This window comes from Momordica charantia (genome assembly GCF_013281855.1).
Source record: "Momordica charantia cultivar OHB3-1 chromosome 6 unlocalized genomic scaffold, Mcharantia_2.0 BLBB01000006.1, whole genome shotgun sequence".
Taxonomy (NCBI): domain Eukaryota; kingdom Viridiplantae; phylum Streptophyta; class Magnoliopsida; order Cucurbitales; family Cucurbitaceae; genus Momordica; species Momordica charantia.
Window position 1 is genome coordinate 16,878,628 of NW_028275164.1, and position 144,179 is coordinate 17,022,806.

A 144,179-nucleotide genomic window follows, 5' to 3' on the forward strand; every position below is an offset into this window, starting at 1 on the left:
GGCTAAATATGTATTAATATCATAGCCGGGTTGATTCGGGCTTGAGATCAACATGGTAAGCTGTTAGGTACCCGAATACAAGAACCTAACAAGAACACTATATTTCAATACCAAAGAGTATTACAAGAACTGATAGCCTTTCGAGAGGGCTATCTCTCTCCCAAAGAACTTTCTCAAGTTCTTTACCAAAATACAATTCTTCAAGATATCCTTCTCCTCTCCCTCCTACTCCTATTTATAACCCTAATCTAATTACCATAATACCCATTCACTAATAACTAATTATATTCCCCTATACTCCTAATAGGACTCTCACATTACCCTGCCCTTCAAAGACACCTTGTCCTTAAGGTGTGCATACACAAAAACAAATTTACTATCTGAAACCTTAGATGAACGACTTATTCTAACGGATGAGCGACCAACGGTGTGCGATAGATAGCGGCAGTGGTGTGTGACAAACAACTGCGGACGATGGTGTACCACAGCGACGGCGTACGGTGGATGGTGGCGGCAACAGACGATGGCACACCGTGGTGTGTGACGAACGATGGCGGTTTTGGTGTGACGAACTTCGGTGGGTGATGGTTTTCACCGGCGGCATACGACGGACGACGGCAGCGGCAGGCGGTGATGGCGGACGATTGACGACAACTGCGGATGCCTAGGTGGACGGCGGCGGACATTGAGAAGGTGGACGGCGGAGGCAGGTTGTCATTAAGATGGAGCCTCCCAATGACGGCTACTAGGGTTTCTCCCATCTCATGGGTAGGGTTATGCCACTTTTTTGACCCGGTCTGAAACCCAAATCTATCTTGCCCAACCTCCTTTTCTGAATTAAAATGGGCCTCACCACAGTCATTTAATTTCAGCCCTCTGAGCCCAGTTCTCTCTTCCAGCCCAGGGTCCAGCTTTTCCACAGAACCTTCTTCTTCCTTGCCCTTCACGTGACTCACGTGGTTAGGGTTCCTTCTTCCTTCTTTCTCTTGCGACCCTTCTTCTCCTCGAACCTCCATGGTTGCCTCTTCACAGAACTTCCATTGGTGCCTCCTCCTGAGCTTCTTCTCCGACCATCTGAAACGCAGACGGCGGCGCCACCACTCTTGCAACTCCGACCATTCCCTCCGACCACTCCTAATTTCGCCGGCGAAGTCTTCCATCCATCCTCTTTTTCTTTTCTTTTTCATTTTCGTCGTGATTTTCCCTTTTACCTGATCTTCGCAATACAAGAACCTAACAAGAACACTATATTTCAATACCAAAGAGTAATTACAAGAACCGATAGCCTTTTGAGAGGGCTATCTCTCTCCCAAAGAACTTTCTCAAGTTCTTTACCAAAATACAATTCTCCAAGATATCCTTCTTCTCTCCCTCCTACTCCTATTTATAACCCTAATCTAATTACCATAATACCCATTCACTAATAACTAATTATATTCCCCTATACTCCTAATAGGACTCTCACATAAGCATTAAAAATTTCCTCCTCATGCATAGCCATGATGGAAGGTTATATATGGTTGTTTTTACAGGCCAACAACTATATGTATCACTCCTTTCACCATATGGATTCACACCATCAGTTGAAAACCTAAGCGAAGATTCCTTGGGTCCGAACCAAAATTTGGCCAAATATGATCAATCAACCTCCATGATGGAGAGTCTGCCTGATGTCGCACAATCTTATTCATTTTCCTATCTATAGCATGCCAAACTAGATTCTTTGCATTACCTGAGTTCCTGAACAATCTTATAAACCTTGGAATAATTGGAAAGTACCACACTTGCTTAGCAGAAACTCCTTCTTTCTCCTTCGTTGAATTCTTATGTGTTTTCCATCTTGACGAATTACACTTAGGACATTTAATCATATCTACATACTCCTTTTTATACAAGCAACAATTGTTTGGGCATGCATCAATTTTTTCGTAACTCAACCCAAGGGCACACAACGTTTTCTTTGCTTCGTACATAGAATTCGGCATTTCATTAGGGTCTAGTAATATATCACTTATTATGGACAGAAGTTCAGAAAAACTCGAGTTACTCCACCCAAATCTCACCTTCAAATTGAGTAATCTTACAAGGGCTGATACTTTTGTAACTTTCCACATCTGGGGTACAATGGCTTTTTAGCATTATGAAACATAGTTTTAAATGATTTTGGTACATAAGAGAATTCATCCTGAACAGATTGAACCAAGTCACCTACCTCAAAAAAGTCGAGATCATCTTCATCACTCTCGAGTGCATCATTATTGTACGTCTGTTCGGCCGTGATATTTCCTAAGTCTTCACCGTTCCAAAACCATACCCTATAACTTTGGTCAATACCATTTGAATATAAATGATATCTAACGGTTGCTATGTCTTTGCATATAAGATTCCCACACTTCAAACAAGGACATCAGATGGAATTAGAACCATTGGTATGACTCAACCCAAATTCAATGAATGTTTCAACTCCCACTTCATACTCTTTGGACAATCTATTTTTCTTCATCCATGACTTATCCATTTCACTACTAAAATGTTGACGACGAAAGATCAATAAGACGTTCATAGCATAGAAAACACAACTTGTGAATATTAAATTCCAAAAGTTTATTATCAAGACCACATCATTAATAAAGAAAAGAAGTCAAACAATGTCAAGATTTAGTATGCTTTAAACTCAAAGAAAGAAATCCAATATTCATATTCCAAAGAAGCTTTATTCTCTGAACATCAAGCTTTCATGGGATCATTCCAAACATTAAACCAGAACAACGCCAGCATGCTTTAAACAAAAATTAATTGCAACATTGAACGATTAAGGTTTCTAGAATAAGTAGATCCCAACCAAAACCCACTAACAAACTTAGCATAGCCAACAGGGTTATATACATCGTGCTTGCAAACACATGATACACTTTCCACACAACAATAGTGCAACAGTGTTCATTCTCAAATCTAGTAACACACTTAGCATAGCCAACAAGTTTCTACATCACAAAACAATTTTACCACATCTCCTAATACAACAAAATACTTTCATAAATGTACCAACATAAACTAAATGTCAAACCCTATATGTTTAATTAAGGAAAGATAGAAAGGGGTAGTACTGAAAGATTGACGAACAATAGTGGTGGTCAGCGGCATTCGCATGTGGTGGTCAACGGCGTTCGCGGTTGTCGTCGGTGTAGTCCCCTTTTCTTTTTTGTCGATCGAGCCGCTTTCCCTCATTCCACTCGTCCAGCCCCCTTCACGAACTTGTACAATCGATGCCTGATGCTTAGCTGGTCTTTTCGGATGATCAGCCACACTGGGACTGAGACACGGCCCGGACTCCCCCGTGAATACATAATATTCTATTGAAAACGAATCCTAATAATTCATTCACAATGCCAGAGACCTTCAATCTCTGGTCACGGTGGTTCGGTGTACTTCGCGTGCGGTTGTCCGGTGTACTTCGTGTGCGGTGGTCCGGGGTGCATCGCTGACCCTTGTCGATTGAACCGGCGACCTCTTCTCTCATGGACTGATTGTGGCTTCAACCCTCATCGATGACCCTTAATGCTTGAATCGTACACGTGTGTTTTGAAATTTAGGGATTTAGATAAGGATTTACTAGGTTTTGACACTTTTTTACAAAGTGAAAAGGATATAATTGTTTAATTTAGATATTACAAAATAATTTTAAATTCCAGAAAAATGAATTTAAAAGATGTTTTAGTTAATTTTTTTCCTCTATTTTTTCTCTATGTTTTCAAATTAACATACTCTAAATAAAATTTCTTTTTTTCTTCAAGATTTGCAATATATAAGCAATCATTAAATCTTTTTGGATGAAAGGAAAAAAATCTATGAAAATTTTGGGTATTAAAATATATAGGTAAAATTAAAGAGTTTAAAAAAAATTGCAATTACTTCGCCCTCAATAGTTAGATAATATTCTCAGTGCAAAATTTCGAATAAATTTTAGGCTTTTAGACTTTTTATGTTCTCTTAACTTAAATTCCAACAAATCAGCTTAAAATGTCTCTAAGTTAATTTCTTTATTTTTTTCTCAAGTTTTGTAATTTACAAAGTTCGACAAAAATTTGTATTTTATTTTTCTTATGATTTGCAATATCAGACTGTAATCCGTGGTATTGAAAATGTAAGCATTAATTAAATCGTTTTGGATGGATGAAAAAAAACAATGAAAAACTTAAATAATATTCCGAGTGCAAATTTTAGAATAGATTTTTAGCTTTTAGACTTTTATGTTTTCTTAAGTTAAATTTCAATAAATTAGCTTAAAATGTCTATAGGTTAATTTCTTTATTTTTTTTTCCAGCTTTGTAATTTACAAATTTCAACAAAAATTTGTATTTTATTTTTCTTAATATTTGCAATATCAAATTGCAATCTATTGTATTGAAAATGTAAGCATTATTTAAATCTTTTTAGATCGATGAAAAAAAATCTATGGAAAATTGACTTCATCGCTAAAACAACTTTTAGTGACGTTTTATCAGACTTCACTAAAATATAGTTTTCCAACTTATAGTGACGTATATACACATCACGTAAAACCTTACCTTTTCACGAATAAGCCTGGAATCTTCTTATCGTATCGTGACGATTTTAAAACGTCACGAAAAATAATATTCCGTGACGTTTGCTACCCGTCATGAAAATGCTGCAAATCCGAAGATCTCCGTCTTTTCCCGCAAAAAACGCGCCTCAAGTTTTTCACACGTCACGAAAAATAAGTTTTGGGAAACTTATCGTGATGAATAAAATTCGTCACGAAAACACAACAATCTGGAAGACTCCGTCATTTCTCGCCAAAAACGCGCCTCAATATTTTTATGACGGAAAAAGAGCGTCACGAAAGATCATAAATCCGGAACTCTCCACTTTTTCCCTCCAGAAATGCGGTTTCTACCTTTTGTGACGTATTTAAACAATGTTCAACAATATTTTACTTTTTAGTACCGTCACAAAATCCCAAAATTCTAGTAGTGCATTATCACTGTGGGCACAATTAAAAGCAATGAAATTTCTCTTTCTTTCTTTCCAAGTAATTCAAGAGTTCTAATAGAGCCCATCAATTCCTATCATCTAAACTTTTACTTTCTAATTTTAGAGAAAACCGGTTAGAGATCTAATAAATTTTCTAACCAATTTAGAATTTTACATCTTCTCTCCTAACGCAAACGATTTGTTAGCAACATCACATAATTTACTATAAAAATCATTCAAGCATTCATCTTCTAACATCTTAAGATTTTCAAGTTAGCAGTAAGCATATAATTAATTTAGTTCGTTTAACATCACCGTTTCCTTCATAGGTTTTCTGTAAGATGTCTCATGCCTCTTTTGCTGATTCACATGTTGAGATGAGTTTGATTTGATCGGCATCGACTTTATTGAAAATGACATTAAGAGCTTTAATTAATATTGCAATTTGATAGTTCGTCCTCTTCAGCCGACCATTCTATCTCGGGCTTGGTGGGAGGTGTCCATCAAATTAATATCGATTTCTAGCCCTTTCATCCATAGCTTTGATAAATACTCTCATTCAAATCTTCCAATACGGATAGTTGTTTGTTGTCAACAAAGGTGGTCTAGCAATAGAAAAACCCTCTGAAATAGACATTTTAGCACAAAAAGATTAGCTCAATAAAATCCCAAAATCTCACTAAAATAAATTAGTACACTGCTTTGATACCAATTGAAAAATCTAACTAGCTTGCTAAAATATTATTCTATTTTTAAAATTTCAATTTTTTGAATCTTAGAAATTAAAACAATTAAGCGAGATGATACAAATACGTTTTTAACATGGTTCGGTTTCCCAACCTAGTCCACGAGGCTACGCCTAGAGAATAAGATTAATCAAAAGTTAGTATAATTTACAATCAATATTGACTTATGCATAAAATAACCTCCTTCTTAAATCATGCTGCAATACTTGATCAACTCCTCTTTCGATTGGATCTTTTCATTCACAAGCTCCCCTTGTGTTGTAGACCACCGCTTGAACTCCCTTCAATGATAGATGTGTCTTCGCCAAAAATTGATAGAAATATCACAAAAGAAAAATAACACACACAATTGCAATTATCGAATTACATAATAAGTTCTCTCTTAAAATTTTACTCTATGAACAATGCTTGAACAATTTGAGAGAATAAACAAACTTTACCCCATACTCCTTCCTTGATATGTTTCAAGACTACACTATGAATACTAAAGAAAAATTGACATGTGAGGAAAGTGAATTTATCACAATTCCAATTCAACCACAAATCTCTCTATACAATTAAATCACTATTTTTATATAATCAATGAGTAAAACATTCCAAGAAAGAAAACTAGCCGTTGGAAACATTTAAGAGCTCAAATTCAAATTCAAATTCAAACATACAAATAAATAATTGAATTATACAACTAAAATAAATAGAGAAAATTATTAAATAAAATTGAATAAATTTGCCAAAAATGCCAATATAATAAATAAAATTCCTTTCACCTTCAAATACTAAAATAAAAAGTGAACTACCATGAGATGAGGATGACCAGGTTGGGCCATGAACTGGCATAGCTTATGAACAACAATAGCGATATTATGACTATTAATATTAATGGGGTTCCATCTCATAACCAATCAGTGTGTGATCCTTAGCATGTCTCCTCAAGATCGTAGCTCTTTTGACTTATCAATCTTGGCCGGATCCCAGTTGCTCGTTTGAGCGTTTTGGGCTCTGATACCATATTAATATTCATGGGGTTCCATCTCATAACTAATTAAGAATGAGAAGAGTAACCAATGTCTATTATAAACTTATGTTAGGTCTCATATTTTCTCAATGTGGGATCCTTAACAATGACGTGAAATTTTTAGATATAAAAGATGCCAAATAAGATGCCTATAAACAAAAGGTCACCCAATAATTTTTCATTAGACAATCCGAAATTACAATCCATGGACCAAGAATAAGGCGTTAAGGGAAGAGTGCAATGATTCATTTGTTGGACGAGGGAGAGAGAGCCATTCACGAAACCTAACGTTGTTCTTAATAGTAAGAGCAATAAGCATCATAAAACAAGTCAGAAACAAGGACAAGACTGGTGTTTTTTGAATCAGGGAGAAAATAAGAATTTTTGTATTGAATTATGGTAGGTTCATTCATTGAATAAAATAAGGTGGTCGTGGGATTTATAGTATCATTGTGTGCTACGGCAGAGGAGAGATGCAAGAATAAAAAAAAAAAAGAAGAAGAAGAAACGATGGTGAGGAGAAAAATAAGCCCCTTTAGTAACCTTCTTATATCTTGTTTCTTGTTTCCAGTTCTATTGGTTCCAAAATGGACTTGTTTGATAATAAAAATAAAAATTTTCAAAAAATGGATCAAATTTTGGAAACTCTAGAAAATAGTTTCATTTTCTATGTTTCTGTTTTTTTTTCTTCTCCAGGAGCATTATAGAATAAATACTATATATTGTAATTATAAGTTAGAAAAATTAGTATGTGATTTGTTGGTATAAACTTCCACTTCCGCCATTCACACACCTTCTCCTTGATCGAAGTTCAATTATGGAGATAAAAGTTATTATTTTAATATTTTTAATATTATCTATTCATTAAATTAAAAATATTTTGAAATTTATTCTCTCTTTAGACTATTATATTTTTTAAATAAAAAATATATTTTCTATTTATTAAATTAAAAATGATTCGGAAATTTATTATTTATTTAAAGATAATAATTTATACTTTTATAATAGATTATATCTTATCTAATGAATTATATTCTTTGAACATATATTATATATTGTTATGTTATAACTACTAAATTTTATTTTAAATAAAAAAAAGTCAAACTGAATTACGATAATGTTCTTGAACAAAAGATCGTAAGCTCAAATCTACAACAAACTATTTACCAAAAAAAAAATTATTTATGGTACATATACAAAGTATATGTATATATCATCTAGGATTGTTATGCTAGTTGCATTTGAATTCAAAATTGTTTATGGTACCAAACATCATGAGTGAAATTAATTTAAAGCTAACTATATAATTTTTTTTAGAAGATCGCTAACTATATAATTTAAGTTTCTAATGTTTTTGTCATTTTTTTTTTAATTTGTCTTATTATAAAATTTTCAATTTCATTCCGTGTACATTAATTTTTTCCAATCTAACTTTTATGGTCACTAAACATTGCAAGAGGAGTAACATATGATTAAAAAACATATATTTTTATCTAAGTGAGAATTGTTATTAAAATAGCAAGTCATTTAAGGCCATATAAATTACTATAGAGTCAAGTCTTATGAAGTGGATATGTTATCAAATTTTATGGGTGGGCATGTTATTTCATCTTATTTTTTCTTATAAGAAACAAATAATGATAGCTATTAAATATTACAAAAGGGAGGCTACATACAAGAGGTCCTATCAGACACAAATGTAAAAGGAGGTCTAATTAACCTTTAAATTATTTAGGGTCGTTTGTTTTTTTTTTGGAATGTAGATGCTCGACATCGACAAATGTATGAAATTTCAGATGCTTGGAATTTTAGATATCCTACATCTTCAGATAGCCGCATTTGTTTTGTAGGAAAAATTATAAGGATATCTAAGAATATGTGGATAGTCACGTTTGTTTTGTCGAATTTATTCTTCGGGATGTGTTAAATTTATAGAATATTCAAAAAATACTCGTATGAATATTCATTTAATTTATACATTCGTTTGATATAATAGATTTATTTTAATTAATTTAGTATTTTGTTGTTTCTATGATATTTTGTAGAACAAATTTATTTATATTAATTTAATATAAATTTTATTTTTCAACTTTAATATGTTTCAATAAGACAATTATATAATTGGTGCATCTTGGATGAAATTTATTTATCTTATCATCATATTACGAGGAAAAATATCACATTTATGTTAATTGTTAACACAAAATATTCCTTTAAAATTATATATTTATAATAATAAATATTATTAATTATATAATTGCTTCGAAGTATTAAAATTAAATGAAAAGCAAAAATGTAAAGAATAGATGCCCTAGACACACAATATTTAAAACATGTGTTTCAAAAGGGCATCAAAAACTTGTTAGATGTCTCTTGTATGAGCATCCTATGATACTTTGGCATCTTGTGATATTCGGGTATTCTACATTCCTGAAAAACACACGTGAGAATCCAGATGGCCGTTCCAAGAATCTTGGATTCCCACAAAACTAATGACCACTTGGGCCATAGCTAGCGAAAGGGAAGCATCTATATGTTGGGATAATGGAGCCAAAACAAAAAACTCATGTCCTATGAAGAAAAAGATTTTAACATTATTACCAATTCCTACAAGGAGTAGGATATTATTGTCTTATAAAGATCACAATATTGTTTTCTTATAAGAATTAGAATATTTGGTGTAACGCCCGATTAGAGAGGAGGAGTACATGAATGAACCGATACCACACCCGAATGAGAAGGATCCTGAGACCATAGAAGCATGGTTAAGAAAGTTTAAAATAAATGATAGTTACTACCTATACTAACAAGGTGCACCTCCTTTTCGGTAATTCAATCGTAACAACTCCAAAGTTAAGCGTGAATTATATAGGACCAGTATTAATATAGATCTTTTTTAGTAGGTGTGCGGTATGAGAATTTGAACCACCAATCTTAAAAAAATTAGTAAATTCATATATTACTAAGCTTTGTTCATGTGGGTTAAAACCACACATTTTAAAGTAATATAGAATCTGTAAAGAGTATTTTGACATCAAATAATCACTTTGACCTATAAATTTTAACATTTTTGCGATTGTATGGAAGTGCTCTTTTTTATTTAAAAAAAAAAAAAGTTAACACATAGACTAGGAAATTATACCTCAAGAAAAAAATTGAAAAAATGACCCAAACATGAATAACTACATTATATATTTATTCGTAATTGAATAAACGTGATTCTCACGATATTTGTTTTAAGTTGGATTCGTACTCAAGATACTTCTAATTAAAAAATGACATTTCAACCATTAAAACCAGGTTTTCACATCACTTTTTATAAAGATATTCCTCAAAGTTAGAGGTAGCCCGTGATTATCTATAAAAAAACAAAGCATATATCCTTAAAGAAAAAAAAAAAACAAAAACAAAGCATTATATCCCCAAATTCAATTACCAAAGGATGTTTCAATAGTAGATAATTGAAGCAGAATATTATCAGTATATATCCTTACATTAAAAAAAAAAAAAAGTCTATTAAAGAAAACAAAGCTTGATTAACAACCTTCTTCTTCTTCTCCTTCTTATCTTCTACAATTCACTTTTTTAAAAACATGTTCCAAGTTTAAAAATCATATTTATAAACAAAAAAAAAAAAGGAAGTACCTCAATGCGTCAATGGTCTAAAATTCAGTAAACTTTTCGAAAACGATTTTTAAAGGTAAATGAAATTATAGGACGAAAGTTAGCTAAAGTTAGCTTACTCTATCTACAAAACGTTATAAGATTATGGAGAAAAAGTTTTGCTAGAAGGATGGTTGAATTTGAAACTAATTAACGAATAATGGAGGAAGTGTTTTTTTTTACTTATATATATATAGTTTAAAATGTTTTATATCTCACCAAGTTATTGTTCTAGATCTGCTGAAAGTTGTTAATCTTGTTCCTGAGTTTAGAATTCTTCGAAGGTGGGAAATACTGCATCAAGAATTGTTCTGCTAAGTCGTTCATGAATTAATTGATTCGGCGGGGAAGGAGTCCAGCCATGCTCCAGTAGAGTCACTCAATGAGTAAGGGAATAGCTTCAATCTCATAACTTCCTTACTAACTCCAGCTTTCTTAAACGAATCAGCCACTTGCATAAAATATCTTAAGTGTCTGTCCAGGTCTTCTGATGCTAGTCCATAAAATGGTCCCACTATTTGCAACATTTGAAACATTATAGGCTTCAACTCAAATTTCCCTACTTCGAGGATCGGATCAGTAATGACAGGGTTGAAGTCATAGAACGCTGGAGTTGCATGTGCTCTCATTTCCTGCTCTGTGTCATCGGCGAGCAGAACGACGTTCAGGGGAGGTACTCTATTGACAGCTCCTTCCCATGGTATTCTTACTACTTCGCCCTCAGGTGGGTCTTGATCGTTGAGATTCATTTCTACTTCCTCTATTTGCACCCGCTGTTCAGCCAGTCTTCTTCGCAAAGTTCTTTTCGATTCTGGGTCAAAAGCGAATTCGAATGCAGGAAAATCATTCATTCATAGCTCCCACACTCCTGAAAACGAGCAGCAAGGTCTTTAAGCACCATACCTCAAAATAACTAACCACAATCTATATTTTTCCAAAAATTCCTGGGCAACGGCGCCAAAAACTTGTTGTTTTATAAAACTGGGTAAATTATAACGCAAGTATACACTAATTTTGTCAATTGTAGTACAAACAAGGTCGTCTCCACAGGGAATTCATGCTTACAGAAAATGATTAATTACTTTGAGTTACCAAAAAAAAAACAAAATTAAAAGAAAATGAAGTTGGTTTATCAATGTCGCAGGTAACTTGTAAAAATAAAATGTAAATAAAGCAGTAAATGAGAGGGCAAATAAATTGTTCCCAAAAGCTTCCACTGAAGAATTGAACACAAAGGGGTTTAGAGCGATTTTTAGGGATTCGGGGAGAGGAAATCTACGTACTAATTTTAAGTGTCACCTACTGAAGAAAAACACCTAAACACTTAAAGCCTAGACTCTCACGGCTCTCATCCGACTTACCCAGCAAATGTCTAATCCAACTCTCGTTGTGGTTAGAACAAGCATTAAACCAATCTATAGGCGCCACAGAGTGAACCCCATTCTTAGGTATTCACTACTCTGTTTCAGAAAGAATGGAGAAACAACGGCTAACAACAGTAATTCCACACACAGGAGCTTTCCCAAGCTTCCTATGAGCTTGCATACTTGGAACTCAGCTTTATTTTAGTACGACATTTCATCTCCAAATCGATGACCAAACTAAACGTCTGAATCGATCAGATTCTAGAAGATATGTAGAGGGTCTGCGTAATAGACTTCGATTGTGGGTGGGATAAACACCTATACTTAATAGAGTTTGCTTACAACAACAGTTTTCAAGCAACCATTGGTATGACGTCGTGTGATGCTTTGTATGGGAGGAAGTGTAGGTCCCCAGTTCATTTGCATGAGGTTGGTGAAAGGTTACTGTTAGGACAAGAATTGGTGCAAATGACTAATGAGGCCATCTAAAGGATCAGGGCGAGAATGCAAATTGCTCAAAGTCGACAGAAAAGTTATGCGGATAATCGACGCAAGGAGTTGGAGTTTGGGGTTGACGATGAAGTTTTTCTCCATGTGGCACCGGTGAAAAGGGTCGTACGTTTTGGTAAGAAGGGAAAACTTAGCCGAAGGTATTTGGACCTTTCGAAGTTTTGGAACGCATCGGTTCAGTAGCTTATAGATTAGCCTTGCCTCCATCGTTGGATGCAGTGCATAATGTGTTTCATGTGTCCATGTTGAGGAAGTATGTCCATGACCCTTCCCACGTTTTGAATCCCGAACCACTGCATTAGATAAAGCTTTGTGCTACGAAGAGATACCTATTGAGATTTTGGCAAGGGAAATGAAGACGTTGAGGAATCGAGCAATTGATTTAGTGAAGGTTCTATGGAGGAACCACCAGGTTTAAAAAGCTACTTGGGAAAGGGAGTTCTTAAAACAAAAGACACACACTGTCCCTCCAAAACATAAGGGAAACAGTGTCCTCACTGGGGAAAGAAATTTTGAGAGATGCAAAATTTTGGCACAAAAAGGACGAGGACTTCCAAAGTAATGAAAAAGCTTAGGTTTCAAAACAAAAATAAGCAGAACAAAGTTTTATAACCAAAACAAAAATAATGGAAAATGACTTACGGCTTGATCATAGAACTAGGAAATCTAACGTATTCATGCGCTTAATTATCCTCATCTACATGAAACAAAAACAAAGAACAAAGGAAAACATTTCATTAAAAAGATGAACATGTCGAGAGTTTAGAAAAGATGCATTGAAGAAGCTAAGGAAAAGCTAGCAGCTAGAACAAGGAAGCATGCAAGCTTGAACTTTAAACATATGCAAAAACACACTTTATAAACATTCCTAACAGCACAATATCCCAACAACTAACCTAGAACAAAAACTAAGCTAAACAACTGTTGGTTTTATGGTGTTTTTTAGTAAATAGTTACTGTAAATACTTATTTATTATTTTTCCTTTATTATTTGTAATTAGTAGATTATTGTGATAAATTTTATTTTGACTTGTTTCTCACCTCTACTTAAGGTGACAGGGTTTTATTATTAAAAAATATATGAGAAATAATTATTTTTTTCTCTCCAAAATTTGAGATGGTATCAGAGCCAAGAGGTTGAAACCCTAACCTAACCCTAAATCTAGCCGCCGCCACCCACTTTCGCCGACCACTGCCACCCACTTTCGCCGTCGCCAATTGCTGCATACACACTGCCGCCGACGCTATTGCCAGCTCGTTGTCGTCGTGGGTTGCAGAGTGCGTTTTTCGGATCGTCATCTTCGAGGGTTACGGATCACAGACGCGGGTTGTGTTTGCCGCCGGGTTACAGGTCTCAACCGTTGGTCTTCGTGGGATTGCATCGCCGCCGCCACCTCCCTCGGTTTCACAGCAGGTCTTCGTTGTCGTCGCTTCCTTCTAGGGTTTCGACGCTGCTGTTTGTTCGCCGATACTGCCTAAGGGTCCGTCGCTGCCGCCTACCGTCGCCACCTAGGGTTATGTTGCCGCCGGTCGCTGCTGCCGCCGCCTCGTTTTTTTATTATTTGCTGCTGTTTTTCTGCCATTGTTGTTTGTTCGTGAGAATCAGTGGCCATGGTTGATGTATCTTCAAAGAAAACAGATCAGCCGTATAACTCTAAGATTTTTGAAACCCGGTTCAACCCCAGTGGTCATCTTGTCCAAATAACTAACATTCGGCTTAATGGAGATAATTTCCTTCGTTGGTCTCAAAGTGTTCGGATGTATCTTCGTGGGCAAGGCAAAATTGGCTACATTACTAGACATAAAAAAGCACCGGCTGCAGAAAATCTTTTATTTACTACGTGGGATACTGAAAATTCCATGGTAATGACTTGGTTAGTTAATTCCATGGATGAGGAGATCAGTGCAAATTATATGTGTTATTCCACTGCAGAGGAATTTGGGACAATGTGAAAGAGATGTATTCTGATGTAGGGAATCAGTTTGAGGTCTTTGAACTGACTCTAAAGTTGAGTGAGATTCGACAACGACAGATACGGTTACAAAGTATTTTAATTCTTTGAAAAGAATTTGCAAGATTTAGATTCATTTGATACTCATGAGTGGAAATGTTCAGATGATTCTAAACTTTATTTGAAAATCGTACAAGAAAGTCGAATTTTCAAATTCCTTGTTGGCCTAAATGTGGAATTTGATGAGGTCAGAGGCCGAATTATTGGTAAGCAGCCACTTCCAACAATTGGTGAAGCCTTTTCTGAAGTTCGCCGTGAAGAAAGTCGTCGAAATGTTATGCTCGGTAAGAAAAGTACAAGCAACACTGTTTAGAACTCTGCATTAGTGACGGAAGCAGTTGCAAATAAAGCATCAAATCATCAAAGTAAGGGAAATGAGAAACCTAGTGTATGGTGTGATTATTGTAATAAATCTCGACACACCCGTGAAACTTGTTGGAAGCTTCATGGAAAACTAGCTAACTGGAAGAGCAATAAAACGGGTGAGAGGAGTGGTGGCAGTCAGTTGTCTTCTATTGCAAATACTGTTGACTCTTACCAGTTCAGTAAAGAGCAAGTTGATCAACTCATAAAGCTGCTAAAGACTAATCCATCATCTGGTAATCCTAGTGTTTCCTTGGCACGATCAGGTAATTATCCTCATGCTTTATCATGCCTTAATTCATCTCCGTGGATTATCGATTCCGGAGCTTCCGACCATATGACTAGTTCCTCTAAACTCTTTCAGTCTTCCTCTCCTACTTATTGCAATGAAAAAATTCGAATAGCAGATGGTAGTTTCTCTTCAATTGCAGGAAAAGGAACTATTCGATTCACTGAAGCTATTACCTTAAAATCTGTTCTCCATGTTCCTAAACTAGCATGTAATCTTTTATCTGTCAGTAAAATCTCTAAAGATTCTAATTGTCGTGTCACTTTCTTTGAAACTCATTGTGTCTTTCACGATTAGGATTCGGAGAGGATGATTGGACGTGCTAGGATGCTCGATGGTCTCTACTTTGATGAATTTCCAACTAGTAATAAAAAAGCTCAAGGCTTGAGTAGTGTCAGTTCTCCTTCTGTTAGTGAAAAAATAATGCTTTTGCATCGTAGGCTAGGTCATCCTAGTTTTTTCTATTTAAAGTTCTTGTTTCCAACCTTATTTAAAGGTGTTGACTATTAAATTTTTCAATGTGAGAGTTGCATTTTGGCTAAACATCATCGTTCGACATATTCTCTTCAACCTTATAAAGCTTCCAAATCTTTTTATTTAATTCATAGTGATGTGTGGGAGCCTTCAAAATTTTCAACTCATAGTGGAAAACGTTGGTTTGTAACTTTCATTGATGATCACACACGTTTATCTAATGACAAAAAAATCTGAGGTGAAAGACCTGTTTATTAATTTTTATCATATGATTGAAACTCAATTTCAAACAAAAATAAGTATTTTCCACTCTGATAATGGGACGGAATATTTTAATAACTCTTTGGGAAATTTTTTGAAAGATAAAGGTATTTTCCATCAATCTACTTGTCGTGACACTCTCCAACAAATTGGTATTGCAGAACGAAAAAATAGACACTTACTTGAAGTCTCTCGTGCCATTATGTTTTCAATGCATGTTCCACAATATTTGTGGGGAGAAGCAATTCTCACGGCTGAAAATCTAGTAAATCGAATGCCTTCTAAAATTTTGAAATTTAAAACTCCCTTGAATTGTCTAATAGAATGTTTTCCCATAGTTCGTATTTTCTCTGATTTACCGAAAAAAGTTTTTGGGTGCACTACATATGTTCACATCCCTAGTTTTTTTCGGTCCAAACTTGATCATCGGGCAGTCAAATGCATTTTTGTGGGCTATGCCTCCACACAGAAGGGTTACAAGTGTTTTGATCCGACAACAAAAAAAGTTTATGTCAGTATGGATGTGTCTTTTTTAGAAAATCAGCCATTTTTTCCCCAAAATTCTCTTGAAGGGGAGGAATCTAGTTATGAAGGTAATTTTTGGGATCTCTTTGCCCCTATTTCTAATATCATTTGTCGTGATGGTCCTGATGTCCCTAGTTTCTCAATGCCAATTGTAGAAAATTCTTATTCAGGGGGAGAAACATTACAAAATGACCCTAGTGATCAAAATCTTGAGCTTCCGATTTATACTAAAAGGAGACCAAATCAAAGGAATGAAGATCAGAGAGCTGACTTGTCACTAAACCAGTCTAATACTCTGAGGAATGATACTGAAAATGCTGGTAACGCATCTCCTATTCCTACTTAATCTCCCATTCAAAACAACTTACCTAATGTGTCTGATCTTGATGTTCCCATTGCTCTTAGAAAAGGTATTCGTAGGTGCACTAAATATCCTATTGCTAATTATCTTTCATATGAAAACCTTTCAGACAGTCATAAAGCTTTCACTTCTAGGATAAATAACATGGTTATTCCAAGGAACATTCAGGAGGACCTAAATGATTCGAATTGGAAATTAGCAGTTATGGAGGAGATGAACGCTCTAAAACTGAATTGCACATGAGACATTGTAGATGTACCAAGAGAGAAGAAAACTGTAGGATGCAAATGGGTTTTCACTATAAAATGCAATGCTGACGGTAGCATTTAGAGATAAAAAGCAAGGTTGGTAGCTAAAGGCTTTACTCAAACCTATGGGATTTATTATCAGGAAACATTTGCCCCCGTTGCTGAAGGGATGTGAATCCCAGAGTGGAAGCGGATCTTCGTTGCTGATTTTCGGGATACAAAACCGAAATTGAAAGAAGGAAATACAGGGGAAAAACCAAACCTTTGAAGAACGTTTCTTCAGTGAGTTCCCCTCGAACACCACCACCGGATCTTCCTCGCTATCCTCTAGGCACGAGACCGTGCTTGTGGGAGCAGTTCTTTGGAATGAGAGGGAGAGATTGAGAGAGTTCTTGAGAGAAATGGTGGGGGTTTTCTTTTTCTGTTCTTTAAAAAAACAGTTCTCCCATTCTCCAACACTTGAAGAAGAAGGGTGAAACTCCCCACGTCACAAAACCTCCCACTCCCCTGCAATTTTGCAGGGGAGTTTAATATTAATAATAATAATAATAATAATAATAATAAATAGTAATATATAATATATATATAAATATATATATAATAATTAATATATATATAATTAATTAATCAAATTAATTAATAAATATAATTAATTATTAATAAAATTAATAATTAATAAAGATATATACACATAAATAATTAACACTTAATTATTTATTATAAATTATAATCATATTCTAAAACATTTCTCTCGTATAACCTGTAGTTTTAATGTACATTTTATGCACATTATTTTTAACCTATAGTTTTAATATGAATCTTATTCATATTAATTTTATTTGAATCTCATTCAAATAATATCTCTCATAATATATAGTTTTAATTTAAAATTAACTATATATTATAATGTATCAATATACATATAATCCCTTAAGTAATTTGAACAATTCAAATTCTTCCAAAAACTTGATCCTCGTTTTACCCGTTATGAGCTAGCAAGGGGACCTAATGGACCTACAGATCCAAAGCTCCAACGATGCAAGATTAATCGGTCAAACTCATTGACCGAGTTAATCTAGATTCGTTAACTACAGGTCATTCCACTAAAGACCCGCAGTTGCACTCTTCTCACTGCAGAATGTTTTCGTGTCCATGGATATACGACCATTAATGACGAGTCAATCCTTCACGAGTGTTCGTAACTCAAGTTGGGTCAAATTACCGTTTTACCCCTGAGTTACATCATACTCCTTAAACACCACTGCTCCTCTAATGAACAACCCGGTTATGGTCCAACCAATAACCGGAAGTCCCTCTCAGCCAATGAGAGGGTGGGACCCCTTGTTCAAGTCCCGGAGTCAGCATTTAAGGGAACACTCATCTACTCCCCTTAAGTCGGGGAGGAGTGAATTCCATCTTGTGAAGTTATGTTCCCAGCTCCCCATTCGGTCTCGTCCCCAAAATGGTAGCAATGTTGAGTCGGCGACTCAGGCCACTCTCACCCATACAGATCAAAGGACGAGCCCTCACGGGCAGGAGTCCATAACTCACTCAAGATTGAGAATGAGTTGCCTGGTCATCCTAAGAAATAGCAACCTATTAGTTAACGGTGTTACATATAAAGATTGCCTAATTTGTGGTCCGGTCTTATACAAACTCATTGTATAGGATACCCCCACTCGCATGTCTCCACACGAACGACCTGGATCGAGTCGTCTGTAACCTTTACAGAGTGGGCCGTATCCATAGTGTTGCCAGGATAAGGTACCCAGTCTTATCTATATACTATAGACCCTTTAGGTTATTAACGGGATATTATCCATTCATATATCAGGGGTATATCAAATATATACTTCGTATATCAAATATATACCCAGTATATATACTGTCCCAATTACATTCAAATAACCTTGGATGTTTAGTTTATTGGATTTGGACAATGCAATGCTATGTTTCAACAACAAATTTATTGAATAAAACTTTATTGAATATACATTTGTTTTTACATAATACAAACTACGAGTTTAAGGCAACACACCCAACAGTTGCTAAGATTAACTCCATTAGAGTTCTTCTATCTGTTGCTGTTAACTTAGATTGGTCTCTTTACCAATTGGATGTCAAAAATGCCTTTCTCAACAGAGATCTTGAAGAAGAGGTATTTATGGATTTACCCCCCGGTTTTGAAATGGATATTGGAAAGAATAAAGTGTGTAAATTAAAGAAATCTCTCTATGGTCTAAAACAGTCTCCTCGAGCATGGTTTGAACGTTTGAAGAAAGCAGTCAGTAGTTATGGATTCCTTCAAAGTCAAGCAGATCACACTATCTTTTATAAGCATAGTGTAAATGACAAAATGGTTGTGTTGATTGTATATGTTGATGATATTATTCTCACAGGCAATGATGTAGATGGATTGGCCTCTCTGAAGAAAAGACTCGCCAGTGAATTTCAAATTAAAGATTTGGGAATTTTGAAATATTTCCTAGGGATGGAATTTGCTAGATCGAAAAAAGGGATCTTTGTTAATCAAAGAAAATACATTATTGACTTACTTGAAGAAACAGGTTTACTTGGGTGCAGGGTAGCTGAAACTCCTGTGGAATTGAATTTGAAGTTGCAAGCTGCGAAAGACGAAGAAGTTAAAGATAAGGAGAAATATCAAAGACTTGTGGGTAGACTCATTTATTTGTCTCACACTTGTCCCGATATTACCTTTGCTGTAAGTGTGGTATGTCAATTCATGCACGCCCCTAGTACATTTCACTTTGAAGCTGTTCATAGGATCTTAAGATACCTGAAAGGAACTCCAGGCAAAGGTATACTATTTAGAAAGCACGACCATTTACAGATTGAAGTTTATACTGATGTCGATTGGGATGGTAGTACTGTTGACAGACGATCCACATCTGGCTACTGTTCCTTTGTTGGAGGTAACTTAGTTACGTGGCGTAGCAAAAAACAGAATGTAGTGGCAAGAAGTAGTGCTGAAGCAGAGTTTAGGGCGTTGGCTCATGGTATCTGTGACGGTATATGGATAAAAAGGCTACTAGAAGAATTGAAGTTTTCTCATAAGGCACCTATTCGTGTTTATTGTGACAACAAGACCGCCATGTCTATAGCTCACAATCCAGTCCTACATGATCGGACAAAACATATTGAGGTTGACAAACACTTCATTAGGGAGAAGATCACTGCAGGGGTCATATGTACTTCTTACCTGCCAACAACAGAGCAAATTGTTGATGTGTTGACTAAAGGTCTTCTAAAAATGCAATTCGATAAGTTGATTAACAAGCTGGCAATGGAGATATATTTAAACCAGCTTGAGGGAGAGTGTTGGTTTTATGGTGTTTTTTAGTAAATAGTTACTGTAAATACTTATTTATTATTTTTCTTTTATTATTTGTAATTAGTAGATTATTGTGATAGATTTTATTTTGACTTGTTTCTCACCTCTACTTAAGGTGACTTGGGTTTTATTATTAAAAATATATGAGAAATAATTATTTTTTTCTCTCCCAAATTTGAGAACAACTTATCATGCAAACAATAAGCACAAAAGCAACCTACACAACCTAACATTCAAACTAAACTAAACAACATAAACTAAACAATCTAACATACAAAATCAAGATCTAAATATCAGAGCAAAGAGAGGGAGCTAGATACTCCCCTAATCATCATTTGAAGATTCATCGCTGGTGGAATCGGTTCGAAGACGATAAGAGGATGGTAAGTCGGCCGCAAGCTCATTGGGGAAAGAAGGTGTTTCATCACCGTATATCTTCTTGAGGAACTCACAAGTGGCACATTGAGTAACCAAGAAAAGCTCGTACTCGTGCCTAAGCTGGTCATATGGCTCCCTAGTTACCACACCTTGGGTCTCAGGATCCGTAGTAATAATGGAAGAATCTTCCTCCTGAACAATCGAATATCCCCGAACTCTCATTAGACCGGCTTCTTGGGAGTCACTACATTCGCATCATCAGCCTCTACTCCCGCCTGCAAGCAGAACACAGTTATTAATCCAGGAAAAACAAGGGGACCTACCATTTTCTCCGAGGAACTCTATATCTCATTCTTTACAAGTTCACCAAAGTCGAACTCAATGCGCTTCATTAGGATGTATACCATCATTGCCCCATTGCGCTTAATGAAGGAATCGTGAGAAGTAGGGATCAACCGATTCTTCACCACATATGTCCAAACCGTCCTTTATTCATTGCTGTTAAGGGGTTTTAAGGAAAAGTTCCCCGTGGTTGAGATGATCCATGTCTTGTGTGGTCTACAAATAAGTCTACGTGCCTCCTCCACTTGCTCGTCCGATGGATACACCAAAATCTCATTACCTATGGCATTAAAGACATCCAACAAACCATAATCAGTATTAATAATGGAAGGTGAAAATTTTACCACTATACCTCGTACTCTCACTACATCCCTTCGGTTGGGATTGATGGCAGCATAGAACTCTTTCACCATGGCTTCAGATACACATGTAGTTGGGGAAAACAATGTTTCCTAACCATTCTCCATAAGCCTCCTCTTAACATATTATGGGACGGGCTCTTGTGCTTCATCAAAGCCCCTCTCAAACTAGATATCATATGGTGTGAAGTCAGGCTTCCTCACCTCCAATCTCACCCTTTTTACTTTTGATGGTGTTTGTTTGGTAGAATTGGGCTCCTTTTCGTTGACCTCCTGGAGTGGCTCTTCTAACCTCTAGACACCCTAGCTCTCTTGGCTTTTTTAGATGGACCAGCCTCGACCTCTTTTTGGACAGTCAACCGCGCCACAGCAGCTCGGGTCCTTGGCCTAGAAATTTCGCTAAGCGCAATTTTTGCCAACTTTTTCTTCTTCTGTGTTTTCTTCACCACTTAGGTCAAACACACCTTCTCCTCTGAAGTATATGCATTAGCAACAAAGTTTGGGTAAAAAACATTTAAATTTAATAAAATGGGACTTACCTTTTAAATAAGAGGAAGATGATCCCTCCATGGTCTCATTAGGGACATCTACAGGACCAAATTTTCCTTTTTGCTATTGTGCAGGGCACTCCTCATCATCTTGTTGAGATTCATGCACCGGAGTTTGTACTCTCACTTCATATTGAGAGATATCATCATTGTCTTCTTCCTCCTCATATTCATCTCTATGCACTTTTTAAGGTAATTCTCCAAGATCTTCATTTTCTTCCTCAACTTCTAATCTTTCTTGAGCTGCCCCACTGTTTCCATCATCCTCCAATGGATACTCTTCCGTCGCCTCATTTAACCCCACCAAAATTTCGGCAATTTTTAACATTGTCCTTTACTGATCAAAGTCATAAAAAACTAGGGGCTTTTTAGTCAGATATGATCTGGAAAAGATGGAGACAAAATACCTTGTAGAATTGCCAATAGAGTCTCATCCAAAATTGCGTCAGACACAATTTGGCAATGGATTTCGACCATGGCCGAATCTGAATGCTCCAAGGGCTCCGTGTCGTGTTCCGAGTCTTCACTAACTTGTTCTTGACCTTCAACATGCATAGCAACAGTAGTGGAAAGAGGGGGATGGATAGACAACTTTAATGGTATGGAAATGGGGTTGTCTTCAGAAGAATTCAACCTACGATGTATACTCATACTATTTAATTGAAGCTAAATTTCCTCCCTCACTTTCTTCGAGTATTCCATGAATTCTTGCCATTCTATGTTTAGTTCTTCAATTTTAGCACAAACTCCTTCATTCTCTTTATCACTAATTGCTTTCTTTCTTTCTTTTTTTTTATCATATCTGCTCTTTCATGAAGTCTAGCAATTTTTCATCTAAAGCAGCACCTTTTTCATCCAAAGGTTGATTTTTTCGAAGATATACCTTAGTAACTCCCCCTAATTTCTTTTCACAGTGAACTTCTTTATTAGCCCTAGCATCATGCGGTTCTACATTGATTTTTTCAGAATTTGCACCACCTATAGATAGATTCCTTCTAGGGTTCATTTTTAAATCTTCCTCAAATTCTCTTTTTTGTTCCCTAAGATCAAAAACTAACTTTTCACGAGAAATCTTATGAGGCTCAAGAGGAATCATACCTGGTTTAGTTGGTGGGACCAACAACACCTTCTTCTTCACCTTCTCTTTGTTGCATGGCTTAGAGAAGGAAGAGCCTTCCATGATTCTTGATCCTTTGCTTCACGGTCACACAAAAATTCCTCCCTTGAACCGTAATGTGCCGAAAAAGAGAGGGATGGGAGACAATTCAATATTATTGAAGATTTCTTGAGAGGAAATTTGAACATGAGGCAGGGATTTGGGAATTAGAAATCGCAAATGAGGGTTTTGAAAACTTAGGGGCTTTTTGTTTTATGTTTTAAAACATATTAATAACATAATAGAGTTTATAATTAGGCCTTTTTTGATTTAAAAACAACCCAAAGCCCATTTAAACAGAACCCAACTAAAGCCCACATAAATCATGCCCGAAAATTGAAAATCCATTTTCTCTTAAATTGTGCCTGGCGCAATTTTGACGTTTCAGATCTTGATCCTGCAAAATTCAAATGCAACAAAAAAAAATTAGATTTGGACTATACACAAAAAAACCTTAAAGAAAATATAAAAATTCTGCAAAAAGAAGACAAAAAATATTTTACATAAAAACGCCCTCAACACCGACCGAGGGACTGTTCTTACTGTTTTCTCATGATTAGACATGCTTAACAAATAGACAGTAATTTTAGCAGCACCAATGAAGACAAGAAGTATGATAAGGAGCATAGGGTCCATAGAATGTCAATGCTTATATGACCCTAACTTGTAAGACTAAGCATGATATATGTTATCCACAAAACATCTCAGCATGCTATCCAGCTTATGCGAATACTTCTACCTAGAAAAGATCATGACTAAGTACACATGAACAAAAGAACATGTTGTCAACAACAAAACAAGGGTTAGAAAACTCCGTTGATTTAGCTAATGAGAAAAAAAATAACGGCCACTAAGTAGCTGTTTTTTTCTAGGCATTCCATATTTAAGTCTTGTTTTGTTCTTTCTTATGGAATAATGCTCACTGCTCTTTGCCTTATGCGTTGCTTGTTTTACTGGGAACTTCAATCTTGTACTAAGAAAACAAAATTATTAAAACGTTCAGGACATAAAAAAAACTGGAAAGTAATCAAGCATGAAACTAATGTTCAATCTTCCCTCCTATTGATTTTACTTTAAAGAACGTTGGAGGCTTTTGACTTTCACTCATTTCCTCAAGCTCGTTCAACCTCTCTTCTGCTATTGCTATGTCACAGTTTCGCTTTTTCAAAGCACAATATGCTTGAAGGTCTAGCTCAAGGGGTAGGTGACTTACTCGTATGCATTGGTTTTCGAAAATTGGAATTTGGGGTGAAACTTTAACGTAGATCCCTTCATCTGAACCTATCTCATCTTCTCCTAGTTCTTCATTTACTCGATCATTGACAGGTTTGGTCAACTCTTCCTTCTTTATGTCTTGGATTATCTCTAATGAGCATAAAGGGAAATGGAAAAGTGGTCCAAATTTAAAGGTGATGGGTTTAGGTCCATTGTAATGTCATGCTTCTTACCTCCATCGGTTTCTCGGGTTCAACTTCCTCATTCTTCCATACCTCGTTCATTGCATTAGGGGCTGGTGGATCATCCATGTCCACTAGGAGGTCAGGTTTCCCATATTCAAGCTTGCTCGATACATTGATTGCCTCACCTTGCTCCTCTATATTGTTAGGCAATGCTTCCTGTGGATTATTCCTTAACTCATCGACTATCTGCTCTATTTGGATTTGTAGCCTACATATTGCTTCATCACTTCTTGCCATAAAGTTTATCATAGTCGCTTCAAGGCTATAAATTTCCAATGATTGCGTTTGCTCTGGCATCCATGGTTGATTGTACTCTTGTTAAGGTTGTGTCAGGAATTCCGGTGAGAATGCATGCTCATACGGATGGAATATACTTTCAGGTTGAAGTTCTCCCGACGGGAAATTTGAACGATCCCTCCAATCTTGGTTGTATGGATTTGAATAAGGGTTGAATTCTTATTGGTTCCCTTGTTGACCTGGATAATAAAAAGATGAAGGATTAGATGGGCAATATTCCAATGAATGACGAATATGACCACAATATAAAGAACATAATTGCTTCACAGGAGCTATAGGCATGTTACTTCCATTTTAAGATTATACATAAATTGGGACTGCATTTCAAACACTCCTGCTGGTTATTGGTTCAATACAAGTAACATCTCCTTTTTTTCATTTCCTTTCTTTTTCAGTTTTTCTTTTGTTTTATTGACCTCTATTCTCGCCTTAACCTCCTTAGAGACTCCGGCAAGAAAACATTTTTGTGCTAAAAAAAAATTGGCCTTTTAAGGTTAGATATAACAATTAATCTCAAGGAACAGAGACACACAACAATCATAATATGAAATAATTCACTTGAAAAAAATAATATGATTTTGAAAATTAATTCCTCGGCAACAGCGCTAAAAACATGTTGGGACTTTCTCTACCTTTTAAAAGATTAGAGACTCGTGCAAGCGCACACGATCACAAGTAATACTCGGAAGTAATTCAAGGTGGAATCCTCTGGGACTTGTTGCTTTTCAAAATCAAGTAATGCAGTGAAATGATTCAAATATGCAATTGTGGTTTATGAAAAAAATAATGATGAAATGTTGTTGTTGGGGGTTTTAACTATCAAGCAATTTAATAAAACTCAACCTCTTTGCTTCTTATCTTAGTTTTGATGTAAAACATGGAAAACGCACATTGTTGAGAAAATGCACCAGGTGCAATTATAGCTTTTGTTGGGAAACTGAGTTCTACTCTTTCACTACTGCTTTTGGTTGCTATAGAGGCTAGGGTAATCTAGAACCATATGTCTATGTGTGATTACAATCGTAGGGAATATTTACCAACTCATTTGCTTTATGGGTTAGAGGGCCAATTTCTAAGACCATATTTTATGCGCTTATGTCTAAGTCAAGTCCCATATTGTTTTTCTATTATTTTACCTAAGTCACCCTTCTCAGGGTTGGGTTTTAGCGTATAAATCAAGTTCCTACCGTCCAAATAGAAAAAAGACGTAAGGAGAAGTTTTTAGAAACCAACCTAAAAAAGTGTCAGGCGCAATTATAGGCAAATCTGGAGCGTGTTGAAAATCAAATCATTTTAACTAAGGCATTCCACAGAGAGGTTGATAACCAATTTAGAACATTTTTAAAGGAAAGAAAATGCACGAAAATATAAAGGAAGTATTTTTCATTGAATTAAAACGAATAAACGAGCCGTACAATGCGTTCTAGCTTGACCCTCTTCTCTCTTGAGCGTGAGGGGAGTGTTAACTTGCTTAAGAACTTAAGAATAACAGAATAAATGAAGAACAAATGATAGAACTTGAACTAAAAGTAATAAAGTACATAGATACAAGGAAATAACAACTAAAACTTGAATCTAAGATTAAGAACAAGTTCTAGAGCGAAGGGAGAATGTAAATGAAGTTGAAAACGAGCTTGGAAGGGATGCTTTGCAAGTGGGGGGATGGCTTTCTTAAATAGCACATTGGGTTGGTTGAACTTCCCACCTCTTGGACTTGGACTCACGGTTTTGAGTTTGTTTAAACATGTGGGAAATTTCGTCCTTGACCTTCATTAATCAAATGTGCGTTTTGCCAATTTGTTCTCTAAAAATGCGTTGGGCGCAATTCTGCAAAAACATAAAACTGTTATTTTCTTTCAACTTTGACCGCATTTTTCTCCTTTTGTTTCCTAAAGTACCATAGTTTGACTTTTATGTATAAATGTTCTATGCATGTTCTAATTTAAGAATATGTGACTCTTTTTGGCAAATAATGATGGAAAAGGGGTAAAAAAACGTGGTCAAACAGGCCTACCAACACATGTTTCTACAGTAAAAAGCCAACCCTAACATCCAACATGCTTGTGCAACACAAGAGATTTCTCCCACATTGTTCCAGTATGCTTTTATGAACACAACCATACAACGATAAAACCATTCATAATCTATAATGCGTTCATAAATACCATAAAGCATCAAATCCAACAACACAAAGCAAATCAGTTATAAACAACTAGAACCAACACGATTTCATTCAAGCTACCTATAATCATTATCAAATATTCATAAAGAGACAATCAAGTTACATATTAATGAATAATAAACACATCGAAAGTACCAAACAATTCATACATATTCAAACAATAAATATCCCCCAAGTAAGAACTACTTAGACAAGGTCCAACACTTCTAAGTATCACCGAAGGGTTCCTAAATCCAAAAGCAATCAACTCATGTTAGACATCGCTTTAATTGATTCCAAACTAATTTTATATGAGTAGTTACCAACTCACTAACCCTAAAATAAATTGGGTTAAAAGTGGGTCAAAGTCGAATGAGCCCGGTACTTCAAAACGAAGTTCGATGCCGAAAAGCGATGGGTACTGCAAATCGACCTTCCTTTGGGTGTCGGTAACCGCTGAATAGATGTCGAAGGGGTGGGTATCGCAAATCGACTTCGTATGAGAGGTGAGTCACCACCAAACGTCACCAGAACAATGAAATATGTCACGAACTTACCGGCTTCGCGAATCTGAGATGCTGCTGCTGCTTGCTGCTTGAATCCGATAGGAACATGTCGTGAGTCTGAGTTCGTCGGTCGATCGTGGAGGGTCGTCGAAGAGTCGTCGTACCAATCTGAAACTTCAAAGGCGTGCACTGCTACTGGACCGACGTTGTTGTTGTGGACCACAGGGATGCCTCTGTCGTGGGGAGTGCTGGCATCGAAGTCACAACGAATTGCATCGGCTACTGTTAAAATCGTCGACTTTTGAGGGAAAGTACGCCGCCGCCACCGATTCAGAGGTTAGACTGCCGTGAGTGCTACAGGGACCGCCGCACCGCTCGTTCTAATTAGGGGCTACCGTCGGTCGGAGAGAGACCAGAAGAGTGATGGTTGAAGAAGAAAACTAGTGGGGGTTGGTAGGCAGCTGGACAAGAAGAGGGAAGAGGAAGATGATAAAAACCTAGGGTTTTGTTTTGTCAAGAGGTTGACTTATGCTTCGAACCCAATAATAAAATTCTAAAGGGAAATGACATCTTCAAATTCTTCAGATGAGATTTAAATAAAAATCTCTTATAAAATTCGAAAACTAAATTTATCTTAATCCAACGAAATTAAACTTAATTCTAATTTATCCAAAATTAGAACTACAACTTAGAAATCAAAAAATTTAATTACCAGCTTAGGGGAAAATTCTAAAGACCGAATTTAAATCTCAAGATAAAAATAACTTGAAAACTTGGGGTGTTACATGGAGACACCGCTTAAATGCAATCTTTTATACCCCCCTTGATTTTAGGGCAACACAAATGATAAAGTGAGTCTCAGCTCAGCATATTAGGTATTTTTTCATTTTACTGCAGTAATTTATCGGGCAAAAGCTTTTACTGTCAGCTCTGTCTTTTTATGCCTTTTTGATTCTGATGTTGCAGCATCAACAATGCCACAACAAAACATTCAAAGTTAGGTCATTCTTCATAACTCTCAACGTCATTTGCAAATGCAGGGATGTTAGTGAATTTGAAACATTATTTGCACAAAATCAGTGTAAAGTGGGTGTAAGTGAGACTACCATTTACTAATTTATATGAAATACTTGCACAAATAACTCTATTTTAGAGAGTTATCACACCCCAAACTTGAACGATTGCTTGTACCCAAGCAATGCTACTCCCGACTCTACACTCAATAGAATGGAAAAACAATGCATGCTAACAACTTCACCAACTGCCTACGATCCATTACTGCGGCTAAATGTTTCTCAATCTACGCAATCATCAAACTAGAAGGAAATCAAACAACTATTGCACTAAGACTAAGGTGCTTTATTTACATCTGACCACTCCATTTCACCCTCACCCGTGGCAGCATTTGAAAAGTCCCCGAACTTGTTTTCTCAAACTGATTTCCACTATTTTACTTCTACTAACTTGCTACTGACTTTAGCTAACAGGTATGGGCTACTAGCCATTCCTGACCCTACAGCTCTTTGGAATGTTTTTTTTTCTCTTTTTTTTTCTTTCTTTCGTCTTTCTCTCTCTCTCTGTTTTTTTTTCAATGATAGAGCTGAATTACAAGGCGAAAGTTTTAGGATAGCTTTACAAATGATTGCATTGCAAGGTAAATACAATAATAAATGTTACAATAAAATGAAAGTCCCTCATCCCCAAACTTAAAGCGAAACATTGTCCTCAATGCTTGCTGAATGATATCAGAGAAAGGACAAAGCTCCCCCAAACTTAAATGAAGATAGGATAGAGATAGCTGATGTAGGGAGTACTACTTATCTTGATTGTTTCTAGAACGGTGAATTCTTGCTACTTTTCTAAGGTCAGTAGCTTGCTGGCAAGTTGGAAAGGGATAATCAGCCCTTGAAATTCTGCTAAGGTTAAATTTCTACGGCAGCCATGGGATACTAGCAAAATGAAGCTATCATAGGTTACTTTAAAGCACCTTAGAAAAAGGGCAAGAATTGTGTCTTTCCTTTCTAACTATAGCCAGAGTAGAAATCCTGTAAATTCCCACAGACCAGACATCAAAGACAAAAGCTTATCGAAATCAGCATCATTATTAGACCATTATACATTGGACCTCTCATTTTCAACCTTGCTTTTCATTTTGCTTTCATTTCATGGAATTACACTAAAACATCAAACAAAAACATAAGAAACTACCCTAGGAATTGAAGACAATCTAACATTCAAATAAAATTAAAGATTAAGCTAAGGCATTCATTCAATTTAAATAAAAACTGAGAATAAAAACCAGCATAAAAAAAAAGTTTCAGGCAGGGAGAAACCAACTCCCCTCAGTCAACCTTCTTCTTCTTCACCTTTGGAGCCGCCCGTCGGCTGAGATGCTCCAGCATCAACAATGTCCCCTATATGTTCGTAGGCTATGGTAAGTTCTTTCTCCAAGCGATCCAACAAGGTCTCCTTTCGTATTTCCTTACTCAGCAAGTCATCTACATGTCTTAAGAGAGAGCATTATTCTACGTCAGTACGAAATTTAATAGAATTAGAAACAGAAAAGGTAACCTATTAATCGTTCACTCCCATGGTTAACTCCTCATTCTGCACATCTATTAGTGCTCTACCGGTGGATAGAAAAGTCCTCCACAAAATTATTGGGATCTTGTTGTCTGCTTCATAATCAAGGATGATGAAGTCAAATGGGAAAATGAACTTGTCCACCTGCACTAACACATCTTCGATCTTGCCCCCTAGGTGAGTGATTGACCTGTCAGTTAGGCATAGAGTCACCATGGTGGGCCTTGCTTCATCAATACCCAACCTCTGATATACTCACAATGGCATGAGGTTTATGCTTACACCCAAATCGCATAGATCATGACCCACATTCTTTCCACCAATAGAGACTGCAATAGTGAAACTTCCTAGATCCCAGATTTTCTATAGAAGCTTGTATGTTAAAATTACATTGCACTCCTTGGCTAAAGCGACATTTTCAAACTCTCCTAACCTCTTTTTCTTTGTCAAGATATCCTTAAAAAATTTTACATAGTTAGGCATCTGCTCAACTGTCTGAACTAAGGGTATATTGATGTGGAGTTGCTTCAACACATCTAAACAATGCTTGAATTGATTATCAATAAAGTTGTTATTGACGTTTCTCTTAGATTTGCATTAACTCAAATCCAATAAACTAACATTCAAGGTTACGTCATGTAACTGCAACAGTATATAACAAATATACAGTATATATTTAATATACATCATATATATTTGATATACTGTGGATATATATACAATATATATTTGATATACAGGTGGATAATGTTTCAGTAGTAACCTAAAGGGTCTATAGTATATGGATAAGGTTGGGTACCTTATCCTTGTAACACTATGGATACGACCGACTTTGTAATAGTTACAAATGACTTGATCCAAGTTGTTCGTGTGGAGACATACCAGTGAGGTATCCTATACAATGAGTTTGTATAAGATCGGACCGCGGAATAATTAATCTTTAGTTGTAACACCATTAGCTAATAGATTAATACTTCAATAAAATGACCAGGTAACTCGATCTCAATCCTGAGTGAGTTATGGACCCTTGCCTGTTCGGGATCGCCCTTTCATTTGTATGGGTGAGAGTGGCCCCAGTCCCGGACTCAATATTCCTACCATTTTGGAAACGAGACCGAGCGGGGAGTTGGGAACATAACTACACAAGATGGAATTCACTCGTTCCAGTCTTTAGGGTAGATAGATAAGTGTTCTCCTAAGTGCTGACTCTGGGACTTGAACAAGGGACCCCACCCTCTGTAACGCCCCGCGTTCTCGGGTACGTTAATTTTAAGATATCATTAGTGCCTTTGGATTTTTCCCAAAGTTGATATTCTTGGGTTTTGTAATTTTGGAGTTCTAATTTTTGGATAAATGAGAATCTAAGTATAATTTAGATAGTTAGGATAAATTAAGTTTTCAAATTTTGGAGAATTTAGGTTATGGGTTTTAAAACAATGTTAGTAAATAAAGAAAAACAAAAGTGTAAAATAAGAATAAAATAAAAAAAAAAAGAAACCCTAAACCATTTCTTTTTCTTCTTCCTCTCCCTTTTGTTTTCCCCAGCCGCCAGCCCCCCAGATTTCTTCTTCTTCTTCGAGCATTCTAGCTGGCCCCTTATTGTTCTCCGGCGGCGGCACACTCCGACGAAGCTACAGGGCGGCAGCAGCAGCGGTCTTCGACAGCACGGCGGCAGAATCCAACCAAGCAGCTGCAGTGGTCTTCGACAGCAGCGGCGGCACCCTTCAACGACGCCTGCAGCGTGCGGCTCACGGACCCGACGGTGACCCACGGCGACGCAACCGTTTCTGCACCGTCCTGCAGCACTCCTCGCGGCGGCGCACGACGAACGACGTCCTCACGGCGACATACGACGCGCAGATCAGCTCCACGGCAGCCCGACGATCTGCTGTTACGGCCTCAACCTCGGCGACGTGCGCAGCTCCCGACGGCTGCCTCCGACGAACAGCAGCTCCGACGACACGTTCATTTTGCAATCCGACACGAACGTAACAGATTCGCGAAAATATCTTCGTTCCGATACATTTGGCATTTACCCACACCCACACGGACCTTGACTTGCATTACCCATCCCTTTTAGACATCGGATCAGCAAGCCCGAAGCCTTTCGAACTCGATCTTGGAATCTCGAACGTTTCTGGAAGTGACCCAACCATAACCAAAGTATTTTAGCATGGGTTCGTAGGTACTGAATCATTCAATTTTAGTTCGAGGCGAATTAAGTGCTTATAAAATGAACTCTAACCCAAGTTTGATTGTTTTCTTTGGATTTAGGAACCTTGCGGCGAGCTTAGGAGCTTTAGGAACAAGTGTTGGTAAGTAGCACGAGGGTGGGTGCGTGTGTTGGTGTTTATTATTTAGTTGTCGATGTACTATTTATGATGTTGAAATGGTTCTGATACGATGTTGTGCGGTGTAACTCTCGTTTATGTTGGTTTGTATGCCTAGGTAGTGTTGAACGTTCGTTGGTGATAATAGTAGAAACTTTGTATTGTTGAGCTGCTGAGATCTGTCGTGGAATGATGTGTGTTTGCAGGGAATATTTGTTAAAATAAATATTATGGTGGGGATGTTAGTGGTCTGAAATCTGTATGAAGTGTTTGGCATGTCTTATGAGTTTTTATTATATCTAGCAATGCTTAATGTTTGTGGATGTTGAATAATGAGTGCTTGGGGTGATTTGTGTTGGACTGCTGTCGTTTGAAAATTGTTGACTATGCTCTGTTATAACTGAGCTCACTATGACGCTGTTGTTGAGAATTGATATATTGTGAAAGCATGTTTGGTTTACTATTTTGCTATTAGAATGATGTTTATGTTGGGGAAGCATGCTGATTTGTGTTGGTGAGCTGAGAGATGCATTGAGATCATACTAGTGGTGGTGTTGTTGATGAGCGTTGTGGTGGTTGGTGTTATTAGCGAAGTAGTACCGAAATCCTGGCGGGAGGGTAGGATTGATATGTGGAGTTATGACAGTTACGAAGTGAATGGGTGAGTGTCAGGGCCTCGGGTATAAATGGTCGAGGGCTGATACGTCACTAATTGGGTATCGAGGCCTCGGGTATAAATGGTCGGGGTTGATACGCCAATATTGGTTAAAGATGAGCGTCGAGGCCTCGAGTATAAATGGTCGGGGGTCGATGCGAGGAGTCTTTCGAAAGGAGAACTATTGGGGCCTTGGGTATAAATGGTCAAGGGCCAATAGATTATAAGACATCGAGGCCTCGGGTATAAATGGTCGAGGGTCGATGCACAGTTCAAGCCTTGGGGATAAATGGCAAGGTCGAATGCCAAGCTTCTGTAGATGAATGTTGGGCCTTGGGGTTAAATGGCAAGAGTCGATACGATTCGAGGAGTGAGACTTGGAGGACTAACATAGTGTGAGAGGTTAGGAGTTGTTTGGAGGCCAAAGACCAATACGCCGATTGTTGAGAAGACATTGAGGCCTCGGGTATAAATGGTCGAGGGTCGATGCACTAGTGTCGGGGCTCTGGGTAAAAATGGTCAGGGGCCGACACTACCAACAGAATGGTCTTGGAAAGCCAGGATAGATGAGATGAACTTAGAGTTGCTTGAAGTGCTAGGGTGCCAAGTGGAGTGTAGTTGATTTGTATACGATTGTGGTTAGCATCGGGTCATATAGAACACGTTTATGGTTGAATGTATAATGTCACTGTAGAGCATGTCTATAGTTGTTCGCATATTGTAATGATAGAGCATGACGATGTATGCTTTCTTTATGGTTTTTTTGAGCATGATGTTTGTGTGTGTTTGGTGAGGGCTACTTACGGAGTATATTTTATATACTCACCCCCCCCCCTACAATTGTTGTTTTCAGGCGGAAAGTTCATTGGCGACCACGGCGATGACGTGGAGGAGACATGACAGGAGAGGACCATAGGCTGCGTAGTGATGTTAGCTTAGTTTAGGATTAGATGGTTTTTTTTTTATTTATGATTGTTTGGCAATAAACTTTGTTTCAAGTGAATTGAGGGGAGATCCCACCTATTGTTTAGACTTGACTCGGAATAAGTGTTTTCTTTTATTTTTCTTTCGTTCATTGAAATCGTTTAGTTGGAATAATGGATGTTGCCTGGTGGTGTTGTCCATTAAGGCCGCTTGATTGATAGTTTATAGAATTGATGTTTTATTTATGTTGTAGTTTGATGTATCGAACTGAGTTGAAACTATGTATTTATAACTTGTTCCCAGGGAGTTGTTTATTTCGAATTTAGAAAATAACATTTGACAGAGGAAAATGAATAACGTTACCTAGAATAGTGTAAAAAGTTCTGGGGCATTACACCATCTCACTGGCCCAAGAGGGACTTCCGATTATTCGTTGCACCATAACCGGGTTGTTCATTAGAAGATCAGCGGTACTTAAGGTATAAGATGTAACATAGGGGTAAAACGGTAATTTGACCTAACTGTGGTTACGAACACTGGTGAAGGATTGACTTACCGTTAATAGTCAAAATTCGTGGACGTAAAATATTATATAGTGAGAAGAGTGCAACTATGGGCCTTTAGTGGATTGACCAACAGTTCACTAATGTTGATTAAAATGGTTAATCAGTTTAATCAATTAATCTTATATTATTTGAGCTTCCAATCTTTAGGTCCATTCGGTCCATTGCTAGCTCGTAAATATAGTTAAGAACATTTAGTCTTGAAAAGAATTTTAATTGTTCAAATTTGTTAACGGGAATTAAAGTTAATTATATGAGATGCAATTAACATAATGTATGTCGAAACATTATAATATAAAGTTAATTTTGAATTGGATTAAAAATTATGAGAGAGATAGATATTAGAATTTGATTCTAGTATGGTTGATTAATTTAAGCTTAAGTTGATTAAGTATGATTTAATTAAATTAATGTGATATACTAATTTCATTAAATTAGTTTTAATTTTATTAATTTATTAATTTTTTGTAATTAATTAAATTATTTATTATTTTAATTAAAATTGTTTTAATTAAAATAAAAGGAAAAAGAAAGGAAAAAGAAAAAGAAAAAGAAAAGGAAAAAGGGAAAAGGAAAATGGGAGGAAAAACCTTCCATTTTCCACCATTAATGGTGGGAAGTGGGAAAGTGAGTGGGGATGTGGTGACTTCCCGCTCATTCCTACTTCCCTATAAAAGGAGTATCTTCCAATTTATTTTCGATGGCTTGAACGTTGGTGGAATGAGTTTCTGAAACTCCAACAAGAAAATCTCTCTTTCGATTTCTCAATTTTCCTTTCAATTATAAGAGGAAAGTGGGGAGTTCTTCCAACTTCCCACCATTAATGTTAGGAAGTAGGAAAGTGAGTGGTGAAGTGGTGACTTCCCGCTCACTCCTAGTTCCCTATAAAATGAAGGATCTTCCAATTTCTTTTTTATGGTTTTAACGTCGGTTCAATGAGTTTCTAAAACTCCAACGAGAAAATCTCTCTCTTGATTTCTCAATTTCCCTTTCAATTATAAGACGTTTTCCACGTATCGAGTTCTTAACATCTAGAGGATAGCGAGGAAGACTTTTTGGTGGTGTTGGTGTCGACATTGAAGAAGTGCCTTCAAAGGTATGTATCACTAGTTTCCTTTTACTCATGCTTATGGCTTTTCTTTGTTGTAATTCTAAAACAATATCAAAGCACACGTGTTCACATGCTTCCGCTTTAGAATTCGATCTCTTCAATTTGTATTAGAGCCCAGGCTCTGCTTTTGATCTTGTTTTGAATAACAAGGAAAAGAATGGTGGGTGTTTCTATCATTTGATGTATATGGGTTGCAAATAGTTGTTTTCGGTTTATGGCTTTAGATTTACAATTTTTTTCGTTGATCGATCAATGTAAGGGCTCGTTAGTTTTGTTGTTTAATTATGTAAATCGAGTATGTAAGTCTGTGTCGTTCGTGGCAAGAAGTTGCTTTGAAATAGTACCAGAAAAGTGAAGAAAAACTGGAGGAACCGGGCGAACAGAGCCTCGGCACTTGGGCGGTGCCCAGGCACTGGCTATTGACGCCGGACAACGACGCCTAAGTGCTACCAAAGCTGCAGAAACCTGAAAGCTCAGGCTTGCAGCAATAGGGGCAGCGCCTAGGCACTGGGTTTTTTTAAAAAAATATTATTATTTTTGTTTTGTTTCATTTCTTATGGGAAGCCAAAAACCAGTCTATTTTGCTATTTAATTATTATGCATTTTGAATGTATACTTAATTAGTTGTATATGTTGCATAAATTATGTCATATAGTTTAAAATTCCAACATAGGTTAAGCATGTTCATGCATCACATGTATATAATAGTTATAATGTATGATAGCATGATTTATTTTCATCATTAATTAATATAAGTGTTGTATTAATTGGATGAAAATAAAGTTGCATTGAACATGGTATTACTTTAGTATATATAAATGTTATATTTATGTATGTCATTGATGCATGATTATAGTTTCAATTTCTTTAAATTTATAAATGTTATAAGTTTGGTGAATACAAATTAAAGTCTATAATAAAGAATTGCATGGAAACCCTAGGTCTTCAATAATTAATTTTAAAGAGGTTTGAAATTGATTTGACCTTAGATTATACACTTTTTATTTTCGGTTTTAAATAGTTTTAAAATGACGAAATAAAATGTTAATATAAAATATTGCTTATAAGGGAACCCTATCTATGGAAGGTTTTGTCTAAGTTGAGGTACTTAAGCCGACCGTAAGGGAACACCTTTACTTGGGAATCGACCAAGGGGTTGAATTAGTCAATATTTGGCATGTAATAATGTGGTTAGTTCGTTAAAGTGTTTAATGAACTAAAACATTAGTGTTAAACAAATCTAATATAAAGTTATATTGGGCAAACTAATGAACTTAGATCATTTCATTTAGCCGGATTTTACCTAAGTAATGACCCTAGTTGTAAAATACTAAGTGAGAGGATTAGGTGTATATATAAAATATACCAAGTATATGAAATATGTGGTATATATATACATTCTTTCATTCACGTTCTCTATATAAAAAGTTCACATTGTGAGTTCCATGCTCGGCCTCATGTCGCCCTGGGCGCAGCCTCCCTATGGAATGTGTTTGCATGGTTCAATATCAAGGTGAATTGAGAAAGCATTTATAGTAAGTGGGAGAAGGACGTCTGACAACACATCCTACAGTCTCTTCCATTGGTTTGCAACGTGAGGTTTTATACACAGCCTACGTGTTGTCCTGGAGCGACCACCCCTACAGAGGGTCTGTTGTATGGAATCAAAATCAGGGCGAACTCTAGAAATGGATAAGGTCTCTTATATTTTGCACCAATATTTTTCCTTCTCTATGACATGCTTATTGGGCCGGACCTCTAAGGTCTAAAAATGGCAGGTCACACTTCAGGAAGTTGTTAAGTTAATTAGTAACTTCTTCACCAAACTAATGGTGACTAACTATTATAGGAATAAGTGTTATTCTGATGTAATATTTAGTTGAGAATGTCTCAATTTAAGGAAGGAGTAGTTGATTGCCCCACGGTAGTTGTTGCTCTAAATCATAGAAGCATCGTCGCAAAAATAATCTTGATTGATAGGGTGCATTGTTACTTTTTGCTAAAATTGATTGGGTTTTAATGGGTAGTGCAAGTGTCTAATACAGACTTATTTGTATTTCAGCACGTCTACTTCCATTATTGCCCTGCTTGCTGCTGAAAAATTTAACAGCGAAAATTACACACAATGGAAAACGAACCTTAACACTATACTCGTGGTAGATGATCTTAGATTCATCTTAACCGAGGAGTGTCCTCAGGCTCCCACGCCAAATGCAGCTCGAGCTAGTCGGGATGCCTATGACAGATGGATCAAGGCCAATGACAAGGCTAATGTCTACATCTTGACAAGCATATCTGATGTGCTGTCCAAGAAGCATGAGAGTATGGTCACCGCAAGGGAGATCATGGACTCGTTGCAGGACATATTTAGACAGTTGTCCATTCAAGCCCGACACGATGCCCTCAAGTTCATTTAGAGTTTCCACATGAAAGAGGGAACATTAGTGTGAGAACATGTTTTCAATCTGATGGTCCAGTTTAATGTGGTCGAAGTGAACAGAGCTGTCATAGATAACGGGAGTCAAGTCAGCTTTCTCTTGGAATCTCTTCCGAAGAGTTTCCTACAGTTTTGCAGCAATACTGAGATGAACAAGATAGAGTACAACCTCACCACGCTCTTAAATGAGCTACAGATTTTTCAGTCTCTTATGAAAAATGAGGGACAGGAAGGGGAGGCAAACGTTGTCACCTCAAAACAGTTCCATCAAGGTTCAAACTCAAGAACCAAATCTGTACTTTCTTCTTCTGGAAGTAAGACTTTCGAGAAGAAGAAGAAGAATGGTAAGGGGATGAAAGTTGACCCTACTTTTACTGCTACTACCAAGAAAGGCAAGGCCAAAGTTGTAGACAAAGGAAAATGTTTCCAGTGCAACGTGGATAGGCACTGGAAAAAAAACTACGCCAAATACTTGGCCGAAAAGAAGAAAGCCAAACAAGGTAAATATGATTTACTTGTTCTTGAAACTTGCTTAGTGAAGAATGATGATTCTACCTGGATATTGGATTCAGCGGCCACTAACCATGTTTGTTCTTCTTTTTAGGGAATTAGTTCCTCGAGGCAGCTTGATGTTGGGGAGATGGCTCTCAAAGTCGAAATGAGAATGTCGTCTCAGCAGTCGCAGTGAGAGGCCTAATGTTGTTTTTAGACAATAATACATATATATTATTAGATAATGTGTATGTATTTCTCAAAATAAAGAGGAACTTAATTTCAATTTCTTGTCTACTAGAACAATGTTATGTTATTTTCTTTTTATTAAATGAAGTGTTCATTTCACGAAATGGTGTTAACATTTGTTCTAAAAAACTCGAAAACAACTTATATGTGTTAAGACCAACCATAACAACAATAATTTTAAATATAGAGTTGATTAAAAATGCTAAAACTCAACAAAAAAGGCAAATAATTTCTCGAAAAGAAAATACCTATCTTTGGCACTTAAGATTAGGTCATATAAATCTCAGTAGGATTGGGAGGTTGGTTAAGAGTGGACTTCTAAGTGATTTAGAAGATGACTCATTACCTCCATGTGAATCTTGTCTTGAAGGCAAGATGACTAAAAGACCTTTTACACGAACAGGTTACAGGGCCAAAGAACCCTTGGAGCTGGTACATTCAGACCATTGTGGTCCGATGAATGTTAAAGTCGGGGGAGGATATGAGTATTTCATCTGTTTCATAGATTATTATTCAAGGTATGAATATCTCTACCTAATGCAACATAAGTTTGAAGCCCTTGAAAACTTTAACGAGTACAAGACTAAAGTTGAGAACCAATTAGGTAAGACGATAAAGACACTTTGATCTAATCGGTGTGAAGAGTATATGGACTTAAGATTCTAGGACTATATGATAGAACATGGAATTACATTCTAACTCTCAGCACCTGGTACACTTCAACATAATAGTGTATTAGAAAGGAGAAATAGAACCCTGTTGACATGGTTCGATCTATGATGAGCTATCCTCAATTGCCTGCCTCGTTTTGTGGTTATGCAGTAGAGATTGCAATATACATTTTTAACACAGTTCCATAAAAAAGTTTTTCTGAAACACCTGTTGAACTATAGAGGGGACATAAATTTGGTTTACGTCACTTCTGAATTTTGGAATGTCCAGCACATGTCTTAATGACAACCCCAAAGAAACTGAAATATCGTTCAAAAGTGCGCCTATTCGTAGGTAACCTCAAGGAAACGAGAGGTGGACTATTCTTTGATCCACAAGAAAACAAGGTGTTTGTATCGACAAACGCTACATTGTTGGAAGAAGACCACATTAGAGATCATAAACCACGAACCAAGGTTGTGTTAAATGAGATTTCCGATGAAGCTACAAATAATCAACAAGAGTTGTTGATAAAGCTAGCACTTCAACAAGAGTTGTTGATGACGCTAGTACATCATGTCAATCACATCCATCTCAAGAGTTGAGAGTGCCTCGATGTAGTGGGAGAGTTGTGACACAACCTAATCGTTACATGGGTTTAATAGAAACCCAGGTCGTCATATCTAAGGCGTTGAGGATCCATTGACCTACAAAAAGGTTATAGAAGATGTTGATAAGGACAAATGGATCAAAACTATGAACCTTGAAATGGAATCTATGTACATCAATTCCGTTTGGGACCTTGTAGATCAACCTGAAGGAGTCAAACCTATAGGTTGTAATTGGATCTACAAAAGAAAACGAGATGCTGAAGGGAAGGTATAGACCTTTAAGGCTAGATTGGTGGAGAAGGGTTACACCCAAAGGGAAGTGGTGGACTATGAGGAAACCTTCTCCCCGGTTGCCATGCTAAAATCAATAAAAATACTCTTGTCCATTGCCACATTTTATGATTATGAAATTTGGTAAATAGATGTCAAGATTGCTTTTCTGAATGGCAATCTTGAAGAGAGTATTTATATGTCTCAATCAGAAGGGTTCATTAAGTAAGGTCAACAGCAAAAGGTTTGCAAGCTTCAATGATCCATTTATGGATTAAAACAAGCATCTCGATCTTGGAATATAAGATTTGATACCGCAATCAAGTCTTATGGTTTTGACCAGAATGTTGATGAGCCTTGTGTATTACAAGAAAGATCATCAACAACATTGTAGCTTTCTTGGTGTTGTATGTGGATGATATCCTACTCATTGGGAATGATGTAGGTTTCCTAACTGACATTAAGAAGTGGCTAGCAACTGAATTCCAAATGAAAGATTTGGGAGACGTTCAGTTTGTTATGAAGATTTAAATCATAAGAAATCGAAAAAACAAAACGCTACCCCTGTCTCAGGCAACTTATATCGACAAAATGCTTGTCAGATATTTGATGCAGAATTCCAAGGAACAATGTCCTAAGACACCTCAAGAAGTTGAGGATATATATGACATGCATTCCCTATGCTTCAGTAGTGGGTAGCCTGATGTATGTCATGTTGTGTACTAGGTCTGACATTTGCTATGTAGTCGAGATTGTCAGTAGGTATCAATCAATCTAGGATATGATCACTAGACTATCGTTAAGGGAAACCTCAAGTATGTTATGAGAACAATGAACTATATGCTTGTGTATGGCGTTAAAGATTTGATTGTTACATGATACACTAACTCTGATTTCCAAAGTGATTAGGATTCAAGGAAATCTAATTCGGGGTTAGTGTTCACTCTTAATGGAGGAGCTATAGTATGACAGAGCATCAAACAAGGATGCATCGCAGACTCCACAATGGAGGTCGAATATGTTGTCGCTTGTGAATCAGCAAAAGCGGCAGTGTGGCTTAGAAAGTTCTTAACTGGTTTGGACGTTGTTCCAAACATGACTTTGCCCATCACACTTTTATTGTGATAACAAAAGAAGTCATAAAATAGGCAAGCACATCGTGAGGAAGTATCACATGATACGAGAAATAGTGAAATGAGGGGACATGATCGTCGCGAAGATGGCTTCTGGGCATAACATTGCTGATCTGTTTACAAAGGCTCTTACGGCTAAAGTGTTCGAGATATGTACAATATAGTATTGTCCAAGTGGGAGACTTCTAAAGGGTATTGTGTATGCCCTAGTTTATTGTATTTGTTATTTATTGTACAACCCACTTTTGCTTTTAGCGCTTCTACACCCTACTAGAGTTTAGTTCAAATTGGAGTTTGTTGGGTTTTATGCCCTAAACTCGTGGTTTGTAAACATAAAACAAATATTCATTCAATAAAGTTGTTATTGATGTTTCTCTTAGAATTGCATTAACCCAAATCCAATAAACTAACATCGAAGGTTACATCATGTAACTGGAGCAGTATATAAGAAATATACAGTATATGTTTAATACACAGCGTATATATTTGATATATAGTGTATATATATACAGTATATATTCGATATATAGGTGGATAATGTTGCAATAGTAACCTAAAGGGTCTATAGTATATGGATCAGGTTGGGTGTCTGATCCTAGTAACACTATGGATACAGCCCACTTTGCAATAGTTACAAAGGACTTGATCCAGGTCGTTCGTGTGGAGACATGCGAGTGGGGTTATCCTATACAATGAGTTCGTATAAGACCGGACTGCGAAATAATTAATCTTTAGCTATAATACCGTTAGCTAATAGATTAATATTTTAATAGGATTACCAGGTAACTCGATCTCAATCCTGAGTGAGTTATGCACTCATGCCTGTTAGGGCTCGTCCTTTGATTTATATGTGTGAGAGTGGCTCGAGTCGTCAACTCAATATTCTGACAATTTTAGGGACGAGATCGAGTGGGGAGTTGGGAACATGAGTGTTTGATAACTCTTCGTAAGAGAGTGCTCTGTAGCATATTTTGGTGTGTAAATGTAAGAGTCATTATCAAAAGACCATGGAAAAGAGAAGAAATCAATTGGTTGGGTCCCCGAGCTTTTAGAATTCTCAATTCCCTCATTTTGAATGAATTATGCTTAATTATGGATGTTTTGTATAGGAATTGGAGATTTTGTTCAGGGCAAGCGAAGTGCTTTCAAGGCTATAAAAGTCTTTCGAAATGCTATTCTGCACGCAGATGTTATTGAGCATGAAATTAGAGCTTATACGGCTCCAACATTCTACGACTTCAACCTAGTGATTGTAGATCCTACTATTGAAGCCAATAGATTTGAGTTGAAGCTGACAATGTTTCAAATGCTCCATACCGTACAGCATTTCTATGGACTTGCATCAGAAGACCCTCATTGTCACCTACGTTATTTCATGCAAGTGGCTGATTCATTTAAGGTAGAAGAAGTTAGTAAAGAGGCTATGCGCCTGAAGTTATTCCCTTATTCCTTGAGGGATAATGCTATAGCATGGTTGGATTCTTTACCTGTAGAGTCAATCACTTCATGGAATGATTTAGCATAGAAGTTCCCGATGGAATACTTCCCACCATCGAAAAATGTGGTGCTTAGGAGCAAGACAATTTTCAACAACTCCCTGGAGAGTCATTGAGCGAGTTATGGGAGAGATTTAAAGGACTGCTCCAAAAGTGCCCTCATCATGGAATCCCAAGTTGCATTCAGATTGAAACATATTATAACGGTTTGAATGAGGCCACGTAGTTGGTGATAGATGCTTCAGCGAATGGAGCATTATTATCAAAGCCGTATGCTAAAGCCTTCGATATTCTGGAAAGAATCTCGCACAATAAGCACCAATGATCAAAGTCCAGGGCTGCTTCAGCAACTACATCTAAAGGATTAGTAGATGATGATGCGGTGGCATATTTATAGTAAAAAATTTCAAAACTAGTAGACATTGTGATGATGAGCATATCGCACTCAGATGCTGTAACATCCAATGATAAGGTAAACAGTGTGCAGAATGTTTCATGCCCTTTTTGCGAATGAGAGAATCGTTTTGAGGATTGTTTGGGCAACCCAACTTCAATGTTTTATTTGGGTAATCAGCAGCCAAATAGGAATAATGCTTATGGAAACATTTATAATCCTAATTTTAGCTGGGACGGAAATCAATCAGGGCAGAATGCTGGAGCAGCTAGAACCAGTAATGCTTCAACATATCATCAAAAGGTGTAGTACTGATTTGGTTTTTCTGGGCAGAGTCAACAGGACGTTCCAAAGCATCCAAAAACTATGACCCTAGAGTATATGTTTAAGGCGTATATGGTAAAGAACGAGGCTTATATGTCGAAGAATGATACTATTGTTTAAACTCTAGCTGCATCATTAATATGGAGGTGCAAATAGGTCAGCTAGCTACATAATTGAAAAGTTGTCCATGAGGAGTGCTTCCGAGTGACACTCAACAATCAAAAAAAGGTGGGAAGGAGGAATGTAACACCATTACATTGAGAAGTGGGAAGACATTACCTCCTGCCTATCAAAATACTCTAGGACTCCATGATGATATAAATGAAGAAGAATAAATTGAGGCAGACAGGACACCTACAACCATGACAGTTAAAAAAAGTACAAACCTTAGGGAGTTAACCGCAAGGCAACACAAGAGAAGAGGTCAACCTAGTTGCTAAGATAGACAAAGCTATAGCATCCTTCTCCAAAACAACTGAAAAGACAAAGCATCCGGAAAAGGCCACTGTTCCAGCAAGAACAACAGAATATATTCCTACAGTACCCTACCTAAAAAGGCTATAGAAAAAGAATCAAAATGGGCAGTTTAAATGATTTTTTTAGGTACTTAAGTAGATACATATTAATATCCCATTAGTAGAAGTCTTGGAGCAGATGCCTACATATGTGAAGTTTTTGAAGGATGTGCTCACTGAGAAGCGTAGGCTATGAGAGTTTGAAACAGTCTGTTTAACCAAGGAGTGTAGTACAATTTTGACCACTAAAATACCGAAGAAAATGAAAGATCCTGGAAGTTTCACAATTCCACTAGCTATTGGAGGTCAGAAAAATTGACAAGCACTGTGTGACTTGGGTGTGAGCATCAACTTAATGCCTTTATCTATTTACAAGAAGCTAGGCATGGGAGAACTAGGCCTACCACTATAACTCTTCAACTGGCAAACCGTTCCATCACTTATCCATAAGGGAAGATTGAAGATGTATTGGTACAGGTAGATAAGTTTATATTTCCTGCTGATTTCATAATACTTGACTATGATGCAGATCAATAAGTGTCAATCGTCCTTGGAAGACCATTCCTAGCCATAGGGAGAGCATTAATGGACTTACACAAAGGAGAGGTTACCGTGTTTGTGCAAGATCAGGAGATAAATTTTTCAGTGTATGACTCCATGAAGCTAAAGAGTGCTCTATGCTAAAAGTTCTAGATGAAAAATTAATAAAGACGCTGAGCTCATAAGCTATGCTGGAGCATACTGTAAGCAGGGAAGCTGGAGCTCAATAAGGCTTTACTGGTGGAGATAAAGTACACATCATTGTAGAGGAAAAGTTGCAAAGCTTACTTGTAGAAGACCCACCCGACATGAAGCCTACTCTAAAAAATCGTGCATCAATGATGAGGAAATCGAGAAGAGATCTATAATCATCATGCAACAAATAAAAAAAGGAGCCTTTCCTAGCGACAAAGATAGGGAAACAGATGATGGATCCGAAGACGAAGATCAGCCTACGAGCGACTCGTTGGATGAGAAAGAAGACGAAGGAGATTGACCAGCTGCTTGACATGTAAGAGGAAGTACCTTTCCCTTTTGCTCATTTTGCATAACCCCAACCTCGATGATATTTTAAATTTAGGTTTTTACTTTATGTTGTTTATTTTCATTTGTCACTATTTTGCAATATAATTTTCCATGCATTAAGCTTTAGATTTTTGGAGTTAGATGTGTGTACCCCTCCCACAATTATATTTTGAGTGCTTAAATGAATTAAATTATGATTTTCTTACATCTGCTGTTCTATGCATCTTGTTATTTCCCTGCCTTCTTAAGTAACAATGTTGCCAATGCATCTTTATTCTTAAATTTAGCTTTTTACTAAAGCATTCGCTTGCGGGCAGTGACTGTTTTTGTTCCTGCTCTAGCTTAGGTTCCAGTACAATGGCCCCAGCAGCATCCTGTGAGTACAATTTCGAAACAGAGAACACATAGTTGATAGGCTTCAATAACTTACCTATCCGAGCCAACCACTACCTTAGTATCACCATATAGTCAATCCTTCTATTTCACACCCTTTTGATGTCCCTTTACACCATCTATATTTGACCTGCAAAAAATGCCCCTTATGGAACTCCATTTTTCTTAGTTCTAAGTTTGGGGGTATGCGGGAGCATCCTATATCTTGTTGTCAGTCGCATTGGAGACACTGCTACGTTTCAAGTTTAGGGGTGTGTGCGCGCTTGCTTTGTTTTTGTAAGGATAAGTTTGTAATGTGTAACTATGAATCTTTCTAGTCCTATAATTCAGCCATTTTCAAAATAAAAAAAATAAAAAAAAGGAAAGGAAATAACAAAAAAAAATTTTTAAAGCGGTTGTAGGACTAGGAAGGGCTAGTAGCCATAGTTGAAAAGATAGGTTGGTAATAAAAGGGTAGTGCCCTAGGCGAGCGAGAGGGATTTAGAGAAGTGTATCTCTAGCTAAGTTCATGTTTTTTAAGAGGAAAGTAGGATGATGCTAGAGTCGTAGGAAAGAGCCTTTGCTAGAGCTGGAATAAGGATTTAGTTGCTCTCTTGTAGATGTTTTTAGCGAAAGCAGGTTCATAGGCTTGAATATGTGATGGCATTATGTGTAAAGGCATAAACTAGGACTTGAAGCAAGATGTGTGTTTACTAGTTGCAAATGCTTTTCATATTACTAGGATGTTAGATTTAATCTTGGTTGGGGATAAACAAGGTTTTATGTTTGAGGGTGTGATATCTCTCGATAAGAGAGTGTTTTGTGGAGTAATTTGGCAATTTTGGTGTGTAAATGTGAGAGTCGTTATCAAAAGACCATGGAAAAGACAAGAAATCACTTAGTTAGGTCTCTAAGCTTTTAGAATTCTCAATCCTCTCATTTTTAATGAATTATGCTTAATTGTGGGTGTCTTTATATAGGAATTGGAGAATTTGTTGAACGCAAGCCAAGTGCTTTCAAGGCTGTGAAACTGTTGCTGAAGCATGGCAGGAAGATGCATTTATGCTGGAGTCGGAAGCTGCTCAGGATGCTCTAGAGCGTGTGACTTCGCAGTAATTTATTTGCACCAGTTTTAGTGTGTCCGTACAGCCTGCTGATGGTGCCCTAATTTTTAAGGACGCGATATATATATATATATATATATATATATATATATATATATATATATAAAGAACAATTCCCAACCGCCACAAAGAGCTCGAGAATAGAAAATCCATTTGGGCAACGAAATTGGAGAACATTCCTCACCAATTTCGAGGAGAAGCGACGAAGAAGAAGCCGACCCTTATGTCTCACTGTACTGGGGGAATCTTCACTACTGCTGAAGCTCCCTTACTCAGTGGGCTACATTTCTTCTCTACCAACTCTTATCTTTTCTTTAGTTATGAACTAAACCCCATCTTCGGGGGGGATGAACGCACTGTAACTCTTGGTTATTTATGTTTTAGTAACTCATTTATATTTATGTTGATTTAATAGAGGATTTTTTAATATTTCATCTTACCGACTTTGTTTGGCTAACATTATTAGTTGCTATGCTCACTTAAGGCTTCGGAAAGTCCTTATGTTGCATGTTTGTCTCTATTTGCGTAAGATTTCTCTCTTTGGAGTAGAATGGTGAGTACTTTAGGTTAGTTCGTAAAAAATTGTCACTCAAGTCATTTCATAGGTTGTCCACTGGGAAATTTATCTATACACTTAATGTAATGCTGAGAAGGATGGGTTAAGTAAGATATTAGGGAAACTAATATGAGATGTAGTGTAAAGACCCGAATTTCTGATACGTTTAACGAAGTAACGGTCCTATAACGCTTACTAAACTCTCCTATTTAAGGTAACCAAAATGTAATGTTCTCTTAATGCAACATACAAAATGAAGGTGCACAACAATGGAATATCCAGAAAATAATACCCGCCTCAGTGGTCAGGAATCCAATCAAAAAAAAATAATCGTTTTGTCACATAATCCAAAATACACCAGTAATTCGAATAGTAAAATACCCATAAAGCAATAAGAGAAAGTGTCCTTTGAGATAACCCAATGTCTAATTCCCCTTTTATTTCATAACAATAAGATTTTTAATGATGTCTGCAATGCACGACATTATTCCCTAGCCTAACCAACACAGCTAGTGATCCCTCCTCAGTCAGACCTCCTCCACGTCATCACCACGGTCGGTCCTGTTCACACCTGAAACAAATAAGGTAGAGGGGGGAGGGGGTGAGTACATAAAATACTCCGTAAGTAGCCCACCCTAACTAACACCACAACACGCTCGTAATCACAACCACATCAAATGAAAACAATAGCAGAACAAACAGATAGGCAGCACGGGATAATAATAATAGATTAACATTTCCATACAAGCAACCCAACGCCTAGACTTCCGGGCCTCCAACCACACGACCCACTAGCCTTTGTCCCTACTTGAACTAACATTCACTCCCACCCTATGTTGGTACTCCAAGTCTAACTTTTCGAGGCGTAACGGCTCTTGACATTTATTCCCAAGATACCGACCTCCCTCTACAACGCTTGGTGTTCGACCTTGCCATTTATCCCCAAGGTCTTGAATTGTTACTCATAAGCACCACTCCACGTTAGTCCCCCGACTCTAACTCTTCGAGTCGTATTGGCCCTTGACATTTATTCCCAAGGCCCCAATACTTCTCTACAGAAGCTTGGTGTTCGACCTTGCCATTTATCCCTAAGGCCTTGAACTGTGCACCAGTCCTTGACATTTATCCCCAAGGTACCGATGACTACTCGGCGTATTGGTTCTTGACATTTATTCCCAAGACCCCCAATACTTCTCCATAGAAACCTGATGTTCGGCCTTGCCATTTATTCCCAAGGCATCCACTCAAAGCTTTGAATAACCAAGCGACTAGTATGCATTTTCAATTTAGACAACCCACAGGTTAACGAACCACTAACCCGAACCATCACTCTTGACAATTCCCACTAATCCTCCAAAGACAACCTATAAGTAAGTCTTCCACATTTCAATTCACAGCACAATTTTACTAGCATGCTTTTCTTCGTACCAAACAATACACTAACCTAGCAGCTTCCAACAAAACAATGTAAAACTATATAACAGGCTATCAACACATGCATTTCGTCTCCGACATGTTTACAAACGTCATGGGTTAACTGCTTCCAACCACAATAATCATAACTAACCAATCACAACCAACAATAAGAAATCATGCATTCTCATAATGTCTAACAATGAAAACAGTAACACGTAACACAATGACAATCACTAAGAGTTCACAAAACCAAGACTAACAATTTTCTAATGCACGAAATAAATTATTCTAACTAAAAATCAGCACCAAACCATTTCGTTAACACCAAATAATGCACGCACTCGCCCCCTCGTGCTACTTACTCACTGCTATACTCCTATATCTTGCGTCAACTCACCACCTAATCAACAATAGACAAACGAAATAAATAATACAAAATTTTCAGCCGTCTAAATTCATTCTAAGAGATCTTGCAATGTCCATTACCGCAAAAATCGACTTCGTCTAGGTGCGGGTAACTCAGGCCTAACTCGAATAAATGTGGGTTGCGTAAATCGAGCCTCTAATGGTTATGGGTAGGTACCGAGATCGGAAACTGCTGTTGTCCGGACTATTTCAGCAGTAAAAACTCACCAAAATGATGCCCACGACGCTGTGTGCAGCAATGACCCGCGCCACGACCCGCTGCTACCGGAATCCGCGCACCACCGCTACTGCCCGACGCCCGCGCACCACCGCTGCTGCCCGACACCCGCGCACGCATGCTGCTGCCGGAAAGTCGCGCACTCGTTGATGACCGATGCCGCGCACCACCGCTGCCCGGAGTCGCCCGCCGCCTTTGCCTGCCGCGCCATCGCCTGCTGCTATTGCTGTCAAAACCACCGGTGGTCGCCGTCCGTCGAGTGCTTCGGGGAGGGTTGAGGTACCGGTAGAAGAAAAAAAAACGAAAACTAAAACGGGGCGGGAGGGGGGAAGAAGAGGCTCACGAATTGGAGGGGTTTTGGGGCCTAGGGTTTTCTCCTTACCTTTCTTTTGTTTTTTTTACAAGAAGGGACCCACTTAGACTAGGTTCTTTTCTTTTTCCCTCTTGTTTTAAAACAAAGAAGGCCCACTTACCTAGATACTTAACCTGGGCCCAACGGACTAGACCAATTGTAGAGAAAACAATTTCCTCGTTACAGAATAATTAGATACGTAAGTACACTTCAACACTCATAACAATTACCACAGCAGCTCGAAATAAAATGAAATGAAACAATGAAATTAAATAAAAAGAAATTTCTAAGAAAAGTGGCCCGGAGACTCGAGGGTAAACTAACCTGAGTAACGCGAGGCGTTTCATATAGCTTATACATAAGCGCATAAAACACGGTCCTAAACATAGGCCCAATAATCCATAAAATCAAATGAGTTGATAATTACATTCTATGATTGTAACTATACATAAAGTATGATAGTAGTTTACCCTAGGCTCTGCAGCAACCAAACGTGGTTCGTGAAATAGTAGAACTCATTATTCCAGAATTAGCGAAGTAGTGTCTGACAGCTTTTTCCTCAAGTGTGTATGTTTTATATTTTCTCTCAAAACTGACACAAGAAGCATATGAGTTGTGTTTTAAAAAGAAACTTGATATTTGCACACTCAAACCACAATTTTATTACTCAGTTTTATCTAGAAAAACACAATTGCATTTTGAACCATTTCATCTCATTAAATTCATTTTGAAAGCACAAGTCCCTGAGGATTCGAACTTGGAATTACTTCCTTGTATTACTTGTGACTGTGTATGCTTGCACGTGTCTCCTAACTTTTAAGGTAGAGAATATCCCGAGCACCAATGTAAAGGAGAGCTCCTTGAGCAATTTGACGATCCATTAGCATCCAATTCTTTTCATTTCAGTCTTATATCATAGATAAAATTAGTTTTATGGGAGTTTCCGTCGTTAAAGCTTCTTTCGATTCATTTCAAGTTTTATTTCATTTGTACTTCATCTATTTCATTTCTCTAAATGCTTTCTAGCGAGTTTTAACTTCCTTCAAACTTGAAAGAGAGGAAGGTTAAGCTAGTGTTGGTTGTACTTTGGTATTCATTAAATTTAATCAATGGAAGTATTTCTCTTATTTCTTCGAGCATTTTTCTTTCTTTAATTATTTACTAATTTAGTTTTCAACTTCGCTGTGGAATGCCTTGGCAAAATTTATTTAACTAAATATGGTTGAAAAAACCCTAGTTGCTCATGGCGCATTTGTAGGTTAGTTCGTAAAAATTTTATGTTGAGTGATTCCGTAGGTTGTCTACTAGGAAATTAATCTATACACTGAAGCCTAATAATGAGAAGGTTGGGTTATGTAAAATATCAAGGAACTAATATGGGATGTGGCTTTGACATAAGCACATAAACCATGGTCATAGACATAGGCTTTCTGACTCATAAAGCAAATGAGTTGATAATAACGTTCTAGGATTGTAACCACGTATAGACATATGCAGTAGGTTACCAAAAGGCTGCAAAATAACCAAAAGCTCTTCGTGATAAGAGTAGAAGTCAATTTCCATGTAAGTGTCAAGTAATGTCTGATGCTTTCGTCATTAGTGTGTCATTTTGTCAAAAACTATGGCAAGAAACAGAGGGCTTGTTTTTATAGGGTAGCGTAATACTTGCAAACTCAAATCACATATTTATTATTATTTTTACCCATAAAACTCAATTGCAGTTTCAAACATTTCATTTTAACTTATTTGAAAGCAAAAGTCCCTTAGGATACGATCTCATAATCACTTCCTTGTATTACTTGTCAGCCGTTTTTCACTTGCACATTGCTCTTATCTTCTGTAGTAGAAAATTTCCCAACAGTATGTTACGAGATATTTGTAATCATATGTATTTGTCGAATATAATGAGTTCTTACTCCCTTAAGCTCGAGAGAGAAAGAGTATGGTTCATTCGGATTACAAACTTCTCTTTTACAGCTTTGCTTTTTAACAAATTGATTTTAAATCATGTTTACCTTTTTCCAAACCTTTGCATTTTGTTTTCCTTTAAAAATACGAGCTAAATATGGTTTTACTAACCCAGTTATGGATGATTAGCTAAATGAATAAAATGGGACAGAAAGGGTATAATGGTGTTTTCTAACTTTTTCACCACCTAACGCTTTTTTCTATCAAGTTTAATTTTTAATTTGGCCAGGAGAAGGTTGACTCGTTTTTTACAACTTAATGGATTTAACTAAAGAGAGAAAGGCTTTAGATATAAAATTTCATTCAAGTGGCCTACATATAGGACCTTGATTCAAGGTTGCATTTATTTTTAATCCAAAACTAAGGGACATTCCAACACGGATATTTGGAATAACTTATAAACTTCAAGATCACTTAGATATGAGCGGATTAAGAAGCGTAGTAGTTAAATAACAAAGAGATGTCGAGCATCCCGAGCTTGTCCCAACATTTTCCAGTCAATTTGAAGTAACTTCGGGCTAGATTTTATTTCATTGAATTTTCAAACAACCAAACTAACAATAATTATATTTATTTGTCAAAATCAATTATAGAACTTCCGATCGTTATCATTTTTTCCATAAGACTACGTTGTCCATGAGGATCATTACTCAGAATGACTGATCTATGATCGTTACTTCATATTAGAAATATTGGTCAAATAACTTATCTATCGAATATAAAGTATATCACTAATAGCTAGATGAAGTATATAAATTACACTAAATATATGAGTGATAATTTATATTAGGTATATCACTCATAAATCTTCTTTGATTTTTGAAGATTTTGGTTTAAGTAACATTACAAGTTTCTCATTGATATATCAATTATATTAGTGATATACTCCATTTCTAGTATATTACTAATAAAAATAATATAAAAAATATAAAAAATATCATAGATAAACTTTTATAGTATCACTAATAAATCTTTATCAGGTTGAAGATTTTTGTTAAAATAACATTAAAGTTTCTTATTGATATATAAAGTATAAGTGAGATACTTCATTTTAGGTATGTCATTGATATAACTAGTATATCTAATATCAACTACATTAAACATACAGTTCATATTAGGTATGTAATTGATATGGAAAATATAAAGTATATCACTGATATAATTAATATACCCTAATATGATAATATACTTTATATCAGGTATATCAATATTAAAGGTATAACCTACATTTCTCTATATATTTTTTAATTTGGGAGGGAATTCTAATATTTGCCATATTTACAAATTAGAAAAGTGGTTCCTATGTTTGCAATTAACTAAACCATCATGGTTTGACCCATTGGTTCAAAGGGGCCAAGATAAATTCTAAAGAATTTAGAACAAATTGGTTGAGACCATATTGTTGGAAGAAAATTGAACATCGATACGTGGACACACCAACTCATCTCGGGACGATCAGAAGTGGAAATCTAAGCCAACTAGAGATTCCAACCTGACCAACTACGGGCTAAGAAACGTGGGTTGTACCATGCTGACGCTCGAAATACCAAGTCTGTGCTTGTGGAAGATCCATCGTCCAAGCTATAGATTCAAGTTACACGGATGCAGGTTTGCATAAATGACATAGCACAGGCACTACTAAATACCATAGTTCCAGTTCCCAACCTGCTAGAGCCTGAGGTCCCTCGTGACCTAAAGGAAGGGAAAAAAAGTGGATAACAATAAAACGAGAGCACCAACACTACAATGGGTAGAGAAGTTGGTCCTAGGTGGGAATGACTGACCTAAATAAAGCATCGATCTCCAACCAGAACTATCTCCTCAACCTTCCAAGGCGAGGCGAGTATAACAAAAATTGAGTTTCGAGATGATAGGAACTCGAGAAGATTCACCTTGAAGAATCTATAGGCAACCTGAGCCTGCAAATGCAGTTTAACCAACTCGAGAAAGACCTGGTCAACGAGCTGATGGGTGACCTGAAGAAAGTGAGCAAGCTAACCTTTGATGATGTTGTGCTTGAAGATCGACCATTCGTTTGGGCCATCCTTGATGTACTGATCCTCCAGAAGAGCTCATTGCCAACCTTCGACAAATATGACGGTATAATAGACCTAGTCAACCATGTAGAGACCTTCACGTCCATCATGGACGTCCAAGTCTATTCAGACGTAATGAAGTATAGGCGTTCTCAATTACATTGCAAGGGCTCGCTAGGTAATGATTTAGGTTGCTTGCACATTACTCCATCTCGACTCAAAAGAAGCTGCATAAAACATTCGTAGCTTAGTTTGCAACCTATAAGGATGCGAAAAATTCAGATACTTACGTCTTTCCATCGATTAGAAACCAAAAAAGGATCCTAATGAGATTACATTAAGAGGTTTTTGGCCAAGCAAATCAAAGTTGAGAATTGTACCGATTTGATTGCCCGCACAACCTTTTGCAACAGAGTGAGTCATGAGAAGCTGAGCTGGTCACTCATAAAGAATCTTAAGCCCACCCATAGTAGTTGCCTTGATTGAGCAACCAAGTTCATTGAGGCTAAAGATATCATGTTGTCCACGAACGACAAATACTTCAAGTTCAATTCTCCACCATAGTCTAAGGAAACTGACAAAAAGAATAAATGAAACAGGTCGAGCTCTTCACACCAACCTGACTATGATCGGCGAAGCGACCAACGATCTAACAAACTGCACGAGTTTCATACATTCACCCAATTGAACATTCCCATTTATGATATATTGGCTAATATTCAAGATGCAAGGCTCGACCTGCTAAAAGACCTAATGTCGCTACGTCGAGATCCCGACCAACACGATAGGTCAAAGTATTATTGTTTTCATCGGGATCACGGTCATTTTACATCTAACTACTACGACTTAGAGCAACATATAGAGAGTTCGATATGACAAGGCTAGTTCAAGAAGTATGTCAGAAGGAAGGATCGGAGGGCAGCTCAAAAGCGACGACGACAAGAAAGAGGAAAAGAGTGAGATATCTAGAACTCTCTCCAAGCACGAGGACCGACCTCCAATGATCAATACATGGAGGACCTAGCGGGGGCCAATTAGGCCACAAAGCTAGAAGAAAGGACGAGAAGCTCGACACGAAATCTGCTCAGTCCAAGCTAAACCAGAAGCCTGCTCGATAAATTTCTCCGATGCTGACCTGCAAGGCATCCATTTTCCTCACAATGATGCATTGGTAATCCCTCCTCAAATCGACCATGTCATGATTTGACAATTCCTGATAGATGGTGGCGCATCTACCGTCATTTTATCCCTCTCGACCTACACAAACCTCGCATGGGCCAGAGCTCAGTAGAAGAAAAGTCCAACTCCGCTAGTCGATTTCTTAGGAGAGAGTGTTACTCCAGACGGATGCATCAAGCTCTCGATCACTCTTGGCAAAATAGTCACTCAGGTAACTCAAGTGGTCGTATTCGTGGTGATTAATGGTAGATCAACATACAACGCTATCTTTGGCTGACCTATTCTTCATACTTTATAACCCATCCCCTCCACATACCATCAGATACTCAAGTATCCGACTTCCAACGAGTTGAAGTGATTCGAGGGGAATAGAAGACCTCGTGAGATTCCGCCTCAAAAGGATGCGCAACTTGCGTGACCATCTATGAGCAGTACGAGTTGAACGAAGAAGATTTGGTATCAATAGAGGCACGCCGGTTGAAAAACTCGAGCTAGTCCCATTGCTCAACCCTAAGAAACAAGTGAGAATTGGCACCAACGAGCTTATCAACTTCTTGAGAACCAATGTCGACATGTTAGCCTGGTCACATAAAGACATGTCATCCATTGATTCGAGCATCATGGTTCATCGGTTCAATATTGGTCCCTCCTCCGACCATGTTAAACTAAAGTGGTGAACCTGTAAATAGTGAGAGGAGTACAATCATGGTAGAGGAATTGAACGGACTTTTACAAGCTCATTATATTAAAGGAATTATCTATCTCAAATGGCTTTCTAATGTCGTCTTAGTTAAAAAATCTAATGGTAAATGAAGAATGTGCACAGACTCTACGAGCATAAATAAAGTATGTCTTAAAGATAGTTTCTGTAACAACCGAAAATATATATATATTTAAATTATTATTATTTTTTTAGTTGTTTTCTTTTATTTTCTCAAAGATAAACCTTTTTGTTTTAGAAATTATTTTTAAAAGATAATTTGTTCTTAGAATTAAAAAAAATAAAAAGAAAGAGTTTTATTAAATCTTTATATTTTGATGTTATCCTTCTAAAAAAAAGTTTCTTTAGGGTTTGTTATAAAAACTCTTAAACCCTAGGTTTTATTTTTCTTAAACTGCTAGACCTAGTTTTCTCTCCAAGAGAAAGAGAAAAAAAAAATAAAAAGAGTTTTGATATTTTCTCTCAAATATCGGTAAGTTTTTCTTCCTCATTGTTTTAGTTTTATTTTTCTTGATTTGTAGTTGTTTAATTCAGTTTATTGGGAAAAGTTTTGAGGTCTTTGTTTTTTAGAATAAAAGATTTTAAAGAAGTTTTACCCTAAAAATTTTCCAGAATTTTTTGTTTGAATTTTTTTGTTTATGAGACCGTTTTTGGGCTATTTTGAGATTTTTGCATAAAAAGTTTACCTACTTTTATCCTATAAACTATAGTTTATTGTTATGATTTTTACATGAAAAATATATGTTTTTACCAATTTTTCAAGGTTCTCTATACAGTTTTTAGATCTGATTTTTTCTATAAAAATCAGTAAATTGTTAATTGTTTTATGGAAAATTCTTGGAAGTTTTGTTTTTTTATAAAACATAAAATTTTGAAGATTTAAAATCTCCAAATTTTCAATTGATTATAAGGCTTTTAAATTTGTTTTGTTGAGAAACTTTTTGTAAATTTAATCCATATTAATTTATACCGATTCTTGTAATTTTAAAGTTTGTTATTGTTGATTTTAGAGGCTTTTTAACCCAGTTTTCAGATATGGTTTTGTAGCCCCAAATCAACACTTTCCTAATTATTTTGCATAAAAAAATGTTTTGAATGGGAAAATTGGGTATATAATATTTGGTTAGTAATTGGTTGAATTTTAAATTCTTGGATAGGATTTAAGGATTGATTTTGGATATTGGTTGTTTCTAGGCCTCTAAGTTGACAACTACCAAGGAAGAAGTTAATTAGATTCGTAGGATTTCTGAAAGAGGTAAGTGATTTACTATATCCCTTCGAAAAATATTGTAAGTGATTTACCATATCCATTCGAAAAGTATTGGAAGTAATTTGTCATATCCCTTCAAAAACTAAAATGTATTTTGAATTTGATAGGAAGATTTGAAATTGATATCTTGGATATGAAATTGAAGTTTTATTATGGATTTGAAAACTAATTTAACAATTGAAATTATGTTTATTTGCAAAGTATTTGAAGTATTCTTAAATGATTTGATAAAGTTTTGTTTAGATTTATTTAAAGGTTTGAAATTGATATTTTTGTTATTTGTGAAATATTTGAAATCATGTTTTAGAGGATTGATAAAGTTTGTTTTAAATTAGTTCAATGTTTTGAATTAATTTAATATTGAAAGTAAGTATTTGTTTTGCATTTGATTTGAAAGATATTTTGATTGATTTTATAAGGCTATCCGGATATGTCATGATTTTGTTTTGAGGAACGTTTTGCTTATTTGGGGTACTAACCTAATTTGGAATTGATGGATTTCTGTTCTGGCTTATTTGTGGGAAGGCACTTTTGTGGTTTGACATTCCTTGGGAATGAAGATTCATGTGTGTGTTATTCACTCACATGGCCTCACACTTAAGTAACTGTTGTGTTTGTTCTGGTCGATATTATTTCGACAACTCTGTTCTGGTCGATATTATTTCGACAACTCTGTTCTGGTCGATATTATTTCGACAACTCTGTTTTGGTCGATATTATTTCGACAACTCTGTTCTGGTCAATATTAATTCACAACTCTAATAGAAGCTTCTGATTGATTGGTGTTACCACGGGTAACCACATATGTTCTGTAGGCTACCCAAATAATGCAATCTTCCACTCTGATTTTGAAAGTATGAATGAATGTAAGATTGTTTTGAATGTTTGAATGATTTAGTGATTCGGAAGTTTGAAAGTTGTACCAAATGTTTTAGAAGGAATTTTGAAAGTTTTGATTGAAAGAAAGTTTGTTTTGAAGGATTTGAAGTTTGATCGATTGAAAGTTTGTTTCGAATGAATGGAAGATTGTTTTGAATCATTAAAGGTTCGTTTTGAATGAATGGAAGTTTATTTTGAAAAAATGAAAGTTTGTTTTGATTGACTGGAAATCTTACCTTATTTGAAGACTTTGTTTCCGAAAATCTAGTTTAATTTGAAAGTTTTGAAAATTGTATTAAATATTTTAAAGGACTTTATAAGTTTTGATTTGTTCGTATTTTTGTTTACGAATGTTTTGATAGGAAAATGAATTTCGAAATTCGATATGGAAATTGCTTATTGAGTATTTTTGTACTCATTTTTCTGTTTTCTAAATGTTTTCAGATGAAGGTTCAAGTGACTGTCAGATAGTGATTGAGGAATAGCGTTCTGGCATGAGGGGTTGAAATCTTTAGTATTTTACATTGTTTTTAGCTTATGAGAACGTAGTTAGTTCTAGTAGTTGTTCTTTGGCTTTATTATAGTGTAGGTTTTTTTGTTTCAAATTTGGACTTGTTCTTATCTTTTGTCATAGTATCAAATTAAATAAAGAAGTTTTTTCGTTAAATTAGTGTTCATTTGTTTACGCTTCCGCATTTTGTCAGAATGACCGTATTAGAAAATGCGGGTTGTTACGGTTGGTATCAGAGCAAGGGTATAAGGTTCTGTAGACTCTATAAGCAAGGTTAGCTAAGTCAGATAAACGCTCATGCCAGAACATTTAGGTTTGGATAATCCAAAGGATACGATGTTTTCTCTAAAGATTAACTTCTATGGTTATCTCCTTATTCATAGTTAAGTTAGGTTACCTTTCTTGGTAAGATTATTTTTTGGAACTTATTGAGGAAAAATTGGCATAAAGCTTTCTTATAAAGTAGTTTGGTTACTTTTGTCTTATAGAATTTTTTTGGCAGCAGAGTGTTGACAAATGGAATCAATGATATGATCTCAACGTTCGGTATGCTCTTGTAGTGGAAGATTGAATTCTATTCTTACGTTCATTAAGGAGTGAGGACCAAAAGTAGAGTTCCCACAAGCTATAAATTAAATTTTGGTTAGAAGTAGAGAAGTTTCACCTAGTGAATGGAATGGACTAATGAATACCTTTTGGATATGAAGAATAGATGGAAGAGATCGAAACTTTTTAGAACTCATCGATATTAGGTATATTGTTAGTTAATTGATTTCTAAAGCTACATGTGTGTTGGACAAGAGAGCGGTCTTGGTATTTAATTGAGGATAAACAAAAAAACTTTGAGTGTGTGTTGGACAAGAGAGCGGTCTTGGTATTTAATTGAGGATAAACAAAAAAACTTTGAGTTTATATATATATATATAAACTAACGTTGATGCCCTATCATAGCTGGCCTATTCCTATAAAACCAACCTCATTAGGTCAGTACTAGTGGAGATCCTCAATTCTCCATCCATCATGGAGCCCAACTTGATGGATGTTAAAGCTCAACAGCTAAGCTGGCTGGATTCTATCAAGGAGTTCATCGAAGGCAATCCATTACCAAAACTAAGTAGAAGCCTGAAAGCTCATACATAAAGCAACTCATTATGCAGGTAGAAGGAGATAACTCGCTCACCACATCATAATGCCACCTCCATCAGAAAATGTGTTTGTTAATTTTAATTTAAAACAAAATAAAATTAAAATTAAAGAAATAATTAAATTCAATACAATTAATTAAATAATTAATACTTAATTTAATTATTTAAATATTAAGTAATTAATTAAACTAATTTCATTAATTGAATAATATTTACTTTCATTTAAGTATCATACATTTAACAAATCATATTCAAAAGCTCCTTTATGTTAATCATATTCGGATTAATTTTAACCTAAGGTTGAAATATGAATCTAATTCTTATTAATTATTAATTGAATCTTATTCATAAAATATCTCTCATTAATAATGCATCTATATACATTATAGTTTAATTGTATATTATACAACTAATTTCATTCCCTTAAATAATTTGAAGAATTCAAATTCGTCCAAATTATTGATCTTCGTTTTACCCATTGTGAGCTAGCAAGAGTACCTAGTGGACCTGCGGGTTATAAGCTCCAATCCCTTAAGATTAATTAAACTTAGTAATTAATTTAATCAACATTCATTAACTACAGGTCATTCCACTAAAGACCTATAGTTGCACTCTTATGCAATACAGAACACATTGCATCCATGGATATAACCATTCACAATAAGTCGATTCTTCATGGGAGTTCGTAACTGCATATGGGTCAAATTACCGTTTTCCCCCTCAGTTACATATTGCACCTTAAGTACCACTGATCCTCTAATGAACAACCCGTTAATGGTCCGACCAATAAATAGAAGTCCCTCTTGGGCTAGTAAGAGGGTGGGACCCCTTGTTCAAGTCCCGGATTCAGCACTAAAGGGAACACTCATCTACTTACCTCGAGTTGGGAATGAGTGAATTTCATCTTCCATAGATATATTCCCAACTCCCCACTTGTTGTCGTCCCAAAAATGCTACGATTATTGAGTCAGCAACCCGGGCCGCTCTCACCCGTACAAATCAAAGAACAATACCTTGTAGGCAGAAGTCCATAACTCACTCGGGATTAAGATCAAGTTACCTGGTCATCATATGAAATATTAATGTAGTTAGTTTACGGTGTTATAACTAAAGATTAATTATTTTGCAGTCTGGTCTTGTACTAACTCACTATATAAGATACCTTCACTCACATGTCTCCACATGAACGACCTGGATCGAGTCGTTTGTAGTTATTACTAGAAAAGTATCCACTTGTATATCGAATATATATTGTATATCAAATATATACATTGTATATTAAATATATATTGTATATCAAATATATATTGTTCTAGTTATATTAAATAACCTTGGATCTTAGTTTATTGGAATACGGGTAATGCAAAGAAATAAAAAATAACTCTTTATTGAATAGATAAATTATTTATTGATTACATAACACACGAGCCAAGGGCACAAAACCCAACAATCTCCCACTTGTCCTAAAGCGAATGGGATGTACAAGTATTAGAATGAACTATGGCATACAATATACCCAATAACATCTTCCACTTTCCCTGCATTAAATAGCACATGTCTCGTAAACCTAGGCTCCCTAGATGATGGTCAAACGCTTTACCCGTGAGATCCTTTGTAAATGGATCAGCAATATTATGCTTCGAAGCAATCTTTGGGACGATCACATCTCCTAGTTGCATAATCTCCCTTATCATGTGATACTTCCTCTGAATGGCTATCTTGATGAGAGCATGTATACGACTCAACCAGAAGGATTCTTAAAACAATGTCAAGAGCAAAAAGTTTTCAAACTTAAAAGATCCATTTATAGGTTGAAACAAGCTTCTAGATCCTGGAACATAAGATTTGACACCATAATCAAATCTTATGGTTTTGACCAAAATGTTGACATAAAACGAACCAGGGAAGAAAGTTTCATAGACATAAAATGTTAGCTACTTGATGCACTCATCAATTAGTCTTGATCTCCATCTGCCATATTCCGTAGACATAAAATGTGGCAATGGACAAGAGAATACGGATAGACTTCGGCATGGCAACGAGGGAGAAAGTTTCTTCATAATCAACTCCCTCCTGTTGGGTGTAACCCTTCGTCACGAGTCTAGCCTTGAAGGTTTGTACCTTCCCATTGGCATCTCTCTTCTGCTTGTAAATCCATTTACAACCTATAGGTTTTACCCTATCAGGTTGATCCACAAGCTCCTAGACAGAATTATAGTACATAGACTCCATTTCTTGATCCAGAACTTTGACTCATTCATCTTTGTTAACATCCTTCATTGCCTATTGATAAGACAATTGATCCTGAACACCATCATCAGGTATGACGACATAGGATTGCATTAATCCCACGTAACGATTAGATTGACTCACAACCCTCCCATTATGTAACACCCCAAGATTTTCAGCATTTAAATAGGGAACGTTGCTAAAAGCCACTTAAAAAGTATCACTCGTACTAGAGAACTAAACCACTAGAAATATAAATTTTGACAATTCTCACCACGCTTCCGCTGTGCTACTCTAATAAATAACACTTACATAAGCTGGCACTAAACAAAACAAACAATGCCAAAGTTCTAACGAACTCAAATCCTTCTCAGTTAAAAATTTAGTAACAATCCAACCTTATAGAAACTTTTCACCGCAATCTTCACTAATCAAAAACCATCCACTACACAAAACTAACTTTCTCGAATAGCAGCAAAGAGAAGGCAAATTCAAGTTCAGCTTGAACAAATGTATTATCCTGATAAATATCCTCAATAGATCACATCGTCAAAGTTCAAGTAGCTAAATAAAATATATGTTCTCAACAGAATAGTGCACTGTCAGCCCTATCACATCCTTAAAAAAAAAATTTGAACTTAACAACCCAATTTAATAATCTGAAAACATACTCAGTTACAAATAAACAACTATAACTATCCTAGCCAAATGGAAACTTGACGACGCAACGTTAAATGGTCTCTCTAGTCAAGTCTCCTCCTCGCCATCACCCTCCCAAGAGCTAGCTCGATACCCACAAAACTGGAGGGGAAAAAGAGGGATGAGTACAACCACAGTACTCAGTAAGCAGCCCTTATCTGAGGGTCACGCACAAACAACATGCTTATCAAGGATACAACGTGTCATGCTTATCAAAAGATCAACACATCATGTTTATCATTAATCTCGAGCCTCAAATAAAAGAAACATATTTCAAGAAGCAGTTTATGTATAAGTTTAACTAAAAATGTTCCATACATGTCAAACTCAGCCTCACATCTTAACTCACTAGTGCTCTTTCTTGGTTCCTCCAAGACTTACCCTTCGAGTCGTGTCGACCCCTGACCTCGCGTAGCTAAAGCATCGACACTCCTCTACAGTGCTCGGTGTTGGACCTTGACATTTATCCCCAAGGCCTCAACTACTACTCAACATAATGGTCCTTGGCCTCGAAGCAACTCCTAACCAGTCACATTATGCTAGTCCTCCAAGTCTAACTCCTCGAATCGTATCGGCCCTTGCCATTTATCCCAAAGGCCGGACACTCATCTACAGAAGCTTGGCGTTCGACCTTGCCATTTATCTCCAAAGCCTTGAACTGTGCATCGACCCTTGACATTTATCCCCAAGGTATCGACGACTACTCAACGTATTGGTCCTTGACCGCCACCACATCAAGACCCAATACTAATTCAACAAAATAGAATCACCGTGCCGACCCCCGACCCTTTGTACCCGGAGCCTCGACACTCATCTCTACCAAGTTGGGGTATCGATCCCCGACCTTTGCACCTGGAGCCTCGATACCCAACTAGTGACGTGCCAGGCTTTTTGGCCCTGTTAGTTCTCCATTTACTTTATTACATCCCGGAACTCTCACTAGAGTCCTACTACATACTTTCTAGGCTATGACCCATGCAGAAATTATCTCACAACAATGGAACATATGTTATACACAAAACCTATGTCACTATCATCCAGGCATGGCCATCCAACATCAGGAGGACACCGTTCTCCCAACACTCAGCATGCTTTACACACCACAGCACAGATAATTCACAAATGATACGTAACTGCCATATATCCATATACGCACCCATCACTCTAAAAATTTCATAGCAATCAGAACACAACCTAACCCATTCACTTCATTAAGAACCAAACTCTCACCAGAGTCCTACTACATACTTCCTAGGCCATGACCCATGCAGCACTCAACTAATAATAAAACTAGCATGCTTCAAGAACCAAGAACAGTAAGCTAAAAATGAAATGACAGGTCCACATGCATGCGCAACACAACAGATTCCTCCCACATTATTTCAGTATGCTTTTATGAACACAACCATACAACGATAAAACCATGCATAATCCATAATGTTTTCAGAACTACCACTAAGCATCAAATCCAACAACGCAAAGCAAGTCAATTATAAATACCATAACCAACATGATTTCATTCAAACTACTTATAGTTATTAGCCAATATTCACAAAGACACAATCAACTTACATATTAATAAATAATACACACATCGAAAGCACCAAATAATTCATACATATTCATAGAACAAACATCCCCTAAGTAAGAACTACTTATAGTCATTAGCCAATATTCACAAAGACACAATCAACTTACATATTAATAAATAATACACACACCGAAAGCACCAAACAATTCATACATATTCATACAACAAACATCCCCCAAGTAAGAACTACTTATAGTCATTAGCCAATATTCACAAAGACACAATCAACTTACATATTAATAAATAATACACACACCGAAAGCACCAAACAATTCATACATATTCATACAACAAACATCCCCCAAGTAAGAACTACATACAACAGGGGTCCTAACACCTACTAAATCTCGCCGAAGGATTACCTAAATCAAAGCAACCAAACTTGTGTTAGAAACCAACTAAAAAACACTTAACTTGCTTTGAAACTAAGTTTTGGCGAATCTTTACCTACTAACTCACAGTAAAACCTCTTGGGTTAGGAGTGGGTCGACGCGAAGGAGGTTCGGACTTCCAAATCCAAGTTCGAAATGCTTCGCACTTGCTGGTCTGATGCCGAAAAGCAATGGGTAATGCCGATTTGGGTTCGAATAAGAGTGGATCAACGTCAAATCAGTGCCGAAGGGGGTGGGTAACTCAAACCAAGCTTCGTTTTGGTATGGGTAAGCGTCAAACGTTATTGGAACCAAGAAATCTTCACGAACCCACCACAAATCATCACGGGACCAAAATTCCAGTTGCCACAAGATGCACCGCACCGTTTTTGCTACAGATCCTGCCGGAGAATGGATCACGAGCACTTCGGAGCCACCGGAGAACACCCAAATCGCCGCTGCCACTAGAGGGTTTTCTGAACAGCTACGCCGCTGTACCGATCAAGCGAATATGCTGCCATCGACGACTGCCGAAGGGAGTTTCGAAGTCGCCCTGCTGCAGAACACACCGCACCTCCGCTGAAGTTCAAATAACACCGCTGTTCGTCGTTCTTGGACGCCGAGGGGACGTCGGTGATGGAATCGCGAAGGTTGCGTCGCCGCTGTGATGCCGCACCTCCGTAGGTCGTCGTCGGAGAAGCTCGCTGCCGTCGTTTGCTGCTTCACCGGAGAACAAGAAGGAGGAAGGGGTTGACGGCTAGAAGGAATAAAAGGAGAAAGAGAAAGCCAATTAGGGTTTTCTTTGTTTTTTTTTTTTTGTTTATTTTATTTATTTTGCATTAAACCAAAAAGCCCACATTCCCAATTTTAAAGAATCCTCTTAATTAGTTTTAAAAATGAAAAGCTCAACTCCCAACTCTAATGGAAAGCACATGGGCTAGAGGAAACTAGAATTCTATTTTCAAATAATTCTAAGGGCCCAAAACAAGAAACCCAAAATTACACGTTAGTAGTTAAAATAAAACTCACAATAACTCGAGATAAAATAATTAACTTCAACTCTAAGACCCAAGAATAAATTCCAAAAATTTGAACTTAAAATTTTCCAATACATTGTATTAAGAACGAAAAAAAAATCTCATTCCAAAATTTGAAAAACTCAAATTCTCTAAATCCGACGAACTTGATTCTAATTTACCCAAAATTAGAACTTCAACATTAGAAAATCCAAGAATTAAAATTATCTGCTTTGGGGAAAAATCCAAGGGCACTATTTACATCTTAAAATAAACGAGTCAGAGAGCGCGGGGCGTTACACATTACATCGAGGCCCTCCCTGACTTTGAGAAGAATTATGTTAACACGATGTAATGGCTCCATCAACAACCCTCGTTGATGGACCAACAGTGTCAGCAACTCTTACTATCGTATTGATAACTTCATTAAATACCATTTTACTTCATCGGTTATGATCCATAATGTGGTCCTCTTCTAACAAAGTGGCATTCGTCGATACAAATACCTTATTATCTTTGGGGTCGAAGAAGTAACCACCTCCCGTTTCTTTTGGATAACCTACAAATAGGCATACCTTTGAACTCAGCTCCAATTTCTTTGGGTTGGTCGTGAGCACATGTGCTGGACATCCCAAAGCGATTAACTATCTTAAACTAGGTTTACGCCTTCGCCATTAGCTCAAAAGAGTTTTCTGAAACACTTTTTGATGGAACGTTGTTTAGGATATAACTACAACCTTTACTGTATAACCCCAAAACGAACCAAATAACTGAGCATTGTCATCATTGACCGAACCATGTCTAATACGGATCTATTTCTCCTATCTGATACACCATTTTGTTGACGTGTACGTCTTGAGTTGGAAAGTGATTCCATGTTCTATCATATAGTCCTGGAATCTCAAATTCATGTACTTTCCACCACGATTTGTTCGAAGTGTTGTAATTGTTTTACCTAATAAATTTTCAAGTTCAGTCTTAGACTCATTAAACTTTTCAAGAGCTTTAGACTTACGTTGCATTGGGTAAAGATACCTAAATCTTTAATAATCATATATGAATGAGATAAAATATTCATACCTTCCTCTAGCTTGAACGTTCATCGGACCACAAATGTTCTAATGCACAAGTTGTAAGGGTTCTTTAGCTCTAAGACGCTTTGCTGTAAAAGGTCTTTTAGTCATTTTTCCCTATAGGTAGGACTCACATTGTAACGCCCCTGAATTTCACTACAATATCGAGATAATGTTAACATACTCCCTATTCACCTCTTTCCATTAAGAGAAACATAAAGCAACTACTGTAACGACAAATGGGGAGATTCGTACTTCAACCAATTCGTAAAGGAAAATTTGTCTACCCTCAGTGGGCTAATAAACCGTTAACGGGAAAGAAGTTCTAATTGTTCAACAAGTTCAAGTTAAACAAAAAGCCCAAATAAGTAAAAAAATCAATGGTTTATCTTGATGATCGCTCAATGAGTTAAAAAAACGGCCATAACTAGTCCACCGATAACAACATGTCCCTAACGCACCCAACAATGAAAACATAATCCATCTGTCTTAGATAAACGTACACAATCTAATGGTCCTCCCTCGGTCAAACCTCATCCACGTCATCACTATGGTCAAGGGCTCGGCCTACACCTGAAACAATAAATACCGGGGGGGGGGGGGGGGGGGGGGGGGGGATGAGTATATAAAATACTTCGTAAGTAGCCCTCACCAACTATTCACAAATCAGTATGCTCGTAATCACAACAAACATCAAATACGATAACTAGAAATCAAGCATCGAGAGGTCGTAACGGTTAACCAACATGCACATACAAGCATCCAAACATCCAGACTCACATTAATTCACGTGACTTCGACCACTCGGCCCATTAGTCTCTATAACTTCCTCGAGTTGCTTCTCACTGTCATTATATGTTAGTTCTCTAAGTCTAACTCTTCAAGTTGTATCGGCTTTTGACATTTATCCCCAAGACCCCGACACCCCTATACAGAAGCTTGGTGTTCGACCTTGCCATTTATCCTCAAGGCGTTGAACTGTGCATCGACCCTTGACATTTATCCAAAAGGCACCGACGACTACTAAGCGTATTGACCCTTGACCACCACCACATCATGACTGAATACTCCTCAACCAAACATCCACAACATTTAATTTCCACACCCAGCCATCTAACAGGACATCAATGCATCACAGTCTCATAGACACACAATTTGCATTATTCAGCATATTCTCACCATAATGTACCCCAATCATAATAGTTCAAGCCAAGCGATAACATGCATTTCATAGTCACACGCCTCAACAATAAATCCCTAGCAGTTTCTACACCATACGAAACACAAAAGTAACAGTCCTCGTGATACATAATGTTCTTACAAGTAGGACCACGACAAGAAAGCCCAACTAATCCATACCAAAATTTTCCCATACTTTATACTATGCACGACCACGACGAGAGTGTCCAATCATATCATAAAAATAAGTTTGAACACCTTGTATCGTGAAGAACCACGTCATGAGAGTTCACACATATCACAAACTAATTTTCAGCACACAATATCATGAATAAACCACATCAAGAATGTCCCAACATTTCATAACCAATTTTCCAGCACGAAAAATCATGAGAAACCACGTCATTCAATCTCAAACAATCTATCAGCAAGAATACAACCCCTCAATAGCATCTACAAGTCCTCGAACCATGACCAACCATTTTTACATACATAAAGATGCACAAATATAATAAAGTCCTGGAATCTCAAATTCATGTACTATCCACCACGAAAATATGATTTCTTCGAAAATCTTGTGTGCCACTTGTATCTTGCCTCGAATAGTCATGCACTCATCTATTCCCAGCTGACAATGAGAGCTTGTTTCTATCCAGCACTTCAAGATATATCACTTGCTATACGGACCAACGTTTTGCGAACACCAAGTGTCGTTCTATCGCACCTTCAATCTCCTTACCTCGAACAAAGATGCCTCATTATTCCTATCAGTCTACCCGACTATGATAGGCTGACTATCAATCTACCATAACTTGATAGAGCATGTCTTACTCGTCACCCGAGCACTTTTTGTTCAATTTTGAGATTTTTTCCACAAATTCTGTAATGACTATTAGGCTTACCAGTCCCTATTGTTCGGCCCCTGAAGATTCCTCCCACATAACTAGGTTTTTTTACCAACAAAAAATTTAACCCAACCCACCAAGGTTCGGGTTGGGTTGGTCGGGTCATTGGGTAGTCAGTTTTTTTAACACCCCTAATTCCAGTAAATATTTCAGTTGATTCAATTTTTGGCGATTCGGGTCGGGTCAAGAGTCGGATAGAACGAACTAAATTACTCGGGGAATCGACCGTCGAATTATTGGAGCTAGGATCTGCAGCAAGAAAGAATATAAGAGAATAAACACCGGTGTGGTGTTAGCCGACTACACTCTGATCCTTAAGTTAGTTGATGAGCTTAAGAGAATAAGAGAGGAAATAAGCAAGTCTCGAGCAAATTGCCTTGAAGAAAATGACATACCTCCCTTCTATTTATAGTTTTTGGTGCTAGTGTGAACAGGTCTTCGAAAAGTCAAGGAAGTTCGTCAAAGTCAACTTCCGCTCTATACTTGGCCTTATAATGGGACCAATAGATGCACAAAATGGTAGGCGGGTCCTTTGCGTCTCATATCTGCACTATAGTGATGCAGGTGGCCAAAGAAGGCGTCTGGAAAGGGTGTGCGACCCAATGGACCGCACAATATCAAGGCCACCATCTCAAGGCGGTGGGCCCACCCAAATCCCCCCCTTCCTAGCCTTTTATTGTGCGGCTGGGGGAAATGACGTATAATCCGTGGCATAATGCTGCGGTTATACAACCAGCGCACTTGAGGTTTTGTGCGCTGGCTTTTACAATGGTTTGGGCACAATTTCCTTCCCTAATCTGGGTTGGCCCATTTTTCTATTCCTCCAACCATTGCTATGTATATTTATTAGATAGTAAAGATGAGATCTTAGATGTTTTCAAAACATATAAGGCAAAAGTTGAAAATCAACTTGAAAAGAAAATAAAAGTGCTTAGATCAAATATAGGTGGTGAATATGAATCAGGATCACTTTTTGAATTTTGTAAAGTTAATGGTACAATCCATCAAAAGAAAGAACCGAACTTTGAAGAACATGGTTAATTGCATGTCAAATAGTTCAGGTTTACCCCGTAATTTGTGAGGCGAGGCTTTGCTTACAGCAAATTTTATCTTAAATAAAATTTCACGTAAGAAAACTAATAAGTCACCTTATGAAGTGTGGAAAAAGAAGTTAACCTCATATAAAATACTGAAAGTGTGGTTTCGACTAAATCACGATGCTCTCATCGAAATTTTGCGATTCTTTGTTTACGACGAATTGATTACTAGGTTTGGACTCTGGCTTTTCTCTGCTTTCTCTCTGTTTTGCCTCTGATTTCTCCGGTAGTGGAGCCATGATGCTAAACTGAATTAATGTTGGCCTCAACTTTGCAAAACAAGACAGCGCGAATGATTTTGAGGAGATCTCTCCCTCTCCGACGAGAGCGACGACCGGCGGTGAGAAGAAGATGAGAACTGAAAGGAGAAAGATGGGAGAAAGAGAGAGAGAGATGAGAAAGAAGAGCCACGTCATAATGTAAAAGTTAATTTATTTTTTACAACTCATTTAAAAATATCAAGTTAAAAAAATTCAGTCACCTATTAATTGTCATGTTATTTTTCCGTTAAATCAAGTAACGATCAAATAATTTTCATGGACCATTTAGAATAAATTTTCAAACTATAACGACTAAAAAGCCTATTTTGAAACATGAGAGACCAAGTAGACACATAGTCCAAATTTCGGAGACCAAAAGTTTTCATTTAAAAACTTTAGGGGGGTGTTTGATTCATTGTTTTACGATGGTTTATTAAGTATGAGTTTGTTAAGTCTGGGTTTGTTAAGTCTGTGTTTTGCTAGTATTAAGTTTAGGTTTGTTAAGTCTGTGTTTTGTATTTTGTTAAATTCAAACTTGTATTCGGTTGGTTGAGTTTTAATTTTATTTTAAAAAAATATAATTATAAACTAATTATTTAATTACAATAATTTAAATTATGTTACAAAAGTCAATTTTGTTAAGAAATTAGGAAATACTATTTTAAGGATATATAAAATATTTTTAATACATTTGTCCATCCAAATTTTTTTTCCGATGATTAATTTTTAAAATAAAATTTCAATTATCTATAAAAATACTTTTCAAGTATTTATCAATGTCATTCGACATAAATTTTACCGTAGAGAAAATGTTATCAACAATTTATTTAATTTTTCATTATTTACTATCAACAATCATCATGAATGCTACTATTAAATTTCACTTATTTTTATTTGTGAATTACATTTTCTTACAAATAAACCTTTTAAATAATACTTGTTTAAAAACTATTAACTTCATAAGTTAAAAAGAAGATATAAAATTAAAATAAATAATTGTACAAAACTATAACGTCTTTTACAAATGGATAGTGATTAAAAAAAGTAAATAAAAATGGTAAAAATAAAATGAACAACTGTATAAAATGAAAAAAAAACGACTAGAAATAGATACCAAGAACAAAAAAAATAATCTTGGATCATTTGGAAAAAAATCTAGAGAAAAAATTGTCCATATATGAATTAATTATTTATTACATATAATTTTAATTAAATTGATTTACTTATGTATTATTAAAAATATAATGAATTAATTTCTTCATTTATTTAATATATTTAATTAAAAAAATTAATGCATTCTAAAAGAGAGAATAAGACAAAATATACACGATAGCAACTTGGGGGTAGAGATAAAATACTATAGCAACCTGGGGTGAAATAGTATTTACTGTAGCAAACCTAGGGGTAGAATAGTATTTACTGTAGTAAATTCCGGTTTATACAATTATGAAGCAAACGTGGGTTTGTCTTAACAAATCCTACTCACGTTTTGAAAATGGGGAACCAAACACCCCTTAGAGACCAAAAAACCTACTAATGACCAAAAGTGTATTTTTACCTAAAATTAATATATTAAAGAGTAAAATACATTTTTTGTCCCTCATTTTGAGGATATATTTTTATTTGGTCCCTAAATTTTAGAAACTAAGGCCCCATTTAGTTACCCACAATCGTAATCAAAACTTCCATTCTCTTTTGATGATGTTTACCAAATTGTATGAATAAAATCAATTGGTAGGATCTACCTCAAACTTTGTAATCTCATTACCACTTCTAAACCCTCATTCTCATCCCTCATTCCGTCGGCCCCACATATATATTATAATTAATGTACAACTTTTATCGTTTCTCTCTCATCTATTAATTAGACCCACACAAATTTTAATTTTTTTTTATACTTTTATAATTTATTTTTCATTTATACTTCAATTTTTGTTAGCTGCCGTGATTTTATCATATAATATTATAAATTTATATTAATTAATATCAATAGATTTTTTTAAAATAGAAATTATTTTTTAAAAATATTAGAATAATATGCCATATTAAATTAGGGTTGTTCTAATAAAAAAATATTTTATTTGATATAATTTTATTTTAATTATTAATTATTTATTAATATTAAATTTGTTATAATAAAAAATGTTTATATCAATATATAGTAATAAATTAAAATTAAAATTATTATTATCATAATTAAAAAAGATTAACAAAATAATGTATTTGTAATTAGCTAAAAAGGAGAAAGGGGTATACTAGTAATTGTTATATATCTGATTTTGATTTCGATTCCGATTCCAGACACTTTTAGTAAACAACATCAAAAGAATTAATTAGGATTACGATTCCAAAAAATTTTTGGTAAACAACACCAAAGAATAAGATTCTCATTCTGATTTATTTTTATTTTCATTCTGCTTCATTCTCATTATGATTGTGGATAAGTAAATGGAGCCTAATAGTTGAATCCCAACCTATAGAAAATAGTTAAAGATCCTTAGAGTCAAACTTGTGCAGTGTTACACAATTCTGAAATGGCATGGGTGAGTTTAATATTTATGAATTTTATATTATTTTTAAGCAATTTTCCTTTCCCTCTACTATTTCTCTCTCTTCCCTCTTGGAATTTGACGAACAATGCCATCTTCCTCTAGTTCTCAAAATCCTTCCCCTCTTTGATTTTTAACAATTTTGCGGCTGCAATTTAATTGCAGGTTTCATTTTTTTACTCTACAAAAACTCTAAGCAGGTCTCGTGTGCCGCCACGCTTCCCCGTAATCAATCGCTACAAGTTCATCGAGAGTGGCCTATCCCAACGAACTTTTCTCGACGAAAATATTTCTCTGGTAGAAGTTAATCTCGACGTTTTGAATCGTTGAAAAAGCTCAAATTTCTTGTAGTGATACTTGATTTGATATATCATTGATATACCTTATTATCAACAATATACCTAATATGAAGGTAGAGTATAATTTAAATTGAGATTGAGTTTCCAAATCTACCACCAAATATGTTGGGGACAAAAATTCTTGTCATGTGGACAACAGATGATGAAGGTTAGAATGATAAGGTTTTACTTGGGACCATCTCGGAGGAGATCGACCTTCCATAAACATCCGACAAGCCTGACCTTCAAGACGACACAAATAACCACATGTCGGATGTCTTGTATCGAATCCCCAACCTATAAATAGAGAGTCTCACTTCCGCATCGGGTATCGTATTCTATCTCATTCTCCATATTAAAGTCAAGATTAACTGAGTTCAATGTTAGAGGTTTTGCCTCTCTTATTCAGGTATTTCCTTGCTAAGACACTCAAGTTGTTCCCTGTCATATCTTGACCAAGTTTGACATTAACCTACTTCGTTTCATAAACAAAACACATATTTGAAAAACATTAAAAACATATACAATTTTGTTTCTCATTGAATCTCTGGTGTTTCACATTGATGTTTTCATATCACCAACTAAACCCGTAATTGTGGATTTAAAAAAAATAAATTAAATACCAAATACAATCTAAGTTTAAATACTAAATTTAGAACTCCACAATTAAATATTAATTTTCATCTAAAATTCAAATCTTCATCGTTCTATCAGGTTCTTGGATGATCAATCAAACTTTTTTACTTACCAAAGAACGTCTCGTTCGTCGAGAACAAAACTTTTTCCAACAATCGACCGTTTTATTAATTTTTGTTTGGGTATCGGGCTAAATAGCCTTTTTTAAACGCCAACTATGAAATGTGGCCTCTCTTCTCATTTTAATGTTTTGTAAACAATTTGCTGACATCACCGTTCATTCCAAATTACTGTCCTACCCCTCTCTCCTCTGTTTCGTTTTTTTTCCGATTTCGCATGAAACAACGAAACATTTCTCTCAAAGTAAATTCTCTCTCTCTCTCTCTCGCTCTATTTTTTCTTCGATTTTTTTATTTGTTACTAAAATGAGAATAAAGAGAGGATAGAGAAAATGAGACAGGAGAAAGATAACGAAAGAGAAGAGAGAGAGTGAGAGAGAAGAGAGAGAGTGACAAAGAGAACGAGAGGGGAGAGAGAGTGACAAAGAGTACCAGAGAGGGGAGAGAAAACGAGAAGAGAGAGGAGAGAGAAAACAAAAGAGGAGAAAGAGAGCGAGAGAGAAGAGAGAGAGAGAGCGAATTTTCGTTGATTTTTTTTTCGAATCCCCCGTTTCTATTTTTTCTTTTTCTTTTTTTTCTTTGATTTTATTTATTTATTTATTTTGAATCCTCTGTTTCTGTTTTTTTCTTTTCTTTTCTTTTTCAGTTTTTAATATCAATACATTTATGTAGAGCATTTAAGTTGATTTCCGTGAATTTTTTTCCCTTTTTTTAAAAGATTTGCTCAAATTAAAAAGATTATCATTTCAATTTTGAAAACTAACTTCAAACGTTTCCAAGAGAGAACAGAGGCGTAATCTAGATTTGACTACTTAATTTTGGAAATGTTTGAAATGAGTTTTCAATATTTTCAAAACTGAAGTCTTTTTAATTTGAGAATCAATTACAAATTCAACAAATTAACAAAAATCCTCCCATATATAGCTTAATCTTCCTATTACAATATTACGCAATTCTTTTCAGAAAAGGAAAAACACATCCATGTAAATCAACTTAAATGCTACACATAAATGCATAGATATTTTTAAAAAAAAATTGAAACCATTTAGAAATATTTTGTAAAATTAAAAAAAGTTTGGAAAGATAATTTTAAAAATACTTTTAAATTCGCAAAAAAAAAAAACTGCAATCCCGGACAAATCCCGGACTGACTGCAATCACGAATTCAGCCCGGACTACCAGTCTCGGATTTGTCAGGGATTTCACTTTTTTTTTACTCCCTTTTCTCTTCTCATTCTTTCTCTCTCTTCTCTCTCTCACTCACTCAGGGGTTCTTCTCCCTTCTCTCTCTTCTTCTCTCTTTTCAAAAATTTTTAGATTTTTACGGATTTCAAATTTCTCTTTTTTTTCTTCAAAATTTTTAAACTTTATGGATTTTTAAACTTTAATTTTACAAAATATTTCTAAATAGTTTCAATATTTTTTTTAAAATATGTATGCATTTATGTGTAGCATTTAACTTGATTTACGTGGATTTGTTTTTCCTTTTTTGAAAAGATTTGCGTAATTCTGCTATTGGAAGATTTATGGGAGGATTTTTGTTAATTGTTGAATTGGTAATTGATTCTCAAATTAAAAAGATTTCAGTTTTGAAAACATTGAAAACTCGTTTCAAACATTTCCAAAATTAAGTAGTAAAATTTAGATTACGCCTCTGCTCTCTCTTGGAAACGTTTGAAATAAGTTTTCAAAATTGAAATGATAATCTTTTTAATTTAAGTATCAATTATGATATCAACAAAAATTCTCTCATATCTTAATATTCTAATAATAGAATTCAAACAAATCTTTTCAAAAAAGGAAAGAAAATTCACGGAAATCAACTTAAATGCTCTACATAAATATATTGATATTAAAAAAAGAAAAAAAAAACTGAAAAAAAAAAGAAAAAGAAAAAACAGAAACAGGGGATTCAAAAAATAAAAAAATCAAATCAAATAAAAAAGAAAAAGAAAAAGAAAAAACAGAAACGGGGGATTCAAAAAAAATCAAAGAAAATTCGCTCTCTCTTCTCTCTCGCTCTCTTTCTCCTCTCTCGTTTTCTCTCTTCTCTCTCTTCTTGTTTTCTCTCTCCTCTCTCGTTCTCTTTGTCTCTGTCTCTCCTCTCCCTCTCGTTCTCTTTGTCGCTCTCTCTCTCTTCTCTTTTGTTGTCTTTCTCCACTCTCGTTAGAAAAAACAGAGCGAGAAAGAGAGAGAGAGCAAATTTACTTTGATTTTTTTTTTTGGAATCCCCTGTTTCTGTTTTTTCTTTTTCTTTCTTTTTTTCAATTTTTTTCGTTTTTTAATATCAAATTTATGTGGAGCATTTAAGTTGATTTACATGGATTTTTTTTCTTGTTTGAAAAAATTTGCGTGAATTATGTTATTGGAATATTAAGGTATGAAAGAATTTTTGTTGATTTGGTAATTGATTCTCAAATTAAAAAGATTCGGCTCTCTTTGTCGCTCTCTCTCCTCTCCCTCTCGTTCTCTCTCTCTTCTCTCTCTCTTCTCTCTTGTTCTCTTTCTCCTCTCTCTTTTTTCTCTCCTCTCTCCTCTCTCTTCTCATTTTCTCTCTCCTCTCCTGTTCTCTTTCTCGTTTTCTCTCTCTTCTCGTTTTTCTCCCTCTTTCTCTTCTCGTTTTCTTGTTCTCTCCATTTTTGTTTTGTTGTTCTCTCCGTGAAGGCATTCCGGACCATAAACAATTTTCTATCCTTGCTATAGAACCCAAATAGCGTACTTTGTTGGTCAAAGAATACTCAAAAGTTTTTTCGAAAAAAAATGTGAGGGATTTTTCGTTAATTCATGCGAAACCGAAAAAAAAAACGAAACACAGGAGAGAGGTAGAGAAAAATCTAAGAAAATTTGTTCCTTTTAATTTTGAGAAAATTAGAAGAAAGAGAAAGTTTCAAATCCATAAAGTTCTAAAAGTTTTGAAGAAAAAAAAAGAAGTTTGAAATCCGTAAAAATCTAAAATAGTTGAAAAGAGAAAAGAAGAACCACAAAGAGAGATGAGGGAGAGAGAGGAACATGAAGAATGAGAAGAAGAGAATGAGAGAGAATATGAGATTCAAATGACAAGAAGAAGGGGAAATAAAAATTTAGAATGGATGGTGATGTCAGCAAATGTTTATAAAACGGAGAGGGACCACATTTGAAATGCTATTTGGTCCAATTTTCCTTTTTTTTTCATCTGTCGCCAATGCTAAATTCGTCCACTATCATCTCTGACAGATTCATAAACCCTAGCTCTAGCGGTACATCTATAACATTTCTCTCGTATAACATATAGTTCTAATGTACATCTTCTGCACATTATTTTTAACTTATAGTTTTAATATGAATCTTATTCATATTAATTTTATTTGAATCTCATTCAAATAATATCTCTCATAATATATAGTTTTAATTTACAATTAACTATATATATTATAATGTATCAATATACATATAATCTCTTAAATAATTTGAACAATTCAAATTCTTCCAAAAAATTTGATCCTCGTTTTACCCGTTATGAGCTAGCAAAGGGACCTAATTGACCTACAGATCCGGAGCTCCAACGATGCAAGATTAATCGGTCAAACTCATTGACCGAGTTAATCTAGATTTGTTAACTACGGGTCATTCTACTAAAGACCCACAGTTGCACTCTTCTCACTGCATAATGTTTTCGTGTCCATGGATATACGACCATTAATGACGAGTCAATCTTTCACGAGTGCTCGTAACTCAAGTTGGGTCAAATTACCGTTTTACCCCTGAGTTACATCTTACTCCTTAAATACCACTGCTCCTCTAACGAACAACCCGGTTATGGTCCAACCAATAACCGGAAGTCTCTCTCGGGCCAATGAGAGGGTGGGGCCCCTTGTTCAAGTCTCGGAGTCGGCATTTAAGGGAACACTCATCTACTCCCCTAAAGTCGGAGAGGAGTGAATTTCATCTTGTGAAGTTATGTTCCCAGCTCCCCACTCGGTCTCGTCCCCAAAATGGTAGGAATATTGAGTCGGCAACTCAGGCCACTCTCACTCATACAGATCAAAGGACGAGCCCTCACGGGCAGGAGTCCATAACTCATTCAGGATTGAGAATGAGTTGTCTGGTAATCCTAAGAAACAACAATCTATTAGTTAACGGTGTTACATCTAAAGATTGGCTATTTCGTGGTCCGGTCTTATACAAACTCATTGTATAGGATACCCCCACTCGCATGTCTCCACTTGAACGACCTGGATTGAGTCGTCTGTAACCTTTACTGAGTGGGTCGTATCCATAGTGTTGCCAGGATAAGGTACCTAGCCTTATCCATATACTATAAACCCTTTAGGTTATTCACGGGCCATTATCCACTTGTATATCAGGGTATATCAAATATATACCTTGTATATCAGGGGTATATCAAATATATACCCAGTATATCAAATATATACTCAGTACATATACTGTCCCAGTTACACTAAAATAACCTCGGATGTTTAGTTTATTGGATTTTGGACAATGCAATGCTATGAATTCAACAACAAATTTATTGAATAAAACTTTATTGAATATACATTTGTTTTTACACAAAATACAAATTACGAGTTTAGGACAACACACCCAACAAAAACAGCTTTCCTTAATTGTGATTTAGAAGAGATCTACATGACACAATCTGAAGATTTTCTAACTATTGGTCAAGAAAATAAAGTTTGCAAGCTTAAAAAATCTCTCTATGGCCTAAAACAAGCTCCTAAACAATGGTATGAAAAATTTAATGGCACTTTGGTAAACAATGATTATAAAGTAAATTGCTTTGATACATGTGTTTACTCAAAATTGTTTGGAGCTGATTATGTGATAATATGTTTGTATATTGATGACATGCTCATTTTTGGTTCAAACTTAGATATTATTAATGAGACCAAGTTGCTCCTTTCTTTACATTTTGAAATGAAAGATCTAGGAGAGGCTGATGTAATACTTGGTGTAAAAATAAGGAAAAAGGATAATGGGTATTCCTTATGTCAATCACACTACATTGAGAGAATGTTGAAAAAATTTGATTACTTTGATAAATTACTTGTAAGAACACCTTATGATTCTAGTATGAGTCTTAAAAAGAATTATGACGATAGTGTATCTCAATCTGAATATGCAAAGATTATAGGTAGTGTAATGTTTTTAATGAATTATACTAGACCTGATATTGCATATGCGGTAAGCAGACTGAGTAGATATACTCATAACCCTAGTAAAGATCATTGGACTGCTCTACATCGGTTGTTAAGGTATCTTAGGGGTACAATGGACTATTGTTTGCATTTTAACAAATTTCCTGCTGTGCTAGAAGGATATTGTGATGCAAACTGGGTTACAGATAATGATGAAGTGAGCTCCACTAGCGGGTATGTGTTTAATTTTGGCGGTAGAGCTATCTCATGGAAATCGACAAAACAGACATGCATTGCTCGATCTACCATGGAATCTGAATTCATAGCACTTGAACTGGCAGGTCAAGAGGTTGTATGGCTGAGAAGCCTTCTTGGAGACGTGCCACTGTGGGGGGAAATGTGTACCTATATCCATACATTGTGACTCACAAGCTGCCATAGGAATTGCCAAAAACAGTATTTACAATGGCAAGAGATGCCACATACATCTAAGACATGGAGCTGTGAAGCAGTTGCTGAAAGATGGAATTATATCCTTGGAGTATGTGAGGTCCGAGAGGAACTTGGCAGATCCTCTCACCAAATGCCAAACAAGGAGAGTAATTCTGGAGTCCTCAGAATGTATGGGACTCAAGCCATGATGCTCGTGAAAGGAAGTGAATCCCGGAGCGGAAACGGATTTTCGTTGCTGATTTTCGGGATACAAAATTGAGTTTTAAAGAAGAAAATACAGGGGAAATTCCAAACCTTTGAAGAACGTTTCTTCAGTGAATTCCCCTCGAACACCACCACCGGATCTGCCTCGCTATCCTCTTAGGTCTCGGGATCGTGCTTGTGGTAGCACCTTGATCGAAGAGAGGGAGAAATTGAGAGAATTTTGAGAGAAAAATCGTTGGGAGTTTTTTTTCTTCTGTTCTGTAACCACTGTTCTTCTCCTTCTCCAACACTTGGAGAATAAGAAGAAGGGTGACGTGGGGTAACTCCCTATGTCACAACACCTCCCACTCCCCTGCAATTTTGCAGGAGAGTTAATATTAATAATAATATTAATAATAATAGTAATATTGATATTAATATATATATATAATATATATAATAATTAATATATATATATATATAATTAATTAATCAAATTAATTCATATAATTAATTATTAATCCAATTAATAATTAATAAATATATATATACATAAATAATTAACACTTAATTATTTATTATAAAATTAGAATCATATTCTAAAACATTTCTTTCGTATAACCTATAGTTTTAATGTACATCTTATGCACATTATTTTTAACTTATAGTTTTAATATGAATCTTATTCATATTAATTTTATTTGAATCTCATTCAAATAATATCTCTCATAATATATAGTTTTAATTTACAATTAACTATATATATTATAATGTATCAATATACATATAATCTCTTAAATAATTTGAACAATTCAAATTCCAAAAAATTTGATCCTCGTTTTACCCAGGTAGTAAGGGGACCTAATTGACCTACAGATCCGAAGCTCCAACGATGCAAGATTAATCGGTCAAACTCATTGACCGAGTTAATCTAGATTCGTTAACTACGAGTCATTCAACTAAAGACCCGCAGTTGCACTCTTCTCACTGCAGAATGTTTTCGTGTCCAGGGATATACGACCATTAATGACGAGTCAATCCTTCACGAGTGTTCGTAATTCAAGTTGGGTCAAATTACCGTTTTACCCCTGAGTTACATCTTACTCCTTAAACACCACTGCTCCTCTAATGAACAACCCGGTTATGGTCCAACCAATAACCGGAAGTCCCTCTCGGCCAATGAGAGGGTGGGGCCCCTTGTTCAAGTCCCGAAGTCAGCATTTAAGGGAACACTCATCTACTCCCCTAAAGTCGAGGAGGAGTGAATTTCATCTTGTGAAGTTATGTTCCCAGCTCCCCACTCGGTCTCGTCCCCAAAATGGTAGGAATGTTGAGTCGACGACTCGGGCCACTCTCACCCATACAGATCAAAGAACGAGCCCTCACGGGTAGGAGTCCATAACTCACTCAGGATTGAGAATGAGTTGCCTGGTCATCCTAAGAAATGACAATCTATTAGTTAACGGTGTTACATCTAAAGATTGCCTATTTCGCGGTCCGGTCTTATACAAACTCATTGTATAGGATACCCCCACTCGCATGTCTCCACACGAACGACCTGGATCGAGTCGTCTGTAACATTTACAGAGCGGGCCGTATCCATAGTGTTGCCAGGATAAGGTACCCAGCCTTATCAATGATATACCCAGTATATATACTGTCCCGATTACATTATAAATAACCTTGGATGTTTAGTTTATTGGATTTTGGACAATGCAAAGCTATGATTCAAAAACAAATTTATTTAATAAAACTTTATTAAATAGACATTTGTTTTTACAAAATACAAACTACGAGTTTAGGGCAACACACCCAACAGCTCGATCCATAGCCCTTCTTTGGGTGGTCCATGAATGGACTTGATGGATACGGTGAAACATGTGAGTCCATAGCCCTTTTTGGGTAGTCCATGCGTGGACTTGATGGATAATGTTTAAAGTCTTCATAGCTCAATTTTGAGTGGTTTATCAATGATAGACTTGATGAAGCGACAATGTGAGTATGAAGGTGAGGCCGCCTTCTATGAAAGAGTTGTGAAGCCTCTTTCTAGAGCTTTCACGATGACCCAAAGTGTATGTGCATGGCCACTAAAAGCACTTGACAAGTATCGTGGAATCAAAATCGACGACTAAAACATGTTGTGGGGGTCTCAACTATAAATAGTGGAAGTTCAAGAGGTAACTCACTTTCATTATTGAGGTTGTTGCCCTACTTCACTATGCATTAATTCAAATCGAAAGATATTAATGCTTAAGTTTTATCCTTTGCTCAGTTTTTCAATCATTCTTCTTACTTCTTTTTCCTATGTTGTCATTTGTGGGGGATTGTTGAGAATGACACATTGTTTTGAACAATTCAAGGAAATGTGGATGGCATAGCTTGTATTGTGGAAGTCAAAGTGGCCAAATGATACATGGATGATTCAATATTTTTGTGGAATTTTTTGTTTTGTAAATTGAAAATCTATTTTGGGTCACTTGGTTAGTATAAATATGAGTCATTTCCTTCCAATTCAATCATCCCAATTGATCCCATGTCTCATTTGCAATTCCTCCGTTACACTCTTTTTCATCTTTCCAACACCTTAAACTGAGCACGAGATTGATTCCACTCCCATTCTGATGAGTGCACGTCTGGGTTGGAGGTTGTGTTAACCTTGGGAGCATACCGGCAGCAAAACGATTTAGCACCGAGGTCGTGCCGATTTTGCTTTCAAGGCAGTGGTTCCGCCCACAGCACAACGCTTTTAGCTCCCGGTTCAATTTTGTCCTTTATTTCCCAACAACATCTTGCATTTGAAGTTTTACAGCTGATTTGTCATCTTTTCGCGCGTGATTTCGAATTCTCGGTGTCTCTTGTTCTGTAGCCTTGCTTTCCCATTTCGATTTCTTTGCCTTATACTGTATTGATGACAATGTTATCGTTTTTGTAGTTCAAATTCGTGGCATTAATTTTCGTTCTCTGGTTTTATTAGATAATTTAAGTTTTAGCTTAAGTATTCGTGAATAAACGCTCTCCTGCCTGTTTTGCTAGCATTTCAAACTTTGAATGACATTTAGAACTTACTAATTGCTTGGTATCTTCTACTTAATTATCACTCTACTTATTTATTCTCTTTTGGGTTTGTTGTAGATGAAACTTTTAAGGTGCCTGTACCTGCACTGTTAAGCACATTTAATTGTAACATAAGCGCGAATTCGTGTTAATTTTCCTGCTGTGCTAAAGTCAACATAGTCTTAGTTAAGCACTCTCTTTAATCAGGGATTATGGACGAAGATTGTACAAGGAATTCACTGAACCAAGGAGTCCAAAATCTCTTGGCTCCCCCGGGCTTTGTTTCTCGAAGATCCTTCAGGCTGAGGAGGGTGGAACAGAATGAGAATGATGATTCGAGTCAAATAAAGCAAACTGAAATCAGTACTTTGTCTCAGACGATTGACATTGAAATGATGGAGGCGGCTTGTAGACAGAGACCCTGGATATTATTTGATCAAAAGAATGAGGATTGTTTGGAGTTTGAATCTATGGAGAATGATATGGTGAATTATGTTTGCTTTCCTTCCATTCATTTTTTTCTGTTCGATTTGTCCTCCTTTTAGTTTAGAGTAAAACGTTTCAGTTAATATTAAATGTTTGGTTACCTTTTGTTTGAAATTTTATAGAAGAATCATAATAATAGTTTTAATGGATCGGGGACGTACTGGGTATCCTTGTTTTCATCAGGAATATAAAAGGTTATATAATTACAATTAAATCAACTGATGTACTAATAAGTTGACACATTAATTGTTTCACATGTATTACTAATAATATGTTTCCCTTAAAACATTGCTTTTTAATCAGATATTTTTGTACTTCCACTCGGGTTCATGAAAATTGATTTTTCAATGAAAAATTAGTATGTTTCAATAATGACTAAAAACATGTAGGATTTAGTAATTATTTGAAACCTACAAGTGTTTTTGGCTATTTTTGTAAATTATAAGTAGCAACACCAATATATTAATAACTTGTTATAAATTTTTCCATTTTTCGTAATTGGCCCTTTGTAGAACCTCCCTCCACAATCTGACCTTCCAAAAGGGGTAGCACTTGGATGTCCAGAATGCAGTAACTGTGTGAAGGTTAACCTGCATCCATTTGTTGAAATCTGAATGATATCTGTTCAAGAATTTTCTATGAACTTTATAGCACCAAACCACTATGTTCTGAAGTACAGTTGACATTCTGGAATAGGTCACGGCAAGGTGGCATCCTGAAGATGCAAGAACGGATAGTCTTGAAGAGGCCCCTGTTTTCTATCCAACAGAGGAGGTGTTGAGCTGTAATGGATAGAATTTACTTATTTCACTGTTCATTTCTAGTTAATGTGTTTATTACATGCCTAAGATATCATTTCTAATTTTACTTCCTTCTTATGTTACTGAAATGTTCCTGCAGTAATTTGCAGATACACTTCAATATATAGAAAGAATACGGCCAAGGGCAGAGTCATGTGGAATCTGTCGTATAGTTCCTCCTCCATCATGGCTCCCTCCATGTCTTTTGAAGGAAAAGGCAATTTGGGAAAACTCTCCTTTCTTAACCCACTACCAGCGGATTGATGGGTTTCAGAAGAATTTTGCATGTGGTCGGTTTCCTAAACATAGTGATAACCACAAGAATAAGAGGAGAAGGATCGAGTATGAGTGTGGCAATAGATGTTTTATGGATCCTGATGAAAGTTGTGGTATTGATAAGAAAGGCCCAAGCTCAAAACTTGGTCGAGAGTTTACTCTAAAAGCTTTTAAAAGTTATGCAGATGACTTTAAATCCCAGTATTTCAGCAGTGGAAATAAGGTCACAGATACAGAAACAAATTCATCCACGGTTCAAGAGCAGTGGGAACCATTAGTGGATCAAGTAGAGAGTGAATATAGACGCATTGTTGAGAATCCAACTGAACAAATTGAGGTACCTGGGATAATAAATTTTTATTTCGACTTTCTTCAGTCAGACAAACTTCAGTGTGCTGATCCTTCTGTATGAGTGTTTTAAGGTGCTATGTGGGTCATAGTTTGGATAGCCCTTCACTTGGCAGTGGATTTCCAGCATCATCCAGTCCTTTGATTGAACCAGGTCATGCTGATCATATGGAATCTGGATGGAACTTAAATAATTTACGTGGACTACCTGGTTCACTTCTTTCTTTTGATAGCTTCAAGACATGTTCTATTTTATTGCCTCGAGTTTACGTGGGAATGTGCTTTTCGTCGACTTGTTGGGTACGGGTACCAGAATAGATGCTTATTAAGTAGAAGCTACCTTCTCTAATTATTTGTTGGACTAACAAAACTTTTAGTGGTTTAGTTTTATTCGAAGAGCAGGAGTTTCATTCTTCAGTTTCATCTTTTTATTGTTAATCATACACTCCTTTTCAATTAGTACTTCGCTTTTTTTGCTGTTGGGGAAAGGGAAAAAAAAAAAAAAAAAGGCTTCCATGGACATATTGATCATCATGCCAACTGGAAGTACTTTACGTTAATGCCTGTACTTATTTATGTAGTTGTAGATTTTGAGGAATAATATATGTTGTTGTTGCACTTTTTTCCCCTATTTTTAAAAACAGCGAGTTGAAGAACACCACTTACCTTTGTTATGTTACTTGCACTTGGGAGCTCCTAAAATATGGTATGGCATTCCAAGAAGATACATTGGTCAATTTGACGTAGCCATGAAGAACCTTTCAGAATTTTTTGTGGAACAGAAAAGGTTCCATAGAGGAACGGTGAGTAATGACGTTCTCAAATTCATCATTCAAGAAGGATTTATGTCTGGCTGTTTTATCAAATATTTATATCAGCTCTAATAATTTATTGTTCACAATTTTTTTCCTTCTTTCCTTTCTTGTATCCAGTTTTTCTTTTGTACAGAGGGCTATTTATTTCTTACCATTATTGTTGGAATACAAATATTCTATTCCATCCAAATTGGGTATGGTATCGGAGTAGGAGGTCCTAAATTCAAACTCCTTAAATCTCATTTCCTCTCTAATTAATATTGTTGCGCCTTGTGTTAATTTTCAAGCTCAAAAATAAGAGACATTGTTAAAAGTACGAATGATCAATTAGGTTTATCGTAGCTCATAAGGCTAAGTTTTTTGGTCCAATGGTGATTGAGTACGTACTAAGTTTAAGTTGTATAAGACCATATTCGTAAATGAGTAGCCCATTATGCTACTTGATAATTATAAAAAGAGAAGGGAACACACCTACTTCAATGTTCACCGGTACTATTCCTTGATAATACAGGTCAGCCAACCGTCAATTGCCACGTTGAAGAGAGAGGGTCTACCGGTTTATATGGTTGCATTCAGAATCCGGGAGAGTTTGTTCTTGTCTTTCCAGGAGCATGTCATTCCGGATTCAACTGTGGCTTTAGTATTACTGAGGAAGCAAATTTTGCTCCCCTTCACTGGTTGCCTTACGGTTATAATGCTGTGGAGCTCTATGCTATAGATGGAAGAAAGACGTCGATATCCTTCTTTAGGCTGTTGCTCAGAGCAGCCATTGAAGCTGTGAAGGCACAATGGGAACTCTCTATGTGCAGAAAGGAAACTAAAGAGAATTTACGATGGAAAGACGCCTGTGGAAAGAACGGGGTATTAGCCCAGACATTCAAGGTATGCTCCCGAACTCCACCTTGCAAAATTTTACTTATTTAAAGTTCTTCATGATCAAAAATCTGTTCGGGAAAATATTGCTTTTCTTCTTCTCGAGTAGTTTGCATTACAGGTCCTATGTTTGTATCTTACATTGCCTAGAAGTAGTACTTTACATGTTTTCATATTTTCAAAGAGAAACAATTTTTTGGGGATGAAATGAAAAATTAATAAACAACAAATTACAATGGACAAAAGGCTGAAGCACAAACTGAATGAAGAAAAAACAAGCTATAAAATCTTAAATAAGCTAATCAACTCTCTAGAAATAACAAATTTGATCTTGACAGCAACGACTTCACTTTTCCAAAAGGACCTTACTGTTTGCAACTTTGACAGCAAGAAGTGGAGAGGTCTTGGGACTTGGGAGGAGGTTTGGTGCTGTGCTAGGTTTAGTGCCTTGCTTTGGGCATATGTTTCTAAAGACTTCTGTAACTATTTTTTAGGTCTTATTATTTTGGATATGGGCTTTTCTTTGTTTTTGTTAGGTTAGCTCCTTTTCAGGTTGCCGCGTTTTGCTTGGCCATCTGTTGCAAGCTCCAATATAATATGCGCGAGATGTGATCCTTAATAGTCTACTGTTGCTTTTTTCTTGGTTTTTGTTGGTCCTCTAGTAGACCCAATTGTATTCTTTATTTTTCTCAATGAAAGCATGGTTTCCGATTAAAAAATAAACTCGGAAAACAAACCAAAATAATGTGGAAGCTTATGTACAAAGAAACCGACGTCTATTACATGTCTATATAACTGGCTGAGATTTTCCAAGTATAAAGTTTCAAACTGTTTAACCCTCCTTCGTGCAGTCTCGTATTAAGAGCGAAGGTCTCAGGAGGGAGTATCTACGTCAGCTTCACAGATGCAGGAAGTAAACGAGAGCTATGACGCTGTCAGTAAGCGCGAATGCAGCATTTGCCTTTATGATTTACACTTGTCTGCAGCTGGTTGTCCATGCTCTGCAGATAGGTACTCTTGTTTGAATCATGCTAAGCAACTCTGTTCTTGTGCTTGGGGCGACAAGTTCTTCGTCGTGCGGTACAAAATGGGCAACTGAAATCCTCTTCTGGAAGCCTTGGAAGAAAAATTAGGTGCAGTCTACAAATGGGTCAAAGAGAATCTTGGACTGGCTGTGCACTCCTACATTACTAAGAATAGTTTACCACAATCTCAGACTGTCGATAGCTCACATTCTTCAAAAGGAGATCAATCCGAGGATGCAGAATCGCCGAATTCTGCTAATACCTCGATTAACAGAATTAAGGCAGAGATCAAGGCTCTTCTTCTCCAGTCGAAAACCTTGAAGCGCATGAAAGAAAACGAAAAGGTAATAGAATCGAAGATGCAGTTAAAGACAATGGCAATCCTTCAAATTCTGATTCTGGAATTTCATTAGAAAAGGCAGCAACAGCATCAATGCTTCAACCAATAAGTTCAAATGAACTTAAAGGAAAAGAGAAGCCATCAACTCCAGCAGTAGCTTTAAACGAAAGAGGAGATGGCTTAATCTTTTCACTTAATTTGGAGTCTTTTGAAATTGCTATATTATTGACAGATAATTTGTATTTGACTTTTCTTGGTGTTTTTAATCAACTAGGTGGACACGTGTTGGTGACTCAGCTCAAGTCTTTTAATCCAACTCATATGGGTATTTTTACCCATCCAAACAAATTCGGTTCGGGTTTTTTATTCAAGTGGGCCTTTACCCAAGAAGTCAGTTATGCCACCTACAGATAAATGCTTGTTGGGGTGGCAGAGTGTGGGGTAGAGTGCGTGAGAGAGAGTGAGAGAGATTGAAAAGAGAGAGCCATTTTTTTGTAATAGGGTGACGAATTCTTCTTCCATCCTAGGGTTCTGATTTTTCAATCTTTCTGGAATTTTTGTGGGAGCTGGGTACTGTCCAAGAATTGGTGTTTAGTGGCTGTAAATCTCCAGGGGAGTGCATGAAGAATAGAAGCACTGATTTGAAGAGAGTGTTGCTTCGATTCTTTGTTTGAGCTGCTGATTTCTTGATCATTGTTTAATAGATGGCCTTCAACAGTGGATGTAGATCTTCTTGATCGAACCACTTTAAATTTGTTTGTCCATCTCTTCCCTTAAACTCCTCTATTTTCATCTTTATCGTTCTTTGATTTGTTGAACACTGTTTTGGTTGGGCTGTTGTTTAAGATTAAATTTCTTAATTGCTCTATTAGACCTTCTATTAGTAAATTAGATCTAATATTGTTTTACAAATTAGTATCAGAGCTGGAATCGATTGTTTGAGTCTATTTGGTAAAGTTATTTGAAACTGAAAATGGCTGCAAAGTTTGAAGTCGAAAGGTTTGATGGGAAAGGTGATTTTGCATTATGGAAGAAGAAAATGAGGGCTCTGTTAGTTCAACAAAAGGTTTCTAAAACTTTAGATGATAATCCTACCTAGTCTGAAGCTCTAACACCCTTGGAAATTGAAGAATTTAAAGAAATTGCTTTTAGTACTATAATATTGTATTTGGCTGACAATGTTTTGCGTCAAGTACATGAAGCCAAGATTGCTAAAGAACTTTGGACCAAATTAGACTCACTTTACCTCACAAAATCATTAACCAATAAGCTTTATATTAAGGAAAAGTTTTTTGGTTTCAAGATGGATGTTAGCAAAGACCTTGAACAGAATTTAGATGAGTTCAACCGGATTGTTCTTGACCTTAGCAATATAGATGAAGTAATGTATGATGAAAACAAGACCATAATATTGCTTAATTCTCTTCCTGATTCTTACAATGAGGTGAAAACTGCTATAAAATATGGAAGGAACAGCCTAACATTAGACATTGTGTTAAATGCTTTGAGATCTAGAGATCTGGAAATTAGGAAAAACAAAGGCAAAGACTCCGAAGCATTGATTGCTAGGGGCAGAACAGATAAAAAACCAAATAAAAGCAGTAATAGAAACATATCTAAATCTCAAGGGAAGGTTAAGAAGTGTTTCTATTGTCACAAAGAGGGGCATATAAGGAGAAATTGTTTTGAGTTGAAAAACAAGCGGAAAAATGAAAACAAAAGAGATGAAGAATCACATAATATAAATGTGACAGAAAATTATGATATTGCTGAGGTTTTAACAGTATCTGAAGGGAGTTTTAACTCTGAATGGATCTTAGACTCTGGATGTACTTTTCATATGACCTCTAATAAACATTGGTTTAAGAAATTTCAAGAAATTGAAGGAGGAAGAGTGCTACTAGGTAATCACCATGAATGTAGCATTAAAGGGATTGGGAGTGTCTTTGTTAAAATGTTTGATAATCAGGTCAGGGAGCTTACTTCAGTAAGATATGTGCCTGATTTGAAAAGAAACTTAATATCCCTTGGTGTCTTTGATAAAAGTGGCTACATATGCAAACTTGAGAATGGAACAATGAAAATTATTAAGGGAGCAATGGTTAAGGCCAAAGGATATTTACAAAATGGCCTTTATGTTCTGGATGGAAATACAATTGTTGGAAGTTCTGCAGTAGCCTCTTTTAAAGACCAACAGCAAGCAAAAATGTGGCATATGAGGTTAGGCCACATGAGCGAAAGAGGACTAAAAGAGTTGTCTAAGCAGGGACTTCTTGGAAAAATTACCATAGATTCACTTGATATTTGTGAACATTGTATCTATGGTAAACAAACTAGATTTTCTTTTGGCAAAGGAAAACATTGCTCAAGAGGGATTTTGGAGTATGTTCATGCTGATTTATGGGGTCCTGAATATGAGGGAGCAAGGTATTTTCTGTCTATAGTTGATGATTTTTCAAGGAAAGTATGGACATATCTACTAAAAACTAAAGATGAAACCTTCAAAAAATTTGTTGAATGGAAAACATTAGTAGAAAAACAGACTGAAAGGAAGGTAAAGAACTTGCGGACTGATAATGGGTTGGAATTCTTGAGTAATGAATTCAAAATTTTCTCTGCAAAGGAAGGGATCAATAGGCATCTAACTGTTAGAGGAACTCCACAGCAAAATGGGTTGGCCGAGAGGATGAATCGAACGTTGCTTGAAAAGATAAGATGTTTGATGTCAAATGCTCATTTGCCAAAGAAATTTTGGGGTGAAGCACTGTCAACAGCAACTTATTTAGTAAACAGAAGCCTAGCCTCTGCTATTGAATTTAAAACACCCATTGAAAAGTGGTCAAAACACCCTCCAGACTTGAATAATCTTAAGATTTTTGGCTGCATTGCTTATGCACACAGTAGAGAGGGTAAGTTGGACAATAGAGCTAAGAAGTGTCTATTCTTAGGTTATCCTCATGGTGTCAAAGGTTATAAACTGTGGTGCATTGAAAAAAGTGAAGAAAAATGTATCATAAGTCAGGATGTAATCTTTGATGAGTCGAAAATGGCTTATGAAAATGTAACATCAGAGGATAATCAAGAAAGTATCACTAGACAAACTTTTGAAATGGAGTTGGAACTTCCAACTATTAAGACAGATGTTGTTAATCAGATGCGGAATCCTAATGAACCAGATAGTCCTGATGAACCAGATATTGATAATGAACCAGCTGCAGAACCTTCTATCACTTAGCCTTTACAAGATTACAGTCTTGCTCGGGATAGACAAAGAAGAGTAATACGCCCTCCAACTAGATATGCTAATGCAGATTTAGTGCACTATGCTTTAGTCACTGAATTAGAACAAGCTGGAGATGAACCATTAACCTACACAGAGGCTATAAACTCCAAAGAATCAGACAAATGGTTGGCAGCAATGGAAGAAGAAATGAGTTCTCTTCTTAAAAATGAAACATGAGAATTGGTAAAGAAACCACCTAACCAAAAGCTTGTCGGTTGTAAATGGATCTTCAAATTGAAACAAGCTGTTGATCCTTCACAACCAATTCGATATAAGGCGAGGTTGGTTGCAAAAGGCTTTACACAGAAGGAAGGAGTGGATTATGGAGAGATATTCTCTCCGGTTGTAAGGCACTCCTCAATAAGAATTCTCTTGTCTCTAATTGCTGCATATAATTTGGAGTTGGAGCAATTAGATGTAAAGACAACATTCTTACATAGGGATTTGTCAGGAGTTATTTACATGCAACAACCATTTGGATTTATTAAGGAAGGTAATGAAGATCAAGTATGTTTGTTAAAAAAGTCTTTATATGGATTGAAACAAGCTCCTAGGCAATGATACCTAAAATTTGACTCATTTATGATATCATGTGGTTTCTCTAGGAGCATGTTAGACCATTGTGTATACTTTAAACATACTAGAGATAAACCTTCTATATATCTCCTCTTATATGTGGATGACATGCTACTTGCTTGTAGTGATAAATTAGAATTGTTGAAACTTAAAGAAAATCTTAAGGGGGCATTTGAAATGAAAGAGTTAGGTGAAGCTAAAAGAATCCTTGGGATTGATATTAAAAGGAATAGAGCAAAAGGAACTCTATTTCTTTCCCAAGAACAATACTCTTTAAGGATGCTTGAAAAATTTAGGATGATGAACAGTAAATCAGTTGGTACTCCCCTTGCTAATCACTTTAAGTTGTCAGCAACTCAATCCCCTAAAACACCAGATGAAGAAAATGAAATGAAATTTGTTCCTTATGCAAATGTGCAGTGGGTAGTCTCATGTATCTCATGGTGTGCACTCGCCCAGATTTAGCTCACGGTCTTAGTGTAGTAAGTAGATACATGGCTAACCCCGGCAAAGAGCATTAGGCTGCTGTGAAATGGTTAATGAGGTACATTAGAAGAACATCTTCTCAAGGTCTGTTATATAGCAGTGAAATGTCAAAACATGGGAAACTTATTGGTTTTGTGGATTCTGACTATGCTGCTGACAGAGATAGAAGGAGATCATTATCAGGGCTGGTATTCATGTACTTGGGTAACACAATCGGTTGGAAATCTTCACTACAGTCAGTAGTATCTTTGTCTACTACAGAATCAGAATATATGGCAGTCACTGAGGCTTTCAAAGAAGCTTTATGGTTGAATGAACTGATTGAAGAACTTAGTGAGGAATTAGAAAATCAAGTTGTGGTTTACTGTGATAGCCAAAGTGCTATTTTTCTCTCAAAAAATCAGACCTTTGATGAGAGAACCAAACACATAGATGTGAGATTTCATTTCATTAGAGATGTGGTTGTAGAGGGAAAAATAAAGCTTGAAAAGGTAAACACCAAAGAGAATGCAGCTGATGCTTTAACAAAAACTCTTGATATCAATAAGTTTGAGAGTTGTCTTAAAACTCTCAAAGTTACCAATGAGTAAGTTGCTAAGAAGTTGAGGCCAGAAATCCTTTTCTGGGATCTGAATGATCATGGTTTATAAAATTAACTGTCAAGGTGTAGATTTGCTATATTATTGACAGATAATTTGTATTTGACTTTTCTTGGTGTTTTTAATCAACTAGGTAGACAGGTGTTGGCGACTCAGCTCAAGTCTTTTAATCCAACTCATATGGGTATTTTTACCCATCCAAACAAATTCGGTTCGGGTTTTTTATTCAAGTGGGCCTTTACCCAAGAAGTCAGTTATGCCACCTACATATAAATGCTTGTTGGGGTGGCAGAGTGTGGGGTAGAGTGCGTGAGAGAGAGAGTGAGAGAGATTGAAAAGAGAGAGCCATTTTTTTGTAATAGGGTGACGAATTCTTCTTCCATCCTAGGGTTCTGATTTTTCAATCTTTCTGGAATTTTTGTGGGAGCTGGGTACTGTCCAAGAATTGGTGTTTAGTGGCTGTAAATCTCCAGGGGAGTGCATGAAGAATAGAAGCACTGATTTGAAGAGAGTGTTGCTTCGATCCTTTGTTTGAGCTGCTGATTTCTTGATCATTGTTTAATAGATGGCCTTCAACAGTGGATGTAGATCTTCTTGATCGAACCACTTTAAATTTGTGTGTCCATCTCTTCCCTTAAACTCCTCTGTTTTCATCTTTATCGTTCTTTTATTTGTTGAATTTGTTGAACACTGTTTTGGTTGGGCTGCTGTTTAAGATTAAATTTCTTAATTGTTCTATTAGATCTTCTATTAGTAAATTAGATCTAATATTGTTTTACAGAAATATTATCTGAGAGTTCGGCCTCACGCTTCTCCGATTTGGATGACTGCATGCTGGTCTGATTCTGGCTCTTAAATGACTGAAGAAGAATGCTCGGTTTCAGCTTCAGATTTTATGAAAGCTTGAATACTTCCACGGTAGATAGTTGAGCCAGATTTCAGAATTTACACTCTCAAGTGACTTTGGCTTGTTAAGGAGCGGTTGGCGTGGTAGATCTTCTCATGCTCCTGACGATGACATTCCATCGGTGACAACAAAGGTGCGTAATTCACATAGATTACTCAATTTTGATATAATTGAGTTGTTGTGTGCTATTAAGTTCCATCTCTCTCTCTAGCTAGAGTGAAAGAGGAGAGTTGCAGAAAAACAAAATTAAATCATTGTAAAAAAGAAAATGTACCATTTCATTTTCAATTGCATTAGATAGAACTCATTCCACCTGATGGAATAAATGTATATTCTTTAGGAAGGAGGGTTTAATGTATCTCTTAAGGCATCTTTATGAACATGCTATGCATTGATTTTTGACTATTCAATATGATATTTTTGAATTTTTTGTATATCTCTGACTTTACATTTTGTGCATTGATTGTGATTATTAACCATTTGATGAAGCTTTATCTTCTACAACGGAGTAACCCTACTTGGTTATTATTTATTAAGATTTCAAGGGTTGGTTCTAATGAGAAACCTATTGTATTGTAAATGTCAGCTGGAATGGTTTTTAATGAAGCACTTTTGGAAGAAACATCGACTTTGTTTCTTGTTTTCAGATTCACTAAAACAAATAGATTCATTAAATATCTGTCTGACAGATTTAATTTTTTAAAACTATTTTTTATTTTTTGGTTTTTTGATTCAAATAGAAGAATTCTTAAAACAATATATATTTTTTTGTTTTAAGTATTCTTGGATTTTGAATCATGATTATATTAAAAAGATAAAAACTTTCATAAATATGGTTATAAATTCATTTCATTTTTGTTGAAATTAAATTATATAATATATTATAATATATTATAAATTATATAATATTGTAAAATAATAATTATACAAAATTTATAGAAGTAATAATATTTTTTATTGAATTAAATAATTTAGTCGATTAGTATCACTAATTTACAATATATTATTAAACATACCATAATCAATTTTTTAAATTGACATTCAATTTCAAGATATGCTACCAAACATATATTTGTAAATTGAATGGCTTGTTTTTAGATTTTTGCTTCAAGAGCACCAAATAAATGAAGTCGTAATCAGAATTTCTTTGACGTTGTTTACTAAAACTGTCTGAAATCAAATTTTAATTTAATTTATTACTATATTATTGATAATAACTTTTTTTATTGTAACAATTTATCTAATATTAATACATAATGAGTAATTAAAATAAAATTACATCAATAAAATATTTTTTTATTAGAACAACCAAACTTTAATATAACATATTAATAAGTTTTATTATTCTATTATTTAAAAGTAATAATATCTATTTAAAAAATTTATTGATATTAATTAGTATTAATTTATCATATTACATAATAAAATCACATCAACTAATAAAAAATGAAATATATAAATGGATAAGAAATTATAAAAGTATAAAAAAAAACTAATTAAAAATGATATGGATCTAATCCATAGATGAGAGAGAAAGGGTAAAAATGATACATTAATTAACTTTTTATGTAATGAGATTACAAAGTTTGAGGTGGGTCCCACCATTAATTTGATCACATTCCTACGAGTTGTTAAATACCATGAAGGGAATCAAAGTTCTCATTACGATTCATTGATTACAGATAAGTAAATGGGCTTAAATCTCTTCTTAATATCTATTTTGTGTTGTATGTTTAGATGTTTTTTTTTTTTTTGGCAGTGGAGTAACATGTGGGAGTAAGGGTTTGGATCCACGACCTTTTGATTAGAGATATATGTCTTAGTTAGTTGAGCTATATACTCAGATTGGTACAAGTATATTTGTATTTGATTTGTGAATTTTGGTTAGTTGAGTCGGTTTAATTTCATATAATTTATTATCTCATCTTTTAGGCCAGAGAAAATATGATTCACATTTTCCACGAGTAAATGTAGGTTGACATTCTTGTTTAGGCTGATCTCTTGTCCATTATAGAGATGAAGAGAAAAAAACTATGCTTAAGATTTTCTGATGTGTGATAATATTTCATGTTTGTATATTCGTTGGAGCTTGTATAGTGAGGAAAAAAAGAGGTCATAAAAATAACGGGAGAGAAGTTCTTATCCTCACGGTTCGGGGTGAAGCGAAAAATTGCCCCTCCTATTGATTCGTCTTAGATTCTACAAATGAGCTACAAAAGTTAAGAGTGTCTTTGGTTGGTGATCTGAAGATAAGAGATTCAATATAATACAGAGTTGTATTGTATGATTTTAGTGTTTTCGAATGTATATTTAATAGCAGATCTAGAAATTGAATCTCAATTTGATAAATTATTTGGGTTTAGTAATATAATTGTAAATTAATGTATTTACCAACTAAGTTAAATTTAGAATGTTACAAATTTTGTATAATTATTATTTTACAATACCATATCATTTATAATATATTATATTTTACGTTTTATAATTTTAATAAAAATGAATTAAGTTTATAACATGAAAGAGTATATTTATCATAGCTTGTCTTTTCTTAACGTAAATGTGTATCTTAAAATTTCAAATTTTAAAATTTGAAAACATAAAAATGTTAGTTTTCAAAATTTTGATCTTGCCAAATACAATAAACAAAATTTATATTGCATACAAAACAGGTTTGAAAGTTATCTAATTTGCTACTCTGTTGATTTTAAAAATAGAAATATTATATATACGAAAAGTTAGATCGTAAAATTTACCTTTTCCTATGAAAATTTATGGCTTTGTCTTTGCATATCACCTACATGTTTGTCATATTTGGTACATATTGTTCTTGTTTGATAAGGTGGTTTTAATTTTTTTCCTTTTTTTTTAAGGAGATGATGAAAATGTTGAGATGGACTAGAGGTTTAATTTGGAGAAAATTTGTGGGGATAAGAATGAAAACTAGAAGAAATTGCTTGAACTAATGGATGAGATTTAATTGTAATTTAATTATGATATAATTAATCATTTTAATGGTCATAATCTTAAACTTATATGTAATATTTGTATTGTATGATTACGTACATTTTTTTTAAGTTCAATTATTACAAAGTGAGGGATCGAACAATCAACCTTAGAATGACAGTAGATATTTTATCTATTGAGTTATCTTTGGACTATCGTATGGTTACACAGTTTTATTATATATTGATATATGACAAATACTTAGACAAAATAATAATAATTACATAACATTAAAATGGTATACATAAATTGTTGATGTTAATTTTGGATGAGGTCTGCATAAGTGTCACTCACGTGTCACATACGTCTTTGTTGGCTTTTTTGTCCTTAATCTCAAATTAATTAATTAATTAATTTTTTGATGATAACAAAGTTAGTTATGTTATTTAACAATTTTATATTTTGAAGTGTTCAGAACGTAGAGCTCGAAACAAAGATTCCAACGACACTTTAGTCATCCAAACGAGAGCTCAAACGAAGAAATTATAGTTGAAAGAAGTTGGAAGGAAAAATACCCAAGTGAATGACGTGGTAGTTGGATCCATAAGCAGATCAATAAAATGCTGACACGTGGTCAGCCGCATTATTAAATATATATATATATATATATTTATTGACACGTGGTAAATTGTATTGTTGAAAAAAGAAAAAAAAAGAAAAAGGATTTGGAAAGAAAAAAAGAAAAGAAATATGAAAAGTTACCTCACAATGAAAAAAATAAAGAGAAAAAATAATAATATATATATTTCAATTAAATCTCAACATTTAATCTTTAATCATTTAAAATCCAACTGTCCAAATTTAAATCCAATTTCAAAATTCTCTTCACATTTTCCTCCTCTATTTAAACATCATTTTTCTCCCAAATTTTGATATCTATTCTCTCCCAATTTTTTCTCCAATTTCATCCGTTGTTTATCTCTCCAAAAGCTTCGATGTTTCTTTAAATTTATTGTCAGAGATTTATTTTGGGATAGATCCTCGAGCTTCCAATTTTATTTCTCTTAGCCAAATTGAGAGCTTTTATTTGTAAGATCTTTTCTTACAAATTTGTGAGCGTAAATTTGTACATTCACTCTTTTGAGAGAGTTGTAATCTTGTCCTTCAAATTTCCATATTCTTTGTAATGGTCGCTCTTGAGCTCGAAAAAGAGCAGTTGTAACGGTCTGATCCTGAATCGTGGAAAGGATTGAATTTCTTCTTGTTTCCGGAAAAAAAAGACTTTGTACCGGTTGGACTCTAAGCCGTGGAAAGAGTCAAGTTTTTCAATTGAACACCCAAGAGGAGCTTGAGAAGTGGAGTAGGCCGATTGTTGCTAAACCACTATAAAGTTTCCGGTGTCATTTTCTCTAACCCTACTCTATTTAATTTTTGCAATTAATTTTCTTTATTACAAATTGCATGAAATTAATTGTTCAAATTTGTTAATCATGTTTATGATCAATATTTATATTTGAATTATTTGGGTGGTGAAATTAATTAGGGTGTTTGTATTTCTAATTTGTTGTTTAATTTTGTGTTAAAATCATTTGTTCATAAAAAGTTTACATAATTGTTTAAATTGGACCCACCGTAATAAAAAGTTCAAAAAGTTTCATTAAACCATATTCACCCCCCTCTAGGGTTGTCATACCGATCCAACAAGTGGTATCAGAGCGAGTTCTCCCGTACCGTTAATGTGGGCATAACACCAATGAGAACTCTCGCTTGTGATTGTATCACCGAAGCAGTACTCTCCGCTCATTGGTGTGGGTGGACAGGTGGAGACGGTTGCCTACTACTCTGATAGGTACCATTGTTTGGTGACATAGGTCGGGGTTGACCTATGATAAGAAACAAATGGTATCAGAGCGAGGTTTCACTCTTCTACGTAAACTATTTTTCAAAATTTTTCTCGATATTAAGTGTCTTGTTAATTTTTGAAAAGCTTAATTGCTAGAGCTATGACAACTTTAGATTTTCTTGGAAGTTATTGCATTGATCAACCTCCTTTATTTGATGGTAGAAAATATAATATTTGGAGACATCGAATGAAATTTTATTTGCTATCTATTGATTTCGATATTTTGTATGTTTGTGAAAATAATTTGTCAAAATTAGATTTGAGTAGTGAAATGCTTTCTTTTAATGCCAAAGCCATAAATATCATATGTTGTGCTTTAGATAAAAATATATGTGATAAAATTTTACATTTTACATATGCATATGATATTTAGAATTTTCTTGATAATATGTATAGTGTAGAAAATTGTCCTTGTACTACTAATGATTTATTTGATGTGAAGGAGAATTATAATTCTCTAAATGAAGAAAAATTCCATGGAGTAGAAAAAGAAAAGGTCAATGGATCCTCCTTGTGCTTGATGGCTCATTCGAACAACGGAAGCAATGTCGAAAGCGACGAGAATGAGGTAAATCATAAACCTCCTACATATGATGAATTGTTTGATGCTTTTCAAAATATGCAACATGATTTAGAAAAAGTTAACTCTAAATATGTGAAGCTATCAAAGAAGTACAAGTCATTGTCCATAGAAAATAAATCTTTGATAGATGAAAATTCTTGTTTGAAAAATAGAGCTAATGATGTGATATTGCATGAAAAGGTTGATAATTTTTGTGATGAGAAAGTTGCATTGATTGATAAAATTAAATTTCTTGAAAAAGAAAATAATGATCTCAAATCATTAGCATGTGAATTAAAAATTGATTTGAATGATTTGAGAAATAAAAATGAGAAAATTAAATCTTTTTCATTGGAATTAAAAGATAAAATTACTAGTTTGAAAAGTGAAATTGTTATTTTGGAAACTAGAAATAGAAATTTAGAAAAAGAAAAATTTTCTTTTATTGATAAAATTAAATTTCTTGAATGTGATAATTGTGAGAAAAATGATCTTTTGCATATGCTTAAAGAAAAAGAAATGCTTGCTAATAAGGAGTTTGAAATTGCAAAAGAATCTATTAAGAAGTTGACAATAGGTACTCAAAGATTAGACAAAATAATTGAATTACGAAAACCTTAGGGTGATAAGAGAGATTTAGGTTATATAGATGAATGCTCTACTCCTTCAAGTTCTAAAACTATCTTTGTTAAAGCATCTCATATTGTGCCTAAACTTAATCTGCCTAAAGTTGTTTCTAAGAATGCTAAAACTAATTTTGTGCCTATATGTCATCATTGTGGTATTGAAGGTCATATTAGACCTAAGTGCTTTAAATTGAAATATGCTCAAAATACTTCTTCAAGAAAAAAATTGTCTCAAAAAGCAAAGTTTCACAATGCTTCAAAAGAAAATTTCTCAAAGAAAAGTAGAGTGCATAAATTTGTTGAAAGGAATAAATCATTGCATAATGTTGTTTGTTCTTCATGTGGCAAGTATGAACATAATGCTTATTCTTGTTACTTGTAGAAATTTAATGCTTTAAATGTCAATGCAAATGCTAAATTTATGCCTAAACATGGAAATGGTAGAAATATGCATGCATAAATGAATTTTGTTCCTAAACATGCTCATGCTAGAACTAATTATATGCATAATGCTAAACTTGTGTCTAAGCATGTTCATGCCAAATATAAATGTGTGCATGGTACTAAATTTGTATCTAGACATGAAAACGCTAAAGATATGCTTGTAAAATCAAAATTTGTGTCTATATGTCATTTTTGTGGAGTTAAAGGTCATGTTAGACTTAATTGTTTTAAATTGAAAAATGCTCCAAGAAAGAATTTCTCCTTGAAACGTAGTGTGTAAAATCAAATTGTTAAGAAGAAATTCTTGTCTAATGATTGTGGCAAAATTGATTATAAATTCGATATTTGTTTGCCAAAAATGAATAATAAATATATTGGAACTAATTCGAAATGAGTTCCAAAGTATATGCTCAATAACAATGAAGGACGCAAGAAATGGCTTTTGGTTGAGCTTTCTTTTTGTAGGTATGTTTTCAAGAAGCAAATGATTGCTTTGGACTTCAAATTGAAATTAAATTTTAAAGGAGCAACATTTTGGCTTGCTTGAAATACAACAAGGAAAATGAAGTATTCGGTATCTTTATCCTTGTTGTTATTGAGATTATTATGCTTTTGATATAATTTATGGAATTATATATCTTTGATGGGTCAGAGAAGTTGAGATTAGTTTCTTGAATTTTATTGTTTATTTGACTCAAATGTCTTTGAGTAAATTGAGAATATGTTTGACACTTATGTCTATTGATTGATTATTTATGGATTAGTGGATTAATGCTCTCGAGTAAATTGTAAATATTTTTGCATTAATCTTTATTACTTTTTCATTTTCGGATTAATGGATTAATTCTCTTGAAAAACTTTGTGGTAAATTATTTTGAGATTTATCCATAATCATTATTGCTTATTGTTTAAAATATTGGATTATATGCCATGAAGAAATTATTGAATATTTATTTTAGTATGATATTGTGGATATTGAGATTTGAGAAATATTGTTATTCATAGTTGAGATATATTGTCTATTTCTATTAGAGAAGAATTATGCTTTATTTTGCTTATTTGATAAATTTAAAGTCTTGAATTTTTGGTCAAATAGATGCTTGTTATTTTGATAATTATGGTCATCGATGGTTTGATATATTTTATTTGAACAAGTTTGTTTTGTTGAGTTTTATATCTTTTACATGAGAATCTTCTTTGGATGAGATTGACAAAATTTTGATTGAATGCTTTTTGACCATAATCTATGTGCTCTCTATGAAAATAAAATTCAAAATTTTGCTCATTGTTTGGAAATTGTTTGTTTTGACATTTTGTTTGAAAATAATTATTGAATTATTTGTCATAGGGGGACCACGACCCGCCCCAAAACACCTACTAATTCTAGAACAAGCCGCGCCGACCATAAACCCCAACCTACTACAGAGTCTATGGTCAAATTTCTTTCTAAATTTTTAAAACTAATTTAGATTATTCTTTAATATATAAAACACAAAGTGTAACATAAATTACATCAGAAATAACCATACTCCCACGACTTCTAAACATTTTGAACAACCACCAAAGGTGCAACAACTCCATTATAAGTCATTCTATATGTACATGATATGCAAGTTCTGAGACGATGAGTGGCAGAAACTGATCGACTATCTCTTTGAAACTCACAATGATAAACAGTGAGCTAGGAACCTCAGTGAGTAACATTTTAATAAGAAAATAGTTTCGTAAAACTTCTTCCATAAAACAACTAAAATTTAAACTCTTATAACAAACATCTTTAAATTGAAATAATAAGTTTTTTCAATACAACTTCATATAAATTGAGCAACTAAAATTTAGTAATTTTCTAAACATAGCTTGTAACAACATATACTTTCTAAAAACACTTTCTAAATACATATCAAATATATTCTTTCAAACCTACAACAGGTTAAGAAAACTCAACACCATATATGTATCTCCATTCTATTCTGGTCTACTGGCGCAAAATAATCTTCATACGCAAAGTAGAATAATTCTATTTATGGTCCACTGGCATAGAATAATCTCAATATACACAGCAGAATAATTCTCTTAACACGTGAAGTAAAATGGTCCCAAAGACCTTCTATTTCTGGGCATACTATAGAAACACATTCTTATAGCATATGGGTAATCACCTGGATACAATAATATGGTGGTTTGAAAACTTAATTCTACTCAAACTTCTCAATCTCATATACAGTTCTAAAATTCTTCTTTTCTTCTTTCTAAGAACAATTTTTTCTCAAATAACTTCTAAATATATTTCTTTCTAATCATATTCATTAAACACAACAGTTTCTCAGAAAGTCATAAAACATTTCTAAATTCTCAGAAACATTAAAAAATTCTCAAAAATATTTCTAACTTCTCAACAAATCCAATTTCTCAACAGAAATTATCGAACATACGTAATATATATTTTCTTGAAGTTCTATAATAGATATCTTAAAATATTTAGTAAAATAACCACTCACAAATCCTAGAACGAGGTGAATTTGGTTGGTACGCTGCTCCAATTTCTGATCATCCTGAAAAAATAACCAATGAAATTTCAATTCACACCATTGTTCAAAATGTCGATGTCGATGAAAATGTCGAGGTTCCGATTTTTTGGACATGTCGATGTCGATTAATATTTCGGGAAAAATAATGGAAATTGTGGAAATTGATGGAAATTTTTTGAATTAGCAAATAAAACTTGAATGGTAGCTTAATTAGCCTATAATTGATCACCTTTAACCATTAAATGTAAGAATATGACCATTTTACTTATGAAAATGTCGATGTCGATGGAAATATCGAAAAAAGATTTTTTCCTTTAATGAAGATGGATGGAAATTATTTGAATATATAAAGTAAACTTTAAATGTAAACTTTTGACTACTTCTTTAGTATTTTTCATAATAGGATTCATTTGAAAATGAGATAACTACCGACTTGGTTTCCAAACACATTTCTAAATTATAATTAACTCGTACATGTTTACTTTTTACCTACCTCTCTTTTCAAATTTGAATTTACACATTTTTCAAATTAATCATCAATCCAACTTTCCAATCAAATTTACACAATTGCCAAACACCTCAACCTCGTTATTGTTTCATTCATCCAAATTATCTACCAATGGGATCCATATGTGCTTCATATTCTACTCATTTGAGCAACTACCTTCAAAGCTTTCAGTAGAATTACTTGGGATAACTATTGTAATTTATATCAAAGTTATCAAGATAGTGCACTAGATCTTCCGAGATAATCTTTTTGGTATTAATTAAGTTACATATTCTACTTCATGTGTTCACCACTTTTTGTATATAATAATATTTTATTTTTTAAAAAATTCTATCATTATTTCAATATTTATATATTGTTCAATTGTGTAACTAAGGACTATATTGGATTAGAAATTATCAATAAAGCAAATTCCAAATCTTATTAGTTATACTTTATGCAGTATTAAAATGTGAATGTTTAATTGAACAGACTAAGATTACAGTCATCGAGGTTGTGAGAAATTATAAATTGTAGTGGTATAGTAGAAAGAGGAAGAAAATAAAATAATCTTAAAAGAAGAAGAGAAAAAGAAAAGACATGTCGACACGGGGGAGGGGGGAAAATCGACTTTTCCCCCCTATGTCCATGTCGACATGTCTCTCGACATTTTGAACCCTGATTCACACTCAATTTCCATTTAAATATACAATTCTTTAAATTAAACCCACAATTTTGAATCAATAACCCAATTCTCTCTCTACAATCCAATTACACTTCTTTCTCTCTCATCTTCCTTACAAGTGGGACCCACATCCCACATTCAAAACCTTTCAACCCATTTCTCACACGTGATTAGCTTCAATTTTCCAATCATTTTCTTTTTCATTTTCTTTTATTTTTAATTTAAACCCACTCATTCTCACTCCTCTACTATTCACCTTCTTCCCCCCTCAACCACAACCAACGAAAATCCCTATTTCTTCCCCTCAATTTCTTCTCTTCTTCTTTTACTTCAACAGATTCCTCCGACCTACAACAATGACAACACGCACAGAGGTCGAAAACCATCACAAAAGTTCAAAGAAATCAAATATTCAGAGTCTCCACCTGTTTCAAGAGATACATTGAACACAAGAAGAAAACCCACAAACTAATCTTCCATCCATTACCTGTTACAATTTTTTTTTTCTCTAAAATCGCCTTTGTTTGGGGGAAAGAATACCCTGGACACGTGGAAGACCCCTATTGGTTCTCCAAGATGACTTATGAGTCATGCCCAGCTCGGACTGCCGAGATCACCACCGTTAGCGTTGATGGGTGCTAAGTATGAGGGCCGAGGTGAACCTGGCCATGGTCCGACCTACCGGGAAGCTCGGTAGGGGCCGATGTGAGCTGCTGTCAGCGGCGTGATTATCGGGTGTAACTGACGGTCCCGAGATTAGCGGGTGTAACCGTCGCGAGATTAGCGGGACTACCACCCATAAGTAGAGGACCTCACTCCATGATCAGGTACGATGATTTCTGACCTTGAACTAAACTAAGAATCCGACCTGTACTGACTTGATCGTCGGAGTGCTCACCTTTCTATGCAGGTCCGTCCCAGGTATTCAGATCGGTCCGGAGGCCGAGTTCGAGCTGCAATCGGAAATACACTGTTGTGCATATCCTTGCATAAACATTTGGCGCCGTATGTGGGGAGCGACAATCTAAGTCATCCCAATCCTTTTAAACCAATACGCAAGCGAAAATGGTTCAACCAGCAAACTCGACCAATACGGCGGATCAGAGGACTCTAGCCGCCAGCGATGCCCACCAGAGGGAGGTCGGAGCGACAGGGGTAGAGGGGCAAGGCCACGGCGGCCCGGCAACAGAACCCCTCCGCAGGTCGGCACGAATCACCGCGCTTGTTCTACCGCCTGCGCACCCGAGAACATCCAAGGCCACCCGTGGCCGAGGTGGGACCTCTAAGAAGGGCGCCCGGGGTCCAGCCCCGGCTCCAACGAGTGAGGACTTTGATGTACTCCAGAGAGAAATGGAGGCAATGCGCACACAAATGCGGTCCATGGAGGAAATGTATAACGAAATGATACTAGCCGCCGGTGCAGGGTCCCGATCTGAAAATCGAGTGACGCGCGTTGACATACGAGAGCAAAGGGGTTCCCACCTCGGCCCAGCCGAGGAGGAACATCCCGAGGACAACGAGAGCGAGGGGCACACTCGCCAGAGAGGAGACCTTTGTGAGCACCTCAACAGAAAGAGAGACTCATCCCTCCGAAAAGGACAGTCACCATCCTGCACACACCGGAGCTCCAACCAGCAGGCTGAATCCTCTCGCAACCCAGTAACTCCTGCAGGAATGATTACCAGGGAGGAGTTCGACCAGCTGAGGGGCCAGCTCGACGCTCAGGTGGAGGCCTTAAAGGCCAAATGTGAGTAGAAAGAAGGTCCACTGAACGATGGCGACTTGGGAGAATCGCCCTTCACCTCGGACGTTTTGGAAGCACCGATCCCTCCGAAGTTCAAAGCTTCTACTGTGAAACCTTATGATGGGTCGAAAGACCCCAAGGATTATGTTGAGGTCTTTGAAGGTCTCATGGACTTCCAAGCGGCATCAGACGCAATCAAATGTCGCGCCTTTCAGATCGCGCTTACTGGCAGCGCGCGATTGTGGTATCGGAGACTGCCAGCCAGGTCGATCTCGACCTACTCTCAGCTGAGAAGGGAGTTCCTCGCCCAGTTCTCTTCTCGGCATTATGACAAAAAGACAGCGACCCATCTCGCCACCATCAGACAGAAGGAGGGTGAGACGCTGCGAGAATATGTCACTAGATTCCAAGAGGAGCAGTTAAAGGTCGCACACTGCTCCGACGACTCGGCCATGTGCTATTTTCTCACCAGTCTAGCCGACGAGGCCCTCACGGTGAAACTCGGAGAGGAGGCCCCGGCCACCTTCGCCGAGGTGCTTCAGAAAGCGAAGAAAGTCATCGATGGACAGGAGCTCCTTCGAACCAAAACCGGCCGAGCAGAACGAAAAATCGGCCGAGGCAGAGGTGGAAAAGATATAGAAAAGACAGATCCCAAGTCCAAGGACAAGGGATCCTTTTCCAGCGGCCGGGCTGAGTATAGGAGGGCGGAGAACGGACCTACCAGGAGCCGACCTTACGAACGCTTCACCCCGACCACGATTCCAATTTCCGAGATCCTAACGAACATCTAGGAGTCTGGAATGGAAAAACTACTCAAACGTCCTGAGAAGCTTCGGGGAGCCCCGGAGAGACGCAGCAAGGACAAATATTGCCGCTTCCATCGGGAGCACGGCCATAACACGTCGGACTGCTGGGAGTTGAAGCGCCAAATTGAAGATCTAATTCAGGATGGCTACTTCAAGAAATTTGTGGGAAAACCCAGGACCAGCTCGGCAGAAAAAAAGGAAGAGCGGAAGCGTTCGAGGACGCCGCCCCGACACACTGACCGACCTGCGGTCATCAATACCATTTTCGGAGAATCAGTCGTCCCAGAGGGTTGCATCGACTTGCCGGTCACGCTTGGGCAGGACCAAACTCGGGTCACCCAAATGGCCGAGTTCGTGGTGATTGACGGTAGATCGGCCTATAACGCCATCTTTGGAAGGCCCATCATCCATTCATTTCGGGCCATTCCCTCGACACTTCATCAAGTTTTGAAGTATTCCACCCCCAATAGCGTGGGCACGGTCCGAGGAGAACAGACCGCTTCAAGGGAGTGTGACTGGGATGTTTTTGCTGAACGCATGCACTAAGCGTGGTAACAATTATATAGATGCAAGCGCACACCTGTCAGAGTAATATAAAATGGATGGAGTATCCAAGTATCGATCCTCAAGGACTTCTAAATAATTTCCAAACTCTGAAGTTTTAAAGAATAGTGAATGTTGAAATGAGTGATTCTTGTAAAATGGGAAGTGGTCACAAATAATGGTTTTGGATTTGGGATTTGGACTTATAATAATAAAACCTAGCCCGAATTACTTCAAGTTAGCCATCAAAGAATCAAGGACATGCTAAGGACAATATGCATTTTACTTTAGAAACCAACGACTACGCTTCTCACTTGACTTATGTCTAAGCAAGTTCAAAGTCCTAAGACATTCCCTAATATGTCTATTATGAGAGATATCTTAGTTTTAGGATGGAAATAGTCGCAACCTCGGGTTAAGGTCCTATGTCTAGGCTACTTAAGCGGAACCCTTATGTCTAAGGCGCTCCTCTCCTCGGTTTAACCACTCAACAATGAAAATAAGCAACCTTTTCAGTATTGACTTGTTAAGACTTACAGTGGCCTTCTCTAAATCCTAACTTTTTGGGAAAACATGTTGAGCAATGAATGGAAAGTAAAAACACTACTTCTTAGCAACCCTTTTTAGACATAAAAGGCTAACTATCCATAACCGGGCTAGAGACGGTAATTTAGAAAGACATATTGAAGAAAATACAGCAAGTAAAATGGTTGAATGTGGAATGCATGTGTGAAAAACAAAAGTTAACTAATGGAGAGTTTTTATCGGGATTGAGAGCTTCGCCCTTCTCTTTCAAGCAAGGGAGAGTGTCACGTGCTCTTTCCTCAAAAAACACAACTCTCTTAACTAAAAATAAAGTAAAGGCAAAGAGAGAATAAGCAAAGTGCTAGATTTTTATATATTTGAATAAGTAGAAAATAACTAAGTACAAATGGAAACAAAACAAAGCTCAATAAAAGAATGTAAAGTATTCGAGATTTAAAAACCAAAAGCAACTAATGAAAGCAACTCAAAAGTACTTAGAAAGCAACAAAGAAACACTAAAAATGATCAAGAGAAGGAAGCAAGGCTTGATGAATTTGGTGGAGAAGTTGCTGGAATTTATAGCTGTGCAGAATTGGTTAGGTAGGTCCTAAAACGATGGTGAATCACCCATTTCCAACTCTTTTGACTGACCAAATCGTGCTCAAACTGATAGTGGAACACTTCTTCTACACGTATGCATCGGTTGGAACCACCAAAACGCATTGGAAGACGCGTTTCATTAAGGGCAAAGTTGGAAGAAAAACTGTTTTCTGCAGGCTTCCCAGGCGCCTGGCGCCTCCTGAGGTGTTTTTTCGTCTTTTTGCTTCTTTTGATTAATTTGCACTCCCAAATGGTCCTAAAATGTCATAAATACAATATAAGCCAACCACAAACCATAATATATGAATTTTGCATGAATTGGAACTCAAACGATCGAGAAAAATCCGAAACAAAGCTGAAACATTGTAAAAACAGCATCTAAAACCTTCTTTTTACGCATGTAAACAAGCGTAATCAGAGTGCTATGCCTCCGCACTCAAAGGTACATCGGTCTGCGCCCTTGAAACTCTCACCAGTAGGGATGGGACGCTCGAGTTCGAGGCCGACCTGCCGAGGAGGGAGTTTGCCGCACCCACTGAGGAGCTCGAGCTTGTTCCTCTGCTTAGTCCCGAGAAGCAAGTGAGCATAGGAACCAAGCTGGGGGCCACCGACAGAGAGGAGCTAATCCACTTCCTCAGGTCCAACTCGGATGTCTTTGCGTGGTCCCATGAGGACATGCCTGGCATTGACCCGAAGATTATGACGCATCGCCTCAGCATAGATCCGTCTTTCCGACCTGTAAAGCAAAAAAGAAGACCTATAAACAAGGAGCGGAGTGATGTAATTGTTGAGGAAGTTAGCAAACTTTTGAAAGCTAAATACATAAGAGAAATTTTGTATCCCGAGTTGCTCTCCAATGTTGTATTAGTTAAAAAATCTAACGGAAAGTGGAGAATGTGCGTAGATTTTACGAACTTAAATAAGGCATGCCCGAAAGATTGCTTCCCAATGCCGCGGATTGATCAGCTCGTGGACGCCACAGCCGGGCACGAACTACTCACCTTCATGGACGCCTACTCTGGGTACAACCAAATCAAGATGCATGTCCCAGATCAAGGTCATACCGCGTTCATAACAGACCAAGGTCTGTACTGTTACACTGTCATGCCCTTCGGTTTAAAGAACGCAGGAGCGACCTACCAGAGAATGGTGAACAAAATGTTCGCCAAGCAGATCGGCCGGAATATGGAAGTGTATGTGGACGACATGCTTGTCAAGCGTAAGCAGTCTAAGTCGCATCTCTCCGATCTGACCGAAGCCTTCGAGGTTCTGAGGACATATCAAATGAAGCTCAACCCAGCTAAATGTGCCTTTGGAGTCTCTTCGGGAAAATTCCTTGGCTTCATGGTGAACAACCGGGGAATCGAGGCCAACCCCGAAAAGATTAAAGCCGTGCTCGAGATGGAGGCACCTAAGACGCTGAAACAGCTTCAGTGCCTCAATGGCAGGATTGCGGCCCTGAACCGGTTTGTTTCAAGATCGACAGATAAGTGCCTTCCTTTCTTCAAAGTCCTAAGGAGGAAAGGGCCGTTTGAATGGACAGTGGAGTGCGAGCAAGCATTTCAGCAGTTGAAAAGCTACCTCGGTTCGGCACCTTTGCTCGCCAAGCCCATGCCGGGGGACAAGCTCCAGTTGTACTTGGCAGTGTCTGACAGTGCCGTCAGCTCGGCCCTAATCAGGCAAGAGAAAGCGCGGCAAAACCCGGTCTACTACACAAGCAAGGCTATGACCGAAGCCGAGACCAGATACCCTCAAATAGAAAAGTTGGCTCTTGCTCTAGTCACCTCGGCCCGACGGCTTAGACCATACTTCCAAGCCCATACTGTGGTGGTGCTCACTAACCTGCCCCTAAAAAACATCTTCCATAAGCCAGAAGCTTCTGGACGCCTGATGAAGTGGGCAATGGAGCTAAGTGAGTACGACATCCAGTTCGAATCCAGAGCTGCGTTGAAAGGGCAAGCAGTGGCCGATTTTATAGCCGAGCTCACACCAGCTTCCGAGCTGAGCGAGTCCGACCTACCGTGGACAGTCTATGTCGACGGATCCTCCAATGAGAAGGGGTGCGGGGCCGGGGTCCTCTTGCTCGGACCAGGAGGCGAGCGATTTGAGTATGCCTTGCGGTTCGGCTTCCAGACTTCTAACAACGAGGCTGAGTATGAAGCATTTATTGCCGGCCTGCAGATCGCTAGAGCATTGGGGGCCTCTTGTGTTAAGGTCTTCAACGACTCCCAGCTGGTTGTGAGCCAGATCAAGGAAGAGTACCAAGCCAAAGACTCTCGAATGAAGAGCTATTTGGGCAAGGTCAGATCGTACCTCGCCCAGTTTCGAACTTACGAAGTACGCCGGGTTCCCTGAGCAGAAAATTCTAATGCTGACGCCTTAGCCAAGTTAGCATCGGCGTACGAGACCGACCTGGCCAGGTCGGTCCCCGTCGAGATCTTAGATAATCCCTCGATCTCAGAGCCAGATCTGATGGAGATCGGCGCTCCAGAGTCCTCATGGATGGACCCGATTGCGGACTTCATTAGGGGCAACTCACCACAAGACCCCAAGGAACGCAGAAAGTTGGCAAGGCGAGCAGCTCGGTTCGTGGTCCGAGGAGGAGTGTTGTACCGACGCGGCTTTTCCCTGCCTTTATTGAGATGCCTAACCCCTGAAGAGGGCCTGAACGTCCTCAGAGAAATCCACGAAGGAGTGTGCGGCAATCACTCAGGCGCCCGGTCGCTGTCAGCCAAAGTGATCCGACAAGGATACTATTGGCCGACCCTCAGCCAGGACGCCAAGAAATTCGTTAGAACTTGCGACAATTGCCAACGCTACGGAACCATAATCCACCAACCTCCCGAGCTGCTCACCCCCATCTTGGCCCCGTGGCCATTCGCGCAGTGGGGGTAGATATCATTGGTCCTTTCCCTTTGGGCAAGGGCCAGACCAAGTTCGCTGTGGTTGCTGTGGATTACTTCACAAAGTGGGCCGAGGCCGAGGCGCTCTCCCACATAACGGAATCCAGAGTCACGTCCTTCGTATGGACAAATATCATATGTCGCTTTGGTATACCGCAGGCCATTGTGACGGACAATGGGAGGCAGTTCGACAACACCAAGTTCAAAGACTTTTGCAGCAAGCTTGGCATAAGTCACCTTAGCTCGTCCCCCGCACATCCGCAAGCAAATGGGCAGGTGGAGGCAGTCAACAAGATCATCAAGCGAGGCATCAAACTTAGACTGGACTCCAAGAAAGGCAGGTGGGCCGAGGAGCTACCAGAGGTTCTATGGTCGTACCGGACCACCCAAAGGGAATCGACGGGTGAGACCCCGTTCTCCCTGGCCTTCGGCTCCGAAGCTGTAGTCCCGGTTGAGATCGGCATGCCATCTGACAGAGTCGAGCATTACGAGCCTACGGCAAACGCGGAAGAGCTGCTTCTCAACCTCGACTTGTTGGAAGAAAGAAGAGCAATGGCCCAGCTACGCCTGGCGGAATATCAGGGCAGAATGGCCAGACATTACAACGCCCGCGTTCGACCTCGGACCTTTCAGGTCGGACATCTGGTCTTAAGGAGGGTCCAAACCCATGTGGGTGCCCTTGATCCGACCTGGGAGGGCCCGTTTGAGGTCAAAGGCATAATCCGACCTGGGACGTACGTATTGGCCGATCTGAAAGGAGACGTCCTCGCGCACCCGTGGAACGCGAAGCACCTGAAGCGTTATTATCCTTGAAATGCCAAAAGGATATTCAATGGATCTGTAAAAACTATTTCAAATGAATTATGATCGGAATAAACGTGATGATTTAATTTCATGATTCCGAGTTCGACCAGAAATTAAATGGGGGCCACGGACTCCCACACGGTCAGATTCCAGCAGTCGGTTAAAATCCAATCCTCCAAAACCTAAGGGTACGAGGTGCGATGCCAAAATCACTGACGAACCTAAAATTCAAACCTTCAAGGTAAAGGGGCGATGTGATGATCAAGCCTCCGAACTTGAAGGTACGAGGTGCGATATGAAGAATAGCTACGGACTTTGGATTTTATCCTTTTAACATTTTTAAGTTAAGGGTGCGATGTTAACAAATCCAGAGTTGGTGCAATGCATTGAACACTAGACGGATATTCGAATTCAAAATTTCAAGTATTTTTGAAGGCGCGACCTCAAAAGTACAAGGTGCGAGGTGACATTAGCTTTAGCTTAAAGAAAAAGCAAAGAAAGGAAGGCAACAAAGTAAGAACAAATAGGAGCCTCTTTATTGAATGGAGAGCAGAGCCAAGGCTTATAGCCTTGCAGCTCTACCCTAACACTTGCAAAAAAAAAAAAAGGAAGAAAGACAGAGAAAAGCCTCTTGAAGGGTGGTCGCCTAAGCGCCTGCTTGAGGAGCGCCCTCTTGAGTGGTGCCGACCTGATCCTCTTCGAGGTCGGAGTAGTCAGAGTCCAGATCTCTGACATACTTATCCACCAACGCTTGGGGGCCAGGGGTGCCGCCAGGCCCAGACGCCCACTGCTCGGCATACCAAGTTCGGAGTTCGGCCATGAGGATTCAATGGGACGAACTGCGGGGTTGTAGTCTAGCAGCCCGGACTCAAGCAGCAGCTTGTCGGTCACCAAGGTTCCGACCTTCCTACCCCTCGGAAAACGCTCCTTGTAGTATTTCAGCGTGTCGAAGGAGGCTTGCGTAAGCTCGGGGACTGGTCGGATTGAAACTGCACAAAGACAAAATTTGAGTCAGACCTGAATAACAAGAAAGAAGTTATCACAAAAGTAAGAACTACTCCGTACCTAGGTTCCCAAACCTAGTGGGAACGTCAAAGAAGGAACGACCTGACTCGTCCTTTGCAAGCCATTCCCCAGAAGCGTTGAACCACTTCCTCACCCATCCCTTGATGGAGGTCGGCCCCTTAACTATACCGTCTGCGCCTTTCCTTGCGCACATATAGAACAGACCAGGCTTCTTAGCTATCCTTTTCGCTTCGAAGCACGCGAGGAGCTGGTCTACGTCCAACAGCTCGGCCTCTTCACTATCCCGGGCTCGTAGCCAAAAAAGGATGGCCAAAGCGAAAATGACACCCCACCCATTGGGGGCCACTTGAGCGGGAGCCAGCCCTGTTCGGAAAAGAAACTCCTGGACGAAAGGGTGAAGGGGAAGTCTGAGGCCGTACTCAAACATTTTGAAGTAGAGAGTGACCCATCCCTCCGGAGGATTGTCAGCTCTCTCCCCCTCCTCCGGCATCCTAAGGAGGACGTTCTCAGGAATAGCGAATCCCCTACGAAGGGATCCGAGGTAGTGTTCAGGTAGCCTAGAAGGGTATTCCAAATCCTGACCCGAGGTGGAGGCATCACTATCCTCCCCGTCATCGGAGAACCTAAAGTTTTCTATCTCCTCGAGCTCGGACTCTAACCTACGAGCCAAATCCTCATCGGATCCTAAGTTGCTGCTAAAAGAGGACGACATGGCAACTACGTTCGAAAGAGAAAGTGAGGGAAGAGACCGACCTACCAAGGGTTCGAGCTACCTTCAGATCGAACTCCAAGAATTCAGGGAACGTAAGGTATGACCTGAAGGACTGGGGGTATTTATAGCTCGTCGGAAAAATTTCCCCACCGTACACGTGTAATCAAACGAGCGGCTAGGATCCTCCCTAAGATCTGAAGCGTCGGAATATTTGAATATTCCGACGATAAATCTACCGCAACGGTTATATTTTCCCACGAATAGGAAATCGCCACGCGTCCAAAGCAAGTCGAATGAACTTCTCTGCCAGGTCGAGATCGGACCAGACAGAGAGGGGGCCAATGTTTGGGGGAAAGAATACCCTGGACACGTGGAGGACCCCTATTGGTTCTCCAAGATGACTTACGAGTCATGCCCAGCTCGGACTGCCGAGATCACCACCGTTAGCGTTGATGGGTGCTAAGTATGAGGGCCGAGGTGAACCTGGCCATGGTCCGACCTACCGGGAAGCTCGGTAGGGGCCGATGTGAGCTGCTGTCAGCGGCGTGATTATCGGGTGTAACCGACGGTCCCGAGATTAGCGGGTGTAACCGTCGCGAGATTAGCGGGACTACCACCCATAAGTAGAGGACCTCACTCCACGATCAGGTACGATGATTTCTGACCTCGAACTAAACTAAGAATCCGACCTGTACTGACTTGATCGTCGGAGTGCTCACCTTTCTGTGCAGGTCCGTCCCAGGTATTCAGATCGGTCCGGAGGCTGAGTTCGAGCTGCAATTGGAAATACACTGTTGTGCATATCCTTGCATAAACAACCTTCACCTCCCCCTTTTTCAACAATGAAATCCTTCCCTTTCAGCCTCCCTCTCTCTGTTTCGTTTCATACTTCGCCCTAACTTCCTTTTTTTTTCCTTCCTTTTCTTCATTTTTCTTTCTTTTCTGTTTTCCCCTTTTTCCTCTACACGTGTCCCCTCAACACCTTCACACATGTTTTCACTTTCCCACTTTTCTTTTTCTTTTTTTTTTAATCTCAAAATTACAATACTGTCTTTACAGGGAGAGTAGCTAAAAATTGGTTTATTTCTAGAATTCCATTAGCATTGTTGCTCATAAGTGTTTAATTGATTTTTGTGATTTTATTTGTCTATATTTCATTAAACTCTCTTGTGGTGACATAAATCGAAGTATACCTATGACTAGAAACGATTAGTATCAGTGTTTGTTTGATTAATCTTTTTATGATGTTATTTGCCTTTGTTTGTTTGAAATTTATTTTCATGGTAAAAAATGGTGATAGTATTGTTGTGTTATTAATGTTTGGTTTTTCTTTATCAATTGGTGCTTATTTTCTAACATTTGATAGTTTTGTATCATGATGGCATTTTAAATCTTGCATGGATTTGTTGTTAATTTATTTTGTTAGATAAGTTGATAAGTTCATTTGAGAGTATCTTTCATGTATGTGATTTATTATGCTTAATAATGAGAATTAAATTGCTCTCTTGGAATTGTGCTTATTTTATGCCATATTTCTTGAATGAAAATTTTGTTGAATATTTTGATAATTTGTTTGAGATAGGTTGAACTACCATGATTTCTTTAATATATCTATCTTGTGCAAATTGTTGAGATAATTTTTCTTGTATTACTTTTATCTCCTTGATATTTATTGATATTCTTTTTTAAGAGGAGAATGCATATACTTAGGAGGAGTTATAATACTTCATTTGTGAATTTGATGAAATTGTTTCTACATATTGTTTTTTATTTTTTTATGTAAATTTGAAGAGCATGAATAATAAATTTCAAATAAGTATGATGGGAGAAGATGCTCAAAAGTTTCAAGTGCATTGAAGTTAAAATTGCAAAAACTCCTATGAGGTATGTCAAAATTCTACTTTTGCATATGAGAAAGGTATTTGGATTGATGCTAAAGCTTATTGAACTATGTCAAAATTCTACTTCTCTTATGCATATTGTGTATCTATTTAAGGGGAGCAATTCTCTTCGACGTAAAATTATTTTAGAATTGCTTCTAAATGTCTTTTTGTTGCTTATTATGAGAAAGTGTTAAATTGCTTTAGAAATTATGAGATTTATTTTTTTAAATGTCCTTTTTGATTGATTCAAAAAGGGGGAGAGGTAATAAGAAAAATGAATTAATTTGTGGGACATTAAGTTCTGAATGAATTTCAATTATGATTTTTATGGTCATATGTTGGACTTAATGTTGTTATTATTAAATATCTATGCATTTTTCGTTAGTAGTTTGTCATCATAAAAAGGGGGGATATTGTTGGCTTTTTGGTCCTTAATATCAAATTAATTAATTTTAATTAATTAATTAATTAATATTTTGATGATAACAAACTTAATTATGTTATTTAACAATTTTAATATTTTGAAGTGTTGAGAGCGTAGAGCTCGAAACAACGATTCCAACGACATTTGAATAATCCAAATCATAGCTCAAACGGACAAATTATGGTTGAAAGAAATTGGAAGGAAAAATACCAAGTGGATGATTGGATCCACAAGCAGATCAATAAAATGGCGACACATGGCGAGCTACATTATTAAAAAAATATATTGACATGTGGTACAATGTATTGTTAAAAAAAAGGAAGGAAAAAGAAAGGAAAAAGAAAAAAGAAAAAGGATTTGAAAAAAATAAAGAAAAGAAATATGAAAAGTTACCGTTGAGGAAACTTGATTCAATGAAAGAAAGAAGAAAAAAAAGGCCGTTGGAGAGCCATCAGAGAGAAGAAAAAAAAATTATATTATTATTATTATATATTTCAAATAAATCTCAACTTTTCATCTTTAATCATTTGAAATCTAATGGTCCAAATTTAAATTCGATTTCAAAATTCTCTTCAAATTTTCCTCCTCTATTTAAACATCATTTTTCTCCAAAATTTTGATATCTATTCTCTCCCATTTTTTTTCCAATTTCATCCATTGTTTATCTCTTCAAAAGCTTTAATGTTTCTTTAAATTTGTTGTGAGAGATTTATTTTATGAGAGATCCTTGAGCTTCAAATTTTATTTCTCTTAGCCAAATTGAGAGCTTTTATTTGTAAGATCTTTTCTTACAAATTTGTGAGCGTAAATTTGTACATTCACTCTTTTGAGAGAGTTGTAATCTTGTCCTTCAAATGTCCATATTCTTTGTAATGGTCGCTCTTGAGCCCGAAAAAGAGCAGTTGTAACGGTTTGATCCTGAATCGTGGAAAGGATTGAGTTTCTTCTTGCTTCCGGAAAAAGAAGACTTTGTACCGGTTGGACTCTAAGCCGTGGAAATAGTAAAGTTTTTCAATTGAACACCCAAGAGGAGCTTGGGAAGTGGAGTAGGCCGATTGTTGCCGAACCATAATAAAAATTTCGGTGTAATTTTCTCTAACCCTACTTCATTTAATTTATACAATTAATTTTCTTTATTACAAATTGCATGAAATTAATTGTTCGAATTTGTTAATCATGTTTATGGTCAATACTTATATTTGAATTATTTGGCTGGTGAAATTAATTAGGGTGTTTGTATTTCTAATTTGTTGTTTAATTTTGTGTTAAAATCATTTGTTCATAAAAAGTTTACATAATTGTTTAAATTGGACCCGTTGTAGTAAAAGGTTCAAAAAGTTTCATTAAACCATATTCACCCCCTGTAGGGTTGTCATATCGATCCAACAATCTTATCTATACTAGTATGATACTTGTACGCACATAAATCTCACACCATATGGTGCTCTGCTAAAGGCACCATGATGCTTAAGTTAAAACTCAAGTTGGAACAAACCAACAAAAAGAATTAGAGAGCAAGAATCTTAAGGGTGGCCAAAGCGAGCATAGCTCAGCGGTAAAAGAGGTTGTGAGTTCAATCCCCCACCCCACATGTTGTACTATATATATATCAAGGGTGAAAGTCTGCTAGAATGTGTGTACCAAATCCTCACAGGAAATTGGGTAGGGAAACATGGCTTACCTTTGATAGGGTTGCCGCTTTCTTTATATATGAGATTGACAGAGTTTGAACGGGAGGTCTCCATTCCCTTCGACGTTCCCAAGAATACCTTTGTCTCCCTTTTGCACACGTAAGGGGCTTGGTGGCATCTTCTATGGTCCCTGGAGGTGTGCATCAGTTCGAGTACAATGTGTCAGCGCCCTACCTGCTTACTGTCCATCCAGAAATATTAGAGCTTGTTCAACTACGTTAATATTTTTTAAAAAAGCTTTTCATGTTTGACTATATAGCCACAAGAAAAAAATTAAACACTACGATTCATATAAAATTGTACCTAGAAATTTGTAAAGTGGGTTTGTCATAGACGTAATAAATAGTTGTAATTGTGTTTGGTAGAGACGTAATAAATAGTTTAATATGTTCAAATTAGCATATTATCAAAGTATTTAATAAAAAAACGCCATTAGTACATCATAGTTGGAATAAATCAAGACATGGTAGTAAATTATATATATATGTGTGTGTGTGTCTATGTCTGTGTCTGTGTCCATTGGTAAGATTTAGCAATTTCTCGGACGTCAAGATAGGCTCAATCTATGTCAAATTGTGAATAAAACAGAAACATTGAACATGCGCAAACTTAAAACTAATGAATTGAAGAGGGTCCACTCAACCACTTTTTTCATTAAAACAATGTATTAATCTTTTTACTGCCACTTTTCCATTAAAATATTGATTCCCCTGCATTAATTTTTTACTTTTTTTTGGTGGTGGCAGATCTATCTCTCCACAAACTCAAACATCTTTGTTAATCACACTTGAAAAAAAGTGGAGTTTTCACGGAGAGAGAGAGAGGAATGTGAGTGGAGTTTTCACGGGGAGAAAGAGGAATGTGACAGTTAAAAAACTTACCTTCCAATGGCAGCTCAATGAAGGACCACTCTACACCACTTGGACTTCATCAGTTATTCTCTTGGGGCAACTAGAGAAATGACTATATTAAATAATTTGATTTGAAAAATAGCCAAAATAATCAGATATCACGAAAATGGCTAAAAGGCAGTTAGAGTTGAACTACGAGATTTTATATGGACAAATTTACCCTCCAATCAAAATAGGTAAATTTATCTTGACACTACCCCGATAAAATTGTGACGAAAATACCCATCATCAAAATCTTTAGTACACCTAAATTCTAGGAAACAAGATAGTAAATCAAAATTATACCGTTCAAAAATTTTAAATAACATATAGATTTAGAAATTTAAAAAAATGTAAGATAAAATCTGTTGAATGCATACTTTGAAATAAAAAAAAAGATTGAATCAAAGTGTAAAATAGACTAAAAAAACGTAAAATCAAATTAAAAAAGTGGAAAAATAAAGATTGAAGCTGTAAAGTACTGTTTTTAAAAATATAGATGGAGTAATTGAAGATTAATACCATGTTAGGATCCATTATGGAAGGAAAGGCAACTCAAATGACTCCTTCCCACTTTTGCCCTTAACTCCTTCTTCCCACACTTGCACTAACTATTCATTCCTAAAATCAAATAAAATTTGATTCAATCAAGTCTCAAGTCCCTCAAGCCTCGTGCGCCTCAAGCTTTTGGCGTCTCTCTTCGGCGTACACAATCTTCGGCATCCCTCTTCCCACTCTTGCTAGAACCTAAAGAACCTCCTTCGGGTAAGCTTTCGGTGTCCCTCTTGGGGTACACAATCTCCTAGCTTCGTGATCTCTGATTCCTCTAGTTGAAATCAAAATCCCTTGATTTCAATGGGTGGATAGCTTTAGGCAAAATCCCTTGAAATCAAAAATTGAAATTCTAGGTGATTGTGTGATTTCAATTTTGAAGCTTCAATTGAAATCCTGTGTGATTTCAAATTGGGTACAAACTCCCAATTTTACATTCTGGCATTCCTTCAGCAAAATTCCTTGAAGCTTTCAGGTACAAAATCCATTGAAATCAAAAATTGAAATCATCCATCGAAATTCTCCTTTTGAAATCCTCTAAACTTCGATGTTCCTCCTTCAAGGGTAAGTAGTCGACTGTTTTTTTTTTTTTTGTGTAATCGAATGTTTTGTAATACTCCAAACTTCATTGTTTTTTTTTATCCAACAAGGGTATTCATTGATCGATTTTGAATGTTGTTTAAATAAATGAGATTTAAATAATTGATCGTTTGTTAGCAACCTCCGATATTCAAGGGATTTTGTTGGACACAACTTGTTTTTAGGACACCTTGTAGATATGGTCAGTTGGGGATTATATTGAAAATATAGTTTAGATTAAATAATAAATGATAAAAATATTGTTAAAATTAGATTGTCAGGTAGTTTAGTTTGCAAAAAAAATTAATAATAATAAATAAATTTCTAATCTTAAATCTCATTTTAAATTTCAAATTTCAATAAATTTAAACTCAAACCTCAATTATGATGTTTCAATAAATATCATTAGTACGTGGAACTTGTCAATTCTGATGTTTTTTAGCTCAATGTAACCATTTTATTGTTAAACATTTAAAATTTATTGTAAAAAAATCAAGAACAACCAATTAGATTCCCGTAGAACTAACTGATACTCATTAGGAATATAAAATGTGGTACTAATTGATACTCATTAGGAACTAATTAATTTTAACAATATTAGGAATACGCATTCTTATTTGTTGGTTCTACCGGACGAATTTTTTTTGGGTTTGATTCAATGGTTGAATCTTGTGGAGTTTTCTTTTTTTCGTTAATAATCTAATTTTCTAAGAACTGGGTTTGCTGCAATAGGAAGATTCTTTCGAGTAATGTTTCAGTAACTCGATGACTAATTCTCATATATCAAGAATTAAAATGCAGCTTCTTAGAATGTAATAATCGGGGCATATTAGTCATGAATGTTGATGGACAAGGATAACCTAGTCAAAATGGCCATCTACTCTATAGAATCCTATATCTACCCCGTTGTATTGACGTCTCTTGCTTATTTTGTGAGATAACCTTTAGTAGCCATATATTTACACATCCATCGTATCTCCCCTTAGGTAAATATTAATATATATTTCTTTGATTGCTAATATGCATTTTTAATTTTGTTGGTTTTGGTTACCTTTTTGCCATATTTTATGCATTGATCTTTGTTCCGATGCAGTGATAAAGAAAGATTATATGATGCAAAATATGGCTATTTTCTGCAGATAGTTTTCAATCTATTTTCGGTGTCTGAACTTTCACTACCCCTGTAGATGGTGTTATATACGGGGTTAGTATCTACAACAATGCAATAGTCGCTGCACTTGACATCCGCCAACAGGGATATGACACACGCCATATCCCTATCTACTAACAGCCTCATAATTATTGACTTGCCAGCACCATTTCTGAAAAGTGAAAGACGTGTAATTTTTTTTCCTTATGGAAAATGAAGATCTCTAGAGATACATTCACAGAGCTGTTGTAGGGTGGAATTGAATGGAATTGAAACGTGCCCGGTAATGAACCCTTGATAATTGTTGTGCTCCTCCCAACTAAAACCGTGGCTAACAATGATCGCATAATGTTCCCGCATTGATTGATTTAATTCTTGAAAAAATGTAAAAATAAAATGGGTGGGGATTAATGATACCTTGTGTAAGAATATTAAAGAAACACTGTATTTAAGGTTGCTGATTACAGTAGAATGTTCAAACCAATTAGTTAGGTTTGTTTAAAAAAATTAAACATATTTTAAACTTGTTTGAATCATATATGTAGATTTGGTGGTTTAAATTTTGTGGAAAGATTTTAGGAATTATATAAATTTTGTAGTTAAAGGTGGTTTCAATATTAAGTATGATACAGGTAGATTTTTTGGTTTAAATTTTGTGGAAAGATTTTAGGAATTATGTAGATTTTGTAGTTAAGGTGGTTTCAATATTAAGTCTATAAAATTGCTAGTTAGGGACAGATTTAAGGGAATGTGGGAGGCCTAAAAAGTGGATGGGTAAAATAGAGAAAGATTGCAAGGGCAATACGGTCATGAAACGTGTGGAGGGATAAATAAGGAATTATATACCTCCCCAAATTTTAGGAAGCCAATTTTGGCCATGCCATGCAATTTAGAAAAACTTTGGCCATTTTTCTTAACGATAACCTATGTGTAGCCATTTGTAAGGATTTCCCTATCTCTTTTACTTGTAATGGACCCAATTGTTTTAAATAGTAACAGAAACACAGTCCCTTTTTAGGGTAAACATTCTTTCAATAGCCCACGACTAGTTTTTTGCACGCAGCTGAAATTAAAACGGTTTCCTAGTTACCCTCTTGTTTTAAAGAGCATTAATGGCAAATACCCTACAAATATATTATATATAGATACAACACCATGCTTTAACTTGGGTAGATATAGATATAGGACCACCACATGTGACAATTCTTCCTATAACACCAATTATTATGATTTTTTGTGAATGCTACAATTATAGAACAAACTTAAAAGTAATTGAACTCGGAGAGAGAGAGAGAAAGAGCTACAAACTCTTGCATTACTCATGTCAAGTGACATTTTTTCTTTCTTTTAAAAGTTTGACTCTTTTGTTCAACAAACTCTCGTCTCTTTTCCTATTTCATTTTGGATAAACATTGCTAATATTGTACTTGTGGTAGTCATGTGATTGTTGCATTGTTTTATTAGTAGAATACAATGTGGAATTCGAACCCACAATTTATCCATCGAAAATAGATACTTAAACCAGTTGAGTGGTTATGTTCAGTGGCGGATCCAGAAATTTTGTTGAGGGGGCTTCATATTAATTTACAAATAAATAAGTAAATATGTTCTACAAACTTGGTCTTGAATATTACAATTTAAATCAACAATTCTAAACTAGAATTTGCAAGTAGTTTTTCTAATATTTACTTATATAAAATATCTATCATAACTATTATTACTTTTCCAGACGACGACTTAATTGAATTTGTTTTGTTGTTCTTTTTCCAGACGACCACTTAATTGAATTTCTTTTGTTGTATCTCTGTTTAGATTTCAAATTAAATCTACAAGAACATTAATAAAAAGTTGATTACATAAAATACAAATGATAATAATTATATGTAGAAAAGTAGTTCAAACATGAGAATTTTATATTATAGTTCCAGCTTTTATTAAGTATTATATTTAAAATAACGTCAAATAGTAAAATTCATAGTATATGTTTAACCCTTGAATCTTGAAGGCACATCATCCCATTAATTTAGCCAAAAGGTGAGTAATCTGAGAATAAGGTCGGATCATGACCGAACTGGGTATTCGCCGAGCTGGATATTAAGTCAAGCGCTTTATCCCATTATCTACATCATAACTGTCAAACTGCTCCCCCACTCAACACCCAGTTTTCCTACTTTTATGGAGAAAGAGCTGTTTAATTCAAAGTGAGGAGCCAAACTCCTCAACGGTCATATTCTTCGCTCCTTCTATAAATACCGTCTAGACAACTGGAGACGGTATGTGAAAAAAACTCAATTACGACACTTTCCTATTTTTCGGGCACAGAGACTGTAACACCCCGAGTCCCTCAGGTTAGTTAGTCTCGAATCAGGAGATTTTCATTTAATTTTTAAATTAAACTTTAATTAAATTTGTACATATCGGGTTCCGCAGGATTGGTTTTATCTTAAGTAGGGGTGGGTTTCTTTTTCTCTTGGGCTTGGTCATGTTGGGCCTTTACTGGGTTGGTTTGGTTTTAAAAACAAAGGAAAAGGAAATTAATAAAAAGAAAAAGAAAAAAAAACCAAAAGAAACCTAGCATCTCCTCCTCATCTTTTGTGTTTCAGCCGTCACCCTCCCTATGCTCTCAGCCGCCGCCCCTCACCGCCACGACAACAGCCGAACTTCGGTGACCCACGACCCAACGGCGACAGTACCCCACGACGATTTCAGCAACGGTGCGGTTTTCGATCATTCCGACGAGATTCTATTGTTCCGGTGTCGCCCCTCCCTCCTGCACCGATCTGTGGCATCGTCGAGTAGCCCCAGCGTTCTCCACGAACCCCGACGATCTGCAACGACCCAGATCTGCTAGCACCGGTTTCCTGCAGCGTTCCTCGCGGCGGCGCACGACGAACGAATCAGATCCCTGACAGCCTCGACGACCTGCTGCTACGACCTCATTCTCCGACGAACAGCAACTCCGGCGGCCACGAACGGCGACTATCCCTCAGCATCGAGCAAAAGCAGCCACTCGAGTAACAAAACCAGCGGCGGGATTCATGCGTTACAGCAGCGTTTTTTAGGACGTTTGGCGGTGACCCACATCCGTTCGAAGCCCGATTCAGGCTACCCACACCTTGGCGAGCTAGATCTAGGTTACCCACACCTATACGAAGTCGATTTTGTGGTAATGAGTCATTTGAACCCTCTTAGAATTGATTTCGAAGGCTGAATAGTATATGTAACTTGCTGTTTTTTTCTGTTTTAGTGCCTAGGTGTGAGATCGACGCAAAACTTAGGGGCGCAGTTGTGTGTAAGTAGACAAGGGGCGTGTGCGTGCGTTAATGTGTGCTAGTTGGTCTCTAATGTGTTGTTTCATGATGTTTAATATTGATTTTGATACGCTATTGTGCTAGGTAACTCTCGTTTGTGTTAATCTGTATACTTGGTGTAGTGTTGGATATTTGTCGGTGATAATGGTGGAATTTTGCCTTGCTAAACTGCTGGAATTGTTGTGGGATGATGTATGTTTACAAAGGATGCACGTTAAAATAGAATTATTGTGATTATGCTTTCTTATGACGTGGGCATGCTTGTATAGTTTATATAAATGTTCATTTATGATGTGAGCGTGCTGGTTGAGCATATATAAACGTTTCTTTATGATGCGAGCGTGCAGGTCTGAGTCATATTATTTTCTTATGAGATGTGGGTGTAATAGAAGCATATTTTCAGACTCTGTTCGCAGGCTAGGGGTTGATGTGGTGTTGGTTATGATAAGGAACGTTGGATTCTTGGGGGAAAGTGAATGGGTGAGTGTCAGGGCCTCAGGTATAAATGGTCGAGGGCTGATACATCACTAATTGAGTATCGAGGCCTCGGGTAAAAATGGTCGAGGGTCGATGCGAGGAGTCTTTTGGAAGGAAAACTATTGGGGCCTTGGGTAAAAAGGTCAAGGGCAGATAGATGGTGAAGTCATCGGAGCCTTGGGTAAAAATTGTCGAGGGCCGATGCAGTAGTGTCGGGGCTCTGGGTAAAAATGGTCAGGGGCCGACTCTACTCGAAAGAGTTAGCTGTGGAAGGCTAGGATAGCTGTGATAAGCATAGTGGTGTTTGAGATGTTAGGGAGACTCGAGGTTGGTAATTAATTTGTTTATGGTCGTGGTTGTCGCCGAATTTTGTAGAGCGTGTCTATGTTTGATTGCATAATGTGATGAAGAGCATGACTATGAATGTTTCATGATTGTTTGTTGAGCATGATGTTTGTGTGTTGTTGGTGAGGGCTACTTACGGAGTATATTTTATATACTCACCCCCCCTCTACAATTGTTGTTTCAGGCGGAGGATTCGTTGGCGACCATGGTGATGAAGTGGAGGAGACATGACGAGCGAAGACCATAGGCTGCGTAGTTACTTTTGCTTAGCTTAGGTTTAGATGGTTAAGACCTTATGGTTTGGTCATTAAACTATTTGTTCTTATTTGAATAATTTGGAGGTTCCCACTCGTTGTCTACTTTATTTCGGAAACATGTTTATTTTAGTTTTATACCATTCATTGAGTTTGCCTAGTTGGAATAATAAAGTTGCCTCATGAGGTTGTCCACGGATGATGTTTGATTAATATTCTATACAGTTGATTCATTGGTAAATTGATGAAAGTTGAAGCTTTATGTTATATAATTATTTCACAGGGAGTTGTCATCTCGTGTTTGGTGTTAAGTTTAGACAGATGGGTAGTTAACGTGACCTAGAAGTGTGTGCGTAGTTCTGGGGCGTTACAGAGACTAACTCAATCGTCGGAGTGCTAACTTGTCTTTTGCAGGTTCAAATCCAAGAGTGTTCTCGAGGAATTATTGTAATTATTGACTTTATGGTAAGAACAATTGGCGCCGTTTATGGGGACGTAAGTTCTATTGCAATATAAAAGCAAACAAATTAATGACAGTTGGGTGGAGTTGGGTGGAGTTGCCCAGTTGAGGGCGGAGATAGCCAATTTGACTGCAGCCTTGCATCGTAGTCAAATTTCGGAGGTTGATGTGGGAGACCAGAATGCACCTTGGCCATCTATCAGGGTTTGGCAGGCTAATATACATGAACAAACTGCTGAATCTCCTATTAAAAGAGATCCAACGCATGGAAAAGCGCCTACGGTATCAAGGGAGAAAGAAGACCCTCCACGAGTGCGAGTCCGTGAGCGCCTTAATTTAGGGACGAGACGAACTGCTACTTGTGACCCAAGAGAAGGTCTTCGTGTGCACATAATGACAGAAACCCTAGATCTCCGCAGGACACTAGAAGAACGCAACATGTCGCAGCAAGTCGGGCAGCAAACCCCAATTTACTCCAAACTTGGGGTATACACCTGCGACCGGCGGGGTAAATTCGAATATAGTTTAGCAGCCACATGCTGAAATAGCTGCAACTACATCGACATATCCAGCCATGGTGGATGTGCTGGAGGTGCAAGAGTCAATGAAGAAGGTCATCAGTAAGCTTCAAAATGATTTTGAGGCTTTAAAGCAAAGCTGTAAGGCGAATGACGCCAGTTGGGTGGAGCTGAGTGAACGAGAGGATCCCACTTTCACAGCCGCCATAATGGCATACTGACTTCCACTAAAGATGAAGAAACTCAATATGAAACCATATGATGGATCAACTGATCCGATTGACCACATAGACCTTTATGAAGGTTTAATGCTGCAGGGGACGAAATGAAGTGTAGGGCTTTCTCTGTTACTTTGAAAGGCCAAGCTCGGTCTTGGTACAGACAGTTAAAACCCAAAACCATTGGGTCCTGGAAGCAATTGAGGAAGATCTTTATAAGCCAGTTCTCGACACAACATGATAGGAAAACACCCGATACACATCTCCTCACCATCTATCAATCAAAGGACGAGTCGCTGCACGACTTTGTTAGGAGATTTATGGCAGAAAAGATTAAAGTCCCCGACTATTCGGATGACGCAGCCAGGATGACCTTCACATCAGCCATAAATAATCCCGACCTGGTTCATTCATTTGCCATCCAGCCAGCTCGGACTTACATCGAAGCGATTCAGCGAGCACGCTAGTATATGCACGCTGAAGATGTACTTCGGGCAAAACACCCCCAACATCAAACAGTGATATCTAGGCACGCAAAAGTTCGAGGCCAGAGCTCGTAGCCGGAAAAAAATCATAGAAATCGTGATTATGAGACAAAGAAGTCTACTCATGATAATCGATCACGACAAGAATGGACGGTGCGAGTTCATGATCGTCGTTTAAGGGAGTTCGACCAGTACACCCTGCTCAACGTCCCATTGTCGGAAATTCTGGCCAATATTGAAAATAGCAACCTGCACACGATGTTGGAGAAGCCGAACAAGATGAAGTCGAGTCTGGATCAGCGAAGTAAGAATAAGTATTGTAGGTTTCATAGGGACCATGGACATGATACTTCGTAGTGTTATGACTTGAGAGACCGGGTCGAGAATCTGATCAGGCGAGGTCACCTGAAGAAGTATCTTGGGAAGAAGGATTCCTGTTCTTCTCAAGGTAAAAGAAAATTTGACCGATCAGATCGTGATGATCAAGATAAATCTCCATCGCCCAAGAAAAGATAATCAAATGGAAAGAGGCTTGTAGTAATAAACACAATTTTTGGTGGACCAAATGGAGGACATTCAGGCAATAAGAGGAAAACACTTATTCGAGAGACCAGTAGTGAAGTCAACGCTTCATATATTCAGCCAATAACGACAATTTCTTTCTCTTCTACCGACCTGGAAGGAATTCATTTATCGCATAATGATGCTTTAGTGATCTCACTCATAATTGATAATGTGCAAGTCAGATGAGTACTAATTGATGGAGGGGCGTCCACCAATATACTCTCACTCTCAACCTATCTTGCTCTAGAGTGGGAGAAGTCACAATTGAAACGATGTCCTATACTCCTAGTTGGTTTTTCAGGGGAGAAGGTCATAGAAGAAGGTTGTACCGACCTGCCAGTTATCATTGGAGAAAACGACAACAAAGTTCGGAAGGTAACTGAGTTTGTAGTTGTGGACGGTGCATCAGCGTACAATACCACTTTAGGGTGACCGTACATACACGAATTGCAAGTTGTACCCTCTACTTACCATCAAATAATGAAATACCTCATCCCAAATGGTGTTGGTGTTATCAAAGGTGAATAGAAAGCTTCATGAGAATGCTATGCCACAATGTTGAAGGGTACCTGAGCTTGTGCAGTCGTCCTTGAAGCTACATCCGTTGGGGTACCATCGGGCGATGAACTTAGATGGCGAACGTCAAAACAAGAGCTTGAGCAAATTAAACTAGGGGCCGATGAGAAAATTGTCAGCATTTGTCTGGGGCTGAAAGCCCCGGTATAGGAAGCACTTGTATGTTTTTTACAAACGAACGCGAATGTATTTGCATGGTCTCATGAGGACATGACAAGAATAGATTCTGATGTGATGGTTCATAGGCTGAACATCGATCCAAATTGTAAGCCTATTAAATACAAGTAAGTCAACGACGAGCGCAGAGACTAGATATCCGAGTATTGAAAAGCTGGCCTTAGCCCTGGTTAATAGACTAGATAGCCCCGGCGACTGCGACCTTATTTCCAAGCGCATAGAATCATTGTTTTAACTAATTTTCCCTTGCGACATGTTTTTCAAAAACCAGAAACGTCGGGAAGGTTAATGAAGTTGGCCTTGGAATTGAGTGAATACAACATTAGCTTTGAGCCGCGTGTCTCTTTAAAGGGATAAGCAGTTGCCAACTTCGTAGATGAATTGACGTCGAGTCTTTTAGTAAGAGACTCAAAGCAACAGTGGACTCTGGACGTTGATGGCTCTTCAAATGAAAATGGATGTGGGGCAGGAATTCTCCTTCTGTCACCAGAAGGCACCCGTTTCGAGTACACTTTGCGGTTCAATTTTAAAACATCAAACAATGACGCAGAATACGAAGCATTACTAGCCGGTCTGAGACTAGCCCAGAGTATGGGTGCAGATTGTTTATTGATCTTGAGTGATTCTCAACTGGTAGTCAACCAAATTCAGGAGGAATTTCAAGCGAGAGACGAAAAAATGGCTAAATATTTGAAGAAAACGAAAGAAAGTTTGGCCAGGTTCAAAGATTTTGTAATCCACTAGGTCCCTAGATCGAAAAACTTAAATGCAGATGCTCTAGCTAGATTAGCCGCAGCATTTGAGACGAACATGGCCTGCATAGTACTAGTCAAGGTGCTGAATTCCCCTTCAATAAATCAAGAAGAACATTGTTCAGTGGAGGCCCAACCTCAGAGCTGGATGGATCCAATCATAGATTTTCTTAAAGGAATCCAACCAGATAAGCAAAGTAAAGTAATGAAACTAAGGCGTCAGGCAGCTCACTATTTACTTCAAGTAGAGGTGTTATACAAACGTGGGTATTCGTCACCGCTATTAAAGTGCTTAACACCAAATGAGGCAGATTACGTAATTAGAGAAATACATGAAGGAATCTGTGGTGATCAAGCTGAGGCCCGAACTTTGATGTCAAATATCATACGACAAGGATACTATTGGCCAAGTATTAGCAGAGATACAAAGTCTTTCGTATGAAAGTGTGATAAATGTCAGAAATATGCTGATTTGATTAGACAACCACCTGAGAATCTGACGCTGATCTCCAGCCCATGGCCATTGACGTAGTGGGGGATTGATCGTATAGGACCCCTCCCTCCAGGGAAGGGCCGAGTAAAATTCGTGATAGTAGCAATTGATTATTTTACCAATTGGGCTGAAGTAGAGCCTTTGGCTACCATTACGGAAGCCAAAGTAAGAAACTTTGTTTGGCGGAACCTAATCTATAGGTTTGGGATCCCATAAATGATAGTTTCAGACAATGGGAAGCAATTTGACAATGAAAAATTTAATTTGTTTTGTATGCGACTTGGGATTAAACACATCACATCTTCTCCTGCCCATCTGCAAGCCAATGGACAGGTAGAAGTGGTTAATAAGATTATTAAGCGTGGGTTAAAAGTGAAACTGGAGTAGTTTAAGGTAGATTGGCCTGAAGAACTCCCTAAGGTTTTATGGTCGTACCGAACAACACCAAGAGGATCGACAAATCAAACACCTTATTTGTTAGCTTTTGGCTCGGAAGCGGTAATCCCGGTAGAGATTGGTTCACTGTCACAACGAATTAGTCAGCCATTCAATGAAATCGAGAACTTAGAAGCGTTGAATTTGAATCTAGACCTACTTGAGGAGAAAAGAAATTACTCACAAGTAAGAAACGCAGGATATCAAAATAGAATGACAAGTTATTACAATTCTCGAGTAAAAAAGCGATGTTTCAGACTGGGGCTCTAGAGCCAAACTGGGAAGGACCGTTCAAAATTAAAGACGTCGTCCGAACCGGAACATATAGTTTAGTCGACTTGAACGACAAACAATTCGCTCACCCCTGGAATGCAGAACATCTTAAGTTGTATTACCAGTAAATTAGTAATTTGTACAGTGCTCTTTGAGCCCTACCCAAATTAGGGGCTATCATAGTACATGTTATTTATGTATTCCTTTTTAATGTTTGATTGTTCAATGTTTGATTATGCTTATGTATCACTTATGTGAACAAAATGTTGGTCAAAACAAAAGAAGAAATGTATATAAACAATGGTGCACATAAAAAACCGATGTAGTTCATTAATTCATTCAAACAAAACAAATTTCGGAATGTGTACCGAATTACACTTTTAAAAAAATTGAAAAAATGGGAGTTGAATCAGTTTAGCTTCCTTCTCTTCTCCATGTTGAGTTGACGCTCCAAATACCTGACCTTCCTCTCTATTGCGCGAAATCTATCCTCCATAGTCACCTTCTCTTTCTCCCAGCTTTCCTTTTCCTCCTTCAAAGCCTGACACTCGAATTCAAACTGTAAAGATCGAATTGTTGACTCTTGCAGTTCACGTACAAGACAAGAAACTTCTTGCTTAAGTTTGAAAACTTTTGCCGTAGCCCATCGCAGTTCAAAACGGGAAGGAGGAGCAGTATAACGAGACAAGTGGCAGGATGAAAGGTGCTCTCCTTCAAAAATAGGGGGAAGGGTAGGAATGACAGGGGATGGAGACGGAGGAGAAGAAGAGGATGACGATGAGTCTCCCGAATGATCGGAGGAAATCTCCATAAAAGTGGTCAGAGGGCTGTTTACCTCCTCAGACATGCTAAGGTATCGAAGCTTCAGATGAAAACCCAAAGTAAGAAAGAGGCCGTTTAAATTGATTCCAAGCAAAAGGACGAAGCGACGTTTAAATAGATGGTTCATTCAATGGAATCCGAAAAGGCCTCCGCCACATAATGAAAATCTTGCAGAAAAAATCAATGTAACTTACTCGGAATATGAAATGGCGGTTGAGAATTGATTCAATTACGAAGAATCGAAACGGCGTCCGGCGAAATTCAATGAAACTTGTGATAGTGAAATCTTCAAAGATCTGGTATTTAATTCAAAAGTTTGATTCCGTGCGAAGTCCGTGATTATATTCGGTAAAATTATAACAGAAAGTAGACATACATACGAATAATAGAAATCATAAAAATGAAAATTATGTTGAATCAGGATCTACAACCCCGAGGGCACCACGAGTTCGTTCAGTGTCGAATCAGTAGGGAGGATATCAACTTCTCTTGTCGTGTCAACATTTGCGAGTTCCAGTTCGGTTAATCCGGCTAGATGCTCTAGCTCGATCACTCCGCCTTGGGGCTCTAGTCCGGTCACTCCGACTAGAGGCAATGAAAGATTTGTTTCGTCACTTGGATTTGGTCGCTCGCTCTGATCGGCTGATCTCTTCATGGCAAGTTCCCAGTCACGATCAAACATAAAAACAAGCTTATCTAAATTAACCTCTTGAGCAAACTTTTAAGCCACTCAACTGCATAGTTAAGACCGCAATATTCCAGATCCTTCTCTAACTCTTTGAAGTCTAGAAATCGAGACATGATTTCGTAGAGAAAATCAAAATTGCTAAGTCGAGCTTGTGTATTTGCGAGTCTGGATTCAGCATCAGAAAGTTTTGTCATGGATTCAACAACTACCTTTTCAGATTCATGAAATTTGGATTCAATATCGGCCAAATGCGACTTTGTTTGGGTGAGTGCAGATTTGGTATCTATGAGTTCTGCCTCAAGCAACTTACTCTTTTCAACTTTTGCACTTAGAATGTTCTCTATAGAGGACCTGAGATTGGAGAGCTCGGCCTTTAACTGTGCGAGGAGAGGCCTAAACTGATTAGCTTCAGTGATCAACTCGGAGACCTCGATCAGCAAACAACGGTTTTCCTCCTCCAATTTGGTTTGCTCAGCCTTATATTTGTTATTCTCGACGATGCATTTCTCTGACGCAGCAAGGACGTTGAGGGTTTCACACCTCAAAGTTTTGAAATCCTCTTTTTCCCTGGTCAAAGCTTCCCGATCTCTTGTGAGCTCTTCAAGAAGGGAATTGTACTCCGCCATTCGAGCAGAACAAGAGGCAGCCTTCTTATCAGCCTCAGCAAGCTTGATTTTGTTCTTCCGTCCAGCGGAATCACGATGAGAGAGCTCAGCACCAACAGAGGCCATTCCCCGACAAGACAGAGCAAAAGCCTGAAATCGAGTACGGGTATTTAAAGGTTGAAAACTATAACAAAAATCAAAGAATAGAAAGTTACCTTTATAATATAGGAAGAAATTTCAGAAAAGAGTTCCTGAGAAGATGAAGGTCTGATGCAATGAACATGCTTTTCCAGATCACCAGTAAAAGTATAATAGAGCTTGTCGGTGGAAGATAAGATGCTCTCACTATTTAGGTCGATCAAAAAAGGGGGGATCCCAGCAGCATGGATTGGTGGACTCTTATAAATTTCGAAAGAAGTATCTCTGATGTTGGATGGACCAGCAACAAAAGTCGTATCGTCACCTAAAGGAGAGTGAGACTGGACCTCGTCGAGCTCTTGAAGGGAGATACCATGTAACACCCCGCGTTACTCAAGTTAGCTTGCCCCGAGTTCCGGAAAAGTTTATAACAAAATAGATTTTGTTTATTGATTTATTTATTTATTTCATTTTTTTTATTTTTTTTATTTTATTCGACTCATCAGTGATCTTTATTTAATTTAAGTGTCGCATATCGGCTAGTGTGTATTGTTACAGAGTTAGTGGTGAGTTAGTAGCGTGTAGTATTTATTAAGTTATGGTTTAGTACGGATTCCGCTATGTGACACTTGCTCTGGGCCATTGGACAACTACGAAATTATATTATTGGTTTTGTTAACAAGGAGTGATTGGGTAAATGGGCCTTAAACAAAAGAAACTAGCCCAAGTGAGTTTATGTTGCAAAACAAAAGAAAAAGGGGAATTAAAACAAAACAACCCTAGCTCATCTTGTTCTCCTTCCTCATCTTCTTCCACCCTTCCCTTTCGTTTGAAGCCGCCAGCCCCCCCCCCCCATCCGGATTTCTTTCTCCGACAAAGCAGCACCGACGAAGGGACAGCGGCAGGCGCGGGCGTCGGCAGCAGCAGGTGCGGCGTCGGGCAGTAGCTGGCGCGGGCGTCGGGCAGCAGCAGCTCGGCGTCGGGCAGCGGCAGACGGCGGCAGCGCGCGACGGGCAGCAGCGGCGTGCGACGGGCAGCGGCGGCGCGTGGCGTTGGGTAGCGGCAGACGGTGGCAGCGTGCGACGGGCAGCAGCGGCGTGCGACGGGCAGCGGCGGCGCGTGACGTTCGGGCTGCTGCAGGCGGCATCGATACACGTGAGGTTGTTTTCGCGGCGTCCCTTCTCCGATCCAACGAGCCTAATAACCTCGAATAGCTTAGATCCGTGAAACCCGGTAACTTTTCTTTGACCCACATTTGTTCGAAGTTAGACTTGGATTACCCACATCCAAATGAAATCGATTTGGAATACCCACACCTAAGCGAAGTTGTTTTGTAGTAACGGACATCAAAACGAAGCCGTTGGAGGTCGTTTTCGGCACTTTTCGCTGCTGCAAAAACGTGGACAGCAGTGTTTTGGTGGTGTTCGGCGATTATCTTCATCCGTTCGAAGCTCGATTTACGCTACCCACACCTTTGGAAGCTAGATCTAATTTACCCACACCTACATGAAATCGTTTTGCGGTAATGAGCCCTTTAAACCCTCGTAGAGTCGTTTTTCGAAGGCTGAACAGTACATTTAAATTGCTGTATTTTTCTGTTTTTGGTGCTTAGGTGTGAGATCGACGCAAACTTAAAGACGTGGTTGTGTAAGTAGCACCAGGGGGCGAGTATGTGCGTTATTTAGCGTTAACGGAATGGTTTTGATGTTGTTTTTCTTGTTAAAATAATTTAATTGAGCATGTAGGGATTGTTAGTTTTGATTTGTGAATTTCTAGCGATCTTGTTGCCGTCTTTCTATTATTGAACACTTTTGAGGAAATATGCTTCCTGTTCTTATTGTTGTAGGTGACTAGTAGGTTCTGAATTGTTGTAGTTAGAAGTAACTGGCTCATGACGTTTTGCTAATGTGATGTAAATGAAATGCTCGCGTTGTTAAACTGATAATTTAGTTTATATTGTTCTAGTTGTGAGCTGTTGGATGTATTTTGTTTATTACGAGGAAAAGCATGCTTGTAAACGGTGCAGTGATTTAGAATGTGGGAAATTTACCTGTAGGTGGTCATGGGAGGGTTAGTGAAGTGGTGAAGGGTGAAGGGACGGGTTGGTAGTCCGTTAACTATGGGTGTTCTGACCTGAAAATGCATATAAATCGGTTGGAGGTTCAAAGCCTTGAGTAGTGGCCTTGGGAATAAATGACAAGGCCGAACGTCAAATTTCTGTAAATGAGTATTGGGGTCTTGGGGATAAATGTCAAGGACCAATACGCTGGGAAGTCATCGGTACCTTGGGGATAAACGGCAAGGACCGGTGCACAGTTCAGGCCTTGGGAATAAATGGCAAGGCCGAACATCAAGTTGCTGTAGAAGAGTATTGAGGCCTTGGGGATAAATGTCAAGGGTCAATGCGACTCGAGGAGTTAGGCTTGAGGGATTAAAGTAGAGTGGTGCTTGCGAAGTAGTGGTGCTAGGCCTTGGGAATAAATGGCAAGGTTGAACATCAAGTACTGTAAAAGGAGGGGCTACGGTGACTTGGGAATAAATGTCAAGAGTCGTCATGCCTCGAGAAGTTAAGCGGGGAGTAACACAGGGGGGTGTAGAGGAAGGTTTAGTACCATGAGACAAGGGCTAGTGAATCATGGGTTGTGGTCTTGGTAGTTCCGATGCATGGTTGTTGTATGTAAATGTCTAGTTATTGTTTGTTATCTCTCACTGCTTATTTGATTGCCTTGCTATCGTTTTATTCTTTATGTCGTGACTGTGAGCATGATTTTTGTGTTAGTTAGGAAGTGCTACTTACGGAGTACCTTATGTACTCACCCCCCCCCTTTTTACCCTTATATGTTTTCAGGTGCGAACAGGGTCGACCACGGTGATGACGTGGAGAGGGCTTGACCGAGGAAGGATCACGAGCTTAGTTAGTGAGGATAGAGGGAAGGGTCGTTGGGTACGAGTAGTATTGAGATTTATGTTATTGCTAGGTGTGAACCGCGGAGGAAATTTTGTATTCTTTAGAGCTACTTTATTTGTTATGGATGTTGCTGGTAAACGCGTCACTGTCGTCGTTGGAGTTTAGGTGTACGGTTGTTTTATTTATTTATGAATTTTTGCCACTAAGGCGGATATGAGATGTTTCTGTTTTTAAATTGCCTACGGAGGGCGAAGTCCTGACAGTTTGTGGCATTTGTATTTTTGATAGAACGTATGGGAGTCGAAGTTTTATTTCGTTTAAATTATTTTTCCAGGGAGTTGCTTATCGCGTGTTTAGAGTTAAAGCTAGCCAGGTAAATTATTTAGCGTTGCCTAGGATGATATATATAAAATCTTGGGGCGTTACATACCAGGTCCATCCCCCAATCCAGCAGAGTCAGATCCCTCGTGTATTTTAACGGTTGGATCAGTCAGGACGGTTGGCTCACCTTAGATGCCACCGGAATCGACTTCAGGTAGGAGTGGCTGAAGAAGCAAAAATTTCGGGATTGGCCACAGGGCCCTTTTTTCTTTTTCTTTGAAGTTGATCGCCAGCACTGTCATTCTGTGAAATGTGAGTGGAGGAGGCATGTTCATCAGCTTTTCGTTTAGGTGTTTTCTTCAAAAACACTCGTCTGGACGGGGGAGGTTGATTACATCCTTATACAGCGGATCTGATCTCGGGTGTAGACTGGGCCTGAGGGTCATGAGCCATATTATAACCCCCAACAGAATCAGCTAAACCCTCTCCAAGAGGTACACCTCGACAAGAACTACTATTGAACCTAGAAGGTCGAGGGTTCATTTCCTCTACAAGACCAATAAAAAAAACGAAATGAGAAATCATGAATGAAGAAGATATGAGGATTAAGAAACGGGGCTAACCTTTTGTGAGTTCAGTCGCGAGCCCCACCCATTTGGTGTCAACTGAGCAGGGGCTAAGTTGACAGCATTAAGGAAGAATTGGGCAAAAGAATGCAAGGGTAACCTAACCCCATATTCGAACATTTGAGGATAAAAACTAATGCATCCTATTGGAGGTTTGTCAATCGTTTCACCCGATGCGGGAATCCTCAATTCGATGTCACTTGGGATGGAGTAGTTATATCTAAGAATCCCTAACAACTCCTCAGGACAGTTGGAGTATGAGTAATCGGAGCAATCGCCACTTCTTTTCAGCGTTTCACTACGTTTGCGACGGCGGGACTTTCTATTTTTAGCTAGAGAATCAACGAGGGGTACTTGAGAAGTTGAAGCCCTAGACCGATTATGAGTATTGGCGTCAAACTACTTAGTTCTAGCCATTTATAGAACTTAAGCAATGGTAAGAAGGTAATTCAGGTACAGAAACTATCGAAATGCAGAGCAGGGATGTAATGGATACCTAGCCTTGTAAATTCACGATAATTGTGGACTCCTGCCATTCAACCAAGTCTCTTGAATGATTTCGAATGCGTGGGTTAAAAGGTCGTGTTAGAGCATTATAAATACGAGGAAGGCGGTGTCAATTCGGAGAGGAAGAGGGCGAGCTCAGTCCTACACTTCGCAAGTTGAGCTGGGTGCTACTCCAAGAAGTTCAAATAAAATCCTAGAATATTCTTGAAGTAGGGGGCTATTGTTTAACCGTTTAATCTCGAAGGCACGTCATCCCATTAATTTAGCCAAAAGGTGAGTAATCTGCGAATAAGGTCGGATCATGACCGAACTGGGTATTCGCCGAGCTAGATATTAAGTCAAGCGCTTTATCCCATTATCTACATCATAACTGTCAAACCGCTCCCCCACTCAACACCCAGTTTTCCTACTTTTATGGAGAAAGAGCCGTTTAATTCAAAGTGAGGAGCCAAACTCCTCAACGGTCATATTCTTCGCTCCTTCTATAAATACCGTCTAGACAACTGGAGACGGTATGTGAAAAAAAAAACTCAATTACGTCACTTTCCTATTTTTCGGGCACAGAGACTAACTCAATCGTCGAAGTGCTAACTTGTCTTTTGCAGGTTCAAATCCAAGAGTGTTCTCGAGGAATTATTGCAATTATCGACTTTACGGTAAGAACAATATATAAGATGTGAAGCAAATAAAAATGTATATAAGACCATGAATCTCCCAATTTTCAACTTATTTAGATGGTGCAAAATTGAAATTAAAAATTATAGAAAATAAGAACAATTGAATATGAAAATGATGATTTAAAAAGGAAAGAAAGATATTGATATAATAATTTATATAAAAAAAATTACTTATAATGGAACGACAATGTAAATTGAATACAAAGGCTCGAACACAAGAACATGGGCGACATGAGGGGTAGAGGGGGGCGGTGGCTGATGATACAATTGCCACTGGGTCAAAGATAGATTTTTAGCCATTAAATTAGATTTAAACATACTTATTCATTACTTTAAAAATTTCGTGGTGGACCCAACGTACATTCGCCCCTGGTTTCCTTTTTTTTTTAGATTCAGTTTTTCTCGTTGTTTTATAAAAAAAAAAGAGATCCATTTTATTTTTAAAGAAGGAAAATAAATCATAGATTGGGTCCATTTTGAAAAAAAAAAAAAAGAAGTTGTAAACTTTTCTACAAATATGTCAATTTTTTTTTACTGATTTTTTAAAAAATGAAAAAGAAGAAAATATATGAGTAGTACCTTTATGCTAGAACTGTTGCATGCAATTCTAAGACTTATTTCTGTTTTCAATTTACATTGTCATTCCATTATAAGTAATTTTTTTATATAAATTATTATACTGATATCTTTATTTCCTTTTTAAATCATCATTTTCATATTCAATTATTTTTATTTTCTATAATTTTTAATTTCAATTTTACACCATCTAAATGAGTTGAAAGTTGGGAGATTCATGGTCTATACATTTTTATTAGCTTTACATCTTATATACTATGAATTTTACTATTTGACGTTATTTGAAATATAATACATAATAAAAGCTTGAACTATAATATAAAATCGTTTCACAGTTTAGCTGGAATATAAAATTGTCATGTTTGAACTGCTATTCTACATATAATAATTATCATTTGTATTTTATGTATTCAACTTTTTATTAATGTTCTTGTAGAATTAATTTGAAATCTAAACAGAGATACAACAAAAGAAATTCAATTAAGTCGTCCTCTGAAAAAATAATAATAGTTATGATAGATATTTTATATAAGTAAATATTAGAAAAATTACTTGCAAATTCTAGTTTAGAATTGTTGATTTAAATTGTAATATTCAAGACCAAGTTTGTAGAACATATTTACTTATTTATTTGTAAATTAATATGAAGCCCCCCTCAACAAAATTTTTGGATCCGCCACTGAACATAACCACTCAACTCGTTTAAGTATCTATTTTGGATGGATAAATTGTGGGTTCAAATTCCACATTGTATTCTACTAATAAAACAATGCAAGAATCACATGACTACTGCCATTACAATATTAGCAATCTTTATCCAAAATGAAATAGGAAAAGAGACCAGAGTTTGTTGAAGAAAAGAGTCAAACTTTTAAAAGAAATAAAAAATGTCACTTGACATGAGTAATGCAAGAGTTGGTAGCTCTTTCTCTCTCTCTCTCCGAGTTCAATTACTTTTAAGTTTGTTCTATAATTGTGGCATTCACAAAAAATCATAATAATTGGTGTTATAGGAAGAATTGCCACAAGTGGTGGTCCTATATCTATATCTACCCAAGTTCAAGCACATGGTGTTATATCTATATATAATATATTTGCAAGGTATCTGCCATTAATGCTCATTAAAACAAGAGGGTAACTAGGAAACCCTTTTAATTTCAGTTGGGTGCACAAAAACTAGTCGTGGGCTATTGAGAGAATGTTTACCCTAAAAAGTGACTGTGTTTCTGTTACTGTTTAAAACAATTGGGCCCATTACAAGCAAAAGAGAATAACTGATGGAGTCCAAGGAGTGTAGAGTGGTCCTTCACTGAGCTACCATTGGAAGGTAAGTTTTTTAAATCTCACATCCCTCTTTCTCACCGTGAAAACTCCACTCACATTCCTCTTTCTCTCCGTGAAAACTCCACTTTTTTTCAAGTGTGATTAACAAAGATGTTCGAGTTTGTGGAGAGATAGATCTGCCACCACCCAAAAAAAGTAAAAAATTAATGCAGGGGAATCAATATTTTAATGGAAAAGTAGCAGTAAAAAGATTAATGCATTGTTTTAATGGAAAAGTGGTTGGGTGGACCCTCTTCAATTCATTGTTTATTACGTCTCTACCAAACACAATTACACACCAACATAGTAAACTATTTATTACGTCTCTACCAAAACACAATTACATAGTAAACTATTTATTACGTCTCTACCAAACACAATTACACACACACGAACATAGTAAACTATTTATTACGTCTCTACCAAACACAATTACAACTATTTATTACGTCTATGACAAACCCACTTTACAAATTTCTAGGTACAATTTTATATGAATCGTAGTGTTTAATTTTTTTTCTTGTGGCTATATAGTCAAACATGATAAACATTTTTGAAAAATATTAACGTATTTGAACAAGCTCTAATATTTGTGGATGGAATTTAAATACTTTTTACTTTATTTTAAAAATATAAATTTTGTTGTTTGGTATCAATGAATTAGAATAATTTGGAAATCATATGTGGATTTTGCAGAATTTCATTAACATTTAAGGAAAATTATTAATAATCTTGTTATGTTTTAAATCAATATTAGTAAAATAAGAATTGAAATTTTACCTGACATAAAATAAATATGTATCTATAATAATATCATTCTTCTTGTTTTTTTGAAAAAAAAAAAGAGACTTCTAATTGGTTTCATGTGATTGTATTAATTAGAAATTTATGTCGTCTTCTTGTTAATTTTTTATTTTATTTTTCTTTCTCATGTAACGTATGTTCACACAAGATTTTCTGAACTTATAAAAAGGCGCTAAAATTATGCATATATACCTAATTGGTATATTTGTCTAAACATTTTCTTAGTATTTAAAAAAAATGTCGCCATTATTGCAATATCTCAAGTTTGGTCATTTTTAATTTTTTATTATAGGCAATATTCCGGTGATATTTTGAATTGTCATCGATAAGGGAGGGGTCGACCGATATTTGAGACCATGTTAGTAACCTTCAATAAAACTTGATGAAAAAATATAACTTTTTCAAAGGTAGTTAATAACCTTCCATAAAAAGCTTTCTATATATTTTCAAAAAATTTTAATTTACCTCCCATAAAATAGTTAAAAAAAATAAAATAAAAAACTTAATAATTTTTAAAAGTTTTTAAATACCTTCTAATCTTTTCCAAATGCTTTTAGCCCCCTCGACAGTTAATAATTTGTAATGTTTAGTTTTCATATTTGTTTTAGGTTTTTAATAATCGATAATGTTTTGTTTTAGGTTTTTAATAATCTGTGATGAAAAGAGTTTTGAAGGTTTTCTAAAACATTCAATAAAAGATCATATATTTTTCAATAACGGTGGTAAAATGTGAATAATTTTCAAACGTGTTTAAAATACTTTTGATAAAAGATAACACAATTTTCAAATGTTTATGAAATTTGTTATACATGTATATGTTTTTCAAAGGTTTTTAATAACCTTTTGTCAAAAAATTGCATAATTTTTTAAGGTTTTCTAAAACTTTCCATTCATATATTTTTCAAAGGTTTTTAAGTATTTATTGATAAATAAATTGTTTTTCAAAAGTTTTCAAAATAATAACATAATTTCCAAAGGTTAATAAAATTTGTTGATAAATATGTATTTCTTTCAAAGGTTTTTAATAACCTCTAATAAAAAGTACATAACTGTCTAAAGTTTTCTAAAAGCCAAGAGTCGAGGTTATATTAATCGTTGAGATTTTTAAAAATTTTTTTGAAAGGAATTGTAAAAAAAAATAGTAATAATAAAAAATAACAAATAACAAATTTGAAATAGTAACCAATTAAAACGGAGAGAAATTTATAAGTTCATTGATTATAAATTTCTTATTTTCAAAAGATTTATATATATTATTAGTGTGTATTTTCAATATTATACGAAAATGGATATGAAAAGTATATTAATTTATAATTTAAAATTCATTTAAATTTAAAACGTAAATGAAATACATAAAATATTATAGTATATATATTATATATTACAGGGACTGCGCAATTCTAAGACTTATTTCTGTTTTCAGTTTACATTGCCGTTCCATTATAAGTAATTCTTTTTTATATAAATTAGTATACTGATATCTTTCTTTCCTCTTTAAATCATCATTTTCATATTCAATTGTTCTTATTTTCTAGAATTTTTAATTTCAATTTTGCACCATCTAAATAAGTTGAAAATTGAGAGATTCATGGTCCTATATATATTTTTATTAGCTTTACATCTTATATACTATGAATTTTACTATTTGAGGTTATTTTAAATATAATACTTAATAAAAGCTTGAACTATAATATAAAATTGTCATGTTTTAACTGCTTTTAAAAGTTAATATAAAATTGTCATGTTTGAATTGTTTTTCTACATATAATTATTATCATTTGTATTTTATGTATTCAACTTTTTATTAATGTTGTTGTAGATTTAATTTGAAATTTAAATAGAGATTCAACAATAGAACTTGTTAGTCTCTACATTTGATCCTTGGATTGCCCAAAAGCAACGCTTTAATTAATTATATCCTCATATTACAAAACCTTGAAACCTCTCCATTCCATTTACACGCTTCACACGTGTCATCCCCGTAACAATTGGCTTCATCAGTCCAATCCCATCCCATCATTTTATTCCTATAAATCACATTTCCGAAGCAACAGCTCCGCCTCCGTCGATCAGAATACTCCTCATCTTCTTGCAAAAAACTCTTATTTTTAACCCACATTCTCCAAAAATACTCCGCATTCAAATTCAGGGGAAAAAAAAAGAAAGAAAAATCTAGAATAATAGTTCACATACGAGTAAAACCCAAAAATATGAGATCATAGGAAAAAAAAATTAACAAAATAGGACCCACCAATACCGTCTTTATTGTCAAATCGCCGCAAAAAGTTTATTTTTTAGGGTAACATGTAATCTAAAAAATTAGAATAAGTAAATATTTGTTTAATTTATGAAAAGCTTAATTATTTCATTAATAATAACTAATAATAAAAGTTGCGTAAATTTTCATTGTCTACTCATGTAGATAGGTATTTTATTCTAAATTAATGGTAAACGGTAAATTAATTAATAAATTATAAATAGTATATATCGACCATGACAATTGAGCGTAATTTAAAAAGTTTATTTTTTTTAGGACAACATGAAATCTAAAAAGTTGGAATATATAAATAGTTGTTATATTTAATTTTATGAATAGCTTTATTTTTTTTACTAATAATAATTGATAATAGAATTTCAAAAGTTTTGGAATTCTAGAATATATAGATATGTAACTTTTCATCATCTACTAATATAAATAGGCATTTTCTTCTATAATTTTTTATGAATACTTTGAGCTACATTTATCTTTATTTTGAGTCCTCTATCATTTTTTGCTTTTAAAAAACTTAAGAGTCAGGACATACATGTTAAGTTCAAGTCGGCACAAAATTTATCTATACTATATTAAAAAGGGAGAAGTTAGGAAAATTATTTTTGGACACTTTTGTCCCTTACTAAATTTACTAATTTACAAACTATCTCATTAATAAATTACTATAAATATTAAATTAATTATTATACTAATAAATTTATAGAATTTAAAATGTTTGAATGTGAAAAGTTTTCCTACAACATAAAATTAATTTTTTCTTTAATTGTAATTCATTCTAGAATTCAAAGTGTTTAAGAATTTCAAAAGTTTTTGTAACTTTTATTATTAATTATTAACACTAATAAATTTATAGAATTTAAGAGATTAGAATGCAAAAAGTTTTCTTACACCATAAAATTAATTTTTTTCCTTTAATTATTAATACTAATAAATGTATAGGATTTAAAATGTTAGAAAGCAAAAAGTTTTCCTACAATATAAAATTAATTTTTTCTTTAATTGTAATTCATACTAGAATTTGAAGAGTTTAATAATTTCAAAAACTTTTGTAACTTTTTATTCTCTACTACTATAAATATAAGTTTCTTCCACCATTTTTTCCACAACACTTTTCACTACTTTGATTTTAGTTTTCTCAAAACATCTTTCAAATATTATTCAATCTCCAAAACAGCTCAAGATGTTGGTGGCATATATTTTATGAAGTTTGATGTATCTAAAAGATGAGTGTATGGTTGAGATTTGATTTTTTTTTTGTTACTATTTTATTCTCTTATCATGAAAAAGAGTTCTTCCACGTTGTTCTACTCACAATATGAGCCCTATTTTATTTTGCATATTTTTATTCTCTCTCATTTCCTTCATTTTTCCGCAGCCTTGATATGGAAACTAGTGATAATTTTAAAATTCGTAGAAAACTTGAAATTAAAAACAGACAAAATACTGAGTCAAATCCCTAATAAAAAACAATGTATATACATGCTTATTTATTTATTTATGAAGTTTGTATAGATACACATTTAATTTTTTTTTGTTTATTATTGTTTTTTTTACTATTAGTGATATTATATTTATAAAATTAATTAAGTTAAAAATATTCCGTGCAACGCACTAGTAGCACACTAGTATTTGAAAAAAGAAACAACCAATGCAGCCGCTGGATTGAGGACGTTGAGGGGTACAAAATTGAAGAATAAAGATAAGGGAATACATCTTCTAGGAATCGATCCTAGGACGTGGAGGTTATAAAAACAAAAACAAAAACAAAACAACAAAAGAAAAATAAAAGGACGAGTCTATTTTGAGTCAATCCCAAGACGCAGGGGTGAGATACGCACTTAAGACAAGGAGAAAACCAGCTGCTAAAATGATTTCATAGCATCTAATGTAATATGGATTATCTATATATTACAAATATAGGGAGGCACCCAACTCAATCGATGTCCCCCTCTTTCATATTTAGTCTCTCCTTTCACTTAGTCAAACGTTGCAAAAAGTCCATAACCTGTAGTTCAACAAAAATAAAATAATAATAATAAATAAATAACGAGCTATCAACAATAGTCAACATATATGGAGACTTGACAAGTGCTCAACAACACCTTAATATTTTCCAAACTATAGTATGTATATTGTAAAAAGAGAATTATTTTGGTGTAGCAAATTTGACATATATTATGTAAGGTTTATGCATGTAGATTTGCCTCAGAAGGTTCCCGTAGGGAATAAGAAGCACTCGTCTCCTTTAGAATTTTTGAGACGAGAATCCCAAACCCTTGTTTTCTCTCTCTTATGATCTGGTTCACAAATGTCAATTTAGAATTATTGTGGACAAAAAATACACTATTTTATGTTTAAAAAAATACAATAGTTTAGATTGGAAAATACTTCGGTGCTGACTAGATTTTTTTTATTTAAAAAAATAACAAATTGTTTATTCATTCTTCTCTTATTCGTAGGAAATTCAATAGTGGCGTGCTCACTAGTTAGTACATAAACCACC

At 36.5% G+C, this 144,179-nt stretch overlaps 2 protein-coding genes, 1 non-coding gene and 1 pseudogene across 3 annotated transcripts; 3 read left to right on the forward strand and 1 right to left on the reverse strand.

Annotated features, from left to right (window-relative positions):
- The first annotated feature begins 24,720 nt into the window (after positions 1–24,720).
- On the forward strand, positions 24,721–37,968 carry LOC111024145 (uncharacterized). The gene is made up of 2 exons (XM_022301757.1): positions 24,721–24,801; positions 37,579–37,968. Exons 1-2 carry the CDS (start codon positions 24,721–24,723, stop codon positions 37,966–37,968), a joined length of 471 nt encoding a protein of 156 aa, XP_022157449.1.
- Positions 37,969–42,958: 4,990 nt separating this feature from the next.
- LOC148210797 (small nucleolar RNA R71) lies at positions 42,959–43,061 on the reverse strand. Its single transcript, XR_015792044.1, has one exon. It is a non-coding gene; the product is annotated as a small nucleolar RNA R71 (small nucleolar RNA).
- Positions 43,062–78,336: 35,275 nt separating this feature from the next.
- LOC148210798 (secreted RxLR effector protein 161-like) lies at positions 78,337–78,998 on the forward strand. The gene is made up of 2 exons (XM_088125192.1): positions 78,337–78,791; positions 78,899–78,998. The coding sequence occupies exons 1-2, from the start codon at positions 78,337–78,339 to the stop codon at positions 78,996–78,998; spliced, it is 555 nt and encodes a 184-aa protein (XP_087981318.1).
- A 3,217-nt stretch (positions 78,999–82,215) lies between these two features.
- Positions 82,216–87,884, forward strand: LOC111024146 (putative lysine-specific demethylase JMJ16; annotated as a pseudogene).
- Positions 87,885–144,179: the final 56,295 nt, after the last annotated feature.

Bases quoted from the DNA above. Each gene is read 5' to 3' on its own strand.
- LOC148210798 (XM_088125192.1), top strand. From the start codon at position 78,337: ATGAAAGATCTAGGAGAGGCTGATGTAATACTTGGTGTAAAAATAAGG. The intron at 78,792-78,898 runs GTATGTGTTTAA...TTGAACTGGCAG, and splicing joins GAAGTGAGCTCCACTAGCGG to GTCAAGAGGTTGTATGGCTG.
- LOC111024145 (XM_022301757.1), top strand. From the start codon at position 24,721: ATGGTTGATTGTACTCTTGTTAAGGTTGTGTCAGGAATTCCGGTGAGA. The intron at 24,802-37,578 runs GTTGAAGTTCTC...TTTAATGGGTAG, and splicing joins CGGATGGAATATACTTTCAG to TGCAAGTGTCTAATACAGAC.